This window comes from Budorcas taxicolor, chromosome 8 (genome assembly GCF_023091745.1).
Source record: "Budorcas taxicolor isolate Tak-1 chromosome 8, Takin1.1, whole genome shotgun sequence".
NCBI lineage: Eukaryota > Metazoa > Chordata > Mammalia > Artiodactyla > Bovidae > Budorcas > Budorcas taxicolor.
Genome location: NC_068917.1, coordinates 97,241,570 through 97,385,748, shown reverse-complemented (window position 1 = coordinate 97,385,748; position 144,179 = coordinate 97,241,570). Strand labels below are relative to the sequence as shown.

The 144,179-nt window shown below is 43.2% G+C and overlaps 1 protein-coding gene and 1 non-coding gene across 2 annotated transcripts; both read left to right on the top strand.

The window, feature by feature from the left end:
- Positions 1-32,148: 32,148 nt before the first annotated feature.
- Positions 32,149-142,692, top strand: LOC128052437 (phospholipid-transporting ATPase ABCA1). Its single transcript, XM_052644998.1, has 49 exons — positions 32,149-32,251; positions 46,383-46,476; positions 51,639-51,780; positions 53,689-53,807; positions 73,057-73,178; positions 75,783-75,959; positions 84,707-84,799; positions 89,423-89,663; positions 91,539-91,678; positions 92,017-92,133; positions 96,053-96,250; positions 97,024-97,229; positions 98,010-98,186; positions 99,736-99,958; positions 101,630-101,851; positions 102,930-103,134; positions 104,267-104,380; positions 105,103-105,274; positions 106,296-106,427; positions 107,326-107,468; positions 107,685-107,822; positions 109,049-109,269; positions 110,596-110,668; positions 111,515-111,717; positions 112,794-112,842; positions 113,031-113,144; positions 114,223-114,371; positions 115,262-115,386; positions 116,621-116,719; positions 118,807-118,996; positions 119,843-119,937; positions 121,360-121,392; positions 122,540-122,645; positions 123,620-123,694; positions 124,172-124,341; positions 125,884-126,061; positions 128,078-128,193; positions 128,284-128,428; positions 130,024-130,147; positions 131,821-131,950; positions 132,216-132,336; positions 133,122-133,184; positions 133,977-134,083; positions 136,168-136,309; positions 136,675-136,809; positions 138,475-138,578; positions 139,184-139,276; positions 139,932-140,175; positions 140,801-142,692. Exons 1-49 carry the CDS (start codon positions 32,186-32,188, stop codon positions 140,939-140,941), a joined length of 6,786 nt encoding a protein of 2,261 aa, XP_052500958.1. The 5' UTR covers positions 32,149-32,185; the 3' UTR covers positions 140,942-142,692.
- Positions 122,862-122,934, top strand: TRNAG-UCC (transfer RNA glycine (anticodon UCC)). Its single transcript has one exon. It is a non-coding gene; the product is annotated as a tRNA-Gly (tRNA).
- Positions 142,693-144,179: the final 1,487 nt, after the last annotated feature.

Here is a 144,179-nt window from a genome sequence, read left to right as displayed (position 1 = left end):
TCAATTCAGTCAGTTCAGTCACTTAGTCATGGCCGACTGTTTGTGACTCCATGGACTGCAGCACGCCAGCCAGGCCTCCCTGTCCATCACCACCTACTCCTGGAGTTTACTCAAATTCATATCTATTGAGTTGGTGATGCCATCCACCCATCTCATCCTCTGTTGTTCCCTTCTCCTCCCGCCTTCAGTCTTTCCCAGCACCAGGGTCTTTTCCAACGAGTCAGTTCTTCCACATCAGGTGGCCAAAGTATTGGAGTTTCCGCTTCAGCATCAGTTCTCCCAATGAATATTCAGGACTGATTTCCTTTAGGATGGACTGGTTGGATCTCCTTGCATCCAAGGAACCCTCAAGAGTCTTCTCCAACACCACAGTTCAAAAGCATCAATTCTTCGGCACGCAGCTTTCTTTATAGTCCAACTCTCACATCCATACATGTGACTACTGGAAAAACCAAAGCTTTGACTAAACGGACTTTCATTGGCAAAGTATTGTCTCTGCTTTTTAATATGCTCTGTAGGTTGGTCATAACTTTTCTTCCAAGGAGCAAGCATCTTTTAATTTCATGACTGCAGTCACCATCTGCAGTGACTTTGGAACCCCCCAAAATAAAGTCTGACACTGTTTCCACTGTTTCCCCATCTATCAGTCATGAAGTGATGGGACCAGATGCCATGACCTTAGTTTTCTGAACATTGAGTTTTAAGCCAACTTTTTCACTTTCCTCTTTTACTTTCATCAAGAGGCTCTTTAGTTCTTCTTGCCATAAGGGTGGTGTCAAATATATGTTTGACATATGTGTGTGTGTGTGTGTGTGTGTGTGTGTGTGTGCGTGTGCATGTGCGCTCAGTCATGTCTGACTCTTTGCAAACCCATGGACTGTAGCCTGCCAGGCTTCTCTGTCCATGGAATTTTCCAAGGAAGTATACTTGAGTGGGTGGCCATTTCCTACTCCAATGTTTATATAAATTATATTTATGTAAAAATCATTTACAAATAATATATATGGCATGAAACTGTTTTGCAAAATGAGAAATATTGGGTTGGTCAAAAAGTTCGTTTGCATTTTTCTATAATATCTTACAGAAAAACCCAAATGAAGTTTCTGGCCAACCCAATGTGTGTCCAAATACACATTTATTCACTGAAAAAATATCTGGAAGAATGTACATCAGACACATTGACAGAAGTCATCTCTGGGTAGTGGGATTATAGTGATTCTAACTCTCTTCTTTGTACCTTTTTCATAGTCTTTTAATCTTTATACTTTTAATAGCCTGAACATTTGACTATGAGCATGTATTATGTGCTTTTAACATTTATGTGACTTTTACAAAAACCGATGCAAAGGTTTAAGGTTTTAGTTTTAGACCATGACAAAATTTTCCCAAGTCAAAGCAGATGTATTCAAACATTACATACTCCACAAAAGTATCCTGCCCAAATCTACTATAAAAGAGAGAGCATTTGGCTCTTTATTGGTAGGACTGCTGACACTAGCAATATTATTTCCACTGTTGAACTTTTCACCCTTCAGATATGTGTGGGTCACTAACACACTTCCTCATCTTGAGTTGTCTTTGATATTTAAAATGTAATTCTTAGACTCAAGGAACATAACCTCAAGGTGTTTATATGGTTAAAAACCAAATAATGCATCTTGTTTAGTATGATTCTATGTATATGGTGATTGGGAGGATAAAATGGAAAGATTATCTGTTACTAAATTTAGAAATTATGTCCTGATAGATTGATGGTTGATTTAAATATAACTTCTTGTCAAGCATCTGTTTTTAGAATTGAATTACTATGACTCTACAGTTTGCTTAAAGTCTCTTAGTCTCAAATTTCTGTTTGCTTTGTATGCTTTTAAGAAAATGAAGAGTAAAAATGCACATTTAATTTTCATTGTATCATATTTTATATGACACACTGTAGTCATCTCATAGAAATATAAGGTGACAAACAAATTGCCGAAGAAGTAATTGTCATTACCTCATTGAATCTTAAGTCATTCAGAACCATGTCCCACATACTGAAGATTCATTTGGGAATGCTTTTGTTTCCCCAGCTGCCCTCTTCTCTAGCTTTGCCTTATTGACCGCCTCCAGTGGAGTGCTGACTATTTTTCATCTTGCTTTCTATGTTTATCTCCAGGGTTTAATTCAATAAACAAAGTGGCTTGGATCAAACACTGGGCTCTCATGGGTTTGGAACGTGTTCTTTGGTCTCAGTTTTAGTTACCAAAAGGGAGGGTTGTTTCTGACCTCTCTGACTCTTCCCTGCTGATTTTACTAGGCCTTTGATACTAGTAAAGGGTGAGATTTTTGAGGAGGTGGTCTTGCTTTTGTTAGAGATGGTACTGCCTTTTATTGCTTTGTGATTCAAGTTGTGTTCAGTTAAAATTGCAAAGGTGTTAAAAAATCAAATTAAAAGTAGCAAAAGTAGAAACCAAGGTTTTGATCTGTAAGGAAACATGTGACTTTTACTGATGCAGAGATAGCAAATAAGAACCCTCAGCTAGCTTTCATTTTGCCAAGATTTAGGTCATTCATTGCCTACAACACTGACAAGCTCCACCACTTCTCCCAACACATTCTCAGTGTGTACAGTGGACTAGCATCTCCCCTCTATCATATTCCCCCAAGAACTTCCAGGTCAAGGGGCCACAAACTCAAAAGACTCTAGGAGCTGGGCAGGTAGTTCAGAAGAGTAAATAAGACTGTTTAATAAAAACAGGAATTAGTGGGGATTTGGCCAAGGTAGAGATAGCCATGTTGCACCTATAGACACCTCTTTTTTTTGGACAGGGAGCCTCTCTTTTTTTTTTTTTTTTGCAGATTTATGTATTTAATTTTTGACTGTGCTGGGTCTTGGTCGCTACATGCAGTCTTTCTCCAGTTGCAGCAAGCAGGGGCTACTCTTTATCGCAGTGCTCGGGCTTCCTACTGCAGTGGCTTATCTTGTTGTGGAGCCCGGGCTCTAGGCATGTGGGCTTCAGTAGTTGGGGCACATGGCCTCAGTAGCTGTGGTGCACGGATTTAGTTGCTCCATGGCATGCGGGATCTTCCCGGACCAGGGATCTAACATAATAAATGCCTGCATTGGCAGGCAGATCCTTAAGCTCTAGACCATTAGGGAAGTCCTCGAGAAAACCTTTTCTCAGTATCAGCCAGTTGTTGCTATGTGGGAATAAGGCTTGGGGGATCAGAGCTTCCACCTTTTCAACAGAAGCAAGAAATAAAGATTTTTGTGTGACATTTTCAATCTCATCAACCATTTTCCATAAAATATCAGCACACTTTAGCCCAAACCATGTGTCTGAGAGCTGGATGTGACTATGGGCTGCCAGGGTGCAACTTCTGATAAAAACTAAAGTGCATAAATTTTGGGCGTCCAAAAGCAGGGTACTGATGAAGGCTGTTCCGAGGTCAGGACCAGCACAGATACAATCCCAGCAGTGAAGAAGAGTAACATGGGACTTTGAGGCACAAATCAGTGGTACTTCAGTGGTACTGCTGTGTGCTAGTGGACAGGGCTATAGGATGCTGAAAATTAGAGTGTAATTGGCTCTTTTAGATCCCAGTGGAAGCCCCCAGGGCTCTTAGGCAGTTCTGGGGGAGGGAGGAGAAGATGGAGATCTCAAGAAAAAGATATTGGACTTCCTGCTAATAGGCAAGTGGGGATTTGAATGATTAAATAAAAGATGAAAAAGAGATATGATTGTATTTGAACTGTGAGCTGGCAAAGTAGTTTATACTGGTTAATCTAATTGAAAATATCAATTTAAAAATCCACAGATTGGAATTTTGGAAAGAAGTCATATTTATTAAGTTATTATTGGACATTGCAGAAAGTTATATTGTTATTTGAAATAATAATAGTGTAATATAATAAATGGTATTAATAATAACAACAGCTGTGTTTTATTAATTTACTTTCACCTTGGAGCATGTGGGATCTTAGTTCTGACCAGGGATCAAAGCTCGTGCCCCCTGCAGTGGAAGCAAGGAGTCCTAACCACTGGACTGCTGGGGAATTGCCAATAATAGTTGTCTTTTTTTGAGCTCTTACCACGTGCTAGGCACAGTACAAGCACTTAACATGTACTAACTCACCTAATAGCCATAGAAACTGTAAGAGGTAGGTTCTACTATTATTATCTACCATTGGCAGATAAGTAAACTGAGACACAGAGAAGTGAAGTAACATTCCCAAGGACACACAGACACATTAGACAAATAAGGAGTTTTCACTTAGCACTGTACTCCTAGGATTGGTTTAAAATCCTCTCTCTTATTTATAAAGATACTCACCAAAAAGTTCTGTCTTAACCATTTCATCCTTCCATATTCTCTTCTGTTCTTCATTACTGTGTGTACATTCTTCTAAAATACATTAGAGTTTAGTTTCCATACGGTAATTTATGGTTTGCCTTTCTGCAGTTGTAAACTATCTCCTCACTGCTAATCTACTGACTTTGTCTTTAATGCCATTTTCCTTAGGTAAAAAATAGCATATACTTATCCTAGAAATTTTGTAAAATACAGACACATATGAAAAAATTTCTCCTAATTCCACCATCCACAGGAAATTGCTGTTAACCTTTAGGTGACATTCTTTCCATTCTTTTCTATGCACATATATATTCAATAAAAAAGACTACAAATATACTACTATTTTTACAGACTATAAATCATATATACACATAACTATTAGCTTTGCTTTTTATAGTTAACATTTGTCACAAGCCATTTCCCGTATTTCTACATTTGAAAACATTATTTTTATTTTTAATGGCTATATAGGATTCTATCATATGAGTTTACCAGAATTTATTTTAGAATCTTTTCACCATTAGATGATTAACTATTTTAAAAATACTCACTCATGGGGATCTTCCCTGGTAGTCTGGGAACTAAGACTCTGCACTCCCAATGCAAGGGGCTAGGGTTCAATCTGATCAGGGAACTAGATCCCACATGCGCAACTAAGAGTTGGCACGCCACAACTAAGATTCTGCATGCTGCAAACACAAAGGTCCAATATGCCACAACAAAGATTGAATATCCCAAGTTCTGCAAGTAAGACCAAGTGCAGCCAAATAAATCAATATTTTTTAAAAAAAATGCTCACTTCTGGAGAAAACATAGTGACAAACATAAGTCTCTAACCAGATTTTTGGACATTTCCCTAGGGTAAATTCCTCCAAGTAAAATTAATGGGTCAGTAGTTCTTAACACATGTTGCTACATTGCCTGTCAGAATGTTGGACCAATTCACATGCCACCCTCAGTTTTTGTGATCTTCACTTGTGCAGCACTTTCCTATTTCCTTAACCTCTGAATTTATTTCCTTATTTGTCAGAACTGGACCCTCCATTGAGCTTTCTTTTCTCATCCTAGCAGTGTGCTGAGGGCCTGCCATCTCCAGCAGTAAGTAGACAGATGTGGGGACTTCCTGCTGCTGAGCTCTGTAGAGCAAAAGAGTCAGTCCAGAGGAACCAGCTTTAGGCTCAGCTCTGTGGGAAGCCCCAGACATCTGGGAATGGAGCTCATCCCCCACTAACTTACATATTGTGGATAATTCTGCAACGGGAGGTTTCTGGGACAAGTAACTGGGCTAAGAAAATGCTCAGATTTCACTGGACAACATCAGTCACCAGAAGCATGGCAACAAAGAAGGGAAATGAAGGCCTGCTTCCATGGCCTGGTCACAGCACAACATCTGGACAGTGTTGTCTTTGAAGAGGCACAAACATTCCTTCTGTCTAAACAACTTCAGAAGCTATGAAAGGCACTGGTGCAAGGACAAGTCAAACCAACACAAGACCACCAAGGGGACAATAAAAGGAAGACCTTGCACTCCTAAAAGAACTGTCTTCAAAATGCTGAAGTGGAAAAAGAGGCTTGCCTCTCCAGCAGTGCAAAAGAGAACGGTAATCTGGAACATTTCCTAGGATTTCTTTGTTTTTGAATGACTTATTCTCTTATTAATATGTCAGAGAGAAAAAATGCTTCTGGCTAAGAAATAATGCCCCCTAATCCCAGAAGTCACAGCCCGCAAAATAGATTCTTAAGTGTCAGAAAAGCACTCTGAATGAGAAGAGAAGAATACAATACATCACTTCTGTTATAAAAAATGCTTGATTTCTTTTAATCCCCAGAGTCCAATTATTTTCTTTTCAAATTTAAGGGTAAGTCTGCACTATTAATTAAGGGTTCAGTTCAGTTCAGTCCCTCAGTCGTGTCTGATTCTGCAACCCCATGAACCTCAGCACGCCAGGCCTCCCTGTCCATCACCAACTCCTGGAGTCTACCCAAACCCATGTCCATTGAGTCAGTGATGCCATCCAACCATCTCATCCTCTGTCATCTCCTTCTCCTCCTGTCCTCAATCTTTCCCAGCATCAGGGTCTTTTCAAATGAGTCAGCTCTTTGCATCAGGTGGCCAGAGTATTGGAGTTTCAGCTTCAACGTCAGTCCTTCCAATGAACACCCAGGACTGATCTCCTTTAGGATGGACTGGTTGGATTTCCTTGTAGTCCAAGGGACTCTCGAGTCTTCTCCAACGCCACAGTACAAAAGCATCAATTCTTCAGCTCTCAGCTTTCTTTATAGTACAACTCTCACATCCATACATGACCACTGGAAAACCATAGCCTTGACTAGACAGACCTTTGTTGACAAAACAATGTCTCTGCTTTTTAATATGCTGTCTAGGTTGGTCATAACTTTCCTTCCAAGGAGTAAGCGTCTTTTAATTTTATGGCTGCAGTCACCATCTGCAGTGATTCTGCAGCCCCCCCCAAAATAAAGTCAGCCACTGTTTCCACTGTTTCCCCATCTATTTGCCATGAAGTGATGGGACAGGATGCCATGATCTTAGTTTTCTGGATGTTGAGTTTTGAGCCAACTTTTTCACTTTCCTCTTTCACTTTCATCAAGAGGGTAGTTACCTATTAATTTGAGTACTTAAAAAATATCTGTCTATAGTATTTCTCTCTTTCTCTTTCATCTACTCTCTACCCCATACATTTTTTATCTAATGAATTCTAATCCTCTCTGTTCTCTGTCCCTTTTGTCTCCTGATTCTTGAAAAATAGCACAGCAGAATTAGTTATTTAATCCCATCACTCTCCTTCAATAATCTTACACAGGAGGCCAGGGATGGAGATGAGAAGAAAGATTTTCAAGTAAGGGAACTACATGAGATACAGTGTTTGTGGAATGGGGAGTGGGCAGAAGGAAGAAAGGAATGGGGAGATGGAGAAGATCCAAAGGCCTTCTGTGTAATGTTTGCAAAAGTCTTTGTAGGTTTTCTAAAGGAACTTTGAGGGATTGCTTCTTTGTAAGCAATGGAGAACCATAGGAAGTTTTTTGGAGGGGAGATTTGATTAGGTACTTTTTGGCTTTGTGTTGATTTGATTAGATTTTTCCCTTTAAGCAAAAATCACACTCTACTGTGTTAGGAAAGATAAATAGGAAGAAGAAGAAACTAAAGGCAGGGATAACAATTTGGAGGTTACCCAGAACTTTGGCTTGATTTTAGACAAATGAGGATGAAAAGGACAGGGCAGATTAAAGAGATATTTGGGAGATTCAAGTGGCTTGGGTGCTTTTTAGAATGAGAAGAAAAAGATGGGGACAGAGAGAGGAAAAGTCAAACAAGTATGACTATAATTTCCCACAGTCAATATGTGGATCCATCATTAAATGAAATTAAAACACAAGATGCATATGGAGGAGGGAGATTAAAGGGAAGATTAAAAAACTGGTTTGAGATTTAGTTGCAGAATATCTTGTTCAGTGTTGTGCTGGTAAATGTTAAAACTGGCTTTCCAAAAAAAAAAAAAAAAGAGAGAGAGAGACAAAGACAGGAAGAAAGGAAAGCCCTAATTGTATCAGATTTCAGTGGCATTAATATTCCCAGGATGGGCTGATTGTAAGTTCACTCTATGAAAGTTACTTATTGCAGAGTTGGGAAGAGATATACATACACAGTCAGCAATTATGAGCTGGAATGAGCACACCACTGGTCTTGCTGGATGCTCCATGCTGTATGGGGGGGGCACCGTCCCGGAGCACAGCAAGGAGGTGAGAGCTGGGGATACTCAGTTTACCTGAAGCCAAGGGAGTGGACTGTGTTAACAAAAAAAGAGAGAGAGAGAGAAAACCAGTATTAGGAGACATTATATAAGGATAGAGAAAGTCAGGGAAAGAGTTATGAAAGAGGCAGGAGAGTCAGAAGAAAACCAGATTCAGGAAATTCAAGAGAACTAGATTCAGGAAGGAAGATGTGGTCAGTAGTGTTGAATACCAGAGATCAGGTAGCCCAGGGACTTAAAGGAGGTCATCAGTGCTACCCAATCAGTGGTCTTTCTGTGCTTGAGGTATTTTCTATTTTTCTACATGAAAATACCTTATAATGATAAGAATGAAAGCACACCTACTGCTCTGTCTCTTTTAGAGAAAGTCATTAATTGATCTGGAAAGTGGTGGGGGCCAGAGTTTGCCTGAAATGGGCTGGAGACTGAATAAAACAGAGGGATTACAGAAGAAATTTTCTCAGCAGTTTGGCTCTTAAAAGCAGGAGAGCTTGAAGGGAGAAAGGTTAGAAGGATGGCTTTTAAAAAGAATTATAGTTCATTGATCAACCGGTAAATCAGGGGAATATATCTCTCTATAATCCAAACTAACAGGTTCATCTCAATGACAAGCAGAACAAACTCAGGACCAAAAGCAGTAATGGTTTTGAATCTTGCATGTGTCAATGAGTCACATTAATAAAGAAGGGGATTGCACTGGTCTGATTATGTTGAACTTGTAATATTGAAAGCTTATGCAATACCTGGTTTACTTCACAAATAATGGTGATTCCCTTTTTCTTTTTTTTTTTTTTAACTATCTTTAGCTTGAAAATTTGTTTCTAACCATGTATTGGAATTAAACTGACTCAAATATGAACTGTAGGTCCTTTAATTCCACTTTACATAAAAGAAGAATTGTCTTTTTTTCTTCGTTAATTTTGAGGCACCTGTCATTCTTCAGGAATTCTCAAAAAGCCCAGCTATCAGGTCTTCTTAATTGTAACAAGTTCTGCTAAGGAAATTATTTTTAGAATACTTTCTGTTTTATTCTTCATTGACTTCCTATAATACTCTTTTTTTCTCCCAGAGTTTCCAGGAATCAAAAAGCATGGTATGCATACCAAAAATACATGTGTGGTGAAAATAATTTATATTTTAAATAATTTGTACGTGTACATTTATGTGGGGGCTTCCCTAGTAGCTCAGCTGGTAAAGAATCCTCCTGCAATGTGGGAGACCTGGGTTCGATCCCTGGGTTGGGAAGATCCCCTGGAGAAGGGCATGGCAACCCACTCCAGTAGTCCTTCCTTGAGAATCCCAATGGACAGAGGAGCCTGGCAGGTTACAGGCCATGGGGTTTGCGAAGAGTTGGACATGACTGAGTGACTAAGCACATTTATGTGAACCAGCTATAGAGTGTTATATATCAAAGCAATTTCCAAGCAAAGCCTTTTGGGTAATTCCTAATTTAAAAGGTCTCAATATAATGATAATCGGTAGAGCCATGGCCTCTACCAGGGTCTCTAAGGCCACAGCTACCTGAATTCTGTAATTAGAAGATGCCAGGGTCATCTCAGAATAGAACTTCAAGACACTCACGCTGCACTGACAGAATCAGCTTCTCCGGAGACAGCAACAAAGAAGGGCCATTCTGCTGGTTTGGAAAGAGTCACCTAGGGTGGAGACCTGGAGTGTTGGTGTCAGTGTTAGCAGGAACAGAAGGACTTGGGGGGAAGCTTACTGAAGCATACTCAGGAACAAATCAACCTGTGACATTTGAGGGAGAGAAATTCACACTTTTATACTCTCCCAAGGGACACATTCTTTTAACCTCTAACTTTTGAAATTCAGTATTTTTTTTTTTTTCATATGAACCTGTCATACTCACAAAGTGTGGGCTCGATGAAGGCAGAATTAGGTGCTTGTGTCCCTTGGCCAAATCACTTAGTCTCTTTGGGGATTTAGGCTCTTTTATGGGTAGAAACGAACACAACTGATAAGCTTATTTCAGACATTACAGTGTGTGCTGAGAAGAGCAGATTCTTGATACCATAGGTTATTCTCAGTTAGAAATGATTACGTTTGACTTTGGGGCCATAGACCTTTGTATTTAGAATCAATGGCTGTCTTCTCTGGTGCTTTCATCTCCTTCTTGGCCTCATCTCCTTTCTCCAACGGACTATCCTTGTCTCATGTGTACAGGACTTACTGTCACTCATTCCCCAGGAGAACAATCTGAGGGGTTACTTAAGTATGGTGCTCTTGGAAACTATAGCCTTCAGTTTCAGAAAGAATGATTCTGGTGGTGGGATTTTAAGCACTGTGATAGGTGGATGGTGGGGTGGGGTGGGGCAGGGGATGGAGAGTCAGAGAGTCGTAATCACTTCCACAAATCACACTTGGAGTCATAACACCTCCTCCAGGAACTTTCCTTTATATCTAGAGGTCAGAGAGATTACTTTGAACTCTGCTAGACTTGGAGTTTTAAAATTTTGGCATGGAAAATTCTTTATAGGCCATGGTTGGTACCAGAAAATGACATTAATAGGCGGCTATCAACAGGCTCTTAATTTTACAGAGCCATTCTTCCCAGGAGCTCAAATGAACAAAATTTACTTTCAGAAAACCTCAGTGAGTCAGGGAGAGCATATATATAGTCTCTTTTGTGGATAAAGAAACGGAGGCAGAAAGTTAGTGGATTATGTGGTTGTCATATTTGACCCTGGAACCTAGGGACCAGGGTCTCCTTTTTGTGGGCCCTGGGCTTCAGAAGTTTGACTCTGGCCCACCTCAAACTTCATCCCTTCCTAAGGATGAATGGTCCACAGGACCCAGGGGCCAAGTCACCAAGTTATGAGTAGCTGAGACCCCAGAATTGTCCTAAGGCCCTTAAGTGCTCTTCCAGGGCCTGCATGGGCCTCCTCACTGGATCCATCCTTAGTGTTGACAGAACCACTGACATGTGCGCCTGCATTCAAATCATGGTCTGGAGGGGCTTGTGCAGCTGGGGCTCCAGACGCACACCTGCAGGTTCTTCTGGAATATGACAGAGCTGAGGATGGGAAGCAAAGTTGTCCGGGAGCCTGCTCTCCTGCTCTACCACTTTCTTGTCAAAACTCAAGTCAAAACGAGTCTGGTCGTGAATCCACCCTTCCCAGTTGCTCCAAAGGTATCTCTGTCAAGTAGGAGGAACTTATTTTACAGTTTGTTAGCTTTATTTATGAGTTAAATATTGAGAGTTAAAGTATGTGGGCCTCCGTTTGTACACTTGCTTCTGTTCCTCAAATGTTATGGGCCCTCTTGCTCTTGACTGTCAAGGCCAAAGCCAGAGGAAGAAGCTGGAGAATTGGATGGTTATGTGATTTTCCAAGACTGCGATTCTCTAGTGGTACTTTGCAAACCTGTAGAAACCAAAATACAAGCCCACGTGTATTTATCTATTACTGCTGACTGACATGGTGAAAATAAAAAGGAAATTAGTCCACAATGCTGGGTTTTCTGTGGCCTCCTTCTCCCAGTTTGCTAAGGGAAGGAGCGAGACAGTTTTCAGGGGTCCTCCTGGGACTTGGGAGGCCCAAAATTGGGAACCCCAAAGGCTCTTGAATTCCAAAGTGAGGGTTTGCGGTGGAAAACAAAACCAGCCAATTGTCCAGAGGACTGTCCATCTTCTCCCCACTCTGGGCATTTAAAGGAAAAAAAAGACTAAAGGGTTGGCATCCTTAGGGGTTTTAGCCTCGCTTTCTCTTCCCCTTTCCTCTCCTCTCTCCGCCCCCAAGTCCCTCCAGCTGAGTAAATTAACAAAGGAAACAAAAGTTGCTGAAAGAACTAGTTTAGAGAAAGCGATTTTCACTCGTGCTGTTGGCTGCCCTGAACCTGGACGAGAGTCTCTGGAGGGCACAGTCCCAAGACCGCCGTTTGCCCCTGTTCCTGCGCTGGTGGGCCGGGCTGGGCCGAGCGGCGAGGACCTACGGCGGGGGTAGGCCGGCTGCACTCCGCCCCCAGCCCCGCGCGCCGCCGGACGTCGCCCGTTTAAGGGGCGGGACGCGGCTCCACGTGCTTTCTGCTGAGTGACTGAACTACATAAACAGAGGCCGGGAAGGGGGCGGGGAAGGAGGGAGAGAACAGGCTTTGACCGATAGTAACCCCAGCGCTCAGCGCCGCCGAATCTATAAAAGGAACTAGTCGCGGCAAAACCCCGGTAATTCCGAGGCAGAGTGAGTGCTGCCGGGGCCGGCAGAGACGCGCCGGCACCTCTCTACCCGGGCGCAGGTGGGCAGAACAGGGAGCGCCGTGCAACCAGCGCCGCCACAGCCAATTTCTCGGGGCGCTTTGCTCCCTTTACCCCCCGTCTTTTCCGAAGGGTTTTTCAAGGGGTTGGGGAAAGAGCCACAAACACAAAAGTGGAAAACAGGTAAGAGTCTCTTCAGCGACTTGGACGTTATTGTTTCGTTTCGGGCCGAGGGGACTTTGGGAAGCTCTGGGTGTCTGGGACTTTAGTCCGAACCCCCACATCCCCACCTCCTGCAGCACAAACAGGGGCTCGTAAACGTGGAGAGGACGTCCTAGGAGGAGCTCTGGCGACCCAAAGACGCGACATCGCTGCGCTCAGGGTTCGCCTGCGGTGGAGCTCGGGGAGCATCTCTGGGCGCGCGGAGACCCGAGCGCAGTAGCTGGGGCGCAGTGGAACCGGGGGCTCCTGGTGGTGCTGGAGGCGCTGCTGCCGGAGTAGGGAGAATGGGAGGTCTGGCACTGAGCTATTCCCTTTGTTTGGAAGCGCCTGAGCCGGTTGGAACCCTCTCTGGCTGCGGGTCGGCCGGCGCCCACCGGGAAAAATGCCAGCCGCCAGAATCCCCTCTGTTCGTAAGGCGCTAGTCCGGGTAGGGCTCTGATCTGGGGATAGGTCCCCCGCGCCCCCGGACTGGAGCAGCGCTTTCTGGCTCACCAAGAATGCGAGTGGGAGGTGTCCCAAACAGAGTCCTTAGCGCTAGTGCTCTTTTGAGGCCTCGGGGGCTTTGTTTGATCAGGGGGTTCCTGTTCCATAGTCTCCATACGCTTCCAGGAGGTGCTGCCTCTGACGCTGTGGGAGGCTGGGGATGGGGGTGGGGGAGACGGGCGGGACGGAGGGACGAGAGTTTTGTTTCTTTAACAAACGTTAGAAGGGTCCCTGCGGAAACCTGGAGCTGAGGTGACCATTCCCCTGCCCCCCCTTCCCCCCATCTTCCTGCCCTTTGCTGCGTGTCTCTTGGAGCAGCTTCAGGCAGGGCACGGATGGGGAAGCTAGGGCGAGACGGTGCAGCAGAATGACCGAGAGTAACCCCGGCAGGCGGTGCAGAGCTCGCAGCTCCGCGGGCGGGCTGTGCTTCGTGGTGGGGGGAGGGAGGGCTGAGCGCCGGCTGCCGGTGGCCACGGGGGGAACTGATCCACAGCGCCTCCTGGCCGGGTGGCCTGGGAATCGGCTTCTTGGCCCGAGTGAGGCCAGGCTGCAAGAGGCTTTGTCGCCTGCTGTGGTTCCGACCGAGATCCAAGGAAGACGGGTGATTGTAGACTGGGAGGAAACCTGGGGGATCAGGCGAAAGTGCTTCTGCTTGTGTTTTAGATTGCTTCCCAACTCCCAGAGAGTTGCTAAATGGAAGGTTCTTGGGGCGTGCGTGGGCCAGTATTGTGTGTAGGTGCTTGTTTTTCAGCACTCATCAAAAAGAAGGGAATAAACAAGAGAAAAGAAAACAGGGAGAGAAGGAAAAAGGGAGAGAAAGAAATGTAGCACTGGAAATAATTGGCCTTTGTCTTTTGCAAAAGCGATACCATCAGCTTTTAAAACCAGAACTTTTCAGTGAAACAAGGAAGCGAGTGCGTGGTATATACATTCATATAATAGACGATAAATTTGATATTAAAAAAATTCCTTGGTGATAAAAATCAGCAAGTCACTTCCTAAGGACCGATTCCCACCTCCCATCAAAGAACACCTCATAAAAATTTGCAAGTTCAAAAGCAGAGTTTTAATGGTCCTTTAAACAATAGTGTGGGACCCAAACCTAAGTTTCGATCTTTTCAGACAAAATTTAAAACACACCTAAAGAAGTACTTAGTTTTTTATCTCCCCTTTTATTTCAGCCCATTTTCCTCATACTTACTACGAAATTAATGGAGGCTTTTTGTTGTTCTTGTCATTCTCTTTGAGACATTTATCCTAAATCAAAGAAAGTGTGAGAGCAAAGGGAGAAGGTTCTGGAGTAGAACCTCTTCTGATGGTAAATAATTTTCAAGTACAAAGTCTTCCTTGTCAGCCTATTCCCCAAGTACTCCTTGTTTTTTTCTTTTTTTTTAACTTTTAATTTTACATTAAAGTATAACTGATTAACAATATTTGATAGTTTCAGGTGACAACAAAGGAACTTAGTCACACATACATGCATCCATTCCCAAATGCTCCTTTTATAGGAGCTTTAATGCTTTATGCATTAAGTTAATTCATGATAGAGTTTTGGGAAAACATTAGATACACAGAGCAAGAAGCGGTAGAATCGGAGTGACAGCCTTGGATGACCACAGTTCAAGGGGTAGGAATTGCTACTGCAGTCAGAGTGATTCTTGAGCCCCCTCGCAGGGACCAGCCTGTTGTTCCAGAATGATGTATCTGATTGTGAAATGGACGCTTGTGATATGTGTCTCCCCTTCAGATGAGCATTTAAAATCTCAGCTCTCAATTTACATCTACATAGAGGCCTATAGTGAACCCTGGACACCTTTTGACTTAGGGCGTATGTACAGTTCACGTGAGACTAGCTTAGATTGGAAAAGGGTGACTAGGGTTTGATTGTTTCCAACCTCTGCTCTTAATGCTTACATTATTAAAAATGAATGAAACCAAATGAAACTCAGTGACACAGTTTTTTATCTTCTGTAGTATTTATCTTGTATGGAGAGAAGTGGTAATATTTTTCGTTTAAATTTTTTTTAGGGGATCTTCCTTCCCATAAGCTAAGTTGCTTATGCTATATTCTGCGTGATTGTAAATTGTTAATATCTTTGCTATTTTTATTTTCAGCTCCTAAAAAATTAAATGGACATTGCCTTAGATTCCTTAATAACCTCTTCCTTAATTCCTGAACTTCTGACAGTCTAGAAAATTCCGATAGACATGTCATTTTAGCATTTCTAAAATACTCTAAATTCCAAATACATTTTTATTTACTATCTAGGTGGTAAAGAAATAATGGAAATTTAATGCTCTTTATGGTTAATTACCTCCATATCAAATTTTAAAGATCTTGCTGAAAATTTGTTTTAATTTAACTGTTCTGGAGGAGGGCTTAAACTAAAACTGAAACCTTCTTCATATCTGCATGTGGAAATTATCATAAGTGTGGTAGTTACTGTAATATTTATTTAATAGACACTGTTAAATAGCACCAGGTGCCAAATATTATTACAAGTGCTTTTCAAATACTATTTTAATTTTAACCACAAATCCATCTGTTATCCCTATTTTGCAGACTAAGAAACAGAGAGAGTTTCTGGCCACACACCTTGCAACTGTTAGAGCTAAGTTTTGAACCTATCCAGTGAGCCCCAGAGTTCTTTGACTCCCACCCTAAGCAGTGAAGTGGTACAGTTTCAGTTGCTGTGGGCAGAGGACTTTGCGAGGATGCTCGCTGAGTTCTGGTACATATATCTGCTCTAGTCCTTAACGGAATCTACAGCCTGTATCTTATTTCCCTTCTTGCTGTGAGTGGGCCAGCCAAATTCTCTTCAGCGTGTTGGGACATTGATTGCGTAGGGACTGCAACACTATGGAAAGGACAGACAGTAAAATTTGCTCAACTCTAGCTCTTCGTTTAAAATAAAAAATTTACTGGCATTTCAGTCAAATATTTGTAAGTCTATAATGATCTCCAAATCTTTCCCTGTGTAATACATAAAAAATGGATAGAGGGTTTGACTGTGAAAGGATAAGGAACAAAAGAAAAGGGGAAGGGAACTATTAGCTTAGCTGTCAATCTTTGGTGAATTTTTAAAATTGCTTATTGTACAATATGATTTCTGTTTGTTTTATCCCTCAATATGTCAGAGACCTTCTGAAATAACCTGTTTTTCTGTTACTGATGTTACTGTCTAGAAATCAAATTTAGCGTTTTTCTTACGGCATCTTTCTCTGAGCAAATACATTTTCAAAGTCAGCTTAAATAAAGGTGAGACAGAATGGGAAACTTTTTCTTATTAAATTGGTGTAGCACCTTGGACATAAACTCTTAGAAAAGGTTTTTCTTGGTAAAAAGTTATGCTTATTATTGATTTACCTTATGCTGGGTGTTTCAAGCATTTTACATGTAATAATTTAGTTCACTGTTGAGAACATCATGAGGTGGATTCTGTTATTTTCATTTTACAGACAGGGAAACTGAGGTGCAGACAGGCTAAGTAGCCTAACCATGGAGTTTGTAAGTAAGTAGTGAAGCCGAGGTTGCATCCCAGGCAGTGTGGTTTCCATGAATTTACCAATAACAGGGTAAGGGCTTTGTTAAAATATTGAATTTTGACAATGAAATACTTGCTAAAGGCAAAGAATGAGTCTCACTTTTCATTTGGGTATTTACGACTGAAATAGTTCCCTGGATAGGTAACCAGCACAGATGTTGTTAGAGAGGCACATTTTAGAAATATCTGAAGCCAGAGTAAGAAAATCTTGTATGTAAAATTATTTTCAGGTAGAGCCTTTGGTTATTCTGCATTCTGTTGAGACAGTAAGCTGTTTTAAAGCAAAGAGCATTTACTCCGAGGAGCATCAGACTTGGTTCCTAAAACAAAAGAGAACTTGAAATCCTGTCTTTTTCCATTTTGAAAATTTACTCTAAGACCTGATTTAAATGCCATCCTTCTCATAAGCTCTCCTGGATTCACACCTTCCTGCCAACACTGAGTTAAAATTAATTCTCCCTTTCTTTTTTGCTCCCATAGGATTGGATCATAGCACTATTCATGTCATGGGTTTAATTGCATGGTTTTTTTTTTTTTTTGGTTATAATTAACGTTTATTTGTCTGGTTCTTGAGTGTATGCTTCTCTAGGAGGAGGTCTAGGATTCTTCTAGGATTAAGGTCCTAGAATCCTAGAGAATCCTAATTCTCTAGGATTAAGGTCCCAGTCTTTAATTTACTCTCCTTGATATGGAAGGGGATTCAATAAATGCTATCTTGACTAAGTCAAAGAGAATGGGAAACTAATGTTGGTTTTCTATATTCTGAAAGATGAATTAAAATGATGTGATAATCACAGAAAAGCATTAGAAGTAGAACTATATGAGAAATAACTAATTAAGGTTAGGTTTATGATAGGTTGAGAAATATTAGTATGTACTTAGACCAGCTTAATTTTTGTAGAACAAACAATTCTGATTCCATTCAGTTTCATTTCTCTCTTTTGAGGCAGCTGTGCTTTGAGAAAGTGATCTAGTCTGTTACATTTCACATTAAACTACATTTATTTGCACATTAATTTATTTTTTAAAAAATAAGAATGAGATGTCACTAAGTAATTTAGAATTTAATTACTTAAAAATCAAAATAACTTTTTATGTATAGAATCTTTTATTCATTTTTTATGTGTGTGTTTCTGTATGTGTATATGTGTATTTGTTTAGAATTGCAACATTTTCTATGCTAAATCCAACTTCTAAGAAGCATTTGGAATTAAAAACATTTTATTTGGCTACTTTTGAAGTCAAAATGTTTTATGATAACTGGTGTTTAGCACCAGACACTTTTTGGGAAGAATTTTGCATATATAAAACCAATCAGTGGTTATTATTTATTGGGACAGTATTCTGGACTACATGGATAATATGCTGAAAGCTATGGATTCTCTTTTCAGAAAAAATATACACAGGCATGTACACTCCAAATTTTACATATAATTACATGCAATTTGATGTAATTATACTCTACATGTAATTCTAGAAACCCACTAAGCAGTCATGTGACCCTGGGCTAGTCATTTTACTTTTCTAAGATTTAGTTTCTTGATGAAAGAGGCTGAGTACATGACTTTTAAAGAGCCACTCAAGCTTTTATATTTTCTAGATGTGTATTTAGGAAAAAGAGTGATTCTTTGATAGGAGCTGCCCAGAGAAATGTCCTGAGGGACAGTCTCAGCATTAGTGTAACAGACTGTGTGGGTTTTGAGAGGTAGAGTGGAAATGCCCATGGAATACATAGGAGTGTTTTGATGAGCGTGATGACGGAAGAAAAGAAGACGGTGGGAGGAGAGGAAGAAGAAGTGAGAGGGCTTTGGAATTACCTACTTATCCACATTAGGTGGATGAAGACTTGATTCATAGAATCCAAAGAAGAATTTTATCTTAAATGCAAAGGAAAAAGTGGTTGGTGATCTCAGTGTTTCAATGGAGCAAACACGATGGAGTGAGACATGCTGAGACATTTGTCTCATTTCCGACTCACCATCTGGAGATTCTCTCTGAAAGAAAATATTCATTTGGACTCTCCATTCTGGGCATCTCCATTTTGAGTATAGATTTTGTTTTTTATAGTGCAATCCTATTAAGCCAATATATAATAGAAAGCTAACTGACTTTTGAGATATGTTCATCCTCCAAGAAAGGATGAGAAATAGACTAACCTTAAAAGGATATTTCTAAATATCTCAGAAGACTCTCACTGGGTGCAGATGGGCAAGACACAAAGTTTTCTAAAGCATTGCTTTGAGTTAGTTGTTTCAAAGATCATAACAAATTAGGACTAGAAGGAACCAGAAGGGAAAAAAAAGGAGCAAGAGGGTTCATGATTGAAACAGGCATGGGAAGAGGGAAGGAACTGCTAAGAAGTTGTTTGGGTTTCATATCCCTCTTTACTCTTGCTCTGCAAAATTTCTGTAGGATGCCAGGTTGGGAATAGTTTTTGTCAAGAGTCAAACCAGCTTGTTTTCTGGAAGAAGCAAGTCCTCAAGGGTATGGCAGCTTGAATTTGATTGGATCTGATATTTAGATGGTCCAAGTTTGACATAAAGGTAACACTAATGGAAGCAGCAGCTTTCCTTGGAAAGGCAGAGAGGATGTAAAGGCCCAGAATAATGGCTTCTAGACTGATCTGTAGACTGTTCTCCACTCCCCGATGCAAGGCTTTGGGATGGAAGTGGCAGTTTACTTTAGCTGGAGTGAGGTGTGATTTCTGGTATTGGAAGGAGGGAATAGGAAGATATCATATTTTTAAAATGTGTGTGTATTATTTGTCTATGGCTAATATAAAAAAAAATACCGTTATGTTAAACTGAAATTCATTCCTTTAGCAAGTATTTTTCGAACACCATGTAGAGTACTAGGTGCTGAACAAAAGTCAAAAGACGTTAAGGATCTGACACCACAATGATCTTGGCATTCAAGGCTCTTCCAAATAAGACTGACCGTTTTGATAGCTTTGTCCTGGACCGTACGAGGCACCCACTGAGCCATCTTTTCTCACTGGTTATGAGCGCATAGTCTGGCTCAGTAACTGTAACTGACTCCCTCTATGGGTTTTCTTCTTTTCTCTGATTTCTACTTTAAGAACCCCTTCATGCTTTTTCTGAGCTCATTGTTCTGGAATCTTAAATCCATCCTTCATGGTTGATGGATTTTGTTTACACTGTACCTTCTCCTCTGATTCCTCACTGACAAAAATTTTGCCCCTTGACCGCAGGTAGATGAGCACAGTGTGGGCTGGGTCTTCCCCTCCGTTACCTCATTTACTCCTCACTAGAACCTGGAGGTAGGCAGCATGTAAACCCCTCAGATTCTTTCAATGGACTCACACTTTTATAGTTATCGATACATATATTTTTTAAAAGTTAACCTTATATCGGTCCTCTAAATTGAAAACTGATGTCAGTTGTCTGAAATAAATGGTAATTTTTAAAATAATTAGAATGAAAACGAATTGTTTTTTAAAGTCTGTCTATAAAATAAGCTTGCTTTCTAAAGGCACTGACTCTGAAACTTGTTCTTACTTTGTTAAAAAAGGGAAATTAAGCACATGTTATAGAAGCATTGAAAAGAAGATCAAACAGAAACTTTCTCCTTAATGTAATACAGTTTTTACAAATCTAAAGTGCTGAAAAGAGCATTTTCTCATTGTGTGATTGTGTGTTTAATACTGTTCCTGTCCATCCCCTAAAATCTTCTAAGTGGAATTTAAATATTACTTAAATTCATCTCATAAACTTTCCTGCAATTGGGGAAATATTGAGGCTGCCGCATTTTTATGATGATACGTCTGATACAGAAACTAGTTAAATAATTTGTTCCTGGTTCACGTGCTTCAGTAATGGCAGAGCTGGGGGTTCAAATTTGAGTCTGAAACTCAAGCTGCAGGCAGTTTTCTTAGACTCAGAAGATCTTTTTAAAAATTTAAAGTCTTTATTGAATTCGCTACAATTTGGTTTTGGTTTTCTGGTGGCCAGGCATGTGGGATATTAGCTTCCCAACCAGGGATCGAACCTGCACCCTCTGCATTGGAAGGTGAAGTCTTACCATTGGACTACTAAGGAAGTCCCCAGGAGATCGTCTACTCCAGTCTCCTTATATTCTGTGGCTCAGAGTGGTATAATGGCTCGCCTGAGTTCATTCCCTAGCAGTCAGTAACAGGAATTTAAAATCTTAACTTTTTGCTTCTTTAATCCAAGCTTCTTGCTACTGTATCAGAATTTAGGGTGGTATTTACAGTGTCTCTTTAGGAGAAAAAAAAATTCAGTCTATAGGTCTGTCCTTTCAGTTTACAGTGGACACTGAATCTTTAATATTGAACTGGCCTCATTTATTCTATTGGTCCAACTTGAATCTTAATGGGTTTTTCAACTGGATTTTCTTTTTCTCTCAAATAAACACTGCTCTTGGCTGTAAGTTCAAATCAAGGAAAGGCCCACAAAATTCCCAAAGGTTGAGTCTTTCCCTGGGACCATTTTCTTCATGGAAAAGTAGAAAAACGTTGTGCTAATTTTGGCTGTTTAGGATTAATTGTGACTACAGGCAGTTTTTTAGCTTTTTAGTTTTCTGTTAACTTTAATGATCGTGTTAATTATAGGAAGTACCTCGAGTTCAAGTTAAGGAAAGCCTTTGGTCAAGTAGTGTTTCTTCAGTTGTCAGTCCTGTTACAGGACTTGCAAATTTAGTGGAATTAGTGCCATTTTCCCATTTCCAACTCCAGTCCCATTTCACATGATCTCAGCATGGCTTTCTCCTTGGCTGTCTGACACTAGGTTCCAGTGGCCTCCAATAAGGGGAGTGGATGTCCCCCTAGAGGCTGCAAAGACCAGCAAGGCACACTGTCCTCAGGTGGAACTCCACTGGGGACTCCATGCTCAAGTGATGTAGACACTTAGCATACAGTCGCTCGGGAGATGAGAGTGTGTGCATTTTAAAATGCCACTGTCAACGGCAGTTGATAAAAGGGATAGCGAATAGTTTAGTTGCATCTTTCCTTGAGCATTTTGTTATCTGGCACATAAAATGTTTGATTTGTGAAGATCTTAATGACAGTAGCATTTTCAAGAAGAAGTACTAAGAATCATGATAACATTGAAGTAATTCAGATCCATTTCCACTGGGAACATCCTTCCAGACCTCAAATAATGGAGCTCATGTTGCCAGTATTTTTTCTTTTTAAAAGCTAACATCCTTCATTTTTTGTTTTTCAGGTCAACTTGTGATCTTATTCCTCTGTAATTTAGCAAGGCAGTCAACAAAGTGGCTTGTTAGTTCAAGAGAAGGAGTTCAGTTTTGAAGTTGGGAGGGCAGGTTCGACCCTGTGCCTCTGTACCTGTCCTGGAGCTCCAACTACATCCTCACCTAGCTGGTCAGCTGGTTCTCACTGGGTTGCATCTCGGACACATGAGGCCTCTTGGACAAATGACCTGTGCTAGCACTGTCTCAAAATCTGGTTGGTGAAAGGGGAGGTTCTGGACAAGGTTGCTGGGTTTGGTCACATGTGAGCTAGAAATGGAAAAGAGCCACAGGTGAGATTACTTGTTTTGGCAAAAGTAAAAGGAATAAAGTGTTGAGGTTGAAAAATTATATACAGATTTTGATAAGCTTCATTGAGTGAGTTCTTGACTTGAGCCTATGAGTTTAGAGTTTGAGGCTCCTGACCAATGTTGACAGATTTGTATTCATGGTTGAGCCCCTAGGGGAGGTGTTCTTGTTAGTTGGCATGTTTACAGGGGTCTGGAGCCTCAGTCTGGCAAAATTACAGATTCTCCTTTGCTCACAAGAAGTCCATGAAAATGAATGTCCTTACCAACAAATTTGAGTGACTTTGGGGAAGACCAAATTGATGTACTCCTGTTTAATCTGAATTTCTTTGAATGCAGCTGGAAAATTTGTCATGGTTTTGGGCTACCTGAGCTTGTCCTTTATGACATTTCTGATTTGCTACCGTTGTGAACCTGCTTTAACTAATTTTTCTCATCCCTGAGTTCTGACTTCAGAAGCCTTCACTCCACAAATGTGTACAAGCACCAAGTGGCCCTGGGCTCAGTGTGGCGTAGGACAGTAAGATGTTGCGATGGTCGCTTGTGGCCTGACTTACTGTGTAGCAGGGACCGTTGGAGCACTTAGTACACTGGAGGAGATGGTGGGAGAGCTGAAGAGATGGAGGAATAGATATAAGGCCCAGATCACCAATAGGTAATTGACCTGGAAAGGAGGAAGTAGTCTGGAGAACAAAACTGAGCGAGGTGCTGAAGACATGGAGGAAGGCCGCCTATGTGGAACAGAAGAGCTGACTGCTCCCAGAGCAGAAGAATAGTATATGTGTGTGGTAGGGGTCCCCAGATGGGGGGGTTATGGTAAGACACTGGTAGAAATGGTACCAGGATACCAGCAAAACCCTTTCACATCTCCCACTGGTCTGGGCATGCAGAGAGTTCCAGTGTGTTCTGGAAAGGCCGTTGGGGAAATAGTCCCTTCTGTGGACAGAGAAGGAAGAAGACAGATTGCTTTAATATTAATAAACTGCCCACTTTGTGCCCCACCTGAGTGCTTTGGGGAAGCCCAGGTAGCTCAGTGGTAATATCTGCCAATACAGGAGATGCAGGAGACACGGGTTCGGGAATATCTCTTGGAGGAGGAAATGACAGCCCACTCCAGTATTCTTGCCTGGAAGATCTCATGGACAGAGGAACCTGGTGGGCTAGAGTTCATGGGGTCCCAAACAGTCGAAGATGACTTAACACACACGCTGAGTACTTTACACTGTGAAGTCAACTGCACTAATCATAGCTTCCATTTACTGGATACTTCTTTTGTCCCAAATAATGTTTTATATACATTATTTGTTCTGTTTTATGGAGAATACAGGGACTCAATGCCTAGGGTCCCTGAGCTGCTGAGTAGCAGAGTCAGGATTCAAACCCCACTTTCTCTAACTCCAAAACCTCCCTTCTGTCTACCAGGCCATTTAATTCACAAAAATAATTAAGGACATCTGGGGAAGCTTGCTGCACAGCGGCATCAGTCCACAGGAAGGGGAAGGCGCTGAAGGGATTTGGGTTTGTCTGTCCCCAAGTCCTTTGAGCACTTTCATAAAAATAAACTTTTTAGGCTGGGAGAATGTTGAACATCTGAAGATGTTGACCCTTCCAAGATGTAAAGCAAACAAAATGGTTTTTGCTGATATCGTCACTAAGCCTTTTATCCTAAAATGCTCTTGGAAAGCCCTCCTCCAACAACAGGGAACATTATCCAGTCAAAGTTTTCTGCAAATAAAGGATTGCTCATGGAGGCAGACTTGCTTGTGTTTCTGTATCACTCAGGGTGTTTGTCACTTTTATAGTTCCTTCCCTGCAGGATCCTCTAACTTTGGTATTATGATTGTGGTTGAGAAAAAAGTTGTTTTCTATGCCATGTAATGTTGACAGATATTTCATTTCTAGGGGAAAGGTTCCTTTTTCCTATATGCTACACACCTGCAACCAGGGAAAAAGCAAATAGTTGTATTGTTTGCTGAAGTCTTCCTTTCAGGGTTGCTGTGTTTGTTTAGTGGAAATCAGCAGCGTAAGAAGGGCTGTCTCTAACATTTTGTCAGAATTTCTCCATAATTCTACAATGATGAAACAAGAACTTGAGGACAGGATGGATTTGCTTTCAGAAACTCTGGTTGTCAGTTTTAGAAGTCCTGAGGCTGTTTTAGCTGCTAGCAACTGGACTGTTGAGAGTGATAAATAGGATCTTTGGTTGTCCAAATATCAGCAACATGATAGAAATATATTTAAACTTTTTGAATCCCCTTTAAAATAGAATTGTTGACAGCATGAGGAATTGTGCTTCTCAAAGGCTCATTCTGGATTTGTACAATATTCATGTATTTCTTCTAACTTTTCAGTTTTTGTGTATTCCTGTCACAGCCCTCATTTTGAAAATTAGCGAATACTTTCGTCCAGGAAATTGAATATATATTCCAGGGTGAAACAAGAATGTGCAGTTATATATAAGCTTACTGTTACTAATAAGCAAGTATGATACATTGGTACTTAAAATTCTCCTTGAGTTACAAATTGTCAGAATTAATAAAATTCATTAGATCTATATATTTTTAAGATATTTATTTATGTGGCTGTACTTGGTCTTAGTTATGGTATGTGAGATTGAGTTCCCTGACCAGGGATCCTACCTGGGCCCCCTGCATCAGGAATGTAGAATCTTAGCCACTGGACCACCAGGAAAGTACTGGATCTGTATTTTTAAAACAGGTCTTGTGATAGCAGTGCCTCTTCTAGAATGACAGGAATCTTCTAGAATGATAGAATGACTTCCTTTTATCTGTGACTTTGATCATGGAGGATTTCTTACATCATTTTTTCTCTTTAAATTTGAGTATTAAGATGTTATGGTATAAGTAGGAACATAGTTTCAGGGGTCACCAAGTACCAGCCCATGACCTTTCTGCAGGCCTCTAAGGGTTTAGTGGCAACTAAGGACAGTTTCCCTGAGTTGTGAGTCTACACTATGTCTGGAGAGTGTGAGGGGATAGAATTTAAGGATTAGCATGAATGGCCTTACAGGTAGAGTGCTCGGTGACAACTGGAGGCCAGAAAAGAAACTGAGGCAGTTAAAATAACTTCAGGCTTGATAAAGTTGATGGCTATCTTGGGAGAAATCATGGGGAGACTTTCCAAGTCACCTTCTTCCACCACGGCAGCCATGCCCTGTCATCAGCCATGGGTGCAAAGAGCCTGTTCCAGCCTGGTTTTAACCTCGCTATCATTTTCCATAAATGTGGCTACTGATCTGGAGACATACACTCAGAGATGCAATTAAAAAACAGACCTCTTCCAAAGAAGCATGCTCTGGTGGTCTTACAGGTTTCATATCTTCAATTCTACAGAAACTTCTACATCTCTCTGGAGATGAGACACAGCAGTACCTGTGATCCTTGTATTTGCATCAGCATCTGAGGAAGAGGTCATTAGTTGAGCTTTAGCGCCAACACATTTACTACAGTTCGTAAGTTATATAGTTATATCCTGCCTTAAATCTATCTCTTGCTTTTGTTATTGGCTAGTTATTTATTGGTGTAGGACATCCAGACATAGTTTCATCAGGAGAGATTTCAACTTCTGTCTCACTTCTGGAAACTATGGGAAAATTTGTCTAACAAAGAAGAACACACACATACTTGTTTATTAATTTGTTTGTTTAGAGAAAGAGCTGTCATAAAACCACTGTTTTTGAAAGATGAAAGTCAGTTGCTGGCTGCATGCTCTGTGTATATGAGCTGTTTGGGTAGAACTGATAGGAAAAGTGTGTTCAGAAGAATAAACAGAGTTGTAGGAGGAACACAGTAGTGGGAAGGTAGGAGCAGTTGTTGACAAAGTTATTTCTGGAGAAACCTGGAGGCCAGGTCCACCTCTTGGGGGTGAGTCTGGCCAGGCCCCTTGCTTTTGGTGGGCCTTGGCTTCTTTGTAAGATTGGGGTGTGGTGGGAGTGGGTCTCCAAAGCTGCAGTGACTTCCTCCTATCAGCTGGGGGTTGGCCTTGTGCAAGCTTGTCCTCTTCGGCTTCGAGGGGCCGACTTCTCAGCTCCAGTGAGAAATGGCAGTTGTGTGGTTCCCAGTGGAGGCTGGCCTTCCTTGGAGCGAGCGGGTAGGAGGTTCCCTGCCCCCCTCTCAGCCTCATGTGCTTGCAGTGTTCTTGTAGGAAGGAAAAAGACCAACCAACCCTTTGTTACTGCACAAACTAAGAGTTTCGGATGGTAGTGAAAACATGTGCATTTTTTTCCCTTACTGAATTTCTGTAGACAGATTTAATGTTTTGGAAGGGTAGAAGGCAGTCACGGGATGTAGTTCCTGTTTTCCTTTTGACGACAGTAAGTGGGAAAAAATCCTCCCACCTTGTCTTTTCAGCTTGTCTGCTTCTTTCTCTCTCTTCCTTTCTTTTTCTCTCATCTCTCTTTGAAACTTACCTGTGAAGTTCAAAAGGGCTGAACATTTTGGCGAGGATGGGGGTTGGAGGAGCAGTGCAGTAGCTGCTGACTGGGGTCATCATTGCCCCCTTGGGACCAGGCTTCCTGTGAACCTCTACTCTTTTTCTTTGCCACCATTGCTGAGTCTGCCTGGTATTTCATATTTTGTTTTAGGGAAAAGTTAAAAGAATTCACAATCCCAGCTGTCACTTGGTGACCCCTTTGCCAGTAGCATATGGCACATTCTCATTTCACGGACCTAAAGAAAAGAATTACCCACCTATTATTACTCTCTTTGCTCTGTTTTATTTTTCTTCATTATTCTTATCACCCACTGCCTTAACAACAGTCCTACTGTTATTTGTCAGGTCTTCTTCCACCTTGCTAGAAGTTCCATGAGAACACTTTTGTTCATTGCTGAATCTCCAATGTCTGGGACAGCACCTGCACATAATAGATATTTAATAAATATTTGCTGTGGCTAATGGAAGCTAATTTGCTGTGGCTAATGGAAGCTAATGGAGAAGGAAATGGCAACCCCCTCCAGTGTTCTTGCCTGCAGACTCCCAGGAATGGGGGAGCCTGGTGGGCTGCTGTCTATGGGGTCGCACAGAGTCAGATACGACTGAAGCGACTTAGCAGCAGCAGTACTAGTAGTAGTAGTAATGGAAGCCTTGCAGAGTTAAGGCTGCAGTTTGTGGAATGAACAGGAGTTGATGATTTTATTCATCATTTACTTTCCTAGAGAATCACACAATACTCAAGCTTTACACCATATAGTTCTTATTTCTTCCAAGGCATGGTTTGACTTGTGGAATATGTTAATTATTACCATAGAACACATGTTTTTTCTGGGGGGGGATCATTGACATATAATTTACATGTTAAATTTAGCCTTTTTTACACGTATAGTCTGAACAGTTTTGATTCATCTGTATAGTATATGTATAACCACTGCCACAACCATGGTGTGGAATATATCTATCACTCAGTGCTTCTTACAGTCTGTCTTCTCCCCTACCCACTGGCAACCAGGGATCTGATTTCTGTCCCCATTATTTCACCTTCCCAGACTGTCATATAAGTAGATTCATATAGTATGTAGTCTTTCGTGTCTGACTTTTTTCTCTTAGCATAAGACTTTTGAGATTTCTCTCATGCTGTTGAATGTATTAGTAGTGTGGTCCCTTTTTTATTGCTGAGTAGTATTCCATTTTAATTTATTCACTAATTTATGAATCTTTGGATTGCTCCCAGTTTGGACTATTCTGTGTAAAACTTCTATGGATGTTCACATACAGGTCTTTGTGTGAATGTATGCTATCATTTCTTTCGGGCAAATACCTAGGACAGGATGGTTGGGCTGTATTATAAGTCTGTGTGTAATTTTATAAGAAACCACCAGAGTATTTAACAAAGTGACTGTTCCATTTTCATTCCTACAAGCAGTGTCAGTTGCTACTCATACTTTAAAATTTAAAAACTTGTAGTAGTTCCAGTGGATATGTAGTGGTATCTCATTGTGGTTTTAATTTTCATTTCTCTGCAACTAATAATTGCTTATTTGAGAAGGTCATGGTTTAGCAGGCTATGGTATTCTCTAGGTATTTAATAATTTTAAAATATCAGTGGCATTTGAAGTGAAAATTTCTTTTAAAAAATTGGCCAAAGATCTAATTGGTCACTTCCACGAGGTCATACTGTACAAAAAAGGTTGGGGTGTGGAAACTATGTCAGATTTTGGCAAAGGGTGGTTCACCTGGGTGACTGATGTGGAGACCTGGAAAGGACATGCTAGGACTTGACATGAAGGTGGGGAAAAAGTAGGTTTCTTGGCTCCTCTGGCCTTGGCAGGGCCTGCTCCATCCTTAGCTAAACCTGTGTTTGTGGGAATCCAACCTAGATTCAGTGCCACTTTCCTGGATATCCCAGGAGTCACCAGCAACCCTCGCGGCTATCCCCAGTGTGTGGTGAACATAGAGCCCCTTCCCTGGGGACAATTTGCCTTAATCAGTTAATCAAGCTTGAGAAATCGGTTACCACAGGCCCAGGAGTGCCACCACCCTTCCATCTTGAATCCCTATTTCTCACATCCATCTCATAGTTAATTAATTAAGCAAATACTCCCTGAAGGCTTACTCTGTGCCTTATACTGTTTTGCATGTTGGGGAAAACTGCGATTAAGAAAGAGAAATGATCCTGTGGACTCAGAAAGTGGCAGAAATGATGCAAGGGAAAACAGAGGCTGCCGTGAATGCACCTTGGAGGGGTTTTTAACCAGATGTCAGTGCAGGGGAGGTATCAGGACAGGATCCTACGGTTGGGGAAGATTCGGCCTGGCTGACCGTGCTGGAAGCGGCAGTTCAGGACAAGGAACGTGCGGGAGGCCTAGTGGTGGGAGAGAGGGCTGCCCATTTGTAGCCGTGAGTAGTTTTCTGGAGCTTGGTTTAGAAAGTGGGGAGTGGTGAGAAAGGAGGCTGGAGTCATTGGGGAGACTAGCTAAACCAAGGTGAGGACTGCACTTTATCCCCAGGGCTGTGGGGTGCTGACAAAGGCAGTTTTAAGTGGGAGAGTAGCTTGTTTGGAGCTTTGGTTTAGTGGCATCACTTTGGTTTCTCTGTGATAAATGGATGGAGGGGGTAAGACTGGAGGCAGGGAGTTCAGGGAAGTGGCTGTTGTGGTCATCCAGGAGCTGGAAGAGGGTGGCCTATTGACTGGCCATGATTGTGAAGTGGGACACTTTCCAGCCAGTGACTGGAAATGTGCACAGGGTCAGAAATGAGTGTGCTACTAGCTTTGAAGCATTGAGAAATCTAGTCAATACATAGTACGGCCTTCTTTTTGGTTTTGGTTTGTTTGTTTGCTTCCGTGGAAAGCTGATGTAGAAATGTCCCTTTGGCCTCAGTTACCTGAGCAGAGGATTTGGGCATTGCCAAAACCTTCTCTTTGAATAAAATTGCTCCCAGCAGTGGTCACCATGTTCTGAGGCGGGAGGAGGGAATTACGCAAGAGGCCCAGGGCTATGCCAAGGTGGGTAGGAAAGTGGGGCAAGTTACCCAGCGAAGCCGGAGCAATACCTTCTTCCGCTGCATAGACTACTTCTTGCTGACGTCTCTGCGTGTCTCCTGGAGGGTCTCTGAAGCCAGGATCCATGTCTGGAAATGCAGAAACCCTGCTTTAGGAAAACGCTCTCCAGAAAGCTTCCTCCCGGCCCTTCTCGTCTCATGCACATTCTGCAGAGGTGTGTCTTCATTTCTTCTGAGATTCTCCCCTCAGATTTAGGGGATTCTGTGTCCTGGTTTGAGCCTGAGGGTCTTTAACACTAGGCCATTCTGATTTCATCCTTCCTACTTTGCCCCTCCTACCTTGTCAGAAACCCATGATGGATTTGCTAAAAAATGCTGCTGCTGCTGCTGCTGCTAAAAATAATGGAGTAGAAAAGAATGTTTGGACAGGAGATAACCATTTCTCTGTAAGAGGTAGGGATGGACCAGAGAAAGAAAAGTGGGGAGGAGGGAGCTCATTTCTTTGCCACTTACAATGTGCTGTGTACTTTTCTGGGGAACTTATATATTTACTTATATTGTCTCATTGACAATTGAATATCCATTGAATATCCTGCAAGGTAGTTATTATCACCCCCATTTTACACTGCGGAAATTGATGCTCAGAGGGCATAAAGTTTTGGCTGAGGGCACGTAGTTGAGAAGCTGGGCCTAACTCCCATCTAAGCTGTCTTTCCTTTTTAAATTATAAACTTATGTTCCAACCTCCTCATTGTTACCTTGGGGACCTGAAAAGATTTGTGTAGCTTTTAAATCAACTAAGTGATTCCTGGAGAGCACCTTTAGCATCAGGAAAATCTAGCTAATTATTTATTTCAGTGTTTCTGGAATGAAACCCTGTCCCAGGCCACTTACAAAATGATTTAGGATTACAAGCACGAAGCTCACAACCAAATTTTGGCTCTCAGCGCTCAGAGAGACCAGTGGCCATCTTTAAATAACAAATTGTGGATGGACTCAGTGCTGGTTTAATTATTTTTAGTGAGAATATTTTGGGGGAGGGGCATCTGTGTCCATCTACAGGTTTGCTGAGCAAGTGATAAAGACAAAAAAGATCCTAAGGCTTGACTCTTTCAGAGGAATCCCTGATTTGTTGGCTTATCAATGAGTGAATTAAAATATATAATAGTAGAGTCAGTGATTCTTTTCAGACACTGTAGACTGCTTACATTCCCTTTTCTTTTGTAGAAGTTTTTAATCCAAGTCCTTGTGGTGTGGGGGCCAAGAGGGTAAAGTCCTGCTAGAGGTTGACCTTTGCGTTGAGGTCCGTTTGGACTCACAGACTTTTAGTCCAATACTTAGTTTTGCTTCCACAAGCGGTCACTACATTCTTAGCCCTTTCTGCTGTTTGTTCCTCCTGCCTAATCTCCCATCCCCATCTCCATTCCACCAGAGACCACGATGATTAAATGAGCCATTTTAGAGGTAAAGTTGGTTTCTTATTTCTGCTAAGAGTTCCTGGCTGTGAAGTGGTATCAGGGCTTAGCTTCGACCTGTGTATCCCTCCCTTCTTTCAGTTTTTATTTTCTGCCTTTTCCCAGGTTTAATTTTACTATGACTACTGGGATTACTCCAGCATTAAGTAAATACTGTTGTTGAGGGGCAGCTGGGACACACAGAAGGTTGTATCGCCTGTTTATGAGAGCCTCCCCTTCCCCCAGCATGGCAAAACAGTCCTCCAAGGAGGCATCTGTGACACCTGACGAGGAGTAGGTGGGCCCTGTGTACAGGTACAGGTGGAGCAAGGCCAAAAGTGTGCATATGTCCAGACAGTGGGAACTTGTCAGTTTCACAGGAGATGCTCTCTGCCTGCCTTGGCTGCCTTGTTTTACTCCATGGGATATTGTTTTCTCTTCACACACATAGAACACTAGGGGTTGTCCTCCTCACTTAGGAGCCAGGTGTCTGTGGCATTTCCTTGGTGTTTACTCACAGTTGTCTAAGACACGCTGTGGCGTTTCAGATTAGGAAACTGCTCTATCAGTGGTGCCATTTATCATTGGAAGGACTCAACTTTGTGGCGAGATGAAAATGTAGTGTACAGCAAATTTCAGACAATAGTGTTAAGTCACTCCAGGTTCAAGGCGAAATTTATAAATGCTGCTGACATTTTCTGAGAAGGAAGGCATTTTCTAAGAGAAGGGAGGCAGGTCTCTGGGATTCCAGTATGCCATTTGCAGCTCTGGTGTTTTGGGCACATAAGATTGATCACTTAGGTCTGCCTTCAATTTTTCACTCCCAATGGTCACATCAGTGGAGCGCAAGTGATTCGGATAATAACGACTTACTCACAGGCTAAAGCCAGAAAAGCTCCAACATCCCTGTTTACCAGAGACCCAAGGCTGCAAGTCGAGGACTCATGCCTTGTGGAGAGGCAGTCATGAGACAGAACCGGGTGTTGAGGGCTCAGATGAGGGGGCTGGTGCAACAGCCCTCACTGGCGTATGGCTTTGCAGCAAAAACTAACATCCCCTCTTGCTTTATCTTTCAGTTAATGACCAGCCACAGCGTCCCTGCTGTGAGCTCCAGCCACTTCCTTCCCAGGCTCCCGAGCCTCACGCAGGCTGCTGTGGTGCTGGCTGAGGTAACATGGCTTATTGGCCTCAGCTGAGATTGCTGCTGTGGAAGAACCTCACTTTCAGAAGAAGACAAACAGTAAGCCTGGGTTTCTCCGGGGGTTCTCTCCTGCTTTTCTTCCTGATTTTGATTTGGGAGTGAAGAAGGGGGCAGAAAAGAGATTCTTCTTCTTTTTTTTTTTTTTTTAACTTATTTCAATTGGAGGATAATTCCTTTACTACAGTATTGTTCTTCTGCGTTTTCTTAAGGGGATTGAATGTGTCTGGCCCTGGTGGACCCAGGACTGTGTGGGGTCATGATTTAGCTAGCCCTGTCTCTTATCATAGGAGGCAGATTTGCAACCAGGTGGCAGTCATAGCTTTGGTTTGTGCTAGTGCCCAGGCCTAAGTTCAGACGCCTGGAACCTGGCATACAATGCTGCTTGGCCATCTTACTCCTAACTTTTGCTGCAGCCCTGGGGGCTGCTTGGCTCTTCAAGAGCTCCTGATGGTCTGGGTGGTGGAGTTGAAGTGAGTTCATGGCCCAGCTCTTAGAGGTCAGAGACTGAATCTTTTAGAATGGGCTTTCCCCTTTCAGCTTGGACTGCGAGCCTGGAGGAATACAAAACAGATTTGTTTTATTTCTGTGGAGGGTACTATGCCATTCACTTCTGGATGAGACAGTGATCCTTTCAAAAACCCTGAGAATACCATCTTTAACACTCAGTAAATGATATTTTTCTGTGAGAAGGTACAAACTATAAGGCCTGGAGATTTCTCTGAAGCTCTGGTATCAGCTCTTGGCTTCTCCCTCCCTGAACACCCCTCGAGGTCCTGTCTGATCTCCTGTGTTTAGCCACACCCTCTCTATAGTTGACTTCTAAATGTCTGTTTCCTGCCCTGCATTTTTTCCTGAATTCTAAGCCTACATCCCCTTTTGGCTGTCCTCTGGAGAAGGCAATGGCAACCACTCCAGTACTCTTGCCTGGAAAATCCCATGGGCGGAGGAGCCTGGTGGGCTGCAGTCCATGGGGTCGCTAAGAGTCGGACACGACTGAGCGACTTCCCTTTCACTTTTCACTTTCAGGCATCGGAGAAGGAAATGGCAACCCACTCCAGTGTTCTTGCCTGGAGAATCCCAGGGACGGGGGAGCCTGGTGGGCTTCCGTCTCTGGGGTCGCACAGAGTTGGACACGACTGAAGTGACTTAGCAGCATGAAGTGTAACACATCTGCAACAGAAGTGACCATCCTCTTTAGACTCAAAGAGCCATAAGGAATCTTGGAGATAACTTAAGGGATCTTGGAGATAAACTTCACTGTTTCTGAAACTAGACTAATGCTGGCCCTTCTTTAAAAGAACAAATATGTCAAAGTCCCCTTGTGTTGACTGAACATATTTTTTATTTTAATGTTACGTGAATATGTACATATGTGAAACTAGATATAAACCCCTTATTCTTATAGACTGTTATGCAAACATATGACCTATACAGACTTATAAATTAAGTGCAAACAAAATTGCAGAACCAGTACAGTTCAAATTAACACTGTTAGTGTAGTAAGGCGACTGACACTGTTTGAAGGCAACAGTGTGACTATGGTAGTGAACACTTATTTGTTTGAGTTTGGACAGTCTATATTACCATGTGTTAATGATTCTGTTTTCCAATGACTTTCCAATTTTTCCAGTGACTTTCGTTGGATATCATTTGCTTTCATTTGGTCCAGTCTCATCATTCACAAATTGCTTCTGCATCTGTGCCTTTCTCATTGGTCTACTGCAATTATATTGGTGCTAAAGTGAAGTCGCTAAGTCTTGTCCGACTCTTTGCAGCCCCACGGACTGTAACCTACCAGGCTCCTCTGTCCATGGGATTTTCCAGGCAAGAGTACTGGAGTGGGTTGCCATTTTCTTCTCCAGGGGATCTTCCAAACCCAGGGATCGAACCCAGGTCTCCCGCATTGTAGGCAGACATGTTTACTGTCTGAGCCACCAGGGAATATTGGTGCTAACACAATGGCAAACACAAATAGAAACTTAGACTTGTGATCTTGTGCCAGAACTTGGTTGTAAAGTAGGCATTCAGAAAATCCAGGTATGTTTATTTCCTTAGATGACCATTGAAATGAAAACACAAAGTGTTTAAAATCCCGACAGAGAACTCATATAATCCCTCGTGAAATTATATATATTATTTGTATACATATACTAGTTTGAGAAACACTGACTTTTCAGTCCCTCATATTACATGCAGGGAGCTGAATCCCAAAGTCATTTAATGAGAGAGTAGGAACTAAAATTTATGCATCCTATCTGTCTTGATAATAATAATCATACTAAAATATAACAATTTATAGAATATATAATATAATAAAAGCAAACACTTAGATTGCACTTCCATGTACTAGGCACTAAAGTGAATTGTTAACTAGATTAATCCTTTTAAGATCCACAAAGTACTGTTGTTTCGCTGTAACACAAAATGCTATTGTGTTATAACTGGGGAACTTAAATCACAGAGAGAATATAAGTAATTTGTCTGAGTTTCACACTGCTAGTCAGGGGCGTATGTAGTGTTCAGTTCTAAATAATCTGACTCTAGAGTTGGTTCTCTAAACCACTATGTCAGATTGCTCTTCAGTGGTATTATTTTTTCTATCTTCAGTCTCAACATCTTGAAGTTTCTAACCTTTTCCTTACCTTTGTCCCTGCCTCCCACAGCTGTACCCAGGCCCTGGTGTTCCCAAGACCTATATATTCATTTCCTAATCTCATTTCTTAGCTACTCTGTGGTCCAGGTCCCCAGTCTCTTCTTATCATGTTGGCAGCAGGCCATGTGATGGGGAACTGTCTTTGCTGTGCTGTGTCTATTAGCCAGTGAGTAATGGAAAGAACTATATCATCTTAGTAATGCAAAGTCTCAAGCCCAAACCTGTCATTTTACAGATAAAGGAAGGGATGTCCCCAAGGTCAACTAAGGAATCAGGAGCACAGGGTCCCAGAACAGGATTTGGGATTGGGCCATCCAGACTGGGCTAGTGTCTGTTAGTCTTGCTGCTTCTTGCTCAATATTGCTTATCAGTTTAAAAAGAGCTACAATTAGAGAGACAGGCAGCCTTCATAAAAGGCAATTTTTGGCCCTGTGGCAGAGTTCCTATTGAAGGGGAAGTAAGACATAGTATCCTGACGCAGAAGGAGTTCTTTGGATATACACCTACGGTCTGCTGGCTTGTCTGCTTACCTTCCTTCCTGATTTCTACAGGAAATGTGTTTTGCCAAACTAGAAAAAAAAAAAGGTGATTTATTTCAGGTTGCAGAAGTTTAGGGTGTCAGGGTTGGAAAGATCTGACCTGACCCTTGTACAGTTGATGGGAATGGGGTTTCAGGTGTGGGGCAGGGGGTCCTGAGTGGATCAGTCATAGTAACACCAGAATCAATTTCCTGATGGCCCTAGAGGCACAAGTTCTTTTGAGCAGGCTTTGCCTTATCTGCACAGGAGGTTTAATACCCAGGGATCTCAAGTGCTGGCTGTCCCATGTTTAATACCCATGGATCTCAATTGCTTCCCAGTCCAAATGGCTTGGATCTATGGATATATTGATTGTAGACAGTGAAACCTGTTTAGGGTCTTGGTTCCACATTGTTAGCTCAGAACATGCCCTGCCCTGTAGGCAGGGGAAGGAGTTAGCAGCTCCATGACAGTTCTCACCTACAGTGTACAGAATCCTTGCTTAATTTCCCCCTCAGAGATCCTGGATGTACTCGCTTGGCTCCATAGCCTGGCACTGGGGATATGCTTAACAAGCATTTGCTCAGTGAGGGGTGAATGTGTTAAATGGGCCATTAGTTTATAGATCTTGAGGAGGCGCCCCTGCTAGAGGGGCCGCATGTGCAGGGAGACCGGAAGAAGATGTAGGAGCTGGGTGCTGAACAGTAAACCCCAGAGCAACCTTCTTGAAAGGTGGCCATTTGCTCATTCACTCTGTGTCCTCATTTGCTAATGAATTTGGGGGACCTCTTTTCTTGTGCCCCCATTATGCAGACTCATGGGGACCATCAGCCAGGGGTAGCTTTCTGCTGCTCCTGTTAGGCAAAGAATACATTGAAAATGAGTTGCGTAAGTGGGGTGCAAAGCTCAGTTTGGGTACAAAGTAACAGTTAACTTGTGTGGGTGGTGGTCAGTGAGCACAAATAGGGCTTGGGACAGGAAAGGCGAGGGGCTTCGGAGTTCTCCGGATCCCCATCTGGTTTTAGGCTGAGCCAGACATCAAGGTCCCTGTGGAACAGATGGGACAGAATATGGCCGTATGGCCTTTCTTTTTTGCCTTTGGTGTTAATTTTCTCACTTAGATCTGTTTAGCCATGTGGCTGAGGAAATAGATAATTTTAATTTCTGCATATTTTAGAGTATCAATATTTGGGTACTGTTCAGTGACAAGGAATAAACAATCAAATAAATACAAATTGAGTCCTCATTTAAGAGCCACTGGAGAATTTTACATGATAGATGCAAACTAACCCTCCCAGCTTCCAGTTTCGCCTGATACATTTCTTCCCTGTCCTTAGTTCTGGCCTGGCAATGCTGGTTCAAATCCAGCTAATAATTCTAATTATTATCTGATTTTAATTCAATTCTAATTCCAGCATGGCCACTATATGCCTTAATGGCTTGCTGCTGCTGCTTAATGGCTTAGGGAATCTCATTTTCCCTGACTTTTAGTTTCCCCTTCTATGGAATGAGGACAGTTAGCACAAATAGCCATTTATTGTTTCCTTTGAATAAATATTTGCTAAGCATCTACTGCATGTAAGACAGTGTCCTGGGTGTACAGTGGTGAAGCAGACAGGCAGGATCCCTGCTTTCATAGAGCTTACAGTTCAGCCAGGAAAGCAGATATGAAGCATGTTGTCACATAAGTAGAAATATCATAGCTGTGGTAAGTGCTGTGAAGGAAAAAAAAAGAAACTGTCCTACTATGTCAGTTACTACTAGACTGTGGGTAGCGACTTAATTTAGAATGAAAGGTCATGACATTTAACCTGAGTGCCTTGATGTTTAAGCAGCAGTTAGCCAGGGAGAGATCAGGAGCTCAGCCACTGGGGCACTGGCTTCCAGGCAGAGAGACAGGGTGTGAAGGCCACGTGCCTAATGCATGTCCTGGAGCCAAGGGACAGGAGCACCAGTGGCACTGAAGGAAGACTGGCTGCGGGTGAGCTGGGAGTCGGCAGGGTCAGGTCATGGAGCTGGCAGAGGACAGCTTATTTTTATATAATGTGCAGAAGGAGTCCCCCGAGGTAGGTAGGTCATGATGACGAGGATCAGATTGTGTGGTCCTTGGCACTGAGGGGACCTGAAGGATGACAGCCTGAGCATACACATGTGCCATTTTGTGCTCTGTTTTTGGGCTTCCCAGGTGGCCTTGCCATAAAAAACCCACATGCCAGTACAGGAGACATGAGACTCGGGTTTGATCCTTGGGTTGGGAAGATCTCCTGGAGGAGGGCACGTATTCTTGCCTGGAAAATTCCATGGACAGAGGAGCCTGAGTGGCTACGGTCCATGGGGTCGCAAAGAGTCAGACATGACTGAAGCGACTTAGCATGGCATGTATGTTGTGTATTTCCAAATAATCTTCATATTATAATAATTATGATTCTTGATGTATAGGTTGTATTTTATACTTTTGAAAGTACTCTTGTACCTGTTATCTTCTTGATTTTCACAGCAATCCTGAGAGGTATCATTACAATTTCTGTTTCATAGATGAAGGAAGTATTATAAATTAGTACATCATTAAGAGGAGGGACTAGAAGTTTTGACCCCAAATCTACCATGCAATAATGCCAGTGACATTCCTGGTAGCAATACAGGGATCCATGCAGTTTTCATTTTATAACCTCATACATTATTGCCAACATTGAGATATTTCTTGTGTTTGCCATTATAAGTAAGTTACTATAAAGATTTTATGCATATAGCCTTTTCTTATTTTTATATTATTTTCTTAGGCCGGAATCTCAGGAGTATGATTACTAGGTCAAAGGGAAGTGGCCCTTGACATATATGGTCAGATGTCCTTCCAAAGATCAAACCAATTGAAAAATCCAGTGTCTCTGCATGAGGCTTTACAGTTGTGGGAGGGTAGGCCTGGCTTTCATATTTGTTTTTCCCTTCAGCATTTCTCTGATTTGATCTTTTAAGATTTCAGTTTAATTTAATTGAAGTGTATGTTGAAAAGTGTTCACTGTGATGCTGACAGAGCCTAGAGTGTGCCATTGCTTTGATGAATTTTCTGTTATCTTGGGAAACTCACTGTCTCATGTTTCCTTCTTTACCTCTCAGAATAGTCTTCCATATTTTCATCAGTTTCTTTTCCCCATTGAATCCTATTACCTTATCAAATTCTAGAAGTAGCCTAGTGCTATTTTAATGTCCCAGGGACATTGGATAATGTCTAGAGACATTGTTTGGTTGTTACAGTCCTGGGTAGGGGTGGTTGGTGTCTACTGGTAGAGGCCAGGGATGGAGGGGAACATTTTACCATTCATAGGAGAGCCCCTCACAACTATTATCTGGCCCCCTGTGTCAAGAGTTGAGAAGTACCCTGCTCTAGAAGTGCTTGTGCATTATATCCCCATGTTGTTGCTGAGGAGTAATGAGAGGGGAAGTCCCCAGAGCAGCTCAGTGTAGCTGTTTACTTAATCATCAGAATTTTAATTTTAATACCCAATCTGAAATAAGGTTTCTGGGTTTCTGACTTTGTTAAGAAGCACCTTTACAAAAACAGTGTTCCTCTCCATTTCTTCCACTCTGTGGTGGGGGCAGACATGGAGGGAGGTGAATACATAATAGAGTAAGATTCAGAAGTGTGTAACCATAGTGTGTGTGTAACAAAGTGAAGTGAAGTCGCTCAGTCGTGTCCAGCTCTTTGTGACCCCATGGACACCAGGCTCCTCCGTCCATGGGATTTTCTAGGCAAGAGTACTGGAGTGGGTTGCCGTTTAGTGTGGGTGAATTTAACTCAGGTGACCAATACATCTACTACTGTGGGCAGGAATCCCTTAGAAGAAATGGAGTAGCCATCATAATCAACAAAAGAGTCCAAAATGCAGTACTTGGATGCAATCTCAAAAATGACAGAATGATCTCTGTTCATTTCCAAGGCAAACCATTCAAAATCACAGTAATCCAAGTCCATGCCCCAATCAGTAATGCTGAAGAAGCTGAAGTTGAATCATTCTATGAAGACCTATATGACCTTCTAGAACTAACACCCAAAAAAGATGTCCTTTTCATTATAGGGGACTGGAATGCAAAAGAAGAAAGTCAAGACATACTTGGAGTAACAGGCAAATTTGGCCTTGCAGTACAGAATGAAGCAGGGCAAAGGCTAACTGAGTTTTGCCAAGAGAACGCACTGGTCATAGCAAACACTCTCTTCTAACAACACAAGGGAAGACTCTACACATGGACATCACCAGATGGTCAATACCAAAATCAGATTGATTATATTCTTTGCAGCCAAAGATGGAGAAGCTCTATACAGTCAACAAAAATAAGAGCAGGAGTTGAACTCCTTATTGCCAAATTCAGACTTAAACTGAAGAAAGTAGGGAAACCACTAGACCATTCAGGTATGACCTAAATCAAATTCCTTACAATTATACAGTGGAAAGTGAAAAGTGAAGTTGCTCAGTCGTGTCCGACTCTTTGCGACCTCGTGGACTGTAGCCTACCAGGCTCCTCCATCCACGAGATTCTCCACGCAAGAGTACTGGAGTGGGCTGCCATTTCCTTCTCCATGGGATCTTCCCTACCCAGGGATTGAACCCGGGTCTCCCACATCGTGGGCAGACGCTTTAACCTCTGAGCCACCAGGGAAGCCCTTATACAGTAGAAGTGGAAAATAGATTTAAGGGACTAGATCTGATAGACAGAGTGCCGGATGGACTATGGATGGAGGTTCATGCCCTTGTACAGGAAACAGGGATCAAGACCATCCCCAAGAAGAAGAAATACAAAAACACAAAATGGCTGTCTGAGGAGGCCTTAAAAATAGCCGTGAAAAGAAAAGAAGCAAACAAACAAAGGAGAAAAGGAAAGACATAAACATCTGAATGCAGAGTTCCAGAGAATAGCAGGAGAGATAAGAAAGCCTTCCTCAGTGATCAGTGCAAAGAAATAGAGGAAAACAATGGAATGAGAAAGACTAGAGATCTCTTCAAGAAAATTAGAGACACCAAGGGAACATTTCATGCACAGATGGGCTCAATAAAGGACAGAAATGGTATGGACCTAACAGAAGCAGAAGATATTAAGAAGAGGTGGCAAGAATACACAGAAGAACTGTACAAAAAAAGATCTTCATGACCCAGATAATCATGATGGTGTGATCACTCACCTAGAGCCAGACATCCTGGAATGTGAAGTCATGTGGGCCCTTGAAAGCATCACTACGAACAAAGCTAGTGGAGGTGATTGAATTCCAGTTAAGGTATTTCAAATCCTAAAAGATGATGCTATGAAAGTGCTGCACTCAATATGTCAGGAAATTTGGAAAACTCAGCAGTGGCCACAGGACTGGAAAATGTCGGTTTTCATTCCAATTCCAAAGAAAGGCAATGCCAAAGAATGCTCAAACTACCATGCAATTGTACTCATCTCATACGTTAGCAAAATAATGCTCAAAATTCTCCAAGGCAGGCTTCAACAGTACATGAACTGTGAACTTCCAGATGTTCAAGCTGGATTTAAGAAAAGGCAGAGGAACCAGAGATTAAATTGCCAACATCTGTTGGATCATTGAAAAAGCAAGAGAGTTCCAGAAAAACATCTATTTCGGCTTTATTGACTATGCCAAAGCCTTTGACTGTGTGGATCACAATAAACTGTGGAAAATTCTGAAAGAGATGGGAATACCAGACTACCTGGCCTACTTCCTGAGAAATCTGTATGCAGGTCAAGAAGTAATAGTTTGATCTGTACATGGAATAGCAGACTGGTTCCAAATTGGGAAAGGAGTGTGTCAAGGCTGTATGTTGTCACCCTGCTTATTTAACTTATATGCAGAGTACATCATGAGAAATGCTGGACTGGATGAAGCACAAGCTGGAATCAAGATTGCTGGGAGAAATATCAATAACCTCAGATATGCAGATGAGATCACCCTTATGGCAGAAAGTGAAGAGGAACTAAAGGACCTCTTGATGAAAGTGAAAGAGGAGAGTGAAAAAGTTAGCTTAAAACTCAACATTCAGAAAACTAAGATCATGGCATCTGGTCCCATCACTTCATGGCAAATAGATGGGGAAACAATGGATACAGTGACAGACTTTATTTTCTTGGGCTCCAGAATCCCTGCAGATAGTGACTGCAGCCATGAAATTAAAAGATGCTTGCTCCTTGGAAGAACAGCTATGACCAACCTAGAAAACATGTTAAAAAGCAGAGACATGACTTTGCCAACAAAGGTCTGTCTAGTCAAAGTAGTCATGTATGGATGTGAGAGTTGGACTATAAAGAAAGCTAAGCACAGAAGAATTGATGCTTTTGAACGGTGGTATTGGAGAAGACGCTTGAGTCCATTGGACACCAAGGAGATTCAACCAGTCAATCCTAGAGGAAATCAGTCCTGAATATTCACTGGATGGACTTATGCTGAAGCTGAAGCTCCAATACTTTGGCCACCTGATGCAAAGCACTGAATCATTTGAAAAGACCCTGATGCTGGGAAAGATTGAGGGCAGGAGGAGAAGGGGACAACTGAGGATGAGATGGTTGGATGGCATCACCGACTCAACAGACACGTTTGAGTAAGCTCTGGGTGTTGCAGAAGCCTGGCTTGCTGCAGTCCATGTGGTCTCAAAGAGTTGGACACGGCTGAATGATTGAACTGAACTGAACTGAATCATAAAGTGTCTGTCTTATTTCCAAGCTATTTATGAAGGCCTACTTGAAGTAAAAATGCTAAGTTTAGAGATGGGGGATGAAATCTGATTTTGATAATAAGTGCAACCAAAATGGCATTCCATATGTGGAACCAGAAGTCAAATTAGGTTTCAAGAGGGAAGCTATTGGTAAAGAAAAACCTGGAACATCTCCCTGAGTTTAGAAGGCAAATTCTGTGTTCAGTGACAGAAATCATTTTAGAAGTTCAGAGTAAAAGTGCATGGCTAGAATGTGTCTTTTATGAGTTCTCTGCTTTGAGTGCTGTCTCTTGGAGATAGTCTCTTCATTAATACATGTTAGTGTCTCAGCTCAGTAAGGCTTATAAGGATCAAAAATCTAGATACTCTGGTAATGGGGCAGGGGATAAGGAGATCAGGGTACATAGTGGTTTAAAACACACCCTTGAGTTGGACTGGTTTTGAATTCTGGCACTATTTACCAAATTTGTATCCAAATTTATTAACTCTTTGAGCCTCATCTGTGAAATGGGATTTAGAACAGTATTAACAGGGTTGTTTGATGATTCACTGAGTTTATATATATAAAGCACTCAGAACACTGATACATGAATGCTAAGTCACTTCAGTTGTCTCCGACTCTTTGCGACCCTATGGACAGTAGCCCACCAGGCTTCTCTGTCCATGGGATTCTCCAGAGAAGAATACTGGAGTGGGTTGCCATGCCCTGCTCCAGGGGATCTTCCCAACCCAGGGATTGAACCCACCTTTCTTAACATCTCTTGCATTGGCAAGCAGGTTCTTTACCTCTAGCACCACCTGGGAAGCCCTGCACTGATGCATCTTGGTAAGACCTATTTAAGTATTAGCTATCATTATTATTGTCGGTCTTGTTCTTACCTCTTTGCCTAATCTGCTTATACTCAGTTGCTGGGAATGATTTGCAAGATATACTTTGTACTCTTTGCTGTCAGTACCATGGGAAAGATCCATTGTTTTTTTTTTTTTTTCCCGGTCAATCAACATATTTTGAGCATCAGTTCCCCTGCGGTGTCCTAGATGTGGGACTGCAGAGATGTCCAGGAACCTAAGACTTGATTCATTGAGTCAGATCAGTGCGTAGGAGGGCTGGTGAACACCAGATTCCTTTTAAGTGGCTGTCTTGAAAGGTATATGTCCCAAACATAGCTAGATGAGAGGCAGCATGAGGGGTGCAAAAGCATGTAGGAATCAGTAGACCTGGGTTCAAACTCTGGTGCACTCTCTTACCAGGCTATGGCTCAGAACCTGCCCCAATCTAATGATACCAGCTACCTCACAAAGTTATTGTGAAAATTAAATATTAGAGACAAGATGTATATAAATCCCTGGTGCAGCGTAGGTGCTCAATATTGACTGTCACTATTATAAATCTGTAGGCCATGAGCTCATTTTGCCTTTGTGGAACCTGTTGATATGCTTTGATCATGACTTAGTGGGGTTATTTCTCTGCTGAGTCACTGGTTTCCTAAGTTGGGCAAGACTAGCTGTTCCTCTCAACCCTGCTGCTAACTGTCTCTGTGACTTACCCTTTCTTGAGCTTTAGTTTTGTCACATAAAAGGCAGATGATTATGCTTACTACATCTTGGGGTTGTTTGCAGGATTAAATGAAATAATCCATTTATTATAAGGTGCCTGTTACACATTGGACTCTAAATAAGTGGTAAATATTATTTATCCCCAAAGTGTACATGGCAGTTTCAGAGCTTCAAGGTTGATGACTATCTTACTCATACTCTTCATTTAGTTTTGGTTTTATTTTATGGATTTCTTTTCTGAATTTATTCACAGTTAACCTGCTTTTTAAAAGTTTTACTCTCTTTTGTTAATATTTGTAAGTGATTTTATTTAGCTGTAAGCTTGGAATGCATACAATTTTGTGTTCTGCTTCGTTCACTTAATATTACATGGTCCATAGTGTCTGTGTTTCATAAACATTGTTGTAATAACTGTATAAGGTTAAGTAGATGTGACATAATTTAATCATTTCCCTATTGCTGTGCAATTAAGTTGTTTCCAATATTTTCTGATTATACTGTCTAAATGAACGAATAACTAAATGTATGTAGCTTTTTGACATTTTAAACTTAGTTCTGTGGGATGAATTCCTAGGAATATTCTTTGGTCAAAGGGGATAAACATATCTTTTGACTACATATGGCTAAGTTGCTTTCCTAAAGGGCTCAACTGACTTACATTTCCATCCTTATTGTTTCGTAAACTTCAGTTCATTCTCTCACTCAGCACACATTTTAAAGCCCTTATCTTGAGGCAGGCTTAGTGAGAAGAAGGTGACTCTAGGGGAGAAGCTCCTGCTGTGCCAAATGCTGATAGAGGCTCCGGGTACCTGGGGAGCCCAAGAAGGGACCTGCAGCTCAGTTGGTAGAATGTCATTTGAAAGCAACACTGAATGTTGCTTCTTTGGGATTATTTACAGAAATACTTAGCAAGACCAGCCCCATCTTTGGTCTTGGAAATCCCATTGATAGCATGCTTTCTTCCGAAGAAGGACCTATGTGTCTGTTTTTTCCTGATGTGCTATCTAGAGCAAGTTATTCTTCATAGTTATATGGTAGCAGTGTTTTTTGTTCTACAAAAAAAGTAATACATGCTTATTATGGAAAATTTAGAAAGCACAGGAAAGTGTTCAGAAAAAAATTACCCATGCATGTTCTTACCATCCTAGGACATCCACTGCTCTCATCCATGTATTTCCTTCTATAAAGAAGATTTAAAAAAGAATTTAATGTAGAACCATATCAAAGGTCTTTGGAATCTAAAATACCAGAAATCCAACAACAAATAATAAACAAAAACCGAAACCAAGCTGAAGCAAGATTAAATTAATTATGATCTATTCATAGTGTGGAGTATCAAGTGGCCATTAAAATCCATACTTTAAGAGAATATTTTATGTCATGGGGAACATTCCCAGTATGATATTCAATGAAAAAGCAAAATACAAAATTATATATGCTGTATAATCTTAATTTTGTAGAGAAAGAATATTATTTATGTATGAATAGAAAAGAAAGACAAAAATATTAATGGAGAACCATTATTAGCTTAATTTACTAGAGATTATCTCCAGGAAGTAGGAGTAACAGTGATTTATATTTATTGTTTCTACTTTTCTGTGTTTTTTTAATTTCAAATTTTCCACAATAAAAGTATATGGACTTGGGGATCAAAAAAAAATCTATTTAAATAAAAGGAAAGATTTAATATCTGTGTTCTCTTGGCTTTATGGCTCTGAAGACACAGTTGTAGTTACCCTCATCCACAAGGGCCCGAGAATCTCCTGGGCTTTTCGTGTTCTTCCTAATTAGAACATTGGAGTCTAGAGCTGAAAGGCATGATAGAAGCGAGGCTTCAGGCAGTGGAACTAGTTGTCTAAACACCACAGGTTCAGTGAGATTATTCTCATGATTTCTATCCTGTCCCTGTGCTTATTTAACCCCGGTAGCTCACTGAAGCAGATTTCCTTTAGAGAAACCCCTTTGCTTTAACCAGCGAATAACACTTACTTACGTTCAGTGGTCATCTAACCCACTGGAGAAGATGGTGACTAGATTTTGACGGATGGGGAAGGACTTTGCGCTCTTCCCAGATATTTCCAGCCCTGATGGCACACAAGTCAACATGGAGCTGAGTGTGAATTTCCGTTGTCCTTTGGAGCCTTCTCAGCCCCACAGGGGGCAACTTCATTTGTTCCGTTAGAGCTGAGCTTTTGTGCGTTTAGCACAGCAGTTTGCCCAGGCTGTCTTTTTTCACCAGATGGTCCTAACATACCTGACACTGTGCTAAGGCTGTGGAGGTACAAAGATGAGTCGATCCAGTGCTTGCTTTCAGGCTGCTCATATCGTAGTGAGGAAGCCAGTAACAAAAACACGATTTCAGGGGCTCAGGGAAACTGTTATGGGAGGAGGATTCATGGGTTACTCTGGGAGCACAGCAGAAGGGCTTCCCGCTCTGCCTGAGATTTTAGTAAAGGAAATTGTGCCTGGTTGAGTCTTGAAGGGTGAGCGGAAGTGAGCCAGATGAAGCAGGATGGGAGGCATCTTCCCTTTCTTAGGGAAAACACAGAGGTATGGAATAATAGTAAGGTGTATAAGGTGAGAACTACAAACAGTTGAGTATCATTAAAGCTTAGAGAGTGGTAAGAGAGGCCAGATAAGTAGGTTCATTGTTTAATTCATCTTTTCATGGATTTCCCAAAGCTCAATAGTGTTAGGCATCCATGTTTGTTTAATTCACAGTGCTTTGTCTTTTTCCCATTCAGTGTCAGCTGTTTCTTGAAGTGGCCTGGCCTCTATTCATCTTCCTGATCCTGATCTCCGTGCGGCTGAGCTATCCACCCTATGAACAACATGAATGTGAGTATCTGAGCATCCCGCCTGAGGCTCACCACTGGCAACCAAAATTCAGGCAAAGGGCAGGGACTAAATGTGACCTTTCCCATAACTCTCTTTAGGAAACACGGGAAATGGTTTGGAACAGAACAGCTAGGCTTCCGATTACTTGATAAACCATCAACTCAGGAAACCATTTTCAGCCCTAGTGAATGGTGATAATAGTAGTTATAATAATAGCCACATCTGTTTCATACATTTTCAATCATGAAAATAAAATAGTCTTGCTGATAGCTCAGAGAGGGGTGATTAAAAAAGCTCCCTAAGGCGATACCTTAACATCACTGTCATCTGGTCCCTGCCAGGCTTTTTCACATACATTATGTTTTTATCACACAGTTGCAAATCATGGGACATATAATTTTAAGCAGCATTTGTGTAGAATATCTCAGATCGACTAATATTATTCTGTTTGATTCTCATAACAACCTTGTATAATGGACTTTATCATTATGATCATTTGTTTTAATTTCTTAGTAAGTAAGTAAGAACTCAGAAAAGTTCAGGGGCTTGCCTAAGGTCACATATCTATTAAGTGACAGCGATGCAATAAAACTCACGTCATCTGACTCCCAATCATGTGTTTGGATGATGGCCTTTTCAATGAGCATAGAGAATACAATAGTGGCTAAGAACACATGCTCTAGCTTCAACACAGGTAGTCACCTTGGGCAAGTGACTTAGGTTCTTTTTACTGAGCTTACTCATCTCTATAAAAGGGGAATAATGCTTACCCCATATGTTTATTGTCGGGCTTCCTTGGTGGCTCAGACAGTATCTGCCTGCAATGCAGGAGACCTGGGTTCAATCCCTGGATCGGGAACATTCCCAGGAGAAGGGAATGGTTATCCACTTCAGTATTCTTGCCTAGAGAATTCCATAAACAGTGGAGCCTGGTAGGCTATAGTCCATAGGGTTGCAAAGAAGCGACTAACACTTTCATTTTATTTTTTCATGGTTGTTGTGAGTGTTATCCCACAATCTCAATCTTTCTCTTCTGCTTGAGCTTGCTAGATGGATTGACACTGCAAAAATGCCCCAATCTGAAAGATCAGCATTTGTGGGGGAGGTTAGCTGGGACCTTTATTCCATGGCCCCAGTGACTTTTCCTGTCATTATCCAGCTCCATCCACAGCCCATCAGCTCCATCATTTCAGTCTCAGTTGTGTCCGACTCTCTGTGACCTCATGGACTGCAGCTCTCCAGGCTTCCCTGTCCATCACCAACTCCCAGAGCTTGTTCAAACTCATGTCCATCGAGTCGGTGATACCGTCCTACAGTTTCATCCTCTGTCGTCCCCTCTCCTCCCACCTTCAGTCTTTCCCAGCATCAGGGTCTTTTCCAATGAATCAGTTCTTCACATCAGGTAGCCAAAGTATTGGAGCTTCAGCTTCAGCATCAGTCCTTCCTATGAATATTCAGGACTGATTTCCTTTAGGATAGATGGGCTTGATCTCCTTGAAGTCCAAGGGACTTTCGAGAGTCTTCTCTAACACCACAGTTCAAAAGCATCAATTCTTTGGTGCTCAGCTTTCTTTATGGTCTCACATCCGTACATGACTACTGGAAAAACCATAGCTTTGAATAGATGGACCTTTGTCAGCAAAGTAATGTCTCTGCTTTTTATTATTCTGTCTAGGTTGGTCACAGCTTTTCTTCCAAGGAGCAAGCAGCTTCTCTAGTAGCTCAGCTGGTAAAGAACCAGCCCCATAGGTGTATAGGATACAGTTCTTCAGGGAAGTGGTGGGGCTGGGGTCACATTTGAATTGTGTTCCCAATCTGATCCCATGTCTTTCAAGGCACATACTGACAGTTATTCATCTGCTAATTTGCTAGTACACATTATACATGTTCAAGTTAAAAAAAAAAAAAAAAACACCTGAAAACATTCTACCAGTTGTGATTTTCTGATTTTACCAAAAAGGAAAAGCATATACTATGAAATATACACTCAATTTGTGGGTCTAGGAGGTAATTCTGCTTTTTCGTTTGGAACCTCAAATGTTGATGAGCAAATGCATATTTGATTTTATATCAATGTTACCCTAAGCCCTTGCTGATGTAACCATTTTAGGGAAAACTCAGCTTTTTCATCTGCTAGGCTAGTCTTTCTCTGGAATTATCATAAGCAAGGAAGGCAGTGTAGTGGAAATCGCACAGAGTTTAGTGTCAGAAAAATTGGGATTTGTTTGGATCCCACTTCCTGGCTCTGCCACTTGCTGAGGTTGTGATCTTGGGCAAATTGTTGAATTTTGACCCAGATCTCTTTGAATCCAGACCGTCGATTCTCAGAAAAGTTGTGAAATTCCTATACCTAAGGTAAGACTTTTGCCCTCCATCAATGTGGTTCTTGCAGCTTTACTTCCTGTTCTCAGCACTTTCTAGGGACCTGGCTGGAAGGGCAGAGAGTTAAGCTGATGCTTGCAGAGGTGTCTTGTCTCTGGGAGCAAGGGGTTGGTATATAATTCTTCCCCATTAATCTTTCCCAGTTTGACCCAGACCCATGAAGATCTTAATCACTTCCCTGGATCATGACAGTCCATCATCCTGTGCACCTGATGCCAAATCCTCATCCTGGTTTTGTCTGGAAATCAGATGGGACATGACACATGGGGAAGGGTGTGCCCACACTCACTGGGCTATAGCCTGAAGCACCTTGTCAGTGTGCTGGACCAACACCACCCTGCCTTTGGTGCCAGCATTTCCTAGAGGTTAAAAGGGGACAATCCCTTGGTCCTTCGAGTATTTGGTTGGGTTACATAAATCTCCCCTGAATGAGGAGCAGCTGACTTAGGCAAGGGACCTTGTTTGGTTTTCCTTGAACTATTAACAGGGAGATAAGCGGATTAACTGAGTAAATGCTCAACAGGCCAGAGTCCCTGCAGAGGGTGGTTGCAGGGACCAGATCTTGTTTCATCCTTGTTTTGGATGTTGCTTCTCTGATTGGTATGTGGACAGAGGAAAAAGACAGATGAAAGGACCCCAGTATTGAAATGCAAAATGTCGCAAGTCCTGGCTATGGGTGCACTTCTGGGGAGACTCTGTTAGCCCATTTGCATGAAAATCTAAACTGAAAAAAATGGGTTTATGCCTTAGAGGTAGGTGGGGGCTGTGAGATGGAAGGAATGCTCCTAGCTGGGCAGGAGCTGAGGAAGTACTGTTGTAGGCTGGCCACCAAGCGCTGTAGTAACTCTAATAGGCCCATTTGCTGATCCTTATCCTGTGCCAGGGACTCATACATTGCCTATAAAAACTCATGTAATACTTACTATGGCTCTGTGAAATGGGTTCTATTGTTATCATCATTTTATAGATGAAGAAATTGAGGCTTTAAGGGGTCACTGACTTGACCAAAGTCACTGTTTAGCAAGTTGCAGAGACTGTTGGTCTAACCCTAAACCCTGTGAAGCTCTATGGCTCTTCACCACCTAGAGCCTTGGTTCTTAATGATTGTCAGCTCTTTAGGGGTCACAGATAATCCTGAGAATATGATGAGTGCTGGAGCCTCAGCCTTTCTGTCACAGGAATCCACACATGCTTGGTCTCAAGTTAAGAGACCCAGGTTCCAGGGCACATTTATCTTGATCTGCTTAAGCAGCTTCATGGCTCATGTCCGTGAACCAAACTGTATTTGATGCCTCTCACCAGTCCCTGTACATGCAGTCCTGCTGTTTGTAAGAAGCGCCTCTGTAGTGAAGGGAAAGGAAAGAGAGGAGATGGCCTGCAAGATGGGGGCTTGTTGTTTTGGTGGATAGAGAAGCAGCAACAGCAACTAATGTAGCTGCACAGGTGACACTTGATCCTAAGTCAGCACCTTCATCGAGTGCCTTGAGGAGCTTGGGAGCTAATGGAGAAGGTGAACAGAGGTCCACAGAGGACAGTAATGGGGGTATTGAGAAGAGCCAACAGATAAAGGAGTTGTTCAGTTGCTAAGTCATGTCCAACTCTTTGTAACCCCATGGATTGCAGCACACCAGGCTCCTCTGTCCTTCACTGTCTCCTGGAGTTCACTCAAATTCATGTCCATTAAGTCGGTGATGACATCCAACCATCTCATCCTCTGTTGTTCCTTCTCCTCCTGCCCTCAATCTTTCCCAGGATCAGGGTCTTTTGCAATGAGTCAGATCGTCACATCAGGTGGTCAGAGTATTAGAGCTTCAACTTCATCATCAGTCCTTCCAATGAATATTCAGGGTTGATTTCCTTTAGGATTGACTGGTTTGATCTCCTTGCTGTCCAAGGGACTCTTAGGAGTCTTCTCCAGCACCACAATTTGAAAGTATCAATTCTTCGGCACTCAGCCTCTCTTTATGGTCCAGCTCTCACATCCATGACTACTGGAAAAACCATAGCTCTGACTACATGGACCTTTGTCAGCAAAATGATGTCTCTGCTTTCTAATATAATGTCTAGGTTTGTCTTAGCTTTTCTTCCAAGGAGCAAGCATCTTTTAATTTCATGGCTGCAGTCGCCATCCACAGTGATTTTGGAGCCCAAGAAAATAAAATCTGTCACTGCTTCCATTGTTTCCTCTTCTATTTGCCATAAAGTGATGGGACTGGATGCCATGATCTTAGGTTTTTTTTTTTTTTCAATATTGAGTTTTAAAGGAGGCCACAGGTGTAAGGGAAGGAACATGACTGAGATCACAGAAGCATGGGTTCTACCCCTGGTCCTGCCCACTGAGTCCCTGAGTGTTCTTCATCAGCCACTTTATCTCACCATGGTTTCTTCTTTCAAATATGAAGGAAGAGGATTAAGTCATCATCAGGGCCTCTCTGTGTCTCGAAAGGGTGAAGTGGGTGGCAGAAGTGAAGGAATGAGGATCTCATACTTGCTGCCCTCCAGGCACCTTCTGTGTATGATCTGGTCACTTCCCCAAAGCTGGTGTTGTGAATCCAGCCCTACAGCTGATGTCAGGTAGATTAAGAACTGCTATCTGATGCCACATTTCCAACTCATGATCAGTCGATGGTGGCAGATTTCTGGGATTCAGAGAATGGGACAGGTTTGGGATGAAACAATGTTTGGGTGGAACCAAAAAAGAAAAAGATTGCTATCAAGTCCTAAATCCTTCAAAGCATTAATGTTTCTCTTTTTGTCTTTCTCTTCCTCAATGTCAACAGGCCACTTTCCAAACAAAGCCATGCCCTCTGCAGGAACACTTCCTTGGGTTCAGGGGATTATCTGTAATGCCAATAACCCCTGTTTCCGTTATCCAACTCCTGGTGAGGCTCCGGGAGTTGTTGGAAACTTTAACAAGTCCATGTAAGTACCGGATCAGGTTTTCTTTCCCAAACTTGTCAGTTAATACTTTTTCTTTCCTTTCTCAGACTTCGGGGAATTTTAAATGGTTGGGTTTGAGTGAAGGTGCTTTTGTGAAGGTTTGTGTGATAAAATCCAAAGAATGAGACCAGGGAGAATTGCTGCCAATATTTAAAACCTTGTAAGCTCATTTAGGAGAAGGCAATGGCAACCTACTCCAGTACTCTTGCCTGGAGAATCCCATGGACAGAGGAGCCTGGTGGGCTGCAGTCCATGGGGTTGCTAAGAGTCAGACACGACTGAGCGTCTTCACTTTCACTTTTCACTTTCTTGCATTGGAGAAGGAAATGGCAACCCATTCCAGTGTTCTTGCCTGGAGAATCCCAGGGACGGGGGAGCCTGGTGGGCTGCCGTCTATGGGGTCGCACAGAGTCGGACATGACTGAAGCGACTTAGCAGCAGCAGCAGCAAGCTCAGTTTGGTACATTTTTTATATAGCTGACAGTTCTGTGGTTGGGGGCCTTTCCTTAAAAAACTGGCAGGTAGAGAAGAGGGGAGAGGGGAGGAGAGGGTGAGATGTAAGGAAAGAGTAACATGGAAACTTACATTACCATATGTAAAATAGTTAGCCAATGAGAATCTGCTGTATGGCTCAGGAAACTCAAACAGGGGCTCTGTATCAACCTGGAGGGGTGGGGTGGGGAGGGAAATGGGAGGGAGCTTCAAAAGGGAGGGGATATATGTATACTTACGGTTGATTCATGTTGAGGTTTGACAGAAAACAGCAAAATTCTGTAAAGCAATTATCCTTCAATAAATAATTTAAAAAAAAAGAAAAAGAAAACCTGGCAGGTAAGTAGAGAAGGGAGAAACAGCACGTCAGCCTCATGCATTAATGAGGAAACGCTTATTTAGCAAACGTTTATTGTGTGTGGGAGATGGCTGGTCCAGAAGTTGGGATATAGAGGTGTGCAGAGGATGTGGCCTGTCCTCAAGGAGCTCACAGCCCAGGCTGGGGGAGCTTGGTCCTTTCTGCTCTTGGATCTCCTTTCTTCCTTCATGGGTGCCCTATCGCACTGCAGTGTCCGTCCTTCTGTCTACAGGTCTTTCTTGGCCCTGGGTGTAAGCTCCCTGAAAGCCATCTTTCATCACTTTTGTATTCCTGGCTCATGGTTTCAACAACAGACATAGGTAGGGCTGAGTAAGTGTTTGCCAAATGAGCCGTTGAAGATTCTTGGAAGACACAGAGGCATGGCAGGAGTTAGAAAGGACTAAAGGCTGCAGGAGACACAGCAGGATGGTTCTGAGGAGACTGCCGGCAGGGAGGCAGGGCCTCATTCCAGCGTTCATGGGCCTTAGGCTTTGTGACTTTCATGAACCCCTTTTTCCATGCAACAGCATTAAAAATTTTATTTTTTAACTGTGTTGGGTATAAAGATGAGTATATTTCAGGCTAAATTAATGATATGCATTCATTCGGAAATTTTTTCCTGATTTTAAAAGAAATTAAAAATGTTGTGGACCCCTAAGTGTATCCTGGGCCCTAGGCACTGTGTCTGCTGTGTTTCGTGGATAAGTTGGCCCTGGGGGCCTATGTGTGTGTGTGCACGCCTGCATGTGCATGTGAGGGAGCGCTTCCTGCAGAGGCAGCATGTGGACTGGGCCTTGAAGGCTGGTAAAGTTTGGTTGTGCAGATACATGAGGATGAGTGTTTGGGGTAGGGTGGGTGGGTGGATGGGTGGGTGGGAGCATCGCATCTCAGAGGCTGGGTGAGGGGGCAGCTGGAGTGGGTCAGGGGTGGCCCGCAGGGTCCCTGCAGCCAAGCTGCGTGTTCCTGGCAGGTACTTTGTTCAAACTGGAGAGACAGCTGGTCTAACCAGGACGTTTCTGCTTTTCTTGCTCCCCCTGTAGTGTGTCTCGCCTGTTCACAGATGCTCGGCGGCTTCTCTTGTACAGCCACAGAGACACCAGCATGAAGGACATACGCAAAGTTTTGAAGACGTTATACCAGATCGAGCGTTCCAGCTCACGTAAGCAAAAACCGTCTGTGAATTGGCTCGTAATTGGAAATGAACCTGCACCCGGGAGAGACAGCAGCTGATGCATCCTGGCACTTGTTCCTTTTAGCTCTTCCCTGTGGGGTTTTCCTCCTCAGTGGCTAGGCTGTAAGGCCTCTCTGCAGGATGTATTTGAGAAGAAAGTATGGATATTATGAGTGCCCTGGCCCCCTCTGGGGACATAAAAGAAACCCCCTAGAGAGGAATGGCACTGGCCTGGCTTAAGGACAGTTAAGGGTGCAGGTTGCTTCCAGCCTCATTTTATGGAGTTGGCCATATGGTTGCTGTGAATGGGCAGATGTGTAGACAGGGGATGCTTCTGTCCATATAAGAGCAGATAAAGTTGCAACTTGATATGGATAAGTGAAAGCTAAGCATTCACTTCTAAAAGAAAAACGCAGTTCATCATCCCCCTAGTCATTTGATTTAGTCAATGAGCATTTGAACCTCTGATCTCTAAGAAGTGACAACCTTATCTCTGATCTGGTGAGGGCCCGGGCAGCTCATTGCCATCTAGGAAGTAGCTGAGAGCAGGCAGCTTGCTGGCCGAGGTGCTGGCTGCAGAAGTCACCATGGTGCAGCCTCCTAGGCAGTGGCCGACGGGGGCCGGGGTGGTGGGAGCATGCCTCCAGATGCAGGTGGTGATGGCCTGCATGGTCTGCAGAGAATTCAGAAGCAGTAATGAAGCTTACTAAGAGTCAGTTGCTTTTTATCATCTCCATGCACTGGTGGTTCTAAACAGTGTTGAGTGATAAATTACCCCATCACCAGTCAGCTGCCACCACTGCTCCAGCAAAGTGCTTTTTTCTTAGTTCGGTGTTGGGAGGAATAGGTTGGCTGGCTTTTGCTGAGAGCCCTCCCAGTTTGCTATCCACTTGGTGAAAACAGAAATAGTATAAAGTGCTAAAGTTTAAACCAGGCTTGTATTGGAGCTTTCTCTTGGGTGGCTGGACTGTGCTTTACCTGGAGGCAAACTATATGGGAAGTGGTGAGCGGGAGGTGTCGTTTCACAAGAAAAACAGGTGTGACCGTGCCTGGGCTCTGGGTCGGCTCTGAGGAGCTCCCAGCTGCTCTGCTCCTAGGTGCACAGCCAGGCCATCTGGATGCCATTTCCTTGCCCTGTAGGCCCCCATCCTGCACACCTGTCTATCCCAGCACAGGACACAGAGAGACAACCACCACCAGTCAAGGCATTTGTCTTTCCTGATCTGCTGGGGCCCCCCTGCCTAGTAGACCAGAGACAGTCAGGGTTATTTCTTCTACTGCAGAGACAGTGTGACCCAGAGGAAAGAGTGCTACAATGTATTATTTTGTAGCTTGGTGACTTTGTGAATAAGTCCTTTCGGGCCTTTTGGGGCCACACTTCTCATCTGTAAAATGGAGCCAGTAGGAGAACTTTAGCTCATAGGATTGTTGTGAGGAATAGAGGAGTTGAAACATTTAACTGCTTAAAAACTGCATCTGGCACCAAGGAAACACTTAATGAATATGAGCTATGATGATTTTGGAGTGCTATCATGGCCAAGCTGTTTAACTTCTCCAAGCCTGAATTTCTTCAGCTATGAATAATAGGTAACTTGCAATGTGAAATGTGAACCCTCACAGTGTCTGGCGCATAGTAGATGTTCAATAAACGGGAGCTGATTTTACTCCTGTGCATCAGTGATGTATTTCTGAGCACCTGGCCTTGCTCTTCTGCCTTTCACTGCATGGCTGGAGAAACGGACTGTGAATGGGGGACAGGGCGGGGAGTAGTTTCAGATCTCAGTGGGTGCTTCCTAAGACACATATAAACTAGAGACATGAGTCAGGGTTGAGAAAAGAAGCCAAACCTGCATTCAAACAACTTTGTCTCCACAGCTCTGAAGAGAGATCTGTGATTATGGTTGTCTCCTGTCACAGCTTATCTCTCCGTTCACCCTTGTCTGCCCTGCAGCTACTTCTTAGGGCCACTTCTGCCCTGCAGCTTCCACCTTTCTTGGCTGTCTTGTAGCACTGAGCCCAGCCTCAGTCCAGAGGGAGACGTAGAGAAATGTTACTTCTTCCGAGGTGGAATCAGTAACTTTTTGCTGAATTTGAATAACACTCTAGATTTCAGAGGGGTTTCCCAGGTGGCACTAGTGGTAAAGAACCCGCCTGCCAGTGTAGGAGATGTAGAAGACATGGGTTTGATTCCTGGGTCAGGAAGATTCCCTGGAGGAGGGCATAGCAACCCACTCCAGTATTCTTGCCTGGAGAATCCCATGGACAGAGGAGCGTGGAGGGGCCTGGAGGGTTACATAGGGTTACAAAGAATCAGACATGACTGAAGTGACTAAGCACTCACACATGCATGCACTACGTTTCAGAGAGTCCAAGGCTGGGGTGTATCAGTGTAGGTCCTGACTTGGAGACCTCTGTTTCTCCGCAGTGAAAGCCCTACTCAGAGCATGATGGGCTCCGCTCTGTTGTGCTGTCACATTGCAAATGGAAAGGATCTTTGGTTGGAGTCCTGCCCTCATCAACCTTCTCTGCTTACCCCAGGAGTGGCAGGTGGCAGGGACCTGCCTCTCCCACGGCAGCTCATTTTGGGTATTGGCAGAATACCCAATATTAGAATATTCATATTCTAATTATCAGAATATATTCACTGGTCTTCTGTACCTCCCAGAGAAAGAGGCTGACTTATTTCCCTTGAAGTGTTTATAGACAACTGTTGTGTTTCTTTCCCTCTCTTCCTGAAATCTATTGTCTTTTTAGGCTAAAAGTCCTCCATTCCTCTTCTGGAATGTCTACCACACTCCCCACTTCCTGATTTCTGCCTCTCAGAGGAGGCAGTTGGTTGTGTTTCAGTGTTTCTTTGTCTTTCTTGAAGTTTATCAGAAATTACAACAGTCCGCCAGTACAGAGCAGGAAGGGACTTTCTCTCTCTTGCTCTGAGCACCATATTTCTGTAATGTAGCCTTGGATTACATGAGGCTTCTTGGCATCCACGTCACACAGTTGACTCATTCTCCATGTGCAATCAACCTGAGCTGTGGAGCCTTTTACATACAGAATATCGCAAGTTACTTGTTCTCCATTTCTGAATTGTGCTGTTGGCTTTTTGAACCTAAAGGGAGAATATCTATCTTTTTTCTGTTTTCATTTTTAGATTGCCTATGTCATCTCTTCCTACTCAAACTGTTTCAGATTCTGTTTTTGCCATGTATTATATTTACTAGTGCTGCTGGTTCCCTGTCATGTAGAAATTTGATAAATAGCTCTCTTTGTTCTCATCCAAGTTGTTGGTGATTGTGGGACCAGCGTTGGAGGTTTGGATCAGTCTACTGGAGACTAACAGCCCCTTTGGACAGTGCCATTCAGGCTGTTACAGACCTACCAACCCATGTTGTCTTTGTGCTGGGCCACCAGGCTCCTGTGATCTGGTTAGAGGACTTATCTTGTTCTTCCTTTTCACTTCACCTGCTAACTCCATTGATCCATCCACAGATAATTTGTGGATGTCTGCTTAAATACTCTTTTCTAGTCCCATGGTTTGCTGGGCTAGAGCATTGTTTTATTTCCACTTGTTGGATGAGACCTTAGACGTCCATTAGTTCATTTATAGATAAATGGGCTGATTGAATCAAATGTTCAGCCAGTATTTATTGAACACTAATATGTCCCAACCTCTGTTCTAGGTGCTGGGACATAGAGGTGTACAGAACAAATATGGCCCCTGTCCATGTGGAACTTCTATTCTAGAAAAAAAGACTGTGATCCAGCCAGGGGTGGGGGAGGGACTTTCCCAAGTTTGCATAGCCACCGGAGAGATATTCTGGGAATGGAATACAGCTAAACCTCTGTTGCTCCATGCAGTGCTCTTTCTACAGTGCTCTCTCGTGCTGTGCTAGCTGTTCCATTAATCTCCCAACTGGGAAGATCTCCAGTTCAAGAGTTAAGTCATCGTCAAGCCGTCATATCCTTGAAACCATCCTAATAAGCACATGCAGGAAGCTTTACAGAGGGGCCTCACTCAGTTTTCTCATCACTGCTACTTTTTGGACATTTTATTTTCTTTCTAAATGTATATCCGTCCAGGTTGGACAGGGATTAAATTAATGTTTGGGAGTCTAGGTGAGGAGCATGCACTCTTCTTAAGACCCCATCATGACTCCAACCCAGTGGAAATGTGAAAGTTGCACAAATTCTCAAAAGCTCTAGAAAAAGTGACAGGTCTGGATTCTGTCTCTGTGAGATGCAGTCTGGCAAGAAAGAGTGTTTCATTAAGTGAATCTTGTATGATATCTGAGATGGTTTTGAGCAGTACACAGATGACAACTTTTAATTTTAACCCACCTCAAAATAATTTCACGCTATTATTGCTTAGGAGGCTGTTGAATAGGGAAAAATTACTTAAAGTTAATTTAAAGACAATACCATTTTATGTGGGTGTGGTGAAACTTGTGTGAGTAGTTTTGTAGAGCTGGGAGGTTGGAAATTGCTGCTGTAAGAGAAAGCATTCTGGGTTTTGTATTAAGATTTGTTTGGGAGATGCGATGTCACCAAGATGGTAAAAATAGGTCTTTGCTGACTTTGCTCCCCCCACAAAAAGAATCCTTTGGGGAACAAAATCAGGCTCTGTCCCTCATTAAGTGTGAAACTTGGGCATGCTTTGATTTTTTCTGACCCTTAGTTTACCTGAAAAATGGAGATCAGGTATTCTGCGGGTTGTGTTTAGTTGCTCAGTTGTGTCTGATTCTTTGGACTGTAGCCTTCCAGGCTCCTCTGTCCGTGGGAATTCTCCAGGCAAGAATACTGGAGTGGGTTGCCATGCCCTCCTCCAGGGGATCCTCCTAAACCAGGGATTGCCTGTCTACCGCCTTGCGGGAGGATTCTTTACTATCTGAGCCACCAGAGAAGCCCTGTGGGTTGTTGAACATTACATCAGATGACATTGTGTGGATGGATGACTGATAGCGAGGTCATAGCACACAGCTGACATGGAATTAATCTGAGTTACTTTATCTCCCCTTCTGTTTCTGGCTACCTGTTTGGCTTTGCCAGTTTGTTAATCTTCTCTAGGCCTCAGCTTTCCTCGCCTTGAAATTGGGACTTCGGTGAAATAACCTGAACATATTGCCTCTTGGAAACTTGGCACCTGGGTGGTGGATCACCTGGGACTGACTAGTGCTGTGGGCTGGCCCCTGCTTGTGGACCCTGGAGGGCAGGGTTGGGCCTTGTTTGTAACTCTGTCCCAAGCATCAACAAGATAGCACAGTACAATCAGGCACATGGCAAGCAGCAGTGAATCTTTGCGGAAGGATACCTGTCCTTTCTCCTTCACAGAGTATTTTGAGGGTCAAATGAAAGCACCTTGAAAAGTATAAAATCCCAGCACATGTCATTTTCAAGTTGATCCATTGTGTGAACCCAGGTCCCCAGGGGTTTCAATTAATAATAATGACAAAAACGTCTCAAGAACAGTCTTGGCTTGCTTTCTTCTACAAGATTTACTTTCCAGAAAAAGTGAAGTCCCTCAGTTGTGTCCAGCTGTGATCCCGTGGACTCCTCCTCTGTCCATGGGATTTTCCAGGCAAGAATACTGGAGTGAGTTGCCATTTCCTGGAAAGCCTGCTATGAGTCCAGAGGCTTGAAGTGGATTTACTGAGAAACTAAAGGAGTTTCACGTTCAGAACCCCTTTCCAAGGCCCTGGTAGGGATCTCAGCAATCAAAACTTGCCGAAGTAGGATGTTTAAAAAATACTGTTTTTCTTAAAGAGAGCCCTCTAAACTGTGTCAGCCTCAGGCTTCACACAGCAACATCTGCCCCTCCAGAGACCTTGGGGGATGGGAAGGACTGTCTTCTTCCTTGGCCTCTTCCTCCACACCACCCTCCAAACTTGTGCACCACTCCAGTCCACTGCCTCCTCTTGGGAATCTGGCATTTTCCAGTGGAATGACCAGCAGGCTGGCCAGAACTAAAGCCTTTTTGATGGGACCAGTGCTGCTCAGATCAGGACTGGGCTGGGGAAGGAGGTGTCCCTTTGCTTTCTTCTTTGTCTTTTACTGTTTATTTCCTTTGTGCTATGCTGTGCTTAGTTGCTCAGTTGTGTGCAACTCTTTGTGACCCTATGGAGTGTAGCCGGTCAGGCTCCTCTGTCCATGGGGATTCTCTAGGCAAGAATACTGGAGTGGGTTGCCCTCCTCCAGGGGATCTTTCCAACCCAGGATCAAACCCAGGTCTCCTGCATTGTAGGCAGATTCTTTACCATCTGAGTCACAAGGGAAGTCCTTGTTTCCTTTAGAATTATTTAAAATGAGTTGCTCACTGATAACTAATGGGCTCATTAGCTTGCCTCCTGATGGATGTTTCTGCTCAAACATTGATTTGACTCCAGTGCCTTGCTCCTTTCTCGAATCCTGGCATCTGGACTACAGCTTTCCTTCATCTCTATGGCAACATGGGCTTGGACCCTCTCGAGTTTATACCATGTGTAGTGGTTAATGCTTCCTCCTTGGTTGGAAGTTGGGAGGGGCACCTCCTGGGGTGGGCCACCCTCACATCTCCTGCAAGAAGTTCCCCAGCTCCCCTGTCTCTCATTTTTATAGGTAGCTGGGCTCTTGTCTCTTGTCTCTTAACTCTGGATGCTCCCTCAGCCTCCCCATTTCTTATGCTGGTCCAGGGACAATTCCTTGGCATGAAGTTGTTGTTCAGTCACTCAGTCGTGCCCAACTCTTTGTGACCCCATGGACTGCAGCATGCCAGGCTTCCCTATCCTTCACTATCCTCCAGAGTTTGCTGTAACTCATGTCTATTGAGTTGGTGATGCCATCCAACCATCTCATTCCCTGTCGACCCTTTCTCCTCATGCCCATAATCTTTCCCAGCATCAGGATCTTTTCTAATGAGTCAGTTCTTTACATCAGGTGGCCAAAGTATTGGAGCTTCAGCTTCAGCATCAGTCCTTCCAATGAATATTCAGGGTTGATTTCCTTTAGGATTGACTGGTTTGATCTCCTTGCAGTCCAAGGAACTCTCAAGAGTCTTCTCCTTCTTGGCTTGAGGAGGCACTGTCGTTTCTCCATCGTTATCCGCTGTGGCCTGGCGCAGTGGACAGGGCTCTGGCTTCTGTCCTGTAGCTGGAGGGCCAGATCCCCAATTTTCCCATGTGCATGGGACTCAGCAGCTTTTATTCTCAGCCAAGATTTTAGGTCACTATGTGTCTGGCCCTGTCTCACATTATAACCACAGCAGTCCTTTTAACAGAAGCCCAGTAGGTACTAGGGCTTCTTTTGTGGCTCAGCTGGTGAAGAATCCACCTGCAATGTGGGAGACCTGGGTTCAATCCCTGGGTTGGGAATATCCCCTGGAGAAGGGAAAGGCTACCCTCTCCAGTGTTCTGGCCTAGAGAATTCCATGGACTGTATAGTTCATGGGATTGCAAAGAGTCAGACATGACTGAGCACTTTCAATCACTCACTCAGTAGGTGCTGTGGGGGACTTCAGAAGATCATTTTTCTGGACCTGCTGAATTGGGCGGTGAGGTAGGTGGGGACAGTTAAGGGAGGTCTTTCAGGCTTTACTTAGGCTGGCTGGTCACACATTTCTAAGGATGCCATGTATACCGCAGTCTGTGTGAATGGCACTTCCCATGAGAACAGTGCTCCATGAAGCTGGGTGCCTTAACTCAGCTTCCCCTGATGAGGACTAGGTTTACAACTGGCTTCCCACAGCTCCTGAATCAAGGGCTTCTGTAATGCCTTCTCTCGAGAACTCAGCATCCTCTGAAGCTCATGAGAACTTTGCCGGGAAAGAAGAGCAAGGAAGAACTTTGGGCACTTTGTCGCTGCACTGGAGATGTCCCTTTGGAAGACATCCCATATTGTTGAGGTCAAGGGTCAGAAGAGGGAAGGACTGAAGGGGAGGCCTGAGGCAGCACTGATCCTGACCTGGCTTTTGAGTCTGTCCATCCCTTCAGCAAGACTTTTGAGTGTCAGTGGTCTGGCTGTTATTTGCTATGTATTCATGTTACAAATCTGGCTTGTTTGGCCTTTTTGATGTGGCTCTGACCAAGAGTTTTGTGAAATAAGTCCTGAGGGTTATGCTGGAGTTTACTTAGGGAAATGGATCATAACTTTCTGGCTGTTGGGTTTACAGGTAATATTGAAAACTCACTGCGTGGACCTTTAATTCTACTTTACTCTTTGAAAGTCAGAAAGACCTGATCCCCTGACAGCAGGACAGGCTTTAGTGACATGGCAAGGTAGCTGGCTGTGGCAGGGAGTTGAGGGAAGGAGGTTGTAAAATTATCATCTTGTAAACATCCACTTGGCAGCCAGACTGCCTTGGGCCAGATCCCGGCTTTGCTACTTAGTGACTGTGTGACCTTGGATAATTGTGTGTCTTTGTGTCTCAGTTTTCTCAAATGGAGTTAACAGTCCTCTCTTAGGTCTATCGTGGGGAATCATGAGCATTAATAAGCATAAAGCATTTAGCACAATATTTGGCACGTCATAAGCACCTCATTTATGCTTCAGTTCATTGGATGACCATCATGTGAGATCGGGAATTTTGTTCCTCTTTGTGTACACAAAGGAGCTGAAGTTCAGAGAGGCTAAGTTATTTGCCTAAGGAAACACAGCTGGCAAAGGGCAGGAAGAGGACTAGAACTCCAGACTTTGACTCTCTGCTAGTACGTTATTACAGTCTATAGAGAGCAGCCAAGGGTAGCCAGAAAAGCTTCTCAGGTCACAGGATACTGGGCATGGATGGACTGGGATCAGAGCGGAGACAAGAGGGCTTCCGAGAGAAATGCCAGACTTCCTCTTCTTCCTGGCTTCATGGTAATAGACATGGGTGGAACGTTCCCCAAGGCCCGTGTAGAAAGAACATCCTGTGACTTACAGCCACTTCTCCTTCCCTGCCTGACCCCTTTCCTTCCATATGAGCAGCTGCTGAAGTTGAGGCTGCAGCCTCAAACTTTGTTTTCTGTCTTTGTGGGGCCCCTCATGGGTCATCTTGGGAGATCAGATGACCCGTGTGTCAACATTATATCATCAAACTGGAAATCCTTGAAATTTTTGGCTGATTGCAGTTCATGTCCATATGCACTCATCAGAACTTCTGACTTGAGACCTTAGAGTTTCACAGTGTGGAAGTTCCCCAGACCTGTCAAAGCCAGGCAGTGTCTCAAAACCCAGCCTGTTGGTTTCCATCCAAGGCAGGGTCTGGCCCCAGCTTGGGCTGCCATCAGGGGGATGAAGCGCGGTACTGCTGTATGGAAATATTGCTCAAACTAAATTGAATCAAAGGTCAGCTCTGCCCAGACAAGAATAGAAAGCCCAATTGTACTCGACTACTGGACGGCATGTACCACACGGTATCAGACTGCTTTAGAGAGTTCGGATTGTTAACATCAAGAATAGTGTTTCATGTCTCTTGCTTTTCCAGTATGAGATTTATTTACCCTGTGGGTGGCAAAGAGCAATATGGAACTCCAGTTTGTTTCTCCTTGAACTCTTTCCATTTCTGGCGGTCTCATCACTGTTGCGTTTAGGTATAGAAGGGCGATCTTAGAGTGAGACTTTGCCCAACAGACTGAGTTGTACCAGGTAATGATGCCGCTTTACATTTAAATATGTTATTACATTCAAGTCGTACAACGCCTTGGTATTATTATCCCCAATTTATTGATGAGGAAACTGAGACTCACAGGTTATGTCTTTTGCCCAAGGTGACTGAGTAAAGCTGTGAATTGAATCAGTGTCTGTCTGATCTCCAGGTTCAGCATCTTTGCACTATCTCATGTTGCCACATTGCCTTATTCCACGAGTAGCATGGCCAGCTTTGGATGGCAAAATTATTATAAAGCATTTAAAAAGAATAAAATGATTTACTTAATTCCTGTATAGTTGAGAGAGCCAAAGGTTTATAAGCCAGAGCTGATTGGGTTCAAATTTACCACTTGCTTGCTCTGTGGCCTTGAGCAGGATGTTAACATCTCTGGATCTGTTTCCTTATTTGAAAAATGGAAAAAATAATACTTTTCCCATAAGCTTGTTTTAAGGATTGTAGAAAATAATACATATAAGTGTCTGATGCTCGGTACATGTTGATCTCCTTCCTCTGCCAACAAAGCACTACGATGTCCCTTAAGACGTGTTATTAATTTTAAAAATAAGAGAAACTTAAGCAATTTATACGTTATATATGAACAATTCTTCCTAATCCAGGCCTGGAAAGAACCCATTCTCAGCCCCTAATTCATAAACTTATCTTCCTTTCCCCTGTTCCCTGGCTTCTCGGGGCCCTGCAGGCTGATTCTGATCCCTAACTCATGGTGCTAAGAGCCTCTGGCCACATTTTTAGGCAGAACACCTGAATTCCTCCAACTCTTCTCTTTCTTCCCAGATCATTTGCTGTTGGCCCATTCTGTTTGATTTGGTCTTTCTGTTTCTGGACTCTGTTTCCTCCTATTTTGATCTCACCTTCTCTCTCTTCCTTGCCTTTTCCTGGCATCCCCCCGCCTCCTTTCTACCTCCCTGGCCTTCAAAGGGGCCTCCACACAGTGTTCACCCAGCTGGTTTTTTTTTTTGGCTTTGTCTGATGATGGCTTCTTGTCTCTTTTTCTCTTTCTCTTTAGGTCCAGAACTCCCTGGGGCTAATGCTACCTCCCCAGTGTTATCTTTCTTTTCCTTTTGGGCCTCCCAAGCCAGCCTGACTGTACCTCCCATGCCCACTGCGTTTACAGCGCTCCTGACCAGTGTGACCAGCTCACCCACTCTCTCCCTCTGGGGCCACAGTCTCCACTGGCTGTTTGGGGGCCTGCTTACCGTTCAGCTTCTTATCAGCTGTCATGAATCCTTGTTCCAGGGGGTCCTGGAACACGTCTTCCACCGTGTCCACTTCTCAGTGAGACAGGTATGCCGTTGCCTTAGCAGACGGGTCCAGGAGAGATGTGTCAGGTCTCTTCCCACCCCCTGATTTCAGTGTTGACTGATTCCGGAGTGGCAGAGCGGGCTGGGAAGTTCACAGCTCTGTTCCCCTGACCTTCTATCCCTGTCCTCTCAGAAGGCAAGGGCAAGGATCCTGTCTTTGTATAGCATCTCTTTTATTACAGATTCCTGCCTTCAAGGAGCACTGAGAAATATTACTACTTGGAGCTACAGCTCTAGTGTTTTGACTTCAGTAGCTGTTTAGAAATTTGTTGATTAATTAATTAATCAAATTAATCAAATTCCGTTCTATGTAGACTAAGGACTATGTAGTTCCTGGAGCTGTGATGGTCCCGTGGGTCTCAGAAGACTCTGGCTTCCCCAGGACTTGCCATAAAAGATCAGGAAGCACAACCCTAAATATTGTAGTTTCTCTAAGGAACTCTTCACTTGTGTCAGCTAAGACTTTATCAACATTTGTTTTGTTTTGAACTTGTTTAGTTTCTCCACTTGTATTTTCTGTTTGGGCAAATTCCAGGAGATAGTGAAGGACAGGGAAGCCTGGCTTGTTGCAGTCCATGGGGTCACAGAGAGTTGGATATGACTGAGCAACTGAACAACAACAAATATTCTCTTCCAGTATGTGTGAGTCAGTATTCAGGGCATTCTATACTGTCATTACTGTTTACCTAATCCACCCCCTAGTGTAGCTATCTCCATTTACAGAAGAATGTAGGGTTGGAGAATTTAAGCCTCCAAGGGCATGTAACTGGAAAATTCTGAAACTGAGATAGGAACCAGGTTAGCCAGACTCTAGAACTTGGAAACTTTCAAGAGTGTATCAGTATCCTTGGCAAGCCCTCACTGTAGAGAAGGAAACTTCTGGGTTGGGAACCCTGGCCCAGATGAACAGCAGGAGTTCCCGAAGCTGTGTGCACCCCGGCTCCCAGCCTCCTCTAATCTGCTCTAAGGAGTCACCCCAGGGAGCAGCCAGGTCACCCTGTCTTACCCCCTTCTCCAGAACCTTGAACTTCCCAGGGAAGCCCTGGTTTTCCTGGGGAGGGTCCAGCTGTCTCAGTGAAGCAGGCAGGAGCTATCCTTGAAGAAGAAAGTGGAGCCCTAGCATCAGAAAAACCCTGAAACAACAAAAACTATCCTAGAAGACACCTGAGTATGTTTGTTCCCAGCTCTTTTCTGGCAGAGAGATGTTTCGCAGTCATGTCTATACAAGGTCTTGCTTAAGCCGAGTAAAGCCAGGAGTGAGAATCTGGCCACAGTTTCTCTAGGCCGTTTCCCCTGGAATAGGGTCAGGGCTGGGAGACCCTTCTTGGGTCCTTTTAAGAAGAGTATCTGGGCCTTGGAAGCTGACATGATCTTTCTCTACTTCTCTCTCTCTCTCTCTCTCTCTTTTTTTATTTGCCTCTTCCACCCACTTCTCAAGCAGCTGATCGCTGTGGTTTCTTTTCATGTTAAACAAAAGAGACTACAGCGATCTTGTAACTGGAGCCGGGGACAGGAGGGCACTGACCGGGAGTAACCCCGCTGCAGGCTCTGCTGAGGACTGCCCTCCTCCGCCTTCCTGGGCTGCTGCCCTGCCTCCTCGCTGCTTCTCCGCTGTGCTCAGGCAGGCTGGGAAGAAGCAGAAGGAACGCTAAGTGGCCCTGAGAGCATCCCCCCACATCCACCCCATGTATCCCCCTGGTGCAGTGATCCTCCCCGCCACACCCTTCTCCCCTGCCATGAAAGTGTTTCCTTAGCCTGCTCTGAGGATTCTGTTCTGTTTGTCCTCAGCCCACAAACACACATTTCACTTGTTTTGTTCTTTGGACTCCAAGCTCCTGAATTGGTTTCTTTCTTTCTCTTTTTTCCCCCTCCTTTTCTTTGCCCTACCTCCCTGCATACAAAGCAAAGCTCTCTGGAAAAGGACAGACCACTGCTGGCTTCTCCAGGCAAAACCAAGGAGGCTGATTTCAGCTGATCAAGTATTTTGGTCCACACTGGAGTTATGGCAACAGGAGAGCTCTTGGGACCCTTTGCTGGATGGTGACTTTCAATCTTCTCTTCGGGCAGCAGGGACCCATGTTTAATTTAGTGACCGGTCCAGTTCCCTGATGACCATATTCTGTGACAGTATTTATAGCCTCTCAGTTACCCTTGTAAACTCCTGAGGCTCTTTCCCTCCAAAAGACTACTTTCACTTTCTTGATCTTTGTTTTCACAACAACCTATGAATGTTACTGGCCCATCTTACATCTAAGGAAACTGAGACCCAGAGAGATTCAGAAATGGAGAAAAGTGAGGTTCACAATTGCACAGTTAGGAAACAGCTGAGCTGGGACCTGAATTCAGATTTTCTAATGCCAAGTCCAATGCCGATTTAGCTTAATCCCAAGTGTACTTTTTAGTACCAACAGTAAGACAATCCCTAAGATCTTCTATAACCCACACATTACAGATAGGAAAATCGAGGTCATGTCAGCTCACGTGGAAAGAGTTAAATGGCCAAGTAAGTGACTGTCTTTTCCATTAAGTGTTTTCTATCTAGTGTCCAATGACTGGTTTTTCTTACTAGTCATCTTCTATCTATGCCCATCCCTGCAGTGATGTTGTAGAGGTGATTATTCCCATTGATTCTCTGTAAAATGCTAGATTTCTTTATTCTTTTCTAAAGTTCTGATTAGGCAAACCAGTCAGCTTCAACCTTTTCTTCACCTTATAACAGTGTCAGCAGAAAGAATTCATAATTCTCTCTGACTCAGGAACTCAGCCAGGCAAATACATAGCACACACACACACACACACCTTGGATCATAAATTCAATATTGACTTGGTTGGCAAAGTCACTTCTGTGTTCTTATCTATTCTGAAAGCATATACTTTAGGATCAGACTAGCACTGAAGCTAATGAGGTGTCTTTCCTGAAAGTGATGATGGTATTAGCCATCTTTATTAGTCCTTTATTGAGGACTTTCCTTGGTTCTAGGCCTTATGCTGCGACTTCAGGTACATTTCTCTTTTAACCCTCAGCTCAGTGTAGTGAGGTAGATGCTTGTCATCCTCGTTTATCCTGTTGTGGACATTTCTCATGCCCTGCTTCCAGCTCCCACATTCCTGACTGTCTTCCGGACCCTGGGCTGATACAGCTGAGGAGGTTCACTATCTTGACCTAGTCCGTCTCACACGCATGTCCTGCTTCACCCATGCCTACCCACAGCAGGTCATCTCAGTTCATTACTTGATTCACTCTTTTGTGTTCATCCACTCCTTCATCGTCCACCACTGACGGGATGCCTCCTCCGTGCCAGGCACTGCTGTCCTTTTGAGTAAGTCCTGGCCCTCAAGCACTTCTGTTCTTCTAGAGAAAATGATGTGGTCTCAGACAACTGTAGCTCGGGGGAAGCACACATAGGAGGCTATTAGGGTATGGAGGAATGGCCACCTGACCCAGCTTGAGGGCATCATGTCAGGACAGGCTTCCTGGAGGAGATGACTCATGGCCCAAATCTTAAAGATGGGTAGGAGTTAGCTAGGGCAAGAGGAGAAGGGACATTTCAGATATTGGGCTTTCTTGGTATTATTGGCTTCTCCACTCATTTTCCTGCCAAGAAAAAAAGTGGAGAAAACTTGAGACCACAGGTGCAAAATCACCCTACTCTGGCCTCACATTGTGCCTCGTCCTCTTCCTTTTCCCATCCTACTCCCCAGATCTTAGGTTCTGAAGAAGCTCTTCTATGCTTATCTGCTTGTGTGTTTATTTATTCGCTCAGAAATGCTGAGAACCATGGGTACGTAGCACTATGTCTACAGGGTGTCATGGTCCCTGCGTCATGGGAGGTCTTCCTTACCTTCTCCTCGTCAGCCACAGCCTCCGGAGATTTCTGGCTGTCTGTTCTTTTCCAGAACCTGGCTTCAGTCTGTTCAGCCTAACTCCCGCCTTGAAACAGATAAGCCTCATCTGGGTCAAATGCTTCCTTCGGCTCTGTCATCCAGCGCTCTGCTTTTTCTATTGATTTGCCTCTTCATCACCCTTATCATCCTTGGAAGTTCCTTGAGGGAAGTGTCTGTGTCCATACCTTTGCTCTATACATCATTGTGGTACACTGGTCAAGGTGAGTGAAGTAAACCCTTCTCAATAATCACAACATTATTATCATTTTTTGAGCAACTACCATGAACCCCTTGCTCACTATTCATGCATTAGCTAGTGTTAGTGAAAGTCGCTCAGTCATGTCCAATTCTTTGTGACCTCATGGACTGTAGCCCTCCAGGCTCTTCTGTCTATGGGATTCTCCAGGCAAGAATACTGGAGTGGGTTGCCATGTCCTCCTACAGGGAATCTTCCCAACCCAAGGATCGAACCCAGGTCTCCTATATTGCAGGCGGATTCTTTACCATCTGAGCCACCAAGGGAAGCATTCATGCATTACATGCCAATATCTCTAATCCTCATACCTTTGAAAAGTGGGTACTGTTACCCTTACCTTCTAGGTCAGAAATCTTGGGCTCTGGAAGGCAAAATGAATTTCTCAAAGCCATGCAATTCATAAACAGCAGAGTCCAGAATCAAAGTTAAGTTATTCTGTCCCCATACCCCTGAACTTTTCGTTTCACAAATGTTTCCCAAACTTGGCTGGAATCATCATGGCGGATAAAATTCTGATGCCTGTGTCTTAGCCCCAGAAGTTCTGATCATGCAGAGGTTGTTGGGGGCGGGTGGGGTGGGGCGGGGCCTTGGGATTTTTGCAAAGCCCCCTCAGGAGTTTCATAGGAACTGAGGCTGCAAAACAGTGCGCATTGCACTGCCTTCCTCTGCCCATGCTGGCTGCAGCTTGGTGTTGGTGGCATGTAAATCTGAATCCACATGTGTGGTATCCATGTGACCAAAATGCAGGTTCTTCGTATCCAGGGATCATTGGCATTCCCTGCTGCCACCCCGTATGGCCACCTCACCACCCTGTGCATGGGCACTGCCAAAGGTTGCTGACTGTTTCATCAGCCTCTTGGCTTTTCTGCCTCATCCAGAGGACTCACTGAGAGGTGGTTGGGGTTTGATCACATCCAGATGTTCTCATCAGCGGAGCCTGTTGACTTCAACTGAAACGTCATGTAAATGTACTGCTCATGTTGACTAAAGCATGTTGCTTGTGACCTAGACCCATCACATGTGCAGTGGGGTCAGCCTTCCACCCTTTAGCAGCCTTGCTCTGGAGGAAGAAGGTTGTTCTGAATTTGCCTAGCACAGTGTCGATTCCTGCTCTGGCTTTTCACTCTCAGGAGTGGCCTGCCTGGTCACAGACCAGGTGAGCTCACATATTGTGTTCTGCCTGGGTCTCAGGGAAGTTTTTTCTTTTTTTCCCCTCCCCTACCTTTACAGATGAGGCAGTGGAGACACAGCTAGGTGAGATGACCTGGCAAGTAAATGGATGTGGAGCCGAAGTTTTCTCACCCCTCAGTGTGGTAGTTTTTTCATTGTTCCACAACAGTCCGTGTCAGGCTTTCCAGGTCAGACTGCAGTTGAAGCCACTAACTTTCCTGTCTTCTTCCTGTTTACCCCTACCTTTGGGATACTGGGACATCTAGGGTGTCACTTTGTGTCTCTGGGAATACAGTTCTAGTGACCAGGGGTCCTGTTTATCTTGGGGTGCAGCCTGGGGGTCGTCCCAATATCTGCGAGCCATTCTTGAGCCTGTACAGCTGAAAGGAAATCTTCTTTGATGCTCCTCAGATACTTCTGAAATCTTCCCAGCCCTGATCCCATCTCCTGGTACTTATTTCCCAGTCACCATTCATTGATCAGTAATTTTTTGCCTGATCTGGGCACTGGGATGCGAAGATAAAAGACATATTCTGTGTCTCAGAGGCATAGTTTAGGGGAAAGTGAAAGTGAAAGCATCTGTCTACAATACGGGAGAACTGGGTTCGATCCCTGGGTCGGGAAGATCCCCTGGAGAAGGAAATGGCAATCCAATCCACTCCAGTACTATTGCCTGGAAAATCCCATGGACAGAGGAACCTGGTAGGCTACAGTCCATGGGGTTGCAAAGAGTCGGACGTGACTGAGCGACTTCACTTTCACTTTCAAAAGGATGGTCCTCAGAACCCTTGCATTAGAAATACAGAAGATGCTTATTAAAATGTGGATTCTTAGGCCCCACTCTAGAGCTACTATTTCAGGATCTCTGGGAATCCAGCCCAAGAAATTACATTTTAGCATGTCCCTAGGTGAATCTTCAATGCTCTGAGGTTTGGCAGCTACAGAAGTGAATGCGATGGTATGAAGACAGTATCGTATGTGATGGGGAGCACCAGGCAGGTGGCAGCCTGCAGGAGCACCTTTTCTCAGGAGGGACACTCACTCGGCCAGGACCACTTCTTAAAATGTGTCATGGGGAATAATTGCTGCTGCTAAGTTGCTTCAGTCATGTCTGACTCTGTGCGACCCCATAGACGGCAGCCCACTAGGCTCCTCTGTCCCTGGGATTCTCCAGGCAAGAATACTGGAGTGGGTTGCCATTTCCTTCTCCAGTGCATGAAAGTGAAAAGTCAAAGTGAAGTCACTCAGTCGTGCACGACTCTTAGCAACCCCATGGACTACAGCATACCAGGCTCCTCCATCCATGGGATTTTCCAGGCAAGAGTACTAGATTGGGGTGCCATTGCCTTCTCCGGGGGAATAACTCGGAGTCAGCCAAATAAGGTGTAGCCAGAGAACTGTTTCTCTAGAGATGTGAGTCATGCTCAGTGTGCCCTTCTGTGGTGGTGGTTTAGTTGCTAAATCATGTCCAGCTCTTGTAACCCAATGGACTGTAGCCCACCAGGCTCCTCTGTCCATGGGATTTCCCAGGCAACAATACTGGAATGAGTTGCCATTTCCTTCTCTAGGGGATCTTCCTGACCCAGGGATTGAACCTGGGTCTCTTGCGTTGCAGGCAGATTCTTTACCAACTGAGATTATTAAAAGTTTCCTTTAGCAGAACATGCCTGAATCAGACAGCACTGATGAAAGTCTGGCTGGGTTTTGAGACCTCCTCCTACTTTATCTCTGCACATCACCCCCTTAGCTCCCAGGATTAACTCCTGTTCTCTTTTTAAGCCTCACCTCACAGCCCTGTTTTCAGATCAGACATCTATTTCTCATCAGTTAAGTGATTTGAGTTTGCTAGGTTTGCCCCCTAGAGGTCGGTTCATGCCAGGGCCTGTGGGCTGCAGTCTCTCAGTAATGTCTGGCCAGTCGTCAGGTCTTGATGAGCCGGCCTTCTCTTTATTGAATGAAGTTGGGTTATTATGAGAGAGGGGCAGAAGGAGAAGTGGACACTCAGATGAAATATGGAAGAGAAAATGAGAGCATTCCAGTAAGGGGGACCCACAAAGCATCTGGTCACCTTACTGTTTGGAGATAAAGAAGCTGAAATTCAGAAAGATGATATGAAATATCCAAGTGATACCACTTAGCCACAGCCTCCAACTCTAGGGACTAAAATTGGATTTCTGGCTAGTGCTTTTTCTGCTTCACTACACTGGATTGGAACCTTTTCTAAATGTACCTGGAGGGCTTATTATTTAAAGTGATTCTGTAGGAAACCCTGCAGCAATACAATCATTTACTAGTGTTGATTTTTAAAATGTGTGCATGCATATTTTCTTAAAGCAGGGGCCAGCCTGGGTGTGGGAGCTCTGTAATCACGTGTTCCACGTCTGGAACTGAAATGAAGTCAGGCCTGTGAAAGCACTTTGATATGCATAATGCTCTGCACCCGTGGTTCTCTAAAGGTGGGCGTGGTTCTCTAAAGGTGGGCCCCAGACCAGCGGGTGACAGCATCGTCTGGAAGCTTGTTAGAAATGCAAATTATCCAGCTTCACCCCAGGCCGCTGACTCAGAAACTGTGGGGGGCAGGGGACCAGTTTTCACAAGCCCTGCAGGTGATTCTGATGCCTCTTCAAGTTTCAGAACCACTGTTTTGCATCAAGAAGAAACCAGCCCTTTGGGCTTATGGGAATAAGGTTTTAAGTATCTCTGAGTTTAGCTGTCTGAGATGGCATTGGGGAGATAGGAGCTGTGGGGTCAGGGTCACAAATCTCAGATTTGTTTACTTATTCTGAGAAAAGGCTGTGTGTGTGTATGTGTACAGCAGTGTCGCACTTCACAGCTTCAGAAAGCACTCTTTTCATGTCTCTGCTGTTAAGGCAAAACTCCCTGAACCTCATTTCTCTGTGTGCTCAATTGCTTTAAAATGAGGCAATCAATATTAGGATATTTTGCTCCATTGTGCTTTTTTTTTTCATTTTAGTTACTCATGAAAATGAAACACTATTTCTCCCGCAGGCTTGAAACTTCAGGACTTCCTGGTAGACAATGAAACCTTCTCTGGATTCCTGCATCACAACCTCTCTCTGCCAAGGCCAACTGTGGACAGGATGCTGGGGGCTGATGTCAGTCTCCGCAAGGTAAGCTGCGATCTTCACCTTCCCTGGTGGGGCTTGTGGCAATGACATTATAGGAGAGCACCTGGAAGGAAGTGAATAAACTCCTGTCTTTGTAATGGTGCTGAAGGAGGTTGGCGGCTCCAATGCTGCATCACCTATTTTTACCTCCCTTCTCAGGCTGGCCCTGCCACACCATCCAGAGAGTGGAAGGTGCAACCTCGTGTCATGGGCCAACTGGTTGAAATAAAACTGATTTCCTGCCTGTCAATTGGCATGTATTGATTTTGTTTTTTTATTTTGTTTGTTTGTGAAAGTCGCTCAGTCGTGTCCGACTCTTTGAGACCCCATGGAATACAGTCCATGGAATTCTCTAGGCTGGAATACTGGAGTGGGTAGCCTTTCCCTTCTCCAGGGGATCTTCCCAACCCAGGGATCGAACCCAGGTCTCCTGCAGGCGGATTCTTCACCAGCTGAGCCACAAGGGAAGCCCAGGCATGTGTTGTTGTCTTCCTAAAGGGGAGATGAATTTAAGATAAATTAAGCATTTAAAAAAAAACTCACAGTTCTGAAACAATAACTTGGGTTGAGGATTGTTACCTAAAGTGTCTCTTGTCTATAAAATCTAAAACAGATTTTTTAAATGTAGTGCTTTCTTTTTTAAAATTTATTTCTTTTTAATTGGAGGATAACTCTTTACAATATTGTGTTGGTTTCTGCCATATATCAACATGAATCCGCCATAGGTATACATATGTCCCCTCCCTCTTGAACCTTCTTCCTACCTCCCACTCCTTCCCACCCATCTATGTTGCCACAGAGCACCAGATTTGAGCTCCCTGCATCAGAATAGCAAATCCCCACTGGCTATCTCTTTGTAATGTTTCTTTCAAAGATAGATGAGAAAGATATCTAGAAATATAGAATATAAATAATAAGTAAATAGAAATTAAATAAAAATAAATAAGTAAAAATATTTAAAATTAAATAAATAAAATAAATAGAAAGATATCTGTTATTAAGGAGAATATGCTTAATTTTTAAAAAAATTTATAAAATCAGGAAGTATATTAGTGTTTAGTAAGATTTTAACCTTAGATTTTAAAGAACTTTCCTCTAGCATTATTAGATAATCATCCGGCTCCTATGCAGTGGGCAGCAGGCCCAGATTGCATAGTTATTGATTTCCAGAGGACCTTCTCAAGTTTATTCTCTGGTAGAAAGGGGAACTGCTTCCTTACCCTGTCTCATGTTTATATAGAGCTTGACTTTGCCATAAGCAGAAGTAGTGGAACTGTTTATGCCCCCAAATAAAATCTTTGCTTTACATGATATAGAATTTTTAAAATTAGAAAAATGTTCTTACTGCTTGCCCTTATGAAACTAGGAAAATATGCCTGTGTTTACCAATTCTGCGGTTGGGAGATGGGCCAAAGGCAGCAGGCTTATAAAAATCATTAGCATGATTTCCATTGCCCCCTGCCAATTTCTTATCACATCTCACGAGTTTAAAATACGGGGCATCCTAAATATGGAAGTGGTCCTTGCAAGGTAATTAGTCTCTGTAGTCACCGTTATCACTGTCTTAAACACAAATACTAAAGGTCGGCTAGCAGCAAGGGCTAGTCAGAGAAAAGAGGAAAAGCAAAGTGTACTTGAGTATCTGGCAGTAGGTGGGAACTTAATGGAAACCATGACAGACCAAGTGCTCTGCAGTGTTGGAGAGCTGCATGGGTCCTGAGAAGCTTCTGGTCCATCACTCCCAGGAGGTTGTACCACGAGCAGGTCAGGCTGCCTTAATTGAAACAAACAGAGCATGTTGTAACAGAGTAATAGAGTCTGAATCGTTCATTCATTTGTTCCACAAATATTTATTGTCCATATGTTCCAGCACTGAGGACACAAAAGGAACATGAAAAAACAAGGTCTCTCATCTTATTGAACTTTTGCCTAATGGACAGTAAGGGCCATATGTGAAGAAGTGTTAGATCCAGTAAAGCTAGTTACATAAGATATGGCCAAGGAGAAGTTCTTTGCTATAATGTGTAGGCCAGCTCTAAGTCATTCTTATCTGTCAATGAGATAAGAGGATTGACTTTCTAGTACTCTGCTTTGATACAAGTAAAAGGAAGAGTTCCACATCCTGAAATTGTTTGAACATAGTTATATGCCTTAGTTAAATATCTTTATCTACAAATAAATAGTATAAATACGTTTTCCCCCATGATTTAGTCCAACCCCAGTTTAAAATATCCTTTATTTCAAAATAATGAGAACTTTCTATTTTCTCTAACAAGAGTGGTTTGGGGAGTTCAGACTCCAGATTCCTATTTGCTGAGTCATGTGTCCCACTTTTGAGAAAAAGAATTAGACTCAGGATTTCCCTTCCCAAGGAGAAGAGTGTGGAGGTGATGAGTCAAATGCCACATTCTGGTTTTGAATGTCCTGTAGCATCATGCCTTGCTTTACCTGAAGTTCAGTAGAGACCCAGTGCTCTGGACAGGGTATAGTAGTGTCCATTCCTCAAAGTGATATTGATATGAAGTGTCCCCAAGAGGCTTCAAGGACCCTGCTTCCCATCTGTGTAATCCAGTTTTACTTCTCTCTCTTTGCCTGAAATGTTTATAGGTATTTTTGCAAGGCTACCAGTTACATTTGACCAGTCTGTGCAATGGATCAAAATTGGGAGAGGTGATTCGACTTGGTGACCAAGAAGTTTCTAGGTTTTGCAGCCTGCCAAGGGAGAAACTGAACGCAGCAGAGCAGGTGCTTCGTTCCAACTTGGATATCCTGAAGCCAATCCTGGTGAGTAGGCTTGCTGTGTAGGGAAGCTTTTAGGATGTGACTTTTTTCCCTGGACAGCATGACTCTGTTTTTGTAGAAACATAGGTTGGCTGGGAGTTGGCGATGTAATTGGCTCAGATTCCGAGCCATCTCCCCAAGAGTCAGTAAGGGAAGAGTGAGTTGGGTGTGGCTCTGAGTCCAAATCTGTTTCAGAGAAGACCTACTTTTTTTTTATGGTTTTTAATGTTGTAAAGGTTCATTTGAAGAAGGAATTCTCTAGATTAAAAAAAAAAGTCTCAAAACCATTAATGGGAAGATGGATGTCCATTTTAAAAAGTGTATCAGAAAGGAAACACTGAAATGTCTCAGTGGGAAAACCCTGGAATTGAATGGGAGCACATGCAATAATTAACTTAAAAAATGACAAAATTGCTTTCAGAGGTTAAAAATACCAACGAAGTCTGATTATTAGTTGGGAATCACTCGTTCAAAGAAACAGTCCATGAGAATACACATTCATTTCTAATCCAAAAATAGGACTAAGTCTGAGCCTTCTGGTTGTCAGTGCTGTGCCTAGTTCCAGAATAAGTATCTTTCTTTAGGTTTTCTGGGAGCTTTGGTAAAATGCCTTGTGAACAACATCCTTTAGCATCCATCCAGCATTCAGGTTTCCTGCTTACCAGACAGCTCCCTTGATTGTCAGTAGGCTCTTTTAAAACCAGGGGGAAAGCCCTGGAAGAAGAACATGCCTGGAAAGAGAACTTCCTCATTCTAATAGAAAGACATTGGAAACTTCTGGGACTTTGCACACCATAATTTCTCTAGAGAAAGATGGGCCCTCCTGGGGTACTAAGAAGGTTCGGTTTCCAGACCCTGTACCTGGATCATCTCCTAGAATGTTCCTTAGAAACACATCCCAGAGTTTACACTCTTGACTGACCATTGAAGAGTCCTTGGATCCTGCTTGATTCTCTGCCTGAAGTGAAGGTAGTAGTAAAACGGAATTCTGCTGCTTGCCTGGCAGGTTTTATTGTGGCCCCCATCAGTGTGAAGGGCTTAGCCTCAACGCTTAAGATCTGTTTTTGTTCTCTTCCAGAAATAGTATTTTCTATTTCAGCGTTTTAAAAAATACACTGAGTTGTTTTTTTCTAGTGGTCTGTGATTCTGTAGTATAATTTACAGAGATGTTTGCAGCCCCAGATAACTGGCCTAGTCGGATAAGCTCACCTGTGAAGACACTTGCAGCCTGTTGGCACTTTCTGCATCATGAGTCAGAGTCAAAGGTTGTTGCAAATACTAGCTCATTTCCTTGGACTGTTTTGGTTGTTTTGCTTTGCTTCGCTACAAGACAGAAATGTTCACCCTTTCAGCTGGGATGATTTGAACTTTGGAAAGATGGGTGTTTTTAGAAGACAGAATAAATTTACTCTGGTGCCCATTCATTGTTTCATTTCTGTTTACTCATTAAACACCTATTGTGTGCACAGCCCAGTAAAATCCCTCCAATTATGTAATTTCTGAATTACACTCTAAGTAGAAAGACAGCAAAGCCTTCATAATCTGACAGTCAATAGCTTAGGGTTTGACTTGAAAAATCTCTCCCTAGTTGGGAAAATTAGTGTGATTGGGAGTGTGGAAATGTGCTGTCAGAACTGTCAGCTACTTCACAGCCCATCCTGTCGTGTTGTGGTGGAGCCTTGTAGACCAGTTGGTTCACGGCAGGTGTTGATTAGGGTGGCTGCCATATGCTTCCTTCACATCTCTTGGGCATAGGAGCATTTCAGGTTCTGCTCCTGCCTGTCAGCTGTTATTGTGAGATCTCTCTTCCTAAAATCAGAAAATGGGGCTCTTGAATCAGAACATGGTGAGTGGCCAGGATGGCTCTGTGTAAAGATGTTTTAGGAGATACCATTGGGATGAAATGACTTCCAAACATTTTGAAATGTGGCTCTTAAAGCAGTGCCTTAATTGGAGCACTGGGATTGATATTTGATTTATATTAAGCAGCCTTTTGCTTTTGCCATTTGGTTGGAATTTTGGTATTGGTGATGGCAGATGGGTGTGCTGTGAGACCTCCTTGTACACAGGCAGTTAATTGTGCCAAGAAATACAACAGGAGCAGCAACCAACATTAGGGGGTGGGAGAGACAGAAACTGTTCTGTCAATATGTATTTCTGCACCAAAAGTGGGTTTCGAGGAGAGACATGCTTTGAAACATTTCTGCTCTTTCTCTCTTTTTCTTGGTGTGGCTGTTTCTCTGTTTTTCAGTCAAGATATTCTGATTCTTTCTCCTGGGTCTCCTTCAGTCCTCTGATGACCACTTGGACCACAGTATTTTGACAACAGTGGGGAAGTGTGGCAGAGTAGAAAGGGTGTAGGCTTGGGGTCAGCTGTTTCTGGGTTCAAATACTACCTCAGCATTTTACCAGTTGTGCTACCTTAGATAAATTAAGCCTCAGTTTCCTATTCTTTCACATAGTGATAATGTAGTTTGCCCTTTGCTGTGATTATTGCTCACATATATGAAAAGCCTGGCATAGGGCTAGTACACATTATATGCTCAATAAAAAGAAGTTAATAATTTAATTTATGTGAGTGATATAAATTATGTGCTTGAAAACAGTGGCTGATAATGTAGACATTTTCTTCTATAAATCAGTGCTAGGAATCAGTCATTAATGTTCATTACTTTTTACATCTGGATACCACCCTTATGGCAGAAAGCAAAGAAGAACTAAAGAGCCTCTTGCTAAAAGTGAAAGAGGAGAGTGAAAAAGTTGGCTTAAAACTCAACATTCAAAAAACGAAGATCATGGCATCTAGTCTCATCACTTCATGGCAAATAGATGGGGAAACAATGAGAGAATTTATTTTGGGGGGCTCCAGAATCACTGCAGATGGTGACTGCAGCCATGAAATTAAAAGATGCTTGCTCATTGGAAGAAAAGCTATGACAAACCTAGACAGCATATTAAAAAGCAGAGACATTACTTTGCTGACAAAGTACATCTAGTCAAAACTATGGTTTTTCCAGTAGTCATGTATGGATGGATGTGAGAGTTGGACTACAAAGAAAGCTGATCACCGAAGAATTGATGCTTTTGAACTGTGGTGTTGGAGAAGACTCTTGAGAGTCCCTTGGACTGCAAGGAGATTGAACTAGTCAAACCTAAGGGAAATCAGCCTTGAATATTCATTGGAAGGACTGATGTTGAAGCAGAAACTCCAATACGTTGGCCACCTGATACAAAGAACTGACTCACTGGAAAAGACCTGATGCTAGGCAAGACTGAAGGTGGGAGGAGAAGGGGACGACAGGATGAGATGGTTGGATGGCATCACCGACTTGATGGACATGAGTTTGAGCAAGCTTGGGGAGTTGGTGATGGACAGGGAAGCCTGGAGTTCTGCAGTCCACGGGGTTGCAAAGAGTCGGACATTACTGAATGACTGCACTGAATTGAAAGTGCATTTTATTGTATGATATAACTGATTGACATATTCTATAGATTAGCATGTGGACAGCTTCAGGGAGAGTGTTCATTCTGCCATAACTGCCTTTGGATTGGAACATACATTGGAACAATATTTCATTAAGTCTTTGAAGTGTTTCTTCAGTGCCCTTGGCTTTTTTTTATCAGTCCTATTCCAGCCCTGTGTACTTTCTTGCTTGTATTCTGAGAGTGACTCTAAGGCACAGTAAACACTACTCATTAAAGTTTGTCATGCATAACCAAATAGAGCGATAACTTTGGGAAGCAGAGCATCTCTAAACAAGGCATGAGATATTCATCAACAAAACTAACACATAATTACTGTGTCTGCTTTGTACCAGTTACTGGTTGAAGGCATTGAAGTTTCAGCCATGAACAAGACAGACAAGGTCCACATGGTACTTTCATTCCAGTGAACACTGAGAACCGACTTTAAGGCTGAGATTGGGAATTTGAGGAATTTTTCACAGGTTCTGGGTTCTGTAAAGTGAGGGCTGCCCTTCCCAGCAGCTCCCTAACAACAGCTTGTTCAATGTGGAACACCGTGATCCCCAGTGAAAGTCTGTGTGGTTAAGTACACTTGGGCTCTAGTCCTGTCTCAGTGATGTGAAGATGGTGTCTGATCCTTGTGGCAAGGGAAATGGTATCTGATTTGAGTTAGCAAGGACAGGCATACAGACTGACCTTTATTGCAGTAACAACTTAGACATTGCACAACTATGTGACTAGATTGTCTTGACTTCTGGTGGTACCTTCACCTGAAAACAGAAAGCTCTGTCTCCATGGAACAAAGTGTTCTGTTTCTGTCTTCTGATGTATGTAGTCCGCTCTTGCAAAGGTGGAACTCTGTTCATGGGACAAAGGAGGTAAGGTGAGTGGTGCCCTGAAGTGCCCAGAGGACTAGTGCCCAAGTGACCAGCTGGACTGTGCAGGGATAGAAAGAGCAGGCATAAGAGGAGTGAACAGTCATTCTTGTCTTGAAGGGTTTTTGTTTAGTGTCTTCTTGACCCTTTGATAAGGACTCAGCTTGGCTCATAGCTTTTGGGGATTAGGTATTTCTCAGTTTGTCACATGCAGTGACAATGTTTTGCAGGAAAAAACACTTGGTTTTCCCTCTCTTCCTGCCTGAAACACAGACTCTTGCGGGAAGTATCAGGTTTTGTTTGGTTTTGTATAATTTTACTGCCCACCTGTTTACAACATGTGCTTTTGCCTGGCAAGCAATTGCAATTGCTATCATTTGGTAAATTGTAGAATGACACGTCTCAGGGATTTACTGTTTTAGACTCTGTTCACCTAATTCGTGGGAGAACAGGGGAAACACAGAACTGGGGATAAATTACTGAACTAAGCAGTGTGTTACTATGACTCAACTCCAAATAGACAGATGTTTTTGCCTCAAACATACAATTTTTTCCTTGAAATAATATAATTAGTTTACTTGAAATAGTATAATTTTTTTCTTGCCATGTCTAAGATAAAGGCTTGATTTTTGATCCTGAATTATGTGGTAGTAGGTATATTTAACTATGTTTAGAAATAGCAAAAATGAAATATTTTAATGTATTAATCACATATAATTTAAAATTTAATATTTAAGTTGTTGAATTGCTTTTAAAAGATTAGTACCGTCCTTAGACATGAGTTATAATTCCCTACTTTAATAAAAATTATTAAAATGTTCCTCAAAGTACAATTGTTATTGTCATGTAAATGACTGCAAAGAGACAGTAATTGCTTTGGGTGATGATAGTCTTTGTACCTGGTATGTGGCTTACTTATTTTCAATTGGAAGTAAAACATATAAATCCTAGCCCTGAGTTGGCTTTTCTGAATATGGGCAAAGTGAAGCAGAGATTGTAGTCTGCTTTATAAGAGTATTTCAGGGAAGTTTGAAATGTACAATGCACACATTAAAACATGCATTTGCAAGGAGAAAACAAAATTGTGTCTTATATGAGAATACTATTCAAATATATGTACAAGCATGTCTCATTGTAGTAGTGGAGTCCCTGCAAAATTTTGAGTGTGGATAAGATTTTTTTAAGCTTAAAAGGATTTCCAGTTACATTTTAATTTCACAGATACTCTGTCTTGTATTTCTATCTGGCTACCACTTCTAATGTATTAATAGTCATCTCTCCCACTTGTCCCTTTGTATAGCTATTATCTATAAACAAACCCTTCATTTTTTCAGGAAATCCTCACACAGCGGGTCAGGGAGACAGTGGTAAACAAGGTATAGATCTGTGTTCCCTGCTGTTGGGGAGAGGAGGGACAAAGAAAGTAAAGAGATGCTATTCAGAGTGTTAGCCTCTCTGCTGGGTGCTGTGCATCAGGAGACCTCTGATGGGGTGTCCTAACCTAGTCTTTGAGGATTAGGAAAGAAACATCCTCTAAGTTGGAACCGAAAGAATAGAGGTTAGCCAGGTAAAGACAGAAGAATTTTCCATGCAGAGGACATGATGTATGCATGGGGCTCCGAGGAAAGAGGCAAGAGAAGGTGGCATTTAGAGGAACTGTGCATGGCTGAGTAGGTCAGAATGGATCAGATGTAGCTACGGGGAGTTTGATGGGGAGAGGAATGGTAAGACATGACACTACAGAGGTGCAGAGCGAAATGTTCATTTAGCCTTCGTAGGCTATTGGGCCTCATCCTTGGAGCAAGGGGAGCCACCTTAAGGCTGCAGATGTGAGTGACTTGATGAGGTGAATATGAAACAGAGTATGTTTGTGAATTTGAATGATCTTTGAAGCAGGACTCACACCAGTCCATTTCTCACCCTCCTGATGTGGTCTTTCCTTTGCTTTTTACTTTTCTTCCACATTTCTTGGGTGCCTAGTTATTATGTGCCAGGAACTGTGCTGGACAGTGAGTTGAAATAAAACACCAACTCAGAAATTAAAATCAAATCGACTTTGATAAGTTATTGCTTTTTTAAAAAAAAAATTCAGTCTTTTACAATTTAAACTAAATTTTTGGTGGGGCGCATGCTGCAGCATACACAGAAATAGAAATATAATGTTGAACACATGAAATTCATATTATGTTATAAACCGTTGTTACTTCAATTTTAGAAAATAAAAAGAGAATTCATGTGGAAGGAAAAACTTAAGGAGGATAAAAAGAATATAAAGAAGTCATCTATTAGGCCCAGAAAGGATGGCATAATGGCTTTTATCATTATGGAGCCAGTGCTCCAGAATGTCATGGTTTTAGGAAATGTTGCAGTGTTGTGATTAACATATATTACCGAAATGGGTAAGGGCTTTGAGTAATATCATATTCATTTGTCTGTTCTTCTTATAATGCTAGTATAGTATTTAGTTATGATCTTAAAATATTGAATAATACATGAATTCCTGTTAGCTTAACACAGAATGTATAGTCTCCACTAAAGATTTAATTTTTCCCTTTATCCCTGTCTTCCTTCATACAAGAAAATCTTGCCTCCTGTGCAGGGGAGCTCAATGGGGACCTCTGTGAATTTATAGCCAAGGGAATACTTTTGGTTATGAAAAATAGTAGTAGAAATTCCAAACTGTGAATGGGTTACTGGAGCTCTTTGGAAGTACTATTGGCAAGCTCTGTCTGCCTTTGTCAAGTAAATATGAGCAAGAGACCGCAGTTAATAGTTGGTGCAGGCACTTGGTTCTCAGATTTTATTGTGTGGCCTTGTTTCAAGGCATCTTGCCTGGGGTTAATTTTGTTCAAGGAAGTTAGACATCTTTCGAATCTGATATATATTCAACCTAACCTATATTCCTATCCTTCATTCCTGTCAATCTCCTTCCCTCTTCCTTTTTCCTTATTTTTCCTTGAATTAAAAAGAAACTTATGAAATAGTTCAAGAAATAACACACTACAAATATAGTTGCTGTCATCTGTATATTCCCCTCTTTCCTCAAAGATAGCTGGTATCTTGAAGTTGCGTATTTTTATCCAACTGTATATATATTCACATTCGGTTAATAACATACTGTATTGGTTTGCATGCGTTTATATTATATATGGGTGCATGTTGATCTGCAACTTGTCTTTTTCACCCAGTGTTATGTTTTTGAGATTTATGTATGTTGATAAATGTGGCATCTGGTTACTTTTAACTGATGGCTTGGTATTCCATTTTTATTCTAAATTTTTTAAAAAAATCCATTCTTCTAGTCTTTGGCTTGTTTTTTCACTTTGTTCATGGTGTCTTTGGTGCGTAGTTTTTACTTTCAGAAGTTTAATCCCCATTTTTGATTTGGACTTCAGTATTTTAAGAAGACCTTCCTTACCCCAAGTTCATAAATACATTTTCTCCTGTATATCTTTTAACTTTCATTTTTAGTTTTAGCTGTTCAGTCTACCAAGAATTTAATTTCATGTAGTGGTGTAAGATGGAAAAATTACTCTCTTAGATGAGTAACTATTTGTCTCAGCAACAGTGGTTGAATAGCCTGCTGCTGCTGCTAAGTCGCTTCAGTTGTGTCCGACTCTGTGTGACCCCATAGATGGCAGCCCACCAGGCTTCCCCGTCCCTGGGATTCTCCAGGCAAGAACACTGGAGTGGGTTGCCATTTCCTTCTCCAATGCATGAAAGTGAAAAGTGAAAGTGAAGTTGCTCAGTCGTGTCGACTCTTAGCGATCCCATGGACTGCAGCCTACCAGGCTCCTCTGTCCATGGGATTTTCCAGGCAAGAGTACTGGAGTGGGGTGCCATCACCTTCTCTGGTTGAATAGCCTATCTTTCCTTATTAATTTGTAATATTAAATCTGATTTACATCAGTCTCTTCTCTGTATTTTATAGTATCCAAGCCCCCAAAAGTGAAAGGAAATAGTTTTTACCTCCTGTGTCTCCCAATTAAGACCTCTGTTTGTAAGTTTTCCTTACGAAGGTCTCTGTGTAGGTTCAACTTTCAATATGGTAGCCTTTAGGTAAAATGTGAACTTGAAGAGAGAAAGGCAAAGCAAACAAAAAGCCCCCCACCTGGTTTTGCTCATGATTGCTTCATGGAAGGAATGAACATTAACACAGCCTGTGAGCTGTGTCACAGAGACCTACTGGTGTGTGTCATTTAAAGGAAAGCCTGGGCCCATCAGAGGACTGGGAGTGTGGGAAGGCTGGCCCCCGGCATAGAATAATTTTAGTGTCTTATTTTGGTTAAGAGTGGGTTTCTTGTGTTTCAAATTGAAGATTATGAATAGTTTTAATCAACTTGTTTAGTTTTAAATAGAGATTTCAGGTTTACATTGAGTTTAGAAACAGTTATTGGTTTCTCGTTGCAGACAGAACTAAACCCTACATCTCTCTTCCCGAGCGAGGAGCTGGGTGAAGCCACTAAAGCTTTGCTGGATAGTCTCGGGAATCTGGCCCAAGAGGTAAGTCATATCTTTTCAGTCTGAGGGGGCAGACCATCCATTATGACTTTTTTACACCCTGAACTTGATTCAGAGAGTCCATTTGATATGCATGTCATAAAAAATGTAAAATCAACTTTAGAAGCATCTGTGACCTTAAAATTACTTGGTTTGATCTCCTTACTTTAAAGATGAAGAAACCAAGACTCATGGATGTCTCAGGGTTAATTAGCTAGTAGCTAAAGGCCCGATGTCTAGCCTAGGACTTTCTCCAATTGTTACTCTAGGTTCCGAGTTAATGACTCATTAGTAGAGGAGATGATTCCTCCTTGTCCTCCACGTACTGTGTTTGTCTTATAGCAACTTCTCCTTATTTCTTCTTCAGTACTAAAGCTGGACAGTCTTTTTACCAGAACATTTGTTTACCAACTGAAAGGGAGAAGCTGGTACCCCTAATTTGGATTTTTGCCTTGTGAACTTCTGGCCCCTTGAGTTCAACTTTGGGAATAGAGTCTCCTGATAAATGTTGAGTTTGCCTTTTGGGTCCACATGTTTACAAGTGTATTAGAATTACCTAACTTCCTACTTAACAGAATCACCTTTGTCATAAGATCAGAGGGCCTGACTTACAAAATTAGCGGATAAGCACTTCTCTGCCTCCCAGTCAGCGTGTGCTTGCCTTTCTGACACCCAGCCTTCTTTCAGAATAGACTGGAAAAGAGGAACCAATGGTCTGGAGCCCGTTGTGTAGAGAGCTGAGTCAGGGAGTGATGGTCAGAAACCGCACAGGCCTTAATGTATAAGACATTGGGAATAATTTGTGGCAAAATTTTCTCAGACTTGGTCCAGCCTTATTATGAACTGCTTCTTTAACTCATTTTTTTTGGTGTTTTTATGATTTTTCTCAAATATCAAAGCTCACTTTATGTCTTCTAAGAATAAATACTTAGAATACTTTGGCCACCTGATATAAAGAGCTGACTCATTGGAAAAGACCCTGATGCTGGGAAAGATTGAGGGTAGCAGGAGAAGGGGGCTACAGAGGATGAGATGGTTGGATGGCATCACTGACTCAATGGACATGAGTTTGAGCAAACTCAGGGAGATAGTGATGGACAGAAAGGCCTGGCGTGCTGGAGTTCATGGGGTCACAAAGAGTTGGACATGACTTAGCGGCTGAACAACAACAACAGCAAGAATAAAGTATTGCATGTTCACAAAGGAAAATGCGGAATGTTTGGGAAGTACAGAAAGCACCGAGGTTCGGCTCTGTCAACATGTTACCTAGCGTGTTACTTTCGATCCTGTTCTTTGTCAATCCTGCTGCTGTGTGTCTGACCGAAGAGGACTGGCTTTCCAGCTCCTTTCAGGAGGAGAAGCCTTCTTCCAGGCTGCCATCTGTTACTCTGGTTATGAATGCTGGTGACCTCTCTGTCGGTGGAGAAGCTGGGTCTCCTGGGGTTCTTCCAGGAGGCAGAATGAGAAGCAGAAACTGCCCTGCAAGTCCATTGCCATCTCTCCTGAGTCCTGTTAGCTGACGGTGACTTGCCCTGTGCTCTCTGCCAGCCCTAGAAAAGGCAGAGCAGGGATTTAACGTTTGAAGCTGCCTCTAAACTCACAGTCTGGTTATAGCTGTTTCCTCTTACATCACTGGCCTGCCTTTTGTCTAGGGTTAAAAAATAATTGAAAGCATGTGATATTCTGTTGCTCACATGGTAGAAACTCTTCAGCTGAACAATATACATTTTTCTTGGCAGCTGCTTCCTTGTGTCCTGCTTATTCCCTGGCCCTGGGCAGCAAGGGCCCCCCACTTCTTTCAGTGGAACACAAAGTCAAGTCACCTTTGCCACCAGTGACTCATTATCTAAGAGTTTCTCTGGGACAAATGGGAGAAGATAAATACATAAGTGCCCTTGTTGATCTGCTCAGTGTTTGGAAAGAAAGTTGGTTGTTTTGACTAAAACACAACCCTTGAAAGGAAAAGGGAGGTAAGCTGCCATGTTTCTTGCGGCTTCCCCTGGTTTCCCTGTGTGATCCGCATGACAAATGTGATGAGGCCAACTATGCCTGTTGCACAGGTGACACCGAGGCTCAGAAAAGCTAGACGATTTGCCCACAGTCACCTAGTGGGTTAATTGGCAAGACTAGGATTTGAACCCAGGATGCTTGGCCTCTAAAGCCCACATTCTTGCAGCTTTAGCAGTTTTTTTTGTCTGAACCCTCATGGTAACTGGAAATAGAGTTGGAAGGAGACTATTCGGAGAAAGAAACTGGACTAACAGGGCCGGGAGTTGTGAGGGAATGGGGACTTTGAGAGCCAGAGGGATGAAAGTGGGCATGAGCTTCACTTTTGGAAGGTGAGCCTGGGGAGGCAGAGTAAGGAGCAGTGTTTGGTTATCTGTCCACACCCGCTAGGACCCTGGCACAGCTGGGTGCTAGGGACTCAGTGGTAAGCACACTAAGTTCTCTGTTGTTGTGGGACTGCAGTGGGGCAGGAGATAGAAATAAACCAGTCGTGTATAATGGGACAGCAAGGATGCCTGCAGTGAAGGAAAACGAAGCTGGGTAAGAGGGATGGAGGGGGATGAGGTAGTATTTTAGAGGGGAGGGTGATCCATGAAGCCCTGTCTAGTCAGGTGCCATCTGAACATGGAGGAAATGACACTGCAAGCAGGAGGAACTGTAGACCCAAATACACTGATGTAGGGCTAGATTTAAGAGATGTAAAGACTGGGGAGGAGGCCAGTGAGGCCAGAACAAAGAGAGCAAGTGAGAGGGGAGTCAGAGATGAGGTTAGAGCAGGAGGTGAGTGCCGTGCAGACCTGGAAAGGCTGGATTTACACTGAGCAAGATGGGAGGCCAGTGGAGGGTCTGGATCAGGGGTGTCTGGTGTGGCTGAGAAGATTAGAGTTGTTTATGATTCCAGTGTTAGGCTAAGAAGAGGCTGTGATGGGGCAAGGGCAGGAGAAAGCCATGGCAGTGGATTGAGAAAGCCTCAGTAGTTCATTCACTCCGTAGATGATGATCAGATGCCACCATCCGTGGGTTGGAGGCTGAGCGGCTGCCTTCCCTGTGGTGGGAGGCACTTCATGGGGAGGCTTGGGGCAGGAGCTGAAGTTAGAACAAGTAGGAGTCTGCCCCTAAGGCAGGTTCTGGGAAGAGCCAAGAATTTGGAATAACTCAGTTGCTTACAGTGCTTCTATCCAAAGATGTGCTGACTTTATGTGGGAAGAGATTTGTTCTTTCGATTGGGGGATGGCAGGATGGTGGTGGCGACAAAGAGAAGTGAGTGGCTTTTGTGCTGTCCTTCAAAAATCTCTAGGGCTGTTGCACCCACCAGCAAAAGGAAAGATGGCCTGACTGCCTATCCCCCTCCCTGTCTGTGGACCTCAGAAGATAAAGTCAGGAAAAGCTGGCCACCTAATTGTGTTTTCTGGGTGTCAAAGCCTCCCTCTCTGGAGGGAAGAATCTTTGTGACCTCTGACCACCCCCGGAGCACCTGGTTCCCCTTTGTAGGCTGAAGGCAGAGGCAGGGTCTGTGGCACCCAAGACCTTCTCACTCACAGGGATCAGCGGGCTCTGTGAGACAGAAAACCGGGTCATGGAGTCAGCCTAGACTGCCTCCGGAGTAAGAGTGGCGTCCCGTACCCGCTCCCCTCTGCTTGCCACACCTCAGCCTGGACACGCAGTGACAGGGCTAGGAATGGAAAGGTGTATTAATGATTTATTGTGAAATGTGTGGAGATACAAAGTGCTCTGTGAATAGTTAATCATGAGAGCCACTGGACCAAGAAGTCTACAGCGTGCTGGAGTACATTTGTGTGTGAGACAAAGCGCTGGTCACATGTAAGTCCCAGACTCAGCCCCCGGCTGCGTGGCGCCTCTGCCTCTTCCAGGCAGGGGCTGTTCTGTGCAGGGCCCTCTTGGAGAGTGGATATTGTGTGACGTTCTTCTCGACACGCTCTGTTTTAGCTTCATCGTCTTGATCAGAAATGGGGCCCTCAGAGATGTGACTTCCCGAAGGTTGTGAGCCAGTGAGGACGTGGCTGAGATTCAAAGTCAAGCTCCCATTGTGTGTTCCTTCCCAGTGCCTGGCGCTTAGCTGAGACGAGGGTGGGGATTTCACACACACTGCCTTTTCTGCCAAGGGGCAGGAGGTACCTCAGTTTCCACACTGAAGTTTGAGATGTTTTAGAAATGAGGCCCTCACCGAGGATGTGAGCGGTTCCTGATGTACGCATGTGAACACATGATTCTTCAAGGAAAGCATCCTCTTCTATAAACCCGATGATAATCTGAATGAGATAAAGCCCATCACCAGGGGCTCCACCAACTTCTAGGCTGTACTTCCGTCTTTAATGTGTATGGGAATCACCTGGGCACCTGGTGACAAAGTGGATTTGAACTCTAGATAGATCAGAACCTGCCTCTCAAACAGTCTCTCAGATGACACCAGTCCCTCTTCCACAGACGGGTAGCATGGCTCTGGTGGTCCCATCACCAGGCTTCCGAGAGGCGACGCCAGACAAGTTATGTTCTGGTATAAGGCTTTGTAGAGGTGAGGAACTAACCTGTTTCTTTGTCTTCTGTGTCTTCAACCTTCCTGCCTCTTTCCTTTCTACTTCCGCCTGCTCCCTCCCCCAGCTGTTCAGCATGAGGAGCTGGAGTGACATGCGGCAGGAGGTGATGTTTCTGACCAACGTGAACAGCTCCAGCTCCTCCACCCAGATCTACCAGGCTGTGTCCCGCATCATCTGCGGCCATCCTGAGGGCGGGGGCCTGAAGATCAAGTCCCTGAACTGGTACGAGGACAACAACTACAAGGCCCTCTTCGGGGGCAACGGCACAGAGGATGATGCTGGCACCTTCTATGACAACTCTACATGTGAGTGTCTATGCAGCCAGGCCCTGGCACCACCTCCGTCCCAGACTCAGCCCTGTGGGGCCCCCTCTCTCGTGCTTACCCTCATCCTACATAGCAGCAGTGGGTACTTGTTTACATGTCTATTTGCCACCCAGACAGAGCTCCTAGAAGAGGGAATCTTCTCCTAATCAGCGAACTGTCCCCACTTGTGTGAAAGGGGCCTGGCACATCCCAGGCATACAGTGTTTTTATCAAGTGAATGGATGATTGAATGTCACTGTCTCCAATTTTCTGGGGTATGTCAGAAGGTGGTTCCCAGAGTGATCAAGGTTCTTCTCATTCTCCCCATCTCCCTTCCCTTTCCCCCCTGCTCTCCTTGAGATATGCTTTATAATAAAAACTTAACAGTAACAGCAATAATGAAAGATAGAATTTAGGGAACATTTCCTATGTCCTTTGCATTTTTTTTAAAAAGTTAATTCATTTAACCCTTATGGTAAACCTGCAAGGAAGGTTTATTTTTATTTTTTCTTTTTTGGTTGTGCTGGACCACAGCTGGTGGGATCTTAGTTCCCCAGCCAGGGATGCAACTTTGACCTCTGGCAGGGAATTCCTTGCAAGGAAGGTTTTATAGCCCCACATTTTGTAGGCTTGGAGAGGTTCAGTGACTTGGTCAAAGTCACACTGTTGTTAATCAGCAAGAACCCGGATTCAACCAGGTCTGCCTGGCTCCATGCTTTTTGTCCATAAACACATGACCTCCAGAATACCTGTTCATGGTGGCATGTGTGCCATCAGACTCAGGCATTTGATCTGCTGTTTGTTTTTGGTTCTTAGCTACAAGGTGTCATTAGAGAACCTTGTTACACCATATCTGCTCCCCACGCTTGGGCAGTTTTGTGGTGATGTGTGTCCTGTGCCTGTGGCAGCGAGGAGCCGGTGTTATAGCTGTAGACAATGGCATTGTTTTCCTTGCAAACATGATGCAAGTGAGCCTTTCTCCATTTCTAACCGCAGGTGTGTCTTTCAGACACTGAGTGAGGTGGCTTTTAGTGCATTACTGTAACATAAGAACCTTTTATTCTTCTCTGGAGTGAAGCACTCCAGCCGTGGCAGGTTGCTTTGTGAGCCTGAAGGGAAGGGCGCTGTAGGCAGTTTTCTGAAATGCCATCCCCTCTGCTCCCTCTCTTTGTGAGTCAACCTGAGGGAGCCTTCATTTTCACAACAGCTACAACTGTGAGCAAGTCCTCTTTTTTGTTTTTGTTTTTAAATATTATCTTTGCAGCATGTAGAGGATACTTGGAATCTAAAAGAACCCAGAGTGAAATTTTTTAAAAATTTGGGAATCTTTCTGGGTAATCAGACCTTATTATCTATTATGACTTCATATTTTTCACTTTGGGATATTCATTACATTTATTTCAGGTACTTGTTATGAGACTTAGAAATTGAAGGGAGAGTTTTTATTTCTTCTTGAAAACTAAAGTCTGAAATTCAGCCCTCTGTTTCTAGTGGACACAAAGTGTTGAAGGCTGGCGTTAAGTCATCTAGAGCGACAACTCTAGGCTTGTGCATAGTAAAAAGTATTTTTCTATATTGTCTCAGTTGTGACATCATCTGTGTTATAATAAACTTTGGTTATTTATCCAGCATTGTTCTAGGGGCTCCACCGATATCATCTCAGTTAATCCTCTCCACGTCTCTGCTAAGTAGATGTCATTAACTTTAATTTTACAGAGGAGTCAACTGAGGCACAAATCTGAAGTTGTTACATAACCGTTAAGTGGCACAGCTGAGATTTAAACCTATGACTGACCAGCTGGTTCTAAAGCTTTTGTTAGTTTCTACAAATATATGACCATGCATACAAATATTTGCCTTTCATCCTTTTCACAGCTCCTTATTGCAATGATTTGATGAAGAATCTGGAGTCCAGTCCTCTTTCCCGCATCATATGGAAAGCTCTCAAGCCCCTGCTTGTTGGAAAGATCCTGTATACACCTGATACTCCAGTCACAAGGCAGCTTATGACTGAGGTAAGCCACCTGGGCCTGAGAGGCCCTCAACAGACTCTTCCTAGAATTAAGAACAAAAATATAAAGGTGGCTTCAGATGGAGTATATTTAGAGTATACTTTTCTGGGATTTCCAAAGAATGAGGACCTCCAGTCTGACCTAGGCCCCAGCTGACTACTGAGGGCCAGCTCTCCAGTCTTGGGTGTTTGAATCCCTGCTGCAGGCAGGCACTTCTTGGGGATGGGAAGGACAGGAAAAGGGCTTCTGTGATGGAGTGTCTTTTCAGGGAGTAGCTGAGTTTCTCATGTCACTGCTCCTCTTTTATTTTTTGCTGCTCCTGGCTTCCTGGTTGACTCCAGGTGAATAAGACCTTCCAGGAACTGGCTGTGTTTCATGATCTAGAAGGCATGTGGCAAGAACTCAGCCCCAGGATCTGGACCTTTATGGAGAGCAGCTCAGAAATGGACCTTGTCCGGGTGAGTGTCCCCCTGATTACTGTGTGCCTGCTTGATGCTCTTTACTTCCCAAGAAGTGACTGAGAGGAGAGTTATTTACATTGAACCCAGTACAGAGGGACAGAGCACAGCTCAAGCCCCAGGGCTGTCACTTGGCAGAGGTATAGGTGATGGTGCACAGATTACACCATCTCATGCACATCAGCATCAAGGCATCTGGTAGTCAAAATCATAGTTCCAAGCAAGAAACTTCGGACTGGTATTTGGAGGAGGAGTTTGGTGATTACAAGACCTTAACTATTTTCTGGCTGTAGAACCACAGCACCTTACTCAGCCCTACTATGTCCTGGTAGGTCTTGGACAGAGGTGTGCGAGCAAAAGCCTGTTCTGCAGACTTATCACAGATACTTGCTCCCCAAGGCGCTGTGTGAGTGAGGAGCCGCTGTTATTACGTGGAGGGGAATTTCACTTAGTGCTTCAGAACCACTTGAAAAGGGATAAGTGCTCTGAAGACAATTGGATTCAGAAGCGGAGGAGTCTGAGCAAGAACAAAATGTCTCCTTTGCTTGAGCCTGAGTGCCATTTAATCACATCATCCCGCCTTGGGCTGAGTCAGAGAATCATTAGACTATTTCCTGTCTCCATGGTGAGAGAGGCCTCTTCCTTTTGTTCCTGCTGCTATTAAGCACGAATGGATTTTGCCAGGTTTCTTGTCTTGACACGTCATTGATCAGAAGGGCAGCTGGGTGTTACAGGTAGTATATCTACCCAGAAAGGTACTCTCACAGGCTGAGGACCCTTCCGAGATGCCCTAGGAGGGACCATACCCTGGGGGCCTTCCAGTGATGGGAAAGCTGAGTCATCTTTGTTGCAGTGGTCCTGCAATTTAATTCTTAAATTGGGAGCCTTTAAAAACCAAGGGACTTTAGTCAGGGAAGCATGAACAATAATTTGTATGGATTGAGTGAATAATTCCTGTCTAATAATAACAACAACAACTTATACCCATCAAGGACGGTCTCTGTTCAGCTCCAGTCTCTCCTCCAAAAGGGATTCATGTGGTTCAGCCACAAACAGTGTCATAGATCTTGGTGTGGTCTCAGGCATCTTCTGGTCCTCTCCTTGGAATCTACATTCCTACTTGTTGGACTTCTCTCCTTCCGAGTCTCAGAGAGTGATGAGGGGCCATGTTGAAGGAACTCCATGACTTTTAGTTTGTAGGCAGATAGATGCTTCCCCTGCTTTTAAATAGGGAGTTTGACTTGGATGCTCCAGCAGGTCACAGGCTGTCAGTTCTTGTGGGATGAGGCCCTTGTCAACATGGCCGTGGCATTCATTGGGGATCCTGCTAGAGACCCCAGGATGTGAAATAGGAAATGTAGGAGCTGTGGCTGGGGAGAAAGGCGTGGTGTGTGGTTGTCAAGCCAAGGACTTTACCTTAAGCTCTGACACACCATTACCAAATCCAAGGAAGGGTTTTTGGCAATGTATACATTACTCTGGTTTGATAGGTGGGTTGAAGAGAGGAAAGATGGAAGGCAGAGACCAGGGCAGAGGCTACCCTGGTGGGGTGAAGCCTGGTGACTGATTTGTTGTGGAGGGGTGAAAGAGAGGGAGGTTTTGGGGTAATTCTTAATTTCTAGCTGATGGATGGTAGGGATATCCAACAAGTCAGTGGATACTAGGGCTTGGAGTGTAACTAGTTGGTTAGGCTGGAGACACCAGTTAGGGACTCATCAGCCTGTGGGTGGAAGTCGAAGGAGCATCCTCCAACTGCTTTCTTTTCTTTACTAAGGAGTGTTTATTTCACTCCACAAGCTTGGGCTTCTCAGTCCTCTGCACCCCCTGAAGCCTCACATTGGGTACATAAGGCAGTGCCTGAGACTTCTCGTTCTGTTGTAGCTCTTTCTTTTTTTCAACTTTATTGAGGTACAATTGACAAATTAAAAGTGTATGTATTTAACGTATACAACTTGGTGTTTTGATATATGTTTGCACTGTGAAATGATCACCACATTGGAGCTAAGTAACATGTCCCTTCCTTCACCTAGTTACCTCTTAACAAGTGTCAAGTATACAGGATGGTATCGTTAACTATGGTCACCATGACATACGTTAGATCCTCAGATCTAATAATGGGAACGTCATACCCTTTGACCTCTGTGTTTTCCCAGCCCCTTGGCAACCACCCCTCTACTCTGTGATAGCTCTTATCTTCTGCTGTGTCTGGCTCTGTCTGCACCTGTTCTATCCAGAGGCACCCACAGATCTGGAGGCCCTTCTTTGTTGGGTCATGGAACCCACTGATACTCAATTGTTCTTTCTGAGCTGCTATTTGTTTCTTTCACCTTCAACCTCTGCTTCCTCCATGGACACTGCTCCTGACGGTGATCTTCATACCCTAGAATCATGTAGTCAGTGATCCCACTGGGCACATCTCTCAGGCCTTGCTGCTCTCCTTGGCTGTATTGCTCAGAAGCCACACTGGGCAGGGTAGACCTCACCTCGAATACTGCATGTCTTCACTCAGGTTTTTTTTGTTCAGTTCAAGTCTCAAATAAAATCATTTCAGAATCGCTAACCCATCCCCCTGTGCACCTTTGTGAGATACAATTTTGAATCTATTATGTTAATAAAAATATATATCCTAACTGATGACAATATCATTTGTTATTCCCTATAGGAAAGCAATTTGGAATGAAAATTGTAAGAACCATAAAAAGTGTGCTATCCCATGCACTTCCATTCCACACACCCTCAGGGATGTATCCCATACAGAAATAATTTTAAAGAAAGAAGTCACCCTACAAAACAAAATGTTATTGCTATAATAATTGTTTGTTGTGAAAAATTAGAAATAGACTAAATGTTTCATAGCATGGGAATGATTAATGAAATTATAGTTTATATACCCTATAAATACTATTATGCTCCCATTAAAATAATAAATATGAAGCCACATGGGGAAAAGCTTATAATATTAGTAGAAATGAGACTGATTTTAAGAATAGCAGAGTTTGGCCTTAAGAGATTCCATTTCAGTAGAGTCAAAGTTTCATCTGCCTTCTTGAAGGTATGACAGGAGTTGTGGCTGATTCTCTTTTCCATAAGCTGAGGTTGAAACAGACCCATTTTTCTGGCAGCATATCTTTGCAGGCCTCTGCCCTGGTCCTCTGCACCTGCTGGTTGAGTGCCTGATTGATTTCCCTGCTCTTCCATGTTGACCCATGTGGAGAGCCAGCCAGCTAAGGAAAAAGGAATGGAAGATAAGCCTCCTTTTCATCCTGACCCTTGCATCCTGTAGTTGGGAAAGATCAGGTTTCACTTGGTTTAACAGCAGCATTCTTTCCCTAAGCTAAACAGGTTTGTCTTAATTCAGTCTAGAAATTAGAGTCTTTATGAGGAGTTATCAGCCTGGGTCTCAAAAGAAGAAGATGATATAATGCAAGGGGAAGGTGCAATAGAATTTGAGAGCCCATGTCTCATGTCCTGACTTTGTTACTTATTAGCTGTGTGACCTTATGGTTAGGGACTTAACTTCTATGAACCTGTTTTCTCATCTGTGAAATGGAAACTATTAGACATACCTTCCTTAAGATGTTGTATGAGGTGAAGTGTTTAATCCAACAGTAATTATATAGAGTATAAGTGTGATTATTGTTGTTACTGTAGTTAATAGCATTTATTGTTAAGCTATACTGGAAACTGGATTCAGACTGGACTGACATTGACTGGTCAACTTCATGCCTATTAGTGTATGATTCATCCTTGATAAAAAGTTATTTTTTTCAGCCTCAGTGGTCTCACCTGTAAAATGGAAACACTGTTACCTACCTCACAGTTTTTATAAAGATTAAAAAATGACAATGTATGTGAAAGGGTTTTGTAAATCATATAGGGCTCATCAAGACTTAGTTGTACTTTGTCATTGGAATGGCAGACACTGTTGGACAGCAGAGGCAATGATGACTTTTGGGAACAGCGACTGGAAGGCTTAGACTGGACAGCCAAAGATATCGTGGCATTTCTGGCCAAGCACCCAGAGGATGTGCAGTCCACCAACGGCTCCGTGTACACCTGGAGAGAAGCCTTCAATGAGACCAACCGGGCAATCCAGACCATCTCTCGTTTCATGGAGGTGAGGAACTGTTCCATGGACCATTTAGAAAAGGCTTTGGCTTCTTTCTCTGAGATGATGCAATACGATTGAGACTGGAGTAAAGTTTAAAAATTTTGTGTAGTCTTATTTACAGTAGCATCCCTCCAACCTAATACATGTTGTGTATGAAAAGTCACTTAAAAGCACAGGTGGTGTATGAAAAAGCACTCAAAAAAATGTTAGTTGAATGAATGAGACAGACAGAAACAGACCTAACTTCTAGCTTTATTCTGTCTGACTCAAGAATCTCTCTATCCACTGTCTTCTAGTTTTTCCTGTGTTTTGATATCCAGCTACCTAAAGGCAATAAAACATTCCCTTAAAAAAGTGTTACTTATGAAACTTACATAAAATCTAGTAGGACTGATTACATTTAAAAAATTTGAGTCCTAAAAATGATGTGACTTAATAGGGACAAATGAAAGTTTTTTTGGGTCTGTTTGATTAGTTGTTATGACTCAAAATTACGAAGAAAGCAGAAGAAAATGAGGCCTGATCATTGTTTAAATCCCTTTTCCTCCACAAAAATCAGGATGAGTAACTTATCTCTAAAATACATTCAACGTTTCTCTTAAATCGCTAAGGTGAAAACCCAAATAATCCATTTTCAATTGAATATTGGAGAATGATGTGAGAGGATGAAGATTAAAAAAGACATGCACTTGGCGCTTCTCTCTCAGCATAGACACTGCCTTGGCCACTGCTTGTTTTCCTAGCCGTCAGCATTCTCATGATGGCTGTTCTTCCTTCAGTGTGTCAACCTGAACAAGCTAGAACCAGTAGCAACAGAGGTTCTGCTCATCAACAAGTCCATGGAGCTCTTGGATGAGCGCAAGTTCTGGGCTGGGGTCGTGTTCACTGGAATTGCTCCCGGCAGCGTCGAGTTACCGCATCATGTCAAGTACAAGATCCGGATGGACATTGACAATGTGGAGAGGACGAATAAGATCAAGGACGGGTAAGTGGAATTGCACTGTACCAGCCCGTCTTAGAGAAGTCAAGAGCAGCTAATGTGACTGGAGATACTTTAATAATTTTGTAAAAATTTCAAACAAAGATAAATCAGTGGCATGATTTTGGTGTAACTGGCACATTCACGGTGGAGACAGCTGTTTCAAAGGTCATAAAATATCCTTGTCTTTTCATTTTGCATTTCCATTCAAGGGAATTAGTCCTAAGGAATTAAATCAACTGGAACAAAGAAAGAAGGAAAAAGACATTAGGTTCCCTGTGCTAATGCTATCCATTTCTAAAAAGGGAGCAAATAACCAAGATAAAAAATGATAAAGTGAATTTTGACATATCCACTTGTAGTAATGTTAGGAAGCAATGGAGGAGGGAAAAAAAACAAACCAACAAGTGGTTTGCTCATTCCGATTATATCTATGTAAAAAATGTACACATCACTGAGGGCTCCCCAGGTGGCACTAGTGGTAAATAACCCACCTGCCAGTACAGGAGATGTAAGAGACACAGGTTCAATCCCTGGGTTGGGAAGATCCCCTAGAGGAGGGACGGCAACCCACTCCAGTATTCTTGCCTAGAACCTGGTGGGCTACAGTCCATAGCATCCCTAAGAGTTGGGCAAGACTGAAGCAATTTAGTGTGCACGCACGTGTCACTGAGACCACAAAGTACGATGCAGAAATAAAAACAGTGGCTCTGTAGGCTTGTGGGTGATTGAATTTTTTGTTGTGTGGTTCTAAGGAATGTTCAATCATCTGTGGCTTGATTTAAGGTACTGGGACCCTGGTCCTCGGGCTGACCCCTTTGAAGATATGCGGTATGTTTGGGGAGGCTTCGCTTACTTGCAGGATGTGGTGGAGCAGGCAATCATCAGGGTGCTGACGGGCACAGAGAAGAAAACTGGCGTGTACATGCAGCAGATGCCTTACCCCTGTTATGTTGATGACATGTAAGTTACCAGTAAGCTGCCACCTTTACTTAACTGGTTAGCACTGTCCCCAGGTGGGGTGTGTACACACTCAAACACGTGCACACATACACACATACCAAGAGAGGAAACAGAATGCTTTGGTTAAATTTATTTTATATGTGTGTTGACACTGGTCAAAGAATTGATGAAAACAAGACTATGGCTACTGCAAAGCAGTTGTTTTTGAAGTTGTGTGGAGATTTCAGGAAATAAGATGCCAGATGTAGGTAGTTGACAGTTTGAGGCACAGACACACATGAACACACACCACACAGTGATCCTTACTCCTTTCCGGTCTACGGTTACTAGAACTTTTATTTTTCATACCCTATCCTTTTGGTCAAAATTGGCCCAATCTCCAAGTTTAAAAGGCGTCATGACGAGCACATGCCAAATACATCCACACATCCACATGTCCCCCAAATACAGAAGCACGGTGTTACGGACCTTGAAAAGCTAACCTCACGTCAGTTTTTCTTCTTCTTCTCAGTAAGTGGTAAGCCACATTTTCAAACAATGCAAATAAAACTGAACAAGTCCATTTTATCTTAGACTTTTTAGGTAACCTTTTAGTGCTTAGTCACTGGGCTGCCAAGTGGGGACTGTGGCTCTATGGCTCATGATTTCTTGTGAGAGAGCAAGAATGGGGCAGAGGTGTAGTTATTGCAGGCATCTGAAGTATGTCATGTTTCTTCCAAATTCTGGAAACTCTTTCATTCTCTGTTGTGTGAGGGTGAGAGTGAGTGAGTGTGTGTGTGTGTGTAGTGATCAGACTGCAAAAGTAGCAGGGTTACTCTCCTTGTATCTCTCCCAGCTTCTTATTGAGCCACCCTTTTACTTGCAGGGTTCATTCTAATTTTTCCAGGTCACCTGGATTTATCTTGTTTTTCACCTTCAGAAAGATTAGCCAGTATTTTCCAAAGGAAAATTTTTCCAAAGACACCCCTAAGCCAAGCTTTACTCTAGAAAGGACATATTAAGATGGGGACACGCCTGCTGTCACATACCCTGTAAGTGCATAAGTTGTAAAGCTGAGACTTGAACCTTGAGTTTTAGAGTCTAGAGTCTGTGTCCCTTTGACTTCGCTGCGTTTCATTTTCTAGTTTGGAATCTGAAATCTGAAATGTTACTGACAGGAGCTGCCTGAAGTGTGTTTCTGCACCATCTGTCATAACAGTTGTGCAAGGCAAGCTGATAGTGAGATGACCTTGAAGACACTGAACTTTCATGAGACAATGAGTTGGGTTTTTGGTTTTGTTGGCTTTGTTTTAGTACTTTAAAATCACATTTAGCTTAATGACCTCTGATAGTTATCTAGCTACTAAAGCAAGCCCTCGAAGAACTTTGGCATCACCTTGTTAATAGTTTTTAATCACTGCATTGCCACGCTCATGAAGCATTCCTGTCAGGGTGCACAGGTCTGCCCATCTCGGGCTTGGTCCTAGTGATTTCTCTTGCATGCAGGACCAGAGTTGTTGGCCCAGGAACCTGGCTCACTCTTGCCTTTAACCCTCCCCTACCCTTCCAGCTTCCTGCGGGTCATGAGCCGGTCCATGCCTCTCTTCATGACGCTGGCCTGGATCTACTCAGTGGCTGTGATCATCAAGGGCATTGTGTATGAGAAGGAAGCGCGGCTGAAGGAGACCATGCGCATCATGGGCCTGGACAACGGTATCCTCTGGTTCAGCTGGTTCATCAGCAGCCTCATCCCTCTGCTTGTGAGCGCTGGCCTACTGGTGGTCATCCTGAAAGTAAGGCTGCTTCACTGGCTCCTCCCTGTGCCCCCCCCTGGCTACCGGGCAGAAGAAAAGCACAGATTGTTTGGGAGGGATAGAGTCAGAGGTGCAGTTCCTGCAATTCCTTCATTTTATAATTGGGAAAATTGATGAAACTTGGAGAGACCCCGAGAAGGGCAGCAACTTGCCCAGTGTCAACCCAGTTGGTTAGTAGCTAAGCTGGACTGAACCTAGGAGTCTCATGTCCTAGGTGAGCATGTGCTTAACCACACCATGCCATCTGTTTGGCAATGGCTTGTGATAGTATCTGAGAGTTACTGATTTTCCTAGGTGTATGTATTGGTTGATGATTCTGCCAGAATTTCTAAAAACCATAATCAGAAGGATAGATACTGTTGTAGGTTAAGATTTTCTGGAAGCAGAGGCTGAGATAGAGTTTGGTGTATGTTTATTTCTTAGGGATCTATACCTATAACAAGGAACAGAGAGGATGCAGGATTGAGCACAGACAGGGGTTGAACTGTGGCGCATGGCTAAGCCCCTGGGTGCTCTGGCCATGGAGTTGAAATGTCCAGCCCTTTAGGTTACCCCAAGGCCTCCCTCTCTGACAGTCCATTGTCCCAGGCCCCTCAAGTAGTAACTGGAAAGATGTGCCCCAGGGCTGGGCAGCTTTCTGCAGCTGGGACAAACCCAGATCAGTTGCCACCTGTGGCTGTCCACTGACAGCCAGTCCGCAAGCCTTTCCATGAAGGGGACTCTGTACAGTGCAGTTCTGTGTCCACCCCTTACTTTAATAGACTCACGTGCCAATTTTTTCTCAATTGTTTCATTAAAGAATACATCTTTTAAAAATAAATGTTTTTAAAAGCAGAGGGGTACCAAGGAAAAGGAACTAACAATTAATTGAAAAACTAGCTACTAATCATTACAAGTGAGCACGTACTGATTGCCAAACACTATTTGAAACACATGCATATGCTGTCTTATGACGTCCTCACTAAGTAACCCATTTAACATACAAGGAAACGAGGCCAAGGAAGGTTAAGGACTTCACTGAGGTCACCCAGCAGTATGGCAGAGCTGTTCTTGGTGAAATCAAGCTCCCCTCATGCTTTGATATCTGACTGGCAGGCCTGAGCTCTGTGGCCGGGATGGGGGTCTTGTGGCTGGTGGGTGTGAGCTGCTCTGCCAATTGTGTGTTGGTAGGTCCTTGTGAAACAGAACCAACTACTTGGGAGAAACTTGACAGGTCCACAGAGTTTGGATGGTTATGTGGCTCCAGAATCCATGGCACCTTCTCACAGGGGATGTTAAGATGGCCTGGCCATTTTCCTTGGCTTTCAGAGAGAGAGGCCACGTAGGATGCTATCTCCTGCAATTCTTTCTTGGTGCTCATAGTCCTTATAAAAAGTGATATTATTCTTGGAGAAACAATGAACAGAATTGTCTGTTGAGGTGAACCTTGGTGAATATCAAGCCTGGACTTTGTTCTGTTTCTGATTCTGCTGTTCTTTGGCTGTGTGGTCTTGGGCTGGTCATTTCCTTTCTGTAGACTTCATTTCACTCACCAGAAAATGAACAGCACTGTTTCTCTATATTGTCTTTTAAGATGACTAGGAATAAGCCCTGGCTGCTTCCCATGGATCATTGCTTATTGAGAGCCTTACTTGGTCTCTTTCTTCCCAGTTAGGAAACCTGCTGCCCTACAGCGACCCCAGCGTGGTGTTTGTCTTTCTGTCTGTGTTCGCCATGGTGACCATCCTGCAGTGCTTCCTGATCAGCACGCTCTTCTCCAGAGCCAACCTGGCGGCCGCCTGTGGGGGCATCATTTACTTCATGCTATACCTGCCCTACGTCCTGTGCGTGGCGTGGCAAGACTATGTGGGCTTTACCCTCAAGATCTTCATGGTGAGTCGCTCTGGCCCTTCGGCAGTACCTGCAGTCACAGCCACCCCTGGTATTTCACGTCTGCTTTGTAGTCCAAGCTGAGAACAGAAGATAAGAGATTCTCTTTCCACGGGGACTTAAGCCTCAATTCTAGATTGTATGCTTCTTGAAGGCAGGGACTGTGTCTTACTCAGTAGTTTATCTTTAGTCCTCTGAGTGAACACTGATTGAATTGAATCGAATGATAATTTTGAGGGAGCCAGACTGCACCATGGGCCAGCTGGGGGTAAATGGCCCCGGGGAATGACTTTAGAGCATTCCCTTTTATCTGCCTTTTATCTCCCAGCTCTGGTTGGCTATGTTACTGCTGCTGTGTTAAGCTCACCACAAAGTCCCAGTCACAGATAGAACTGAAAGTTCTTGAGGTCAGAGCTGGCTCGTTCTGGACCTTTATCTTCCTTGTGTCCAGTATGGAGTTTAACTTGAGTAACGTTTTCTAAACTTCAAGACTGAGGAACAGGTGCCCCATCTCCCCACAAATCCCTGACTTTACTCCCTTCCCTTGTACAGAGGAGGAGAGGCCTTTGAAAGTATGCAAGTCCCAGTAAGAACGAGTTGTTTTCTGAGTTTTCTATAAGATGCTCCAAGTGTTTCTGTCTGGACCCATTAGGCATCAGCAGCCCCAGATAGGTACCTGTGACACTGAGCCCATTGCTGACCGAGCTGGGAACTTGAGAGGACCCTGAAAAATGCCTGTGTGTGTGTGTGTGTGTGTGTGTGTGTGTGTGTGTGTGTGTGTGTAAGGTACAGTTGCTGAGCCCCTGAGGCATCTTTAGAAGCATAAAATTCTAAAAGTTTTATATGCCATCATATATGCATTTCTGAAATGTGTGTGCATAATGAGTGCTTATAAATAGAATCACTTTATATGCTGTCAAGGAGCCCACTCCCCTGAAGGGACTCTGTAGATGAATATTTCCATATCTTGTAATTGATCCATTTTGCAAATTCACATTTCTCCAGGTGGCATTTACATTAGCAGTGATAGGAAAATGAGAGACAAGGAGATGGATGAATGAATTTTGCCTCTTTTGCACAGAGCCTGATGTCTCCTGTGGCTTTTGGGTTCGGCTGTGAGTACTTTGCCCTTTTCGAGGAGCAGGGCATTGGGGTACAGTGGGACAACCTCTTTGAGAGCCCCACAAAGGAAGATGGCTTCAACCTTACCACCTCTGTGTCCATGATGCTTTTTGACACCTTTCTCTATGGAGTGATGACGTGGTACATCGAGGCTGTGTTTCCAGGTACACTGGACTTCCACACTGCTTTTGTCTTCATCCAGGAAAAAGAAATTTCTAACTGAGTCATTTTCCTCTCTTTGTGCTGGAATTTCTGCAGGGCCCAGGTCTCCTTGGAAAGTGGTTAGGGCTTTAGACCTATGGCAAACAAATTATCTCTAAGAAGAAGCTACTGATGCTAAAAGTACAGCTTTTACTATCAACCTAACTCTTATTTCTTGAGCACTGTGTGCCAGGCACCTGCACATGTCTTATAAATGATGCTTTGGTTCAATTTAATACTCATAAGACTGCTGTGAGGGAGCTACTGTTCTAGCCAGTTTTTGCAAATGAGAGAAGTATGATGCAAAGAAGTTAAATAACTTACCTGTGGCCTCATAACTGGTAAGAGTGGTGCTGGGAGGTGAACCCAAGTGAGTTACACTGAGTCAGCTTGCCCAGGAGAGTTCTTCCAAGCTGAACAAGGTCTAGAATTCTGTATCCCCCAAGTTACCACCAGCAGAAGTTCTGTTTCCTGAGTACAGCTTGTGAATAACAAGATACGTATTGGCGCTAAGCCCTTGCCTGTGCTTTAATCGAAAGTCATAGAAGTTCATTTTTATACTTCCCTAATAAATCTTCTTGACTGAGACCTCCCTTGGATATATTTTCATAGAAGATCAAATTCTGAGAGAGTGAGCTTTAACCCTTTCTGGTTCACTTTCTGATTTTTTTCCAAAGGAGTGGCCATGAAGTATTGATTACCCATCCCTACTTGAACTACCTGAATGTCCCACACTGAATGTGCAATTTTGTATTGTACAGATCTGGATTCAGAGTCTGAGTTCTTCACTTCACTGCCTGAATGATCTTGACTGGGCCACTAATCCCTCAGTTTCCTCATCTCTAAAGTGGGAATAATGACCTGCCTCATGGGGTTGCTGGAAAGATTCAGAGAAGTGCAGGGTGTTTGTCATACATAGCAGAGCTCAGCAAATGTTAGCCCCTCCTCCCCCACCTCCATTCCATTCTGTCCTGTCTCCCAACAGCTGTGTCAGGGGGAGACATCAAGGAAGCTGTATCTGGGATACCTGGCTGGGAAACCTGGGGATTGCTGGGGTGTTACAGAGTTTGGCTTACATCTGTGCTTGGCTTTCAGGCCAGTATGGAATCCCCAGGCCCTGGTATTTCCCTTGCACTAAGTCCTACTGGTTTGGTGAGGAAAGTGATGTGAAGAGCCACCCTGGTTCCAGCCAGAAGGGAGCATCAGAAAGTGAGTTTTGCTAACCTGCATCCCCCTGACTGCCGTGCTGCTGCCCCTCCTGGCCCTCTTTGAGGGGGCAAGGAGTGACTCCCTCCCTGAAGAGTCTAAAACCACCTTAGGGGCAGAGACATCACATGAGGTGCCCCTTTCCAAATTCTTTTTTTTTTTTTTTTCCCTTTCCAAATTCTTAACTGCATTTGTGTCCAGTGCTGTTGACTTCTGGGGGAGTTGCTTTCTGAGTTCCTAAGGGACATTTCCTTTGCTTTCTTGCCTTCATTAAATAAAAAGTGACTTTTGATCTCTCCCTTCACCTCCACCTGTCCCTCACACACATACACACATACTTTGTGCTCAGTATGGCTTCCTAAATCATTCAGAAGTCGCTCCTCTGCTGATCTCTTCTGTGCCCTGCCCCCACTCACCAGTGGTGGCGTGTGATGTCCTTGTTATGGCTCACGAGATCCCTTACCACCCGCCCCTGCCTGCTGGTCCAGCTGCTACTCCTGCCATTCCTACTCTTCTTCCCCAGCCTCTCTGCATCTTTCTTACTGTATTCCAATCACCAACACTAGTGCCCAGTTAGGCCCTAATTAAAGATTTGTTGCCTGCTTGCCTGAGAAACCAGAAATAGCCATGGAGAAAGGACAGTTGCAAAATTACAAGACCCTGCATCTTGACCTTCCACTTATTAGTGCCTTCTGTGGGCTCATTTGTGTCCTGTCTTCTCACAGTCTGCATGGAGGAGGAACCCACCCATCTGAAGCTGGGTGTGTCCATTCAGAACCTGATGAAGGTTTACCGAGATGGCATGAAGGTGGCTGTTGATGGCCTGGCCTTGAATTTCTACGAGGGGCAGATCACCTCCTTCCTGGGCCACAATGGAGCTGGCAAGACCACCACCATGTAAGAAGAGGGTGTGGCTCTCTGAGAATCAGCCACAGGCAGGTTCTTTCCTGTAGTCAGAAACATACCTAAGGACATTGCGTTGCTTACCCAGGCGAGGGCAGAGTGCATGAGGAGTTGATGAGTATAAAAGTACCACCTAATGTGAGAATGCTTTCCAAATGCTGAATTTTCCTATCTTTGGGTTAAAATAGGCTGGGGACCTTTTGATGACCTTTCCCATTCGGTTCTCAAAATTCTGCAGTGTTTTAGCACCTAATGTTGTGACAGATCTGAGAAAGGGTTTCTTTGGGGCTGGTTTGGTCAGGATTGGGAGGCAAGAATGTGAAAAGGAAGATAGGCTGTGTTGGAGGGAGGAGGCAATTTCTGCAAACTCTGTCTCTAAGCAGATGTGAGGAACAGCTGGGCAGCTGGCTGTAAGACTGCCTTCTCTGGGACCTATAAGAACCTTAATAATGAGAAGTTTCAGAAGGGAACATGGGCCATAAACACACCAGAGTTACCCTCAGTGGCTTTCAGTGTAGCCCATCAACCATTTCAGAGGGTATGCTGGTGGTGGGGGAGGTAACCTCTTTTTCCCGTTACGTATTTTTTTAAATGCACAATTAATGTATTGCGAAAATTGCAGAAAATCTTTAAAAATCTTTAAAATCTAAAAAATCCTAACACACAAATTATTTTCATCTTTAAATAATTGGTTCTACTTTGTCCATTTGACTTGAACGTGATTTTAGGCATACAAAATGTGTGTTTTAAAGTGTACTTCCCATTGAAAATTGGAATCTTTACTTAAAAAATGTGTGTGCTAAAATTGCCATTTCCAACACATAGGCCCATCCCTATCTGTTCACTGAGGCAAAGAGTCCTTTGCTTTGTGGGTGTCCCTTGGGGTCTCTTAGGAAGGAAAGAGGGTGGAGGGTTGCTGCCTCTGCTTTCCGCCCAGGCTCTGTAGCCTAGAATGGAGCGTCTCCAGGGCAGGAGGGCTAACGCTGACTCCTGTGCTTTCACATTTTTTCCTCAGGTCCATCCTGACTGGGTTGTTCCCTCCTACCTCGGGCACTGCCTACATCCTAGGGAAAGACATACGCTCTGAGATGAGCACCATCCGGCAGAACCTGGGGGTCTGTCCCCAGCATAATGTGCTGTTTGACATGTGAGTACCAGCGACCCCTCTACAGAGGTGTGTCAGGAGTGATGGGCAGAGTTGGACTTAAGCATTTTTACCACCTTTAGGGGTGGCAGGCCTCACCTTCCTGGACATGTTTACCTGGTTGTCCTTCAGTTTTGGAAAAGTGAATTGTGGGGTAGGAGGTGTTACATTGGTCCAGCCGGTGCATGGGAGCTGGGGAAATAGTGCTGTCTATTGCTGTCCTTCTAGAGTAAGGAGCCCTCTCTCCCCACATACCCTCCCTGAGGCTGCCATAGCTTTCACCTGGCGGTACCCCAGGGCCCTCAGTATGTGGGCTCTGTGTTTCCTGCTCAGAACTTTGCTCCCATTCAGCTTGCCCATCAGCAATCAGGAAGAGACTTGAGCTCTGTGACCTTGTGCAAGGTCACCCGCTTCTGGGCCCCGGTTTTCTCTTATCTAAGTGAGCAGCTCAGACTTGTGTCCTCTACAGGGGTCCTCCTTCTTTCAGGGCTGAGGTCGTTTGAGGTTCAAGGGAGTTGCTCCGGTCCTCCTCCTTTCAGGGCTGAGGTCCTTTGAGGTTCAAGGGAGTTGCTCCGGGCTAAAGCTGGGGCAGCTCCTTGGTTGGTGGGGCCGTGGAGAAAGGCTCTCTGAGGACCTGCTGCTGCCTGATGGGTGGCCATCAGGCCTGCGGGGAGTAGAGTGGATGTGACCTGTCACAGTTTTCATGGTGTTTCTCAAGCAGCTCATGTGGCTGCCCACTGTGGTTCTGCCTTGAATCCTTCCTGGAGATTATCTTGCAAAAATGAATAAAGTTAAAAAAAAAAGGTGGGGAAAGAAAAATGTGCCTGTCATATTCTGGGTGAGGAGGCACTGTGTTCTGTGTGTCCTGGGGGCCCAGAGTGACCTGCCCCTCTGCCCCCAGGCTGACTGTTGAGGAGCACATTTGGTTCTATGCCCGCCTGAAAGGGCTTTCCGAGAAGCACGTGAAAGCTGAGATGGAGCAGATGGCCTTGGATGTTGGTTTGCCGCCCAGCAAACTGAAAAGCAAAACCAGTCAGCTGTCAGGTGAGGCCCAGAGCTGCCTTCCTCCTCCACCTCCTCTTCTACACACACACACACACACGAAATATGGCTACCCTAGGGTCCCCTGCTTCGAGGGAGGGGAAGGGTGGGTCAGAAACGTGTCCCAGACTTATCCCCAGTGGGGTGCCTCCGCTTGTCTCTTGGCCCCTCTGCCGTCATTCACTGGGCTGGTCTGGGGCCTGTCTCCTCTCACCGTAGGTGGAATGCAGAGAAAGCTGTCTGTGGCCTTGGCCTTTGTTGGGGGATCCAAGGTTGTCATTCTGGATGAGCCCACGGCCGGTGTGGACCCTTACTCCCGCAGGGGGATATGGGAGCTGCTGCTGAAATACCGACAAGGTCACTGATGTGTATTTACTCTGTCTTCTGGGCTGGGAGGGGGAAGGAAGGGGGGAGGGAGGGGCTCTCAAAGACTGGCTGTATCTCAGGGCTGTTCCTGCTAGAGCACCAGAATTGCTTCTCAAGGAGAACAGGGAGCTGAACTCTGAGCTCAGCCCTGGTCTGCAAGTAGGAGGCCTGGTTTACAAGACACTTCAAGTTTGCATTTCAACCCTAGGGGCCTGCATGGGGGAGGGAAATGGGGACAAAGGGTGTCCTCTGTGGGCCCCCTGGGCCCTCTGCAACATAGAACTTTCACTTGCCTAGGATACTCATGGTCCCCTGCAGACAGATTCCTGAGAGCCGAGGCTGTGTCGTCCTTTATCTCTGTCCCCACGTGGTGCATTATGCTTGCATGTTGACAAAGTAGAGGGACACTTGAGTGGATGGGAGAGTTGCAGTCAGTTTGTGTGACCCCATGGATTGTAGCCTGTCAGACTCCTCTATCTGTGGGATTCTCCAGGCAAGAATACTGGAGTGGGTTGCCGTGCACTCCTCCAGCAGATCTTTCCGACCCGGGGCTTGAATCCGCATCTCCCTGGGGCTCCTGCTTTGCAGGTGGATTCTTTACCGCTGAGCCACCAGGGTAGAAGATACATAAGAAGGTATGGTACAAGGGGCACAGGTTTGGAGTCAGCTCCAGTTGGCCCAAGACTTTGGAAAAGCCATTAAACTTGCCTCAGTGTCTTTATCTATAACTGTGGTTAATTCCTACCTTATGAAAAGTGGAAGTCGCTCCGTTGTGTCTGACTCTTCGTGACCCCATGGACTATGGCCTGCCAGGCTCCTCTGTCCATAGAATTCTCCAGGCAAGAATACAGGAGTGGGTAGCTGTTCCCGTCTCCAGGTCTCCCACATTGCAGGTGGAATCTTTACCAACTGAGCCACCGGGGAAGCTCACCTTATGAAGGATTTAGTTAAATGAGGCCTAGCACACTAACACATAGACCACCTGGCACACTGCTGGCCTGAAGCTCGTTCCCAGATAAACATTCCTGCCCTTTGTTTGAGGATGCAGAGCTGTCCTCACAACATCACCAGCCTGGGGGTCACAAGCACACAGCCTTGGGGGTCGTTCTCCCAGGCATCCCCCCAACCCCGGCTCTTATTTCTGTGGCTTTGGCCCCTAGGAGCAGTGAGGATGGCCAGCCTCACCTGTGCTATGTCCCTGTGTTTGTACCTGGCAGGCCGCACCATTATCCTCTCCACGCACCACATGGATGAGGCGGACATCCTCGGGGACAGGATTGCCATCATTTCCCACGGGAAGCTCTGCTGCGTGGGCTCCTCCCTGTTCCTGAAGAACCAGCTGGGGACAGGCTACTACCTGACCCTGGTCAAGAAGGACGTGGAGTCTTCCCTCAGCTCATGCAGAAATAGCAGTAGCACTGTGTCATACCTGAAAAAGGTGAGTTGCAGTCTCATTGCGTCCGGGGAATCAGGACTCTTTGGCTATGACTGGCTTGTCCATACCTGCCCTAGTCTGCCACCTTGAGGCCACCAGCTCCCTGCTCTGTGCCCTGTACAGAGACTTCTGTTCCCATCATGTTAGCTCTGCTGAATCCCGTTTCCTTTTTCTAATGGAGACACTGAGTGTAGGAGAAGGTCCTTAGAGGGCTTAATGTTGTTGAAGAAGAGAGGTTTGCCAAGAGTTAAGAGCCTTGGCTTCAGAATGCCCTGCTATGTCTGCTCATTACCTTTAAATCTTCTTGACCTAAACTTTTAAAACACAAAATAGCAAATATTTATCGAGCACTGATTTCATGCCAAACACTCAATCTAGCAGCCTCTGGACATAAAAGAAAATCATGATAATAGTTGTAGCATTGTTACCATTTGTAGGCTTTTTTTTTTTTTTTTTTTTTAACATCATCTCGGAGTACAAAACAACCCTGGGAAGAAGGTATTGTACTTATTATCCTGGAGAATGGAAGGGATTTAGTTCATTCAAGGTCATCCAACAAGTGCATTACAGAGGAGGGGCCAGCACCCAATAACAAGGTACATTCTCCCCTGTACTGCAGTACATGCCTGAGATTTATTTGTGTATTCCAACAGTGGCACTCAAAACACTTATCAATATATCCCATCCTTGACCTCATGTCCACTTATTTACCTTTTAACTAGTGTCAGTGAGTCAAAGTATAGTCTGAGGCCAGTGGCATTGGGATCACTTGGGAACTTGTGAGAAATGCAGAAACACGGGCCGAAATCAGACTTGCTAAATCAGAATCTGCATTTTAACAAGGTCCTATGGTGAAGAGACACAAATTAAAGTGTGAGAAGCTCCGAACAACACAACCAGGTAGGTAAATCCCATGCCCAAGACTGTTGGCGAAGGCCTGGTTACAGCACTCATAGGTTTGTGGGGGGGTTTTTTTGGCCATGCTACATGGCTAATGGAATCTAATCCCTTGACCAGGGATTGAACCCATGCTCCCTGCAGTGGAAGCACAGAGTCTTAACCACTGAACCATCAGGGAGGTCCCTACAGTATGCATTGGCAGGCCAGAGTTCTTTTGAGAGCCCTGCTTCCTGTGCACACAACACACACATGTTAGATCAGACAGCGGCTTCAGAAGCCAAGACTACCTGGCTGAATGCCCCTCAGGAGAAACTTTTTGCTCCAGTTCTCACACACAGGAACCTCTCGGAAGCTCCGCCCTGGTGAAGGTGGTGGTGGCTGTACCTTGCTCGGTCCCTGACCTGTTCTCACCTCCTTCTTTGCCATCAGGAGGACAGTGTTTCTCAGAGCAGTTCTGATGCTGGCCTGGGCAGCGACCATGAGAGTGACACGCTGACCGTCGGTAAGGACTCTGGGGTTTCTTATTCAGGTGGTGTCTGAGCTTCCCCCAGCTGGGCAGAGTGGAGGCACAGGAGGAGAGGTGCAGAGGCTGGTGGCGCTGACTCAAGGTTTGCTGCTGGGCTGGGGCTGGGTGGCTGCGGGAGCAGGCGCAGCTTAGTGGCGGATTGGCCTAACGCTTGCCGGGGACCCTGGGGCTTGGTCTGGGAGCTGGCAGGGCAGTGTCCCAGAGAGCTGAGATGATTGGGGTGGGGGGTGGTCCCCCACCCATTCAGCTGAGATGAGTGGGTCTGGCTGGACACTGGACACCTCCCTCAGGAGGGATGTCTGGAGTCCAATGTCTCCAGTGACACATATGGAACGGAATCCTTTACTTTGGCCAAGTTTGCTCCTCCCTAACAACTGCCTCTTCCCAGGAAGACCTCTCCTTCCATGAACTGTTTGATTAACCCTCTATTGAGATAAATAGAGGAGCTTCCTTGAATAGATTAAGAGAAAGATGAAGAACCTCTTAAGGTTCCTTTAGTCAAGTTTTCCAATGAAGAATCCTAGCTTTTTGGCAATAAACACTAGGCTTTCAAACTCAGAAAGTCTTTCAGCCAGCTACCCCCACCTACCCACCATAAACTGAGGGCCTACACTGTGCCTGGCTTTGGTGATACAAAGGTGAATAAGACCCAGTCCATGCCCCCAGGAACCCTTGGGCCAGAGATGAACCTGTGGAATGATTTCAGTGTCTGGGCCAGCTGTGGTGTGCAGGCAGTGGGCTTCTGAGGAGCAGGCAGAGGGTGAAGGAAGGGGGCCTCTGAGCTGGCCAAGCCGTATCATATCTGTGCTCCGGTCCCTACAGATGTCTCCGCAATCTCCAACCTCATCAGGAAGCATGTGGCTGAGGCACGGCTGGTGGAAGACATCGGGCATGAACTGACCTACGTGCTGCCCTATGAGGCCGCCAGAGAGGGAGCCTTTGTGGAACTCTTCCATGAAATTGATGACAGGCTCTCAGACCTAGGCATCTCCAGTTATGGCATCTCAGAAACTACTCTGGAAGAAGTAAGTTCAGTGACTGACTGTCAGAACTGAGCAGGGCCCACAATCCTGGGGCCAGACAGGCAGCCTGCATGTCCACTGGGAGTAGGATCACCATGGACCTAGGCACTGAGCCCTTAGATCGTTGGCATCTGGGCAGTGTTGGTCCCAGTTAAGCCTTTAAGATTTCAGTGGGAGATGGTAGGAAAGAAAGAAGAGGATTGCTCCTGGTGTGACCAGTCGTGACCATGCCTAGGAAAAGTCCAACATTTATGGAAAGCCTACTTATGCCTTGGGCTAACCTGGGTGTGTTTTGTTGTTTTCAGTCATTGTAACTCATTTAATCCTGATAACAAGATGAGAAAATTGGCATGAAGGGATGGTGAGCAGATTCAGATCAGGGGTTTTGAGTTTCAAAGCCCATACTCTATTACTGTGTAAGCAGTGCCTCTCTTTAGAGAAACCTCGAGGGTTGGAGGGATATAAAAGTTGTCTGTCCCAGTAGTCCCCAAGTTAGCTGGTGCAGGAGAATCTTCTGAGAATATTCTAAAAATGTCAAGGCTCAACTCCAGGGTCTTTGAAACAGAATTTTTGGAGGTAAGACCTTAATGTCTGTGCTTTTATTGCATGCTTCCTGGGCAGCATCTGTAGATCAGAGTTTGGAAATCACCTGTCTAGTTCAGGTCGCCTTCTAATGTTGGAAACCTCGCCATAACCTTTCTAGTGATAGGGAATGCCGCTTCTCCTGATCATCCTCTCTTGGATAGCCTATTTTGGTGCTTGCCTGCTCAATGATTTCGGGCCAAAGACTTGAAGCCACTTGACTCATTCCCTGTAGGTACAGAACAAATTCCTCCTTCTGCAGTGTCCTGGTGTCATAACTTTAATTTGAAAATGACTTTCTGAATTGATAGCTCTCACCACTGGGGAAATGTTCTCTGGTATAAACGGCTTCTCTCCCAAGTGACTCTAACAAAGTGTTATCAATAAATGAAGCTTTTACATTATGTCTTTAGGGGCTAGCGTGTTCAGTCATGTAATAATCATGACAGTTGCTCTCACAATGTGGTGCTTATAATCCTCTCATTCTCACTTTTCAGATATTTCTCAAAGTGGCTGAAGAGAGTGGAGTGGATGCTGAGACCTCAGGTAACCCTCCAAAGGGACTGCATGCCCTCTGGGCTGTGCCACCTATAGGCTCTCTTAGCTCACCAGGGTTTTGCCTTTCCCTTCAAATTGTTTTATGACATTCTTACATTTACTGTATAGACTTTTAAAGATTCAGAGAATTTGTTTTATTACAAATAAAACATGGGGTTCCTTCCTTTTGTCTGCAGATGGCACCTTACCAGCAAGACGAAACAGACGAGTCTTTGGGGACAAGCAGAGCTGTCTTCGCCCTTTTACTGAAGATGATGCTATGGATCCAAATGATTCCGACATAGATCCAGGTCCGTTTGGGCGAGATCTGTGTTTTGTTGCTTGAAAGTGAATTTCACTCTTGTGTTCTCTGGTGTTATCTTTCAAGGCCCTTGAACCAGGATGATAGATGCCTACAGGGTCTAAAGAGAAGAGAGAGAATGAAAAAAGCCACTTTCCCCTTTCTGGTGCTGTGCATATGATCAGACCTGAAAGAGCCTGTCCTCCCTACTTCCTGCACTGCACTGAGACCTCTCACTTGAGATACACATCAAAAGACAGCCCTTTATTCCTCTGAATCCATTTATTATCTTTTCCGTAGAGTCCCGGTTTTCTCATGTTCATTAGGTGTTTAATTTTGGAATAAATGTTCTTTGAATGGGTGGATGATTTTGAAAGAGTGAGGTGAATTTACTACTAGAGTTGATTGTACCCTTCAACTTAGCTATTTTTGAAGACTATCCCTGTGTGTTTGACTGGGATGGAGAAGGAGAGAGAGGAAATCAAGCAAATATTGGTGAGATGTTAGGTCACTGCAATTAGAAATCATTTGTGTAAGATGAGGATTTCTATAAAACTTTTCTGAACAGAAACCTTCCTGGCTCTCCTGTCCCTGAGCCACGTTGAACGTGCAACTCTCGTGTTCTCCGTAACTTCATACGTTGTTAGCACTTAGATCACCTGAATGTGTCCACCTTTTAGCCTGAGATATAATAGGCAGGAGACAAGTTGCTGTTATGTGTTCTCAAAGTATGTCAGCCTACAGACATGGCCTGTTTATAGAATATTCTGTAAGAAACAGGATGACTCAATTCATTTGAATGGCTTGATGTAACTATTATGTGTGCACACATCTCTTCAGTTGTCTCAAGGCACCTTCATTTTTCTGTGCTCATCAGACAAGAACCAAAGGCAGAGGCTGCTGGTGTGGTACATTTGGGGGTCATACCTTTTCATGGACATGAATTTTTCATAAAAGCCTTTCATTCCTTTACTTCTACCTCCAAACACAAGCCTCCAAGGTGGTTGCTAGAGATGCTGGAGGGAGGAGGTTGGGGATGTCAAAAATGCCTGCTATAATCTATGACCTTCAGTGATGGCTTTCTGCAGAATCCAGAGAAACAGATCTGCTCAGTGGGATGGATGGTAAAGGTTCCTACCAGGTGAAGGGCTGGAAGCTCACACAGCAGCAGTTTGTGGCCCTTTTGTGGAAGAGATTGCTGATTGCCAGACGGAGTCGGAAAGGATTCTTTGCTCAGGTGAGAAATGTGTTCCTGGCCAAGGCTTCCTTGGTGGACTACAGGCTCCCAACTAGTGAAAGCAGTGTAGCATCGTTGTTATAAGATGGACACTGGAGCCAGATTATCTGTATTTCAATCCCAGTTTGCTTCTTGCACTTATATATTTGTTGACAGATTACTTCTCTGAGCCTCAATCTCCTTATCCATAAAATAGGGATGATAATAATAGTACCTATGATATGTTATGAGCAAGTACTTGGAATGGGTCTCAAATTAGAAATTTCTGTGTGTGTTAATTTTTTATTAGAGGAGAATGTAACAAGGACAAAGTCTAGAAAAACTGGATGAGCAAATTAAACTTTCAAAACTTCAGAGATGGTATGACCAGATGTACTCAACATATGAACTTACTGGAGACTTGATTTTTCTCTAAGTTGATGTTTAACTGCAAAATGATAGAAAAGATAACCAGGGGTCAGAAAAAAATAGTACATAGAAAAGACTTGTTATTCTCTGTTTGCATGCTAACTTGTTAGGTTGGGAGGATTGAATTATTCCAATCTGCAAAATCAAGAAGTATAAAGAAGTTACAGAGATTCTTTCCCACAGGCTATGTGGGTAATGCAAAGAATATGAGTTTGGAGCATATAGATTTATATATGAATTCTGGTTCTGCTACTTCTTGGCTGCCAGGTGGCCACAAGCTCAGGCTTTGTATTGCCAGCTTCCAGAAATTCACCCAAGGGAAGGGGTTTAGATTTCAGCCTCTACTGCTTCCAACCTGCCAAGAATGTCTTGATGGAACTAGGCCCTGCACACACCCCAGTGCTGGCTGGTCTGAGGCTACCTGGACTCTAACCTTTGTCTGTCTCTGGCAATTCTTCTCCCTCCCTGCCTCCTGATTATAGATTGTCCTGCCAGCTGTGTTTGTCTGCATCGCCCTGGTGTTCAGCTTGATTGTGCCACCCTTTGGCAAGTACCCCAGCCTGGAACTTCAGCCCTGGATGTACAATGAACAGTACACATTTGTCAGGTATGCATTTGCCTTCTGCACCCAGGGGGAGAGGAGGGCTCGGGCTGACCAGAATGTCTACTATGCTGAGGGCCAAGGGGAGGGGGACTCAGTTACACCAGGGCATGGATTGATCAGCTGTGGCTACAGCCCTCACACAAGCTCATGCTAGATGCGAGAACAGCAGTGAACCAAACCTGAGTAGCAGGGCTTTGAACGCCTTTCCTCTCTATTCGTTGTTGTCAGGAACATACATGCCTTATGTAAATAATTTACCAATGCAGAAGAATCTGCTGGAACTATAATATACTTGGATTTTTATACTAAGTCTTTATTTTGCAGTTGAACACAGGGTTTCCATACACTCAGACCCTCACACCTCCAAGTTCTTGTCTTCTGCATGGTGCAGTTCACACGTTTATTATTTCATCTTTAGGTTACGGATAATAGCTCCTGTTTTTTTAGACAAAAATACAGCTATTCTGTGACGATCCAGTGCTTCAAACAAAAGAACAAAGGAATTTCTCCATCTCCTTATGCAGGAGTTTTCCTCAGTCCCACAGTATTTGTAAACCTTTTTATGGAGAACTGTGCCAGTGATGTCCAAGGGAAGCTTCAGGGAAGCTTTAAAGAAAAGAAAAAAGAAACATAAGCATGCAAATCAGCTTCCTGTTCTCTGATTCTGTGCTTTCTTCCTATTTAGTGCGGGTTTACCTCCTCCTTTTCTTTTCCAGCTGCTGACCTTGTGTTGCCCAGGGCTGTGGGGCATGGGCTTGTTTTGTGTTTATAACTTCTGCCCATCATTATTTGTGCTTTCCAGTTGGCCATGCAAATGTTAAGCCCATAAAATCTGCCTTCCTTTTCCTAGAAAACCCCTCTTGTCTATGCCTAATGATTAATTGTGAAAGTACTTTTGAAATACTGATCTTTAATGAATCCATGTACTTCCCGTAAAATAGATATATGTAAATGTATGTGGGTACACACGTATGCACCCCTCCATATTTATCACTTATTTACACAAGTTCCACTTTGGAGTGCTGTATGTTATCTTGACACCAAATAAACAACCAGAGGCTGAGTTACTTGTGGGTGGGTTCTGTGTTTCTATTTTAAGAGCTTGGCAGGATTTGGCACACGGGAAGTACTGAATAAAGTGTTAAATTTGCAAAAAAAAAAAAAAAAAAGCGCCTTTTCTTCTCCCATTCATGATTTAAATGAGTTGCTAAGCTGGCTCCCTCTCATGTATCTACAGTAATGATGCACCTGAGGATGTGAGCACCCAGGAACTCTTAAATGCTCTCACCGGAACGCCTGGCTTTGGGACCCGATGTATGGAAGGAAACCCAATCCCGTGAGTGCCGCTTGAGCTGTGAGCCCCTCCACAGCTGGCTTCGTGTGCTTGTCACCTGGTTTTATCTTTGCACTGCTTTAGTCACTTGTATGCCACCTGGTAATGACCATCATTTACCCTTTGAGACAGTTTTTATTTTAGGGGAGCTAATGTAGTGATTTAACCCTAGCATCTAGAAACAAACGTAACAGACCAGTAGACTCTTCCAGCATCCTGCCAGGAAAATGACTATAGACATTTGTTTTCTGCTTTAGACATTAATATTTAATTTAAATAGTACTTCATAATGATCCCCTTCCCCCAGATCCTATACCTGACTGCAGAGATAGGCTCCTATTATGTATAATTTGCAGTCTTGCTAATCAGTTTCTTCACTCTAAAAGCCTGAAAAGTTGACATAATTTTTATAAAAATGGACATTTTCTTCTTTCAGAGTTGCATGTTTTGTCATATTCTCCTTCAAAGTCCTTTTTTAAAAAAAGAAAAAGTAGGTAGCATATAAATGAATTCAGTGAAATACTCATTTGACGGTCGTTGTATAAGGGCAGAAGGCATGTCCAGATATCTCTGTGAGTAAAAACAGTGAAGAGTGGTGAGGAGCTTCTGAGAGCTCAGTGAAGGTAGAAGCGAGTTCAGGTTTCCAGGCTTGGGTAGAATTTGCACTTGAGGTTGTTAACCACAGATTCAAGGATTATGGAGAGTGTGGGAAAGTTTAGGAAGATTGGAGAAGGGCAAACTTGAATTCCAGGTTTTAAAGGGAAGATAGTGAGCCTGCAGGTGACAGACCAGTGAGCATGCCACCTGGGTGTGCAAGTTCTAATGTGTGCTCTTTAAACATACAGCTGTTATATACTTGTTGGCTCTAATTAACTCTGGATACTTACTGAACACTTGCTAGTATTTAGTACGTAATAAGTATAAATCCTGACAGTTAATATCAGTTCCTAAAGAACAAGATGACCAAGCTGGAGAAGGACAAGTTTCGTAAGATTTGTGATGAGATTCCACTTGGAACCGGAGAGCAGTCCACAAAACTGTTCATTTGATGTAAGAATCATCTAAACCCAGTGGCTCGGCTTCAGATCATAGCATTTTAAAAGTGTAAGGGACGTTGGAAATGCCTTGTTGAAATGTGACCTATTGAAATAAGTCATTGTACTGTTTTGTGGAGAAAATAGGCTCCAAGAGGGCAAGTGACTTGATGATCTCACAGTAATTCAGAACTCAGACATAAATGCCTGACTTGTCACCTGGGATGCTTGCAAACAACCTAGCTCTTCGTGAGCCAACAACTCTCACCTCGGTTCACTCCCCCAAATTCTTTACTTGTTTTAAAACATGTAAAAGTGAATCTTGACATTCTTCCCCAGATTTTCAGCATAAAACGTAGACTTTGCCCGAGGCATATGTCTTCTGACTCCTGCCTCCCTCTTCTCATCTTGCATCACTCTTCCTCATAGCTCATCACATTCCAGCCTCGCTGCCTTCCTGTTGTTCCTTATTCATAGAACACTGGGGACCTTTTCCCCTGCACTCTGTTGCTTCTGCTTGTAATGTTCTTCTTCCCAATCCCTGCCTGGCTTGTTCTCTGTCATCATTTAGGTTTTGGCTGAAATGTATGACTTCTTCAGGTGGTCCTTTCTCATCAGTCATTCCCCCTTTATTTTGCTTCCATTTTGGCCATCAAAGATTATATTATTTGTTAATTAATCTTTCCTGGGAACACAAACTCCATGATGGCAGAGACTTCGTCTTTTCACCCCAGATTCTCAAATATGCAGGACAGTGTCTGGCACATAGTAGAGATGCTCAGTGAATGTTTGTTGAGTGAACCCATGGGTGAGTGATTGAATGCTGGTGATTGGGTTGACTTGAGTTCAGTATATGAGCAGTTAGGCCTTCTTTGTGTTCCATGGTATTTAACTGGAAAACGAGTCTGTAGCTGACAAGTCTGTGGGACAGATCAGTAACTAAGTGGTGAGGGGATATATCTGTATTTGCAGTTATTATTGATTCGTCCTGTGCTCTGAGGCAATAGGAAAGGCCAGACCCTCTTGGGCGATCCTATCCTTGGTGTCCCTTTGCAGAGAAAGGCCCTGCTTGGTGGGAGAGGAGAAGTGGACCACTGCCCCAGTCCCCCAGACCATCACAGACCTCTTCCGAAATGGAAACTGGACAATGGAGAACCCCTCCCCCACCTGCCAGTGTAGCAGTGACAAGATCAAGAAGATGCTTCCTGTGTGCCCCCTGGGGGCAGGGGGGCTGCCTCCTCCTCAAGTGAGTCCTTTCAGGGTGTGACTGAGTAAGTGAGGGTGGCCTGGGAAGAGGAATGGATGACATATTTTGAAGTCAGCCTAGGTCCTTGTTTGAGATACAACCAGAGACAACACTCTGGATCAGTGGTCTGTGGAAGTCACACTGCGGCCTCTCCTGCAGTGGTGGTGTCCCAGGACAGACTGACCGATGCAGCTTCATCTCCACCTCTGCCATAGAGGAGCTGGTGACCTTGGATGGGTCACTCTGAGTCCCTGGGCTTGTTTCCTCACTGCTGAATTAGGGAGGCTGGCCCGTAAAGCTTCTGTGAGGGTTATGACTCTGACAATCCTCTGAGACTATGAGTGAGAGAAGCAATTCTGAATCATTTTTTTCTGAGAATTTCAGGAAGAGGCTTGCTTGTGATGTCTCTCTGCTGCCTTATCAGCATCCAGGTTGTAGGATGAGGACAAGGAATTTTAAATAGTGTTGAAAAAGGAGTCCTTAGTGGTTTGCTTCTTAAAATAGCACTTCATCTCGTCATCAGTGTAACTCCAATGAAGAAAATTCACTAGGCATAGTCAGTGGTGCTGCTCCCTAGAAATCTTTTGTAACTGTGAAGAATGATACTTCATGGTCTATTGCTTAGCTGTTCAGAGTAATTTGCTGGGAATCACCTTAACTTGGCATAAAGGGCAGAATAGACCAGGCCTTGGTGATTGGCTGATGACAGTGTCCAGGCCCTGTGGGCAGGGGTCTGCTCACACCATGGTACGTGTTCGAGGAACATGTGTCATTTTTGTTCTTGATTTGTTTTCTGTTCCAATTATGGCCCATAAAGACACATGTGCTTGGTTTTTCTGATGACAGAAAAAACAGAATACTGCCGACATCCTTCAGAACCTCACGGGAAGAAACATTTCGGATTATCTGGTGAAGACATACGTGCAGATCATAGCCAAAAGGTCATCATTTATAATCCTGGGCCCCTGCTTAGCTGTTACTGATTAGAGGAACTAAAGTCCTAAAAAATAGGAGATTGAATAGTGGTGGGAAACATCACAGTTTGGCTTGATGTTGTCCTTTTGAAGTTTAGGATATTCTTTCAGATTAGAAAAGGTAATGGGAAGTATTATGAATATTCAGGTTGAAGACTGAGGTTGCCTGGCTCCAGAATGAAGATAAATCTGGATTTAAATTCTAATTCTGCCACTTATTAGCTGTTTGACCATGGCAACCAGTTATCCTTCTAAAGCCTTAGGCTGTATATAATGTGATAATAATGTTGCTCTCAGTAGTTTGTTGTAAGGATTAAATGAAATGATACATGTAAAGTACCTCTCATGGATGGAATGAGTGATAAATACGTGGCATTATCCAGAGAGCGCTGAGTTCTCAGGACTTCTCTGTGGAGGCTTAGAAGAGCCATGTAGCTTCCTGGGGCATCACTGCATAGTCCTGAATGCATTAGCTCCCCCAGTATTTGCAATTTTGCTTTCCTCAGTTTCAGTTACCCATCATCAGCTGTGGTCAGAAAATACTAAATGGAAAATTCCAGTAACAAACAATACATAAGTTTTAAATGGTATGCTTCTCTGAGTGGTGTGATGGGAATCACCCCACTGTGTCCCTCCTGGGATGGGAATCATCCCACTGTCCAGCATATCCACACACCATAAATGCTCCTTGCCCTGGCCCTTTTGGTGATCAGATGGACTACCACAGTATTACAGAACTTATTCCCAAGTAACTTTTATTTTACGTGATAGTGGCCCTATTGACCTTCAAAGAAAATGACAGGTGATAGGAAAAAATAGTATACGTAGGGGTTGGTATTATCTGGAGTTTTAGGCATCCAGTTGGGGGGTGTTGGAGTGTGTCCCCTCCAATTAAGGAGGGGACTGCTGTACTTAGCTGATGCCCAGAAAATGTTTGTTCTAGCTTCCTTCCCATCAGCTTTGTTATATTTGGTCCCCTAAGTTGGGAGTTTTAGTGACTTTTAATGACAAGGGTATGCTTGAATGGCAGTTACTGTTAGTTTCCAAGAAAGAAGCATAATCTCTCCATATGTTAGCCATAATTGAACTATTATCTTTGAATTTAAAAAGTTTGTAGTTTGATCACATCTTTGTTGGTTTTTTAATTGTTTTAATACAAGGCATGACCTTCATAAAATAATAATGTTTTAATATGAGGAGAAGAAAAGACATGCTGATTAGGGCTTCTTTTCATTGGCAAAACCCTACAACACCAGCTTGATTGTAGAGTCATTTCTGTCCCTTTGTTGTATCCCCAGGTAGATATTTCTAACTTTTGTATGATCAGGAAAAGCATCAATGTTTCTCTGGACTGATTTCTGGTTTCTTTGTCTTTGGCCCTCACTACAGCTTAAAGAACAAGATCTGGGTCAATGAGTTTAGGTAAGTTGACTCCTCTGTGCTTTTCTTTTTGTTTTCCTTGACTCCTAAAGCTCATGAGGATGATTTTAATGCAGTTTTTTGGACCCTGGGAAGCTGTTGGTTTAGGGATGGTTTTGCCCTTGGCTCAGTGCCCAGCTGCCACTTCAGAGGCCTTTGGAATTTTTGCATATTGATCTCCTTGTGGGTCTCTAGGGATTTGACAGGAAGCATGATGTGAGGGAAAAACCTATGCCAATTAAAATTATCATCAGATTCCTAGGAGACCTAGGGGCCCAAGAACAATTTTTCAGGTCTTTGTAATAACCAAGAAGGTCTTAGATGAAATAGGAGGCTTCAAAACCATCTATGTTCATTGCATTTCAACTCATTTATCCTTCTGAGTTTTTAAAAATAACAATGTTTCTGTTAGGAAATAAGACCAGAATTCCATCAGGAGGGTAAGAATCATTTTTTCCTCTGCTGCAGTCAGGCTTTCTCCTCTCCACCCTCCACCACCACCCCTGCCCGTATCCCTCTGAGTTTTGAAGAAGCAGATGACACTGGGGAAAAAAACGAAGGAAACATCCTTGAAGCCTATTATTACTCATGAGAAATGAGATGCCTTACATGGCTGCCTCAGAACTTTGTTTTTTGACCCTATCTCCCACCTTTCTTCTTTGCCTTTTTTCCCAAGAGCCAGGACCTACTGAATAACTGAGTAGAGTGGATGCAGAACCTTCTGTGGTTCTCCTGCTATGAAAGGGCCATAACCCATCTATAAACCCTCCCTGGCCTCTCTGGCCAATGTCTTCCCTGCTCATCCTGACTCCCCATCTGCTTGCCTTGAGACCCATGTTCAGGCCTGAGCTACCAGGGGTGGGAGGAGCATCTGTGAGATGAATGAGCATTCTTTCCTCAACATCTCAGATGTCTCATTCTGTGTATAATGAGACCCAGGTCCCTCTCACTTGGGCAGAAGCTATAAGAGTTAAGAGATTGCCAGGATCCATTAGAGGAGACCAAGGTGAAACTTTCTCTGAGTCCTATTCTGGTCTTACTTTGAACATACAGTTCCTCTAATTGAACATTACATCCTTAGGCAGTGTCTGCTGCTGAGTGACAATGGGCCCCACGCTGCCTGTGTCGTAATGTCAGGCTATTCTTTTAGGTACGGTGGATTTTCCCTGGGTGCCAGTAATTCTCAGTCACTTCCTCCGAGTGAAGAAGTTAATGATGCCATCAAGCAAATGAAGAAACACTTGAAGGTGGTCAAGGTACAGTACCCATCCTAAGACATGTCGGACAGAAAATGAGTTGCTGGTACATGGGCGTAGTTGACAAGTAGATCTGATTACCTGGTAGCTTACTGTTTAAGATTTTCAAGTACAAAGCCATCACTGAGCACTTAGAGATCATGGGTCAGCCAAGACTGAGTCACTCAGAGTGTACTTACTGTTTGAAAGTGCAGGTCAGAAACAAGTTCAGGGACTTCCCTGGTGGTCCAGTGGTTAAGACTCTGCACTTCCAATGCAGGGTGCCTGGGTTCAATCCCTGATCAGGGAAGTAAGACCCAATACAGCCAAACAAACAAAGATGCTTGAGAAGAAAAAGCAAGTTCAGAGAGTTTAGATCTCTCAGAATAACTTAAGTATAGCCAGTGAACTGGGCATCAAACATACTTTTCTAAAACAATCATTGGTTAAACAGGAAATGAATCACTTTCTTTAAACCGGCAGCTAGTTTTAGGACCTGATAAACATTCACTTTCTTTATCTGTATCCCAGGTTTCCCATTTCTAAGTTGGAATTGGGGGTCTGATGATATGAATTCCAGGGTCACAGACAGCAGGGATTGTCCTAGAATCTCTCCCTTGAGGCCCAGACCCCATATCTGATGCATCTACATGTTAAATGTAGCTGGGGGCGATGTCAAGGGAACGTGGTAAAGAGCCCTTACCACCAGATACAGACTGACATCTGCCTCTTGGGACCACCAGATACAGACTGACAGGGTTTCCCTCTGGTTCCTTTAAGACCTATGACTCGTGGCAACATCAGGGCTTTAGATTTCCAGTCACTTATTTTTCAGGAGCCATTTATTATTTAGAGGGTTCAAGTTGCATTTCAGTGAATGAGGCAGTAGCTGTGTTTCCCTTCACAAGGTTGTGCCATTGTCCACAGACTCCAGACTTCCTGTTGCTCCTCCCCTGTGAACCATCCCAGCTGAGGCAGCTTTTTGTTGTTCACAGGACAGTTCTGCAGACCGATTTCTTAGCAGCTTGGGACGGTTCATGACAGGACTGGACACGAAAAATAACGTCAAGGTAAAGCCCTTTGTTCCAGTGGCTTGATGAACAATAATTCCTGTATTGCCCCGAAGTGTCAGCTCATAATAATGTTGATTCACGACAGAAAAGTCTAGTAACTTTATTGGTGAGGCTATAAAAAGAACTTGCTTTTCTGCTAGTCACACCAGAGGAACCATTATGAACATGACTGAGATACTTAACCTGTTTAAGCCTCAGTTTCCTAATCTGTAAAATGGAGGCAATAACCATGTCTACCTCAAAGCTTTGGTGAAGATTAAATACATTAAAGAAAGTCAGCATATTGCCTGACCTCACGGTCAGTGCTGGGCACACCCTGGCCCTTGTTACCTCTTTACCATGTTCTCTGATCATGTTTTATCTTTAGGTGTGACTGAAATTTCTGGAGTTCATGTGCATGTTTTGTGTGTGTGCACCAAACTTTGGGAACAGGGGTTAGGAGCAGTACTTTGTACCTGGTATGTTTTATTTCAGGTGTGGTTCAACAACAAGGGCTGGCACGCCATCAGCTCTTTCTTGAATGTCATCAACAATGCCATTCTCCGGGCCAATCTGCAGAAGGGAGCGAACCCCAGCCAGTATGGGATTACTGCTTTCAATCACCCGCTGAACCTCACCAAGCAGCAGCTCTCAGAAGTGGCTCTGTAAGTGTCACTGTGTCTGATTTGGGAGAGGGGAGGGTGTTGGGGGAATTGTGGTGCAGGGGAAAGAAGTATGAAGCTGGTTGTAGAATAACAGCTGGGGACGGAGGTATGTTATGTATGTCTGGGTTGGTCCAGACTCTGGACAAAAAATGATCAGTTTATGAATTGGCTGGGCAGAGATTAAACTACACAAGATAGATGCTTCTGTAATAATTAAAGCCATTATTACATTTAATGAATTCATTTAAAGTAAGTTAAATTGTTAATATGATTCTAAAATATTTTAACTCACTCTTAACACAATGTTTAATTTAAAAATCAATTTCATTTGTTTCAAAACAACTATTTTTAAACTTAGTGAAACACACTTTTATCAGCTTGTGTGTTTATTAATTCCTGGAGAGGGAGAGAGAGACAGCATGTGTGTGTGTGTATGTGTGTATGGTGTTAAAGCCAGTATTATCTAGTTCAGAGTGTATAGCCTTTGAAATCATAGAGATCTGGGTTTAAATCTGGTTTTTTAAACTTTCTAGATACATGGTATTAAGTGAGGCATTTCATGTAAATGGACAAGTCTGGCCTTCAGTGCAAGGTTGATATTCAATACATGTTAGGTTCCTTTCTTGTTTATGGAGTATGGCACAGTTATAGTTTCTGCTTCACTTGTATGGAATATCAGTGTATGTCACTAGGATCTTTATACCAAGCTTATATGAAATTTATATAAAGAAATAATATATATTATATCCCATTTAATGGGCTTATAAGGCTATTTTTCTTATAATAAGGATCTGATGGAATTTTTATGTTAGATTGATATGCCATGCTCTTTTGTTGTCAAATTCATTTACAGCCAGAAATTGTTGTTTGAATAGTTTCACACTAATATTTCTGCTTTATTTAGTTTTCAAGCTACACTACTCCCTTATGTGTGAAAATTTACAGCTTGTTGCTCATAAAAGATCAAGACTAGTAGAACAAAGTGAATGCTATTAGGCCACTCTTAGACTTCCTTTAATAGTTTTGTTTTGGCCGTGGACTCTCTTTGACCTCAGTAGAAGCAGTTTTGCATTTGAATTATTAAGATTTTTTTTTTGATTGAAAATAATCATCTTTAACCCTGAATGAAATATATGTGGTGAACAGATCTTTTTCCCTGGGGTATGCTTCAGACATTCATGTGTGTGTGTGTGTGTGTATGCTTCAGACATTCGTGTGTGTGTGTATCTGTGTATACTTCAGACATTCATGTGTGTGTGCGTGTGTGTGTGTGTATGCTTCAGACATTCGTGTGTGTGTATATCTGTATACTTCAGACATTCATGTGTGTGTGTGCGTGTGTGTGTGTATGCTTCAGACATTCGTGTGTGTGTGTATCTGTGTATACTTCAGACATTCATGTGTGTGTGCGTGTGTGTGTGTGTGCATGTGTGTGTGTGTATGCTTCAGACATTCATGTGTGCGTGTGTGTATGTGCATGTGTGCACGCGCATGTGTGTCTGCATGCTCTGATTGTGCCCTCAGCTGCACTGTCTTTTTCAGGATGACCACATCTGTGGACGTCCTTGTGTCCATCTGTGTCATCTTCGCGATGTCCTTCGTCCCGGCCAGCTTTGTCGTGTTCCTGATCCAGGAGCGCGTCAGCAAAGCGAAGCACCTGCAGTTCATCAGCGGAGTGAAGCCTGTCATATACTGGCTCTCCAATTTTGTCTGGGACATGGTAAGACCACCCGCCTGCTGCTGCTCCATAAACCTCCATCAGGGCTCTAGACTGGACGGATGGAAGGGCTTCTGGCCTTCACCAGGAAATGTTCCAGCTAATCAAAGATGAATGAAAGAGGATAAGGCAGGCACAGTTGTACACTTTCATGTCACCAAACACGACCTTCAGCACACAACTGATGTTACACCAGAGAAAATCAGTCCAAAGGGACTGCAACTGATACCACCACCACCTCATTGCCTAAGTGACAACCTTTTAAAGAACTGAGGTGGAACACTCAGTCGGAACTCTAAGTCAGTGCCTCTAACTTGTCTGATAGATTTTTAACCTCCAGAGTCAGGATATTCTTTGTCTTACCAGGAACTCAACCTGCCATTTGAAAACATCTTTTGTTTTACTGGAAGCTTATCCATCCCTTGCAAATCTGTTTTCATGTCAGCTGTAATATAATGCTTCTGTTTGAGCCAATATGGAGGGTGTCAAAGAATTCTGAAGTTCAAATTATTTTTATAAAGCAGAGTTGAAATGTATCTCCCTATGAGTTCCATTAATTGTAGGCCACACAGAAAATTTAATTCTTCTCCCATTGGATATACCCTCAAATATTTGAAGACACCTATCATTTATCCTAAATCTTCCCCAGATAAGATGGTATATGAGAACACACTTTGTAATCTCTGAAGCCCTGTAGAAGTGTGAGTGATGATGATGATGTCTGTGTTGGTTATAGCAAGCCTCTCAGACTTGTCACTGTTCTGACCTGATTGCCTCTCTGTGGCCCACACTCCATATTGTTAATGTGCTCTTTGAAGAACAAAGCCTAGAATTAGCCTTATAATCAGATTGACATCCAAATGGTTATGGGTCTAGAGGCAATTGATCTTTATCCCATACTCCTCTTCCTCAGCCCAAGGGTACTGCAGTTTTGAAGTAGTGTGGTCTTATTGGCAACTTGTAGGGAACTGAAACCTCTGCTTCATAGGTATTGTTAAATGGGGTCTTTTTCACTGTTTACTAATGCAGTTGACTCTTTTCAACCTTTATATATAGCTTTATTTATAAACATAAAGGTTTTTTAAAGCACATATAAAACTTTTTTCCTGTTAAACTAAATTTTATGGGATGTCCATTTGTTTTGTTTTTTGTCTTAATCGAATGATTGCTTTATTGAGTAAGCACTTACATACTGACTGCTCACTGTGTATCTAACTCTGCCAGGCATCACAGATTCAGAGATGAAAGATCAAGTCCCTGACTCAGGAACACTATTATCTTCCTGTATATTATCCATCTCTCCCTGCTGTAGAACCTCTGAAATTTGCTGTAAGCATGTCTTCATCTAAGTTGTTGAAAAACACAGTTGGGTAGGATGTGACTGAGGCACAGAGCCCTGCAGTCTGAAGCTACAAATTCTTCTAACAGCTGGCAAGCCCACTGCTACCTCCCTGCCTGTGCTTTGCTCTGCCAGCTGCGAATTCCTGTAATTGTCTTGTGGTCAAGACTTTATTTCTGCATTTTAATGCTTGAGACACTGTCAGGACAGACTTTAAAATTAGTCTTGGTGTGATGAAACTGTCCTGACATTGATGTTATAAGTGCTTACCTCATAAATAGATTACAAGAGAGCTTGAACTTGGGCAGACTGTAATATAGCATTAATGATGAAACAGACACAGTCATCTTCGGGAAGAGTAATGGCAGCTTACTTGCTGCCTGTGAAATTGAAATTACTCTGACTGGGAATCCATCCTTCAATAAGTTTACTGAGCGTGACACCTTGGCTTATCTGTTGGAAAGACAGAAAGGACATGCAGTTTATAAAATCAGCCAGGGGTAAAAGGCTTGTGAAAATGTGCTGTCCAGTATTTTGATTAATAGTTTTTGTGGCTTCATTAACTCACAGTTATTCTTCAATATGTTTATCTGCCCTTTCTTGTCCAGTGATGGTGAAGACTTGAGATGTGTTGTGTCTTTGACTTAGGGGTGACCTTGGTTTCCTTGTTTCACTTTTAGTGCAACTATGTGGTCCCTGCCACGCTGGTCATTATCATCTTCATCTGCTTCCAGCAGAAGTCCTACGTGTCCTCTACCAACCTGCCTGTGCTCGCTCTTCTACTTTTGCTGTATGGGTAAGGCACCTCTGGATGGGGCAGATGGAATCCACTGTCAGAGAGAAGGTGGAGGACACGCAGTGGACATGTGTCTTTGTGCCTCACCAGGTGGTCCATCACACCTCTCATGTACCCAGCCTCCTTCGTGTTCAAGATCCCCAGCACAGCCTACGTGGTCCTCACCAGCGTGAACCTCTTCATCGGCATCAATGGCAGTGTGGCCACGTTTGTGCTGGAGCTCTTCACCAACAATGTGAGTTCTGTGGAAAGAGATGCTGGGATGACCATATCTGGAGCCAGGGGATAGTGTCTGTCATGATTGTATTCTGCTTGCCTGTGGCGTTGACCCCATGGACCAGTCTGAACTTTTGCAGTCTGTCTTTCCTGGGTTTGCATAGCATCTCTTGCTTCTCCTTTTCCTTATGTGTCTCTGATCAAATCTTTCTGTTTCTTTCGACAAGTCCTTTTATACTCCTTTCTGTCCAAGTGTTGCTTTCTCCAGTATTCGGTCCTCTGCCATCTTGTTTTCCACTGTAGGAACTGTCTCTGGGTGATGCTGTTCATTCTGGAAGCTTTTACCCCCACCTCTCAGTGTCTCACATTGTTCTCTCTCAGATCTGTGCCTTAAGCCCTGACTCTTCCATTGAACTCTCGCCCCACAGTCTCACTTGCCCAGTGGGTGGCTCCGTTTAGATTAACTGAAAGATACCCTAGACTGGTCACATCCCAGTCATCTTCCCCTCAGAACCCAGTATTTCTCTTGCCATTCCTGTCACACTGGATGGCATTACAATCCCCCCAGTCACCTCAGCTGGCAGTATTAGAGCTATTTATCTGCTTTGCTTTTGCTTATTTCTCCCACATTCAGTTGGTGACCTTGCCAGTTCCCTCAATTACAGATCTCTCAAACAAGGTTTCCTGTCCATTCCTGTTGTCATTGCTTTTGTCCAGACACCTTAACTTAACCCACAAGGCCTTTCAGAGGTGTATAATCCTTCCTGGACAGTCCCCACCACACCCTTTCCCAACATGGTAGGCTTCGGCTGAAGGGTTCCTTAAACCCTCCGCAGGCCCACAGGCCTGTTTGAGGACCCCCAGCCCAGCCCGCATGGTCCTCACCAGTGTGAGCCTCTTCCTCAGTGGCAGTGGCAGTGTGGCCACTCTGTTGTTGGAGCTCTTCACCAGCAATGTGAGCTACCACCCAATTCTGTGAAAACTAAGCTTCAGCCTGAAGTTTTGCTTACCTGCCGTATAGCAGGTACTCTCTCTTCTCTGTGCTTCCAAAGCTCACACAGTTCATGCCTCCAGGACAACACATCCAATTATGTAGTAATTTCCTGTTTCCATATTTCTTTTCTTCAGAGTAGAGACTGTTTCTTAATCATCTTTAGCTCTCCTCTTCCCTAGCCCAGTGCATCCAGCACTTAGCAGCTTACTTAGTTGCTAGGTATTTGGCCATTGCTAGATTGATGTATTTGAGAAGAATTATTTGAATTCCAACAAAATCCTGAAACTGAAATATATTGACCTAAACATGAGCAATTTGCTTTTAAAATGCTAAGCAAATGTTTTGTGTTGGATTTGCTTTTCATTAAATGCAATCATATTTCTAAACTTTGCTCATTTTCCTCCCATATTCATAGCATTATTCCAAATTTTCTAAAGAGCAAAACTTTTGCTACATTATATATCATTAGCTATGGCTGCTGCTGTTTATTGGTATCTGAATCAAAGATTCAGTTTGACCTCAAGGAATCAAACTTTTTCTTCACTCTCATATTTTAGACCTTGGTCAGTTTTTAGCCTGCGTCATAAAAGACATACAGTCTGTCTCTTATTTTTTTTTAGAAGCTGAATAACATCAATGATATCCTGAAGTCAGTGTTCTTGATCTTCCCACATTTTTGCCTGGGACGGGGGCTCATTGACATGGTGAAAAACCAGGCAATGGCTGATGCCTTGGAAAGGTTTGGTGAGTGACAGCAGTGGCTACAGGATGTTTTAATAGGGATGGGAGTTTGTATGGGTCTTGATACTTTGGCCTTTATTTTGGAAAAAGGCTGGTGACTGGGCCTAGGACTTCCCTCCGCTGATAGGGCTCATATCAGCACAGTTGGCTGTGGCTTGTCTGACACAGCCATTTGTCTGAAAGGTGAGAACATGGTTTTGGAGGTAGGGAAAAATACTGGTTTTAGCTTGGACCCAGTGCCTGGTACCACTGGTGGCGTTTGTTAAAGTCATTGGAAAAATCAAATCACAGCTCTAAGAATTAGGTACAGGCCAGAGAATCGAAAGGAAAGATGCAAACTTTGGCTCTATTAGGAAGATCATGGACCTGCAGGTGGGGTCCTATATTACCTTTTATACAGTCTATAAAAAGATAATTTACTGCAGCTCTTTCTGCCTTTAGAGCCTTTAAAAAATCTCTCCTGTGCCCACATTACTATTCTTTATCGACTTGCTCATATAGTTAGATGGGCCATGTTATTTAATGGGCATAGAAGAGGGACTATTTTTTTAAGCTTGGAGGTACAAAGGAGATATATAAGGAATTTAAGGAATATTTATATAAAATGAGGTGAATTGAGTTACTAGATTATATTGTGCTGTGCTTAGTCGCTCAGTCCTGTCTGACTCTTTGTGACCCCATGGACAGTAGCCCACCAGGCTCCTCTGTCCATGGGGATTCTCCAGGCAAGAATACTGGAGTAGGTTGCCATGTGCTCCTCCAGGGGATCTTCCCAACCCAGAGGCAAATCCAGGTCTTCTGTATTACAGGTGATTCTTTACCATCTGAGCCACCAGGGAAATCCCTAGATTACATTATACGCTACTGAAAGGAGCATCTTTTAATGTGCTTTCTAATCTTCCTTAGTGAAGCTAATAATTTGTTAAAATACTGACCCTAAAAATTACCCTGGATTGCTTGCCTTTTCACAAAGAATTTTTGGCACATCTCATTCAAAAGGAAGCATTAGGTTTCTTAGATGAAGTTACAGATCTAATACATGTTGACTCTGAAATTCTGATTGATACTGCATTGCAGTATGCTTCCCTAAAACCTTACCTTAAGTCAGACTTGGAAACTGGTGACTCCTTTATTTTTTCGTCCTTATCACGGGTGATGTACCAAGTGGCTTCAGTCGTGTCCAACTCTTTGCACGCCTATGGACTATAGCCCACAAGGCTCCTCTGTCCATGGGATCCTCCAGGCAAGAATACTGGAGTGGGTTGCCATGCCCTTCTTCAGGGGATCTTCCTGACCCAGGGATTGAACCCGTGTCTCTTACATCTCCTGCATTCGCAGGCGGTTTCTCTACCATTAGTGCTGTGACCAGATCCCTAAAATGGGTGATAACCATTGGTATTTGTAGAAATGGGCTTCCATAGGAGCTCAGTTGGTAAAGAACCTGTCTGCAATACAGGAGACGCTGGTTCAATTCCTGAGTTGGGAAGAGCCACTGGAGAAGGGATAGGCTACCCACTCCAGTATTCTTGGGCATCCCTTGTGGCTCATCTCGTAAAGAATCCACTTGCAACGTGGGAGACCTGGGTTCAAAACATAGGTAAATTTGAGCCTGAATTTGAGGAAGGGCTTTGGTCTCTCGTGCCTCCATTCTGATTTGATCTCTGCACTGTGTCCAGGGGAGAACCGCTTTGTCTCACCACTGTCTTGGGACTTAGTGGGACGAAATCTCTTTGCCATGGCTGTGGAAGGAGTGGTGTTCTTCCTCATCACTGTGCTGATCCAGTACCGATTCTTCATCAGGCCCAGGTGAGCTTTCTTGCAGAACTCACTGAGCACTTGGTTTAGGGTCACAGCAGATGGAGCACAGCGAAACACTCAATGGTGGCTGGGTTGACTTGAACGCAAAGCGGATAATCAAACTGATTCTCCCAATGTGGGCATCCCCTGTCCAACAGTACTGACAATGCTGGAGTGTGGATTTTATAGGACTGATGTAGAAACTGGGTCTTGGACTTAGAACATAACTTGAAAGGTTGATTTTTTTTTTTCTTCTTAATTTTCTTCCCCCAAGACCTGTAAAGGCAAAGCTTCCTCCTCTGAATGATGAGGATGAAGATGTGAGGAGGGAAAGACAGAGAATTCTTGATGGTGGAGGACAGAATGACATCTTGGAAATCAAGGAGTTGACTAAGGTGAGACAGTGAAGACAGGCTACAACTTGCCTTCAATTTTTTCAGCTTTATATGTTAGAAACTAGCATTTTGCTGACTCACTTAATAAAAGGAGCATGCTTCCTGAAAGGTGCATTTATACCAAGTTTCTGTCAATTTAATTTTACTTAAAATACACCATGGAGACTTCTCTAATTAAATCCTACCGAGAATAATTTTAAAGTGAACTCTCATTCTTGAGTATGTTTGATTTTCATGTTTATATTTACGTGTTAGTTATTAAAACATCTAATATTGTATATTGAGTCAAAGCTGAAGTTGGGAGAATAAATGATTGATTTTGAATTTCAAAAAAAGCTGATAAATACCCATTGATTAAGAGGAGGATCTATTTTGGCCCCTTCTAGGTGCCAGAACAACAATAATTCAGTTTTTTGTAATATGTTCAATATTTGAAATGTTTTGATAACAAATTTTTATCCCGTAGAATTTAATTTTTAAAATATCTGCAGTGTCTTTATATTAAATAAAAATTATGTAGATGTTAATGACAAATATATTTTTTTAAAGTCTGATATTCGATTAAAAAATACAAAGAAATTCATTTATATTTTGAGCATCAGAGTCATTCAAAAGCCAGTTGCCACAGAGACAGACTAAGGCTTTGGCACATTAAGTATCTGACTTAGTCTTATCAATGAGTCGAATCTCGTGGTGTGTTTAGGTCATAATTCCCTCTTCCACAGTTGCCTGGGGGAGCCGTGAGTCACTGCAGCTCATGACTTTTTACATTTTGCTGGTTTCAGGTATACAGAAGAAAGAGGAAACCTGCTGTTGACAGGATCTGCGTTGGCATTCCTCCTGGTGAGGTAAAGGCGCTCTATCCATATTGTGTTTGCTCCTATTAATTCAGACTGTCTCTACTCCAGTCAAACAACAATGTCTGTAAGAAGTTAAAAGTGATTTAAAAAGGCTACTCCATTTATATCTATGTGTAGCAGTCAGTCATTGAAAGTTTGAGGGCCCCATATATCAAATGGAGAAGGAAATGACAACCCACTCCAGAATTCTTGCCTGGAGAATCCCATGGACAGAGGAGCCTGGCGGGCCATGTCCATGGGGTGTCAGAGTCCCACACGACTGAAGTGACTAAGCACACATGCGTGCATATATCAAAACTAGTGGCCCTGTGTATCAACAATTTTGGATAATCTCAGACAATTTAAGAAAAGTATGTTCATCTAGAAAGTGATTTTGTGATCCATTCAAGATGATAATGAAATTCAAATAGATTTTTAAAAAGATTTTCTCTTTATTTATGTTTGTATTCTTATATACCCTTTAGCTAGATTCGATGGTAAAATTTGATTTGTTGGCTTTTATCACTGTTTTTCACTCGTTAACTTTGGCTTTAACCCAACAACTCAAAGAATATTTACAAATACATCCACATTTAAAATGGTTCCATTATAAAATGTATGATTAAACATCCATATGACTTCTGAAAACCTAGAAAATATTTTACTCTTCATTAAGAGTGACATTTTAGGATCATGTTACATAAAAATGAAGCTGAGGTGACTATTTATTAATCTTTTATATTCAGATTTTTAATAGTTTGCTAATATTACTGACCCAATCATTTTCCCAATCATTTTCAGTGCTTTGGACTTCTGGGTGTTAATGGAGCTGGGAAATCATCAACTTTCAAGATGTTAACAGGAGATACCACTGTTACCAGAGGAGATGCTTTCCTTAACAAAAATAGGTGAGAAAACAAGTCTGTATTTTGCCACAAAGACTTTTTTTAAACTTTATTTAAATGAATATGTTGTGATTTTGATATAACAGCACTGTATAGTTTCTAAAAATGTTGAAATATAGTAAACTGTAAAGAAGAAAATAAAAATCCATAATCCCAGTACCTACAGATAATGACTATTTACACTACCTTTTAGTTTCACTTTATTTTTTTTAACAGATTTATTCAGGTATAAGTTATGTACCTTACAGTTTGCTTGTTTTAAGAGTACAATTCAGTGACCTTCAGGCAATATGCAGAGTTGTACAACCATTATCACAATACAATTTTACAACATTCCCATCAACCCAAATCTCTATTTTTTATATATATATTATATTTATGTATGAGATTATATTGGATTATATTGAGATTATATTAGATCTAGATTTTTAAATTAGTTTTTTGTTGCTAATGACTTGGGTTACATATTCTAAGATGTAGAATTTTACATTGCTGCATAAAATGCCTCTGTGTACACGTACCTGTAGTTTATTTCACTATTTCCTTATTGTTGGACATTTATTTCACTAGTTCCTTAATTGTTGGATATTTGTTTCTGTTTTTCATGAAATATGTCCTTGTATTCATTTTGATTGTTTCATCAAGATACAAGGTTATATACCTGTGAAATTGCCCTCTAAAGGTTATGCCAACAATGGATGTCACCACTGGGCTAGTATTTGAAAATGCAGAGATCACTGAGCAGCCTGATCTTAAGGCGTACAGTATGCCTACAGTACAGCCCTGCTAGGCAACTTTGAAAGTGAAACCCTTGAGCATTCTAAATATGTGGAACTTCTCTGGGCTTTTTATATGGAGAAATGGTACAAATGGCTTTCAAACTTTTTGATCATGTCCCATAATAGCAAATACATCTTACCTCTCAGTCAAGTAAATGCACAAAAACATGTAAACAGGCATATAGCTTAAATAATTTTGTAAAATACTACCTACTCTTACTGCTTATAGTGCATTCAATATTTCTTACTCCACTCTCTGCCATGCCATTTTAATAATACTAGTTGTGGCCTACTAAATTTATTTCATAATGTACAAATGGGGGATGACTCACAATTTGGACAAAGGGCTACTAGCCAATAAAATTGAAAACATCAAGGAACTTAATGTACTCATGACTTTTCTCTGCATCTTACATTTGTTTTAGTAACAGTGTAAAGGCGGTTTAAGAGAACGGAATTTTTAGAATAGCAGGCCTGAGGCTACATACATGGTTCCCCAGGTTTGTTTCTAGTACCAGGCTCCTGGGGTATATAGCAGTAGTAGCAATAACTGGTCCAGACTAAGGTTCATCACATTGCCTGATTCTGAATACTGGTATGAGCAGTGTAGTTGTGAGGTCTAGGCGAAGGGTCTGTGAGGGTCCAACTTCAGTTCTGGAAAACATTGGACCTGGGCCTACTAATTGATGTGCAGAGAGGAATGAACACTGCTGACAGGCTGAACCCATGGCTCTCCAGAGGTGACTGAAGTGCAGCCGTCAGACTGGATGTGACACTGAGCTTCCTCCTACACCAGGGATCCTTAACCCTAGATTGGCTTCATGGGGCCTAAAAGCTGCCGCCACCAGTATATGTAAAATTGTGTCTGTAGTTACATTTTTTGTTGTCATCAGGTTCTCATCATGAAAACCTTCAAAACCAGGGCAGTTTCTGTGTTGAATATTTAGTAGGACTATAGGGTTTGGATCATGCTGTGGCCAAGTCAGTGTATAGGCAGCAAAAAGCAGGGGGAAGTCACCCGAATTGCTGGGCCTCCTCTGGCTTAAATGAAGCAATAGAGCACATGGTGCATATGACTGGGCCGCAGAATCAAGTCAGGAATGGACACTTCATGTTAAAGCCCCTGGATAGCGTGACTAAGATTGTTGATATCCTGAGGGCAGAAAGGCTGTTCCTTGAAGCTATAAGCAAGTGTGCTCACTGGTCTGTTTGTCATGCACAAGCACAGTGTATAGAATGTTAGGCAAGATGGTCTGACCAGGGTACCAAAATGCATAAAACCCTGACCAGTTTTGCTTTTCTTTGCAGTATCTTATCAGACATCCACGAAGTCCATCAGAACATGGGCTATTGCCCTCAGTTTGATGCCATCACAGAGCTGCTGACTGGAAGAGAACACGTGGAGTTCTTTGCCCTTTTGAGAGGAGTCCCGGAGAAAGAAGTAGGCAAGGTACTGTGGGCACTGGAAAGCCAGCCTGCCTTCTTTGGCATCCTGACAGCCTGCCTTATGGCTGTGACCTTCGCACATGGCCATCGGCTTCAGGCTGTTCTTCCTTATGGGTGCAGCGACAGGAAGTGCCGGCTCTTTGCAGCTACTTTCAAAGGGGGAGGCTGCGGCGGTGGGGTAGGGATGGGAGACCAGACTCGCTCTGGGCAGAGAGGGGGTGCTGCTTCCTGTGCGGTGGGCACTATCCAGGTCATGATCGTATAGAATCTGGTCCTACTCAGTGAAAGAATTCTCACACGTAAGTGTAAGAAAGCATGATAAAATTACCAAACCCAGCAAAGGTCAAGGTGCTCTTTTATCACTCTTAGGTTGGCGAGTGGGCGATTCGGAAACTGGGACTTGTGAAGTATGGAGAAAAATATGCTGGGAACTACAGTGGAGGCAATAAGCGCAAGCTCTCAACAGCCATGGCTTTGATTGGCGGGCCTCCAGTGGTGTTTCTGGTGAGTGTGACTGAATGGAAAACCCTGTTCTGGCCTGAATGGAAAGCATCTCTATTCTAAAGTCCTGGATGTCCAGGATGTGCATGACTGGCTTGGCAATGGCAAGCCCCACCTCACCCGATGAGGAATAGCCCGATGAGGAACCAGAGGGAAGCTCCCCATCCCTCTTCGTAACACACATGGGGCGTATCTGCCTTGCCCTCGGATGTTACAGAGAGGGAGATACTCCAGGGACCTTGTTTCTCTGGCATGGAGAATCCCAACAAGTGTTACTGAGGCTGGGCGTAGGATTTAACTTTCTTTGGACCATTCTGTATGCCATCTATGTGTTCATCCTCTGGAGATAGAGAATGTTGTTACAGCTTCAGGATCCCTAAGTAGCACCTTGGGTCATAGTTCCTCACATATGGATAAATGGAAAACAGAAGATCAGACCAACAGTGGCCTTTGACCTTTTTCTTCTGTAGAGGAGAAGGGCACTGAGGTTATTACAGGAAGAAGCCTTGGACTGAGGCTTTAAAGTTATCCAGATTTAGATTTAGAATTTGTTTCTCTAAAAGCAGCAAGTCTAAGATCATGGCATCCGATCCCATCACTTCATGGCAAATAGATGGGGAAACAATGGAAACACTGACAGACTTTTTTTAGGGGGGCTCCAAAATCACTGCAGATGGTGACTGCAGCCATGAAATTAAAAGATTTTTGCTTCATGGAAGAAAATCTATGACTAATCTAGACAGCATATTAAAAAGCAGAGACATTACCTTGCTGACAAAGGTCCATCTAGTCAAAGCTATGGTTTTTCCAGTAGTCATGTATGAATATGAGAGTTGGACTATAAACAAAACTGAGTGCCAAATAATTGATGCTTTTGAACTGTGGTGTTGGAGAAGTCTCTTGAGACTCCCTTGGACTGCAAGGAGATCAAACCAGTCAATTGTAAAGGAAATCATTTCTGAATATTCATTGGAAGGACTGATGCTGAAGCTGAAACTCCAATACTTTGGCCGCCTGATGTGAAGAAGTGACTCTAGAAAATACCCTGATGCTGGGAAAGATTGAAGACAGGAGGAGAAGAGGACGACAGAGGATAAGATCTTTGGATGGCATCGCCAACGGGCATGAGTTTGAGCAAGCTCCGGGCATTGGTGATGGACAGGGAAGCCTGGCATGCTGCAGTCCATGGGGTTGCAAAGAGTCAGACACGACTAGTGACTGAACTGAACGGAACTGGAGACCAGCAAGTAGAGTATAACAGGCTAAGCCAGGGTGAACTAGAATTAAAAAAGAAGAAATTTATTCAATTTTTGAACTGACTTCAGTAGCATTTCAGACAAAAATAATTTTTAGTATATGCTTGTCAGTCATGAAAAGATGATTGAAACTAAATGACTTTTCCCTTTTCCTTTCTGTTTATTTGGAGAAATTTAACTTCACAAAAATTAAATTTGAGTTTTCTACTCAGTGACAGTTATAAAAGTGAACTGGTTATAAACAAATATGAAATATTCTTTTATGTAAGGTCTTGTTTTTTGATCCATCAGGAAATAAACAGAATGGTAAGTTAAACCTTAGGCTATTTCTAAAACGCTTCTGCATTTAAGACCAAACCTATCTTTGATTTTTTTCCAACACATAATAAGACTTATTCTATTCTGTTTACAGGATGAACCAACCACAGGCATGGACCCTAAAGCCCGGCGCTTCCTGTGGAATTGTGCCCTAAGTATCATTAAGGAAGGGAGATCAGTAGTGCTTACCTCTCACAGGTCTGTAGTGAAGAGTTGGCTTGACTTTGTTGTTGTATAATTTTTAGGTTTTCCAAGTAGTATATATGGTCACTGTGTAAAAACAGAAAACACAGAAAGGCAAAGAAAAAAAAATTATGGTCACCTGATGTATCACCAGGAGACAACTATTATTATCACTGGGCAATATATCTTTGCAGAGTTTTCCTCTGCAAATCTATACACAGTGTATATGTTTTTTACAAATAAAAATGCAAGCTTTGTCATATATACCAAGTTCTTTTTCACTTAACAATATTGAGAACAGTATTCCAAGTCTGTTTAATTGAGATGTGTCATCATTTCTTATAGCTATTAGTGAATAGTATTCCATTAGCATATACCCTAATTTACTTAACCGTTCCTCTTTTGTATAGACACTTGGATCATTCTCAGCTTTTTCACAATTGTAAATGACACGGCAGTGAGCACTGTTTTCCCTACATCTTCATGAAATTTCTAGCAGGATGCAGTTATACTCTAGGAAGCTAAGAATCTGTTTCTTTGAAACGCCAGATGTCATGGTGATGTTCTGACGGTTACAGGAGCATCTTTCTCAGACTAAACCTCATTCTGTGTCCCCACAGTATGGAAGAATGTGAAGCTCTTTGCACCAGGATGGCAATTATGGTCAATGGGCGGTTCAGGTGTCTTGGCAGTGTTCAACATCTGAAAAATAGGTAACAAAGACAATTTCTTTGGGATCCCACGTAATGAGAAATTGTGTATTTATTCTTTTGTGAATGTATACATGGTGGTTCTAAACCAAAGGGAAATAAACTGAACAAAATGGTACAGTGCAAAGAGTGAGGACTTTGAAGTCCAACAGAACGGCGTGCAAATTCTCTCTTTACCTTTTAGTGGTTGTATGCACTTGGGCAAGTTATTTAACCTCTCTGAGAGTCAGTATTCTGGGAATAGCTACTTTCTGGTTTTGTTATAGAGATGTAATGGGAGGATTTACATGTGCCAGTAAGGTTGGAGCATAGACTTTGGAGTCAAACACACCAGTTGGTTTGACTGGTGTTGGGTCCACACCCCAGCCCTACCACTTCTGAGTTTTGTATCATGAGCAAGTGACCAACTCTCTAGGTTTCAGTTTCTCTGTAACATCTCACAGGTCCAAGTGTGGATTAAATGAAGTCATGTCTAAAGCACTTGGCAAGGCAGCTCAAATAGAATAGGTATTCAGTATATGACAACTGGTTCCTTTTCTCTGAAACTGATTTCTGGGTCTGACAGGGACTATTTCCTCTTTCAGGACCCAAGAGTTAAGTATTCTTTTGAGAAGTTTCCCCAGAGTCTTCAATTTGATTTTGTTTTTCCTGCTTTCAGGTTTGGAGATGGTTATACAATAGTTGTACGAATAGCAGGGTCGAACCCTGACCTGAAGCCTGTACAGGAGTTCTTTGAACTCGCCTTTCCAGGAAGCGTCCTGAAGGAGAAGCACCGGAACATGCTTCAGTACCAGCTTCCGTCTTCACTGTCTTCCCTGGCCAGGATTTTCAGCATCCTTTCCCAGAGCAAAAAGCGACTCCACATAGAAGACTACTCTGTCTCTCAGACAACACTTGACCAAGTAAGCGTTGAGTGTCAAAAGTAGATTTGCTCTTCAGGGTGAGGACTCTTCCCCCTTCATTATGGGCCCTAGAACAGTATAGATTATCTGAGCATGAACTCCTGATTGTCAGCTGTTATGCTTTTTACCTAACCTCCCTGAATCTGAAAAGGGAGATGATGCTACTGATTTCATAGGGTTATTATGAGAATAAATTGTCATACTAATCATAAAAACTGCAATTTATTGAGTATCTGCCATGGGCAGGTATTAGGCCAAGTACAGTATCCCGTTTAAATTAAATGACATCAGGTACAAAAGAGATCCTGGCCCTTAGTAGACATCCAGCAAATGTTAGTTTTCATCCCCCTTCCCTTTAATCAAGTCTGTTTGAGTCAAAGTATAGATGATTGAGTGGTTGGTTGATTTGGAGGGGCAATATATAAGGGCAGTTTTTTACTTTTTTTAATGATTAATGCTTTTTCAGTCATTCCTTTCTCCCTCCTACACAAAGTTTTCTAGTTAATCTATTTATTCAATCTCAGATTCTTCTATATGACCTAATTTCCACATGGGGAAAAGTGCAAGTTGAATAAAGAGAGAGCAAGTTAGAGGTGTTTATAATGGTCTGTCTTTATTTTGACAGGTATTTGTAAACTTTGCCAAGGACCAAAGTGATGATGACCACTTAAAGGACCTGTCATTACACAAAAACCAGACAGTAGTGGATGTTGCAGTCCTCACATCTTTCCTGCAGGATGAGAAAGTGAAAGAAAGTTATGTATGAAGAATCTTGTCCATATAGGGTGGCTGGAAGAAGGGAGGAACTAGACCTTCCTCTGTACCACGTGAAGTGTTCCAGAGGAAAGAGCTAGAAGATTTTGTGGGAAGAAGTAAACTGGATACTGTACTGATACTATTTCAATGCAATGCAATTCAATGCAATGAAAACAAAATTCCATTACAAGGGCAGTGCCTTTGTAGCCTATGTCTCATATGGCTCTCGAGTGAAAAAGACTTGAATTTAGTTTATTACCTTATACTCATGTGAAACTCTAGTATGGAACCCAGTGGACATATGAGTTTGACATACTTTTTTTGTTCCTTTGTATTCTTACTGGGGTTGCAACAATAATTCATCAAGTCATGGCCAGTGATTATTTTTCAAAATCAAAAGGCATGCACATGTTCATTTATTACGCCGTGCCATGCCAAGAGACTGGCTTCCTGGTGACATAGCCACTGCTGGCAATGAGTGTGCCAGAATTACTAGTGCCAAGTTTCTCAGAAAGCCTGAAGCACCATGGTATGTATTGTACACTTTTGTGAAAGCTGCGCTACTCAGTCTGTTGACATCATCAAATACCAGGTGATGAAATGGCGCCATGTGTGGGGAAAGTCCTGCTTTGATTCCCTTTTTGAGCTGCTCTGGTGATGGTGACATGGAAACTGCATGGTGACATGCAAAAGCAAAACTTGGTTTCATTGTTGTCCTTTGCTTGGAACCATGAGTCTCCAAGATTATCTTTCTGGGACTCTAAGTATACTTAGATCCAGGTAAGAAGCAAAGAATCAGCAACCACATTGTTGGGGCTGCAAGCTGGGGAGGCCATGGCATGTGATGAAAGAGATGATGTATTTGGAATCAAGGGAAGTCTGTGTCCATTTGTCCTGCTTGTCTACTAACACGGTACAGTGCATCTCAAGATCTTGTCGTTTGACACAAGCATAGTATTATTTCTGGCTTTTTGAATTCATCTAGAATATGAAAAGACGGAGTTGTCTTCTGAGAACAATCTTTGTACTTTTAACGTTATTTGGAATTGTAAGTTCTATTAGTGACTTCTAAAAACTTAGAGTGGCTTCTTTGTAGAACCCTGTGGCACAGAGGAGTATGGCCACACTGCCTCCTCGCTAGCTTTAATTTTTCACGTATGTTTGCAAATGGATTATCTGACTAATGCCTAGTGACTTGAAAACAGTATGATGGCCAAGATCTCATGACAACATTATATTTAAGTATCTTTAAGATCGTTAAGCATACTTTTAGTATCAGCGCATTAGTCAAGTATTCTTTGAGTGTATGTTATAACTGAGTGAGTATGGATGGATGGCGTGGGGAGAAATTAAGTTTCAGTAGATTTCCTGTGCCATGTTCATCAGATAACTGGTTTACAAATACAGGTTTTGTTGTGGTTGTGGGAACCCACTGAAAGAATATTGGGCAGCCCACTTTTTGAAAGCAGCAACAGTGCAAAAGCCAAGAAAGTTTATGTCATAGGGTCACAGATTAGCTTCAAAACTTGTTGAATAACATAAAACTTTGGCTTATGGCATTTAGTACCTTTGAATATTGGCTTTGAAAATCTCAGATACCCCATTCTGACAATCTCAAATTTTTTATCTCTTCAGTCACTATCATGGGAAAAAAGCAGCAAATGCCCCCACATGAAAATTATTTCAGACTTTTCCAAGGCAGTTTAATTGTTTTTAGTCAGTAAACACTTGTTAAAAAGAATGTTATCTGTCTTGAGACAACAAAATTATGAGAGAAATACTGTTTGAAGTTAAAGTGATCTTTTAATATCATTACTAATGTCTTTTCCTTTTAAAAAATGAGATATTAATTCTAAAAGTACAAGATTTCAGATCTATTCCAAATATACATTTTTTCTTTTAAAATTGATTGCATGTTATCATGCAACTTGTTGCCTGGAGAAAGAAAATGACCTTTAGAGAGTATTGCCAATATTTTCTAAAATGATAAACAAGTAATAAAGACATTTTCCCAATAATTCTTGGCCTAAACTCATATTTTATGCTGTCTTTAATGATATAAAATTCATAGAATGTTTGTTTCTCCTTGTTTAGTATTTTCCAAAATCAAGCTTCTGCTAGATTCCCATTTCAGCAGAATCATGTCCTAAATCTGTATTGTATCAAAGCCATGAGCAGCTCCCTTTTTTGGATTATTCTACTTCAAGGCCATATTTTAAAAAAATCAAAAGATACTGTGAACTACTTTGAAAAATGCAACATTTCGATATAGATTTAAAGGCTATCTTAAGCTAGGAACAATCTACAGCTACTCATCTACTTCATTAGTACTGTTATTAGATATTCAAATTGCAGTCTTTAAAATTTTTCTGGGTAAGCCCAATTATAGTAGAGATTTGCTCTACTACTCTCTGCTCAGTCAAGTAAAATTTCTATATCATCCCTGTGGAAATGTAACCATGTGAGTTTAACAACAAAAAAATTTTTTTAAGTGTTCAGAGATTTCTGCTTTTGCTTCATTTGGACACCTGAAGCCTTATTAACTGTGAATATGAAAAAATACAAAAGAACACAATAACAAAGCCCTCTATATACAGATACCCAGAATAGGTCATTGTTAAAAAACCAATAACCAAACCTCAAACTACTGTATTTCAATATCTGTACTGAAGGCATATGCATTGTGACTATTAAATGTTGCATAGCATTCACTGTATAGTAATCATTGACTAAAGGGATTTGTCTGTTTTCTTCTTGTGGTTGTATATATCAGGTAAAAATTTTTTTCCAAAGAGCCGTGTGTCATATTATATTGAACCACTTTGACATTGAGATATTAATTTCTACTCTTGTTACCATTTACTAGTAATATAGTATTACAGAAATATTGTTCTAATTCTCTTCAGAATTGTTGCATCCCTTTTTATAGAATGTTTATACTTCTATAAGTTTTAAGAATTCTGTTCTCCCTTCTTATACCCTAGGATTAAACCATGTTTTTGTGCTTTTTCTTTATCATTGACCCTTCATTCCAAGCACTTTATGCTGTCTCTAATGGGATCTATTTTTGCACTGGAATATCTGAGAATTGCAAAACTAGACAAAGGTTTCACAATAGATTTCTAAGCTAAATCATTTTCATTAAAAGAAAAAAAAGAAAAAAAATTTTTTATTGTCAATAACTTTATAGAAAGTATTAAAAAAGGTATATTTCTATGTTGTTATAAGTCACGAAATAAACCTGTGAT

Bases quoted from the DNA above. Each gene is read 5' to 3' on its own strand.
- LOC128052437 (XM_052644998.1), top strand. From the start codon at position 32,186: ATGGCTTATTGGCCTCAGCTGAGATTGCTGCTGTGGAAGAACCTCACT. The intron at 104,381-105,102 runs GTGAGTTTTGCT...GTCTTCTCACAG, and splicing joins CCAGAAGGGAGCATCAGAAA to TCTGCATGGAGGAGGAACCC. The intron at 107,469-107,684 runs GTGAGGCCCAGA...CTCTCACCGTAG, and splicing joins CAAAACCAGTCAGCTGTCAG to GTGGAATGCAGAGAAAGCTG.